The sequence below is a fragment of the Centropristis striata genome, chromosome 1 (assembly GCF_030273125.1).
Source record: "Centropristis striata isolate RG_2023a ecotype Rhode Island chromosome 1, C.striata_1.0, whole genome shotgun sequence".
Lineage (NCBI taxonomy): Eukaryota > Metazoa > Chordata > Actinopteri > Perciformes > Serranidae > Centropristis > Centropristis striata.
The window spans coordinates 21,815,270-21,959,448 of record NC_081517.1 but is presented as its reverse complement, the minus strand read 5'-3'; the positions used below and the strand labels follow the sequence as shown (position 1 = coordinate 21,959,448).

Below are 144,179 nucleotides of genomic sequence, written 5' to 3'. Positions count from 1 at the left end.
AACACACCCACATGTAAATATTGACACACAGTCATAGCGCCCCCCGATGGCAACAGGAAGTAACATCTTTTACGCCTAGCCCCAGCAGTAGGTTTCACGTAGAAACACGAAATTTGGTACACACGTGTTTCATGTGGAGACGCACCAAAAAGCCTCTTGGACCCATACCTAAAACCCTACAGGAAGTCCGCCATCTTGGTTTGAATATCGCACTTGTCATCGTTTTTGGCCATTTCCAGGTCACATACTTTAACGAACTCCTCCTACAGATTTTATCCAATTCTCTTCAAACTTGGTCAGCACCATCATAAAGCCTTTGGGATCAAAAGTTGTATAAATCTTTACCGACGGTCACACTATGTGGGCGTGGCATGGCGGCAAAATATGGCGTCTCGCCATGAAACACAAGACTGTATAACTTGACCATACATTGTCCAATCTGTCCCAAATTTCTCACACATGATGAGGGGCCAGCCCTGGACACACCCACATGTCAATATTGACACACAGTCATAGCGCCCCCAGCTGGCTACAGCAAGTATTATGTTTTACACGTACCCCAAGCACAGTGGTAGGAGACACGCCATTTGGGACGCATAGGGACTCCCCCGACGTGCCCTACCCCGACGTGCCCTCCTCCGACGGCTCCACTCTGCGAGGGCCCGTTCAGTACTGCTTGCAGTCCTAGTTAGGGACCGAGCACTAACGGTGCGAGGACCCTATTGTAATTGGTCCGTCTATTATTAGGGACCGAGCACTAACGGTGCGAGGACCCTATTGAAATTGGTCCGTCTATTATTATTATTTTTCTTCAGAAAAACTAATCGCCTTTTTGGGGGCTTTATCATATTCAAAAACTCACCATTTTTGGAATATCCTTAAATCTCCACTGAAATTTACATATTCTAGTGGTCCCAGGGATGGGCGTGGCAAAATGACTCAACAGCGCCCCCTTGAAAGTCAAGAAAATTCAGCCCCTCGCACAGGAATGTCGTAGAGACACGAAATTTGGTGCATACATGTATCATGGCAAGACGCACCAAAAAGTCTCAAGAACCCATACCGTAAAACGAACAGGAAGTCGGCCATCTTGGATCGAAAATGGCGTTTCCTGCTGTTTTTGCCCATTTCCATGCCGCATATTTTAACGAACTCCTCCTACAGATTTTGCCCAATTCTCTTCAAACTTGGCCAGTAGCATCACAAGGCCTTTGGGATCAAAAGTTATTGAAAGCTTTACCGACGGTCACACTATGTGGCCGTGGCATGGCGGCAAAATATGGCGTCTCGCCATAAAACACGAGATCGTCATAACTTCTCCATTCTTTGTCCGATCTGATCCAAACTTCTCATGCTTCATCAGAGTCCAGCCCTTAACACTTCTACAAAACAACATTTCATACAGCCCCGCCCCTTATGCTTTAGACACGCCCCCTTTTACAAAATGACCACGTTGCGTATTTTACATAACTCCTCCAACAGATTTCGTACCATTGACTTCAAACTTGGTCAGTACCATTACAAGGCCTTTGGGATCAAAAGTTGTATAAATCTTCACCGCCTGTCACACTATGTGGGCGTGGCATGTCGGCAAAATATGGCGTTTCGCCATAACAGACGAGACTGTATAACTTGACCATACATTGTCCAATCTGTCCCAAATTTCACACACATGACTAGGGTCCAGCCCAGAACACACCCACATGTCATTATTGACACACAGTCATAGCCCCCCCTGCTGGCTACAGGAAGTAACTTGTTTTACACCTACCACAAGCACAGTGGTAGGAGACACGCAATTTGGTACGCATAGGGACTGAGACAACAGCGCCGTGTCCGACGTGCCCTCCCCTGACGGCGCCTCCCCCGACGGCTCAACTTTGCGAGGGCCCGTTCAGTACTGCGCGCAGTCCTAGTTAGGGACCGAGCACTAACGGTGCAAGGACCCTATTGTAATTGGTCCGTTTTTTATTAGGGACCGAGCACTAACGGTGCGAGGACCCTATTGAAATTGGTCCGTTTTTAGGGACCGAGCACTAACGGTGCGAGGACCCTATTGAAATTGGTCCGTTTATTATTAGGGACCGAGCACTAACAGTGCGAGGACCCTATTGAAATTGGTCCGTTTATTATTATTATTATTATTTTTAGGGGGAGTAAATCGCTTATTTGAGGCCTTTATCATATTCAAAAACTCACCAAATTTGGAATATACATAAATCAGATTTGAAATTTACGTATTCTGGTATTCGCGGGAATGGACCTTGCAAAATGACTCACTAGCGCCCCCTCAAAATTTTCAAAACATCCTCACAATATAGGTTTTTTTCACGTAGACACACGAAAGTTGGTACATATGTGTATCATGGGGAGACGCACCAAAAAGCCTCAAGAACCCATACCCGAAAACGTACAGGAAGTCGGCCATCTTGGATTGAATATTGCACTTGTCAGCTTTTTTCGCCATTTCCAGGTCGCAAACTTTTACGAACTCCTCCTACAGATTTTATCCAATTGACTTCAAACTTGGTCAGTACCATCACAACGACTTTGGGATCAAAAGTTGTATAAAGCTTTACCGAGGGTCACACTATGTGGGCGTGGCATGGCGGCAAAATATGGCGTCTCGCCATAAAACACGAGATTGTTATAACTTCTCCATTCTTTGTCCCATCTGGTCCAAACTTCTAGTGCTACATCAGAGTCCAGCCCTTAACACTTCTAAATAACAATATTTCATAAAGCCCCGCCCCTTATGCTTAATCCACGCCCCCTTTCATAAAATGACCACGTCGCATACTTTAACGAACTCCTCCTACAGATTTTATCCAATTGACTTCAAACTTGGTCAGTACCATCACAACGACTTTGGGATCAAAAGTTGTATAAAGCTTTACCGCCTGTCACACAATGTGGGCGTGGCATGGCGGCAAAATATGGCGTCTCGTCATAACACACCAGACAGTATAACTTGCCCGTACATTGTCCCATCTGTCCCAATTTTCTCACAGGTGATGAGGGTCCAGCCCTGAACACACCCACATGTAAATATTGACACACAGTCATAGCGCCCCCCGATGGCAACAGGAAGTAACAACTTTAACGCCTAGCCCCAGCAGTAGGTTTCACGTAGAGATACGAAATTTGGTACACACGTGCTTCATGTGGAGACGCACCAAAAAGCCTCTTGGACCCATACCTCAAACCCAACAGGAAGTTCGCCATCTTGGATTGACTATCGCACTTGTCATCGTTTTTGGCCATTTCCAGGTCACATACTTTAACGAACTCCTCCTACAGATTTTATCCAATTGACTCCAAACTTGGTCAGCACCATCACAAGGCTTTGGGGATGAAATGTTGTATAAATCTTTCCCGACGGTCACACTATGTGGGCGTGGCATGGCGGCAAAATATGGCGTCTCGCCATAAAACATCAGACTGTATAACTTGACCATACATTGTCCAATCTGTCCCAAATTTCACACACGTGATTAGGGTCCAGCCCTGAACAAACCCACGTGTCAATATTGACACACAGTCATAGCGCCCCCTGCTGGCAACAGCAAGTAACATGTTTTACACCTACCACAAGCACAGTTTGGGACACGCAATTTGGTATGCATAGGGACTGAGCCCACAGCGCTGGGTCCGACGTGCCCTCCCCCGACGTGCACTCCCCCGACGGCTCCACTCTGCGAGGGCCCGTTCAGTACTGCGCGCAGTCCTAGTTATTATTAGGGACCGAGCACTAACGGTGCAAGGACCCTATTGTAATTGATCCGTTTTTTATTATTATTCTTCTCCCAAATGAATTGCCTTTTTGGGGGCTTTATCATATTCAAAAACTCACCAAATTTGGAATATACATAAATCAGATTTGAAATTTACGTATTCTGGTATTCGCGGGAATGGACCTTGCAAAATGACTCACTAGCGCCCCCTTGAAATTTTCAAAACATCCTCACAATATAGGTTTTTTTCACGTAGACACACAAAATTTGGTACATACGTGTATCATGGGAAGACGCACCAAAAAGCCTCAAGAACCCATACTCGAAAACGTACAGGAAGACGGCCATCTTGGATTGAGTATCGCACTTGTCATCGTTTTTGGCCATTTCCAGGTCGCATACTTTAACGAACTCCTCCTACAGATTTTATCCAATTGACTTCAAACTTGGTCAGTACCATCACAAGGCCTTTGGGATCAAAAGTTGTATAAATCTTTACCGTCGGTCACACTATGTGGGCGTGGCATGGCGGCAAAATATGGCGTCTCGCCATAAAACACGAGATTGTTATAACTTCTCCATTCTTTGTCCCATCTGGTCCAAACTTCTCATGCTTCATCAGAGTCCAGCCCTTAACACTTCTACATAACAATATTTCATAAAGCCCCGCCCCTTATGCTTTATCCACGCCCCCTTTCATAATATGACCACGTTGCATACTTTACATAACTCCTCAGACAGATTTCACCCCATGGACTTCAAACTTGGTCAGTACCATCACAAGGCCTTAGGGATCAAACGTTGTATAAATCTTTACCGACGGTCACACTATGTGGGCGTGGCATGGCGGCAAAATATGGCGTCTCGCCATAACACACGAGACTGTATAACTTGACCATACATTGTCCAATCTGTCCCAAATTTCACACACGTGATTAGAGTCCAGCCCGGAACACACCCACGTGTCAATATTGACACACAGTCATAGCGCCCCCTGCTGGCAACAGCAAGTAACATCTTTTACGCCTAGCCCCAGCAGTAGGTTTCACGTAGAAACACGAAATTTGGTACACACGTGTTTCATGTGGAGACGCACCAAAAAGCCTCTTGGACCCATACCTAAAACCCTACAGGAAGTCCGCCATCTTGGTTTGAATATCGCACTTGTCATCGTTTTTGGCCATTTCCAGGTCACATACTTTAACGAACTCCTCCTAAAGATTTTATCCAATTCTCTTCAAACTTGGTCAGCACCATCACAAAGCCTTTGGGATCAAAAGTTGTATAAATCTTTACCGACGGTCACACTATGTGGCCGTGGCATGGCGGCAAAATATGGCGTCTCGCCATGAAACACAAGACTGTATAACTTGACCATACATTGTCCAATCTGTCCCAAATTTCTCACACATGATGAGGGGCCAGCCCTGGACACACCCACATGTCAATATTGACACACAGTCATAGCGCCCCCAGCTGGCTACAGCAAGTATTATGTTTTACACATACCCCGAGCACAGTGGTAGGAGACACGCCATTTGGGACGCATAGGGACTCCCCCGACGTGCCCTACCCCGACGTGCCCTCCTCCGACGGCTCCACTCTGCGAGGGCCCGTTCAGTACTGCTTGCAGTCCTAGTTATTATTATTATTTTTAGGGGGAGTAAATCGCTTATTTGAGGCCTTTATCATATTCAAAAACTCACCAAATTTGGAATATACATAAATCAGATTTGAAATTTACGTATTCTGGTATTCGCGGGAATGGACCTTGCAAAATGACTCACTAGCGCCCCCTCAAAATTTTCAAAACATCCTCACAATATAGGTTTTTTTCACGTAGACACACGAAAGTTGGTACATATGTGTATCATGGGAAGACGCACCAAAAAGCCTCTTGGACCCATACCCGAAAACGTACAGGAAGTCGGCCATCTTGGATTGAATATTGCACTTGTCATCGTTTTTCGCCATTTCCAGGTCGCAAACTTTTACGAACTCCTCCTACAGATTTTATCCAATTGACTTCAAACTTGGTCAGTACCATCACAACGACTTTGGGATCAAAAGTTGTATAAAGCTTTACCGACGGTCACACTATGTGGGCGTGGCATGGCGACAAAATATGGCGTCTCGCCATAAAACACGAGATTGTTATAACTTCTCCATTCTTTGTCCCATCTGGTCCAAACTTCTAGTGCTTCATCAGAGTCCAGCCCTTAACACTTCTAGATAACAATATTTCATAAAGCCCCGCCCCTTATGCTTAATCCACGCCCCCTTTCATAAAATGACCACGTTGCATACTTTAACGAACTCCTCCGACAGATTTCATCCGATTTACTCCAAACTTGGTCAGTACCATCACAAGGGCTTTGGGATCAAAAGTTGTATAAATCTTTACCGCCTGTCACACTATGTGGGCGTGGCATGGCGGCAAAATATGGCGTCTCGCCATGACACACAAGACTGTATAACTTGACCATACATTGTCCAATCTGTCCCAAATTTCACATACGTGATTAGGGTCCAGCCCGGGACATACCCACAGGTCAATAGTGACACACAGTCATAGCGCCCCCTGCTGGCTACAGGAAGTAACATGTTTTACACCTACCACAAGCACAGTGGTAGGAGACACGCAATTTGATACACATAGGGACTGAGCCAACAGCGCCGTGTCCGATGTGCCCTCCCCTGACGGCGCCTCCCCCGACGGCTCCACTCTGCGAGGGCCCGTTCAGTACTGCTTGCAGTCCTAGTTTATTAGGGACCGAGCACTAACGGTGCAAGGACCCTATTGAAATTGGTCCGTTTATTATTATACTTTTTCTTCCTAATAGTAAATCGCCTTTTTGGGGGCTTTATCATATTCAAAAACTCACCAATTTTGGAATATACATAAATCTCCGCTGAAATTTACGTATTCTCGTGGTCCCGGGAATGGGCGTGGCAAAATGACTCAACAGCGCCCCCTTGAAAGTCAAGAAAATTCAGCCCCTCGCACAGGAATGTCGTAGAGACACGAAATTTGGTACATACATGTATCATGACAAGACGCACCAAAAAGTCTCAAGAACCCATACCCTAAAACGTACAGGAAGTCGGCCATCTTGGATCAAAAATGGCGTTTCCTGCTGTTTTTGCCTGTTTTTGCCCATTTCCATGCCACGTACTTTAACGAACTCCTCCTACAGATTTCATCGAATTCTCTTCAAACTTGGTCAGTACCCTCATAAGGCCTTTGGGATCAAAAGTTGTATAAAGCTTTACCACTGCTCACACTATGTGGGCGTGGCATGGCGCCAAAATATGGCGTCTCCCCATAAAACACGAGATCGTTATAAGTTTTCCATTCTCTGTCCGATCTGGTCCAAACTTCTCATGCTTCATCTGAGTCGAGCCCTTAACACTTCTCATTAACAATATTTCATAAAGCCCCGCCCCTTATGCTTTATACACGCCCCCTTTCATAAAATTACCACGTTGCATACTTTGCGTAACTCCTCCAACAGATTTAATCCCATTGACTTCAAACTTGGTCAGTACCATCACAAGGCCTTGGGGATCAAAAGTTGTATAAATCTTTACCGACAGTCACACTATGTGGGCGTGGCATGGCGGCAAAATATGGCGTCTCGCCATAACACACGAGACTGTATAACTTGACCATACATTGTCCAATCTGTCCCAAATTTCACACACGTGATTAGGGTCCAGCCCGGAACACACCCACGTGTCAATATTGACACACAGTCATAGCGCCCCCTGCTGGCAACAGCAAGTAACATGTTTTACACCTACCACAAGCATAGTGGTAGGAGACACGCAATTTGGTACGCATAGGGACTGAGCCCACAGCGTTGCATCCGACGTGCCCTCCCCCGACGGCGCCTCCCCCGACGGCTCCACTCTGCGAGGGCCCGTTCAGTACTGCGCGCAGTCCTAGTTAGGGACCGAGCACTAACGGTGCGAGGACCCTATTGAAATTGGTCCGTTTATTATTATTATTATTATTTTTAGGGGGAGTAAATCGCTTATTTGAGGCCTTTATCATATTCAAAAACTCACCAAATTTGGAATATACATAAATCAGATTTGAAATTTACGTATTCTGGTATTCGCGAGAATGGACCTTGCAAAATGACTCACTAGCGCCCCCTCAAAATTTTCAAAACATCCTCACAATATAGGTTTTTTTCACGTAGACACACGAAAGTTGGTACATATGTGTATCATGGGAAGACGTACCAAAAAGCCTCAAGAACCCATACCCGAAAACGTACAGGAAGTCGGCCATCTTGGATTGAATATTGCACTTGTCATCGTTTTTCGCCATTTCCAGGTCGCATACTTTAATGAACTCCTCCTACAGATTTTATCCAATTGACTTCAAACTTGGTCAGTACCATCACAAGGCCTTTGGGATCAAAAGTTATTGAAAGCTTTATCGACGGTCACACTATGTGGGCGTGGCATGGCGGCAAAATATGGCGTCTCGCCATAAAACACGAGATCGTTATAACTTTCCCATTCTTTGTCCCATCTGCTACAAATTTCTCATGCTTCATCACAGTCCAGCCCTTAACACTTCTACATAACAATATTTCATAAAGCCCCGCCCCTTATGCTTTATCCACGCCCCCTTTTACAAAATGACCACGTTGCGTATTTTACATAACTCCTCCAACAGATTTCGTACCATTGACTTCAAACTTGGTCAGTACCATTACAAGGCCTTTGGGATCAAAAGTTATTGAAAGCTTTACAGACGGTCACACTATGTGGGCGTGGCATGGCGGCAAAATATGGCGTCTTGCCATGAAACACGAGACTGTATAACTTCACCATACATTGTCTCATCTGGCCCAAAATTCTTACACGTGATAAGGGTCCACCTCTGAACACACCAACATGTCAATATTGACACACAGTCATAGCGCCCCCAGCTGGCAACAGGAAGTAACAACTTTAACGCCTAGCCCCCGCAGTAGGTTTCACGTAGAGACACGAAATTTGGTACACACATTAATCATGTGGAGACGCACCAAAAAGCCTCTTGGACCCATACCTCAAACCCAACAGGAAGTCCGCCATCTTGGTTTGAATATCGCACTTGTCATCGTTTTTGCCCATTTCCAGGTCGCATACTTTAACGAACTCCTCCTACAGATTTCATCCCATGGACTTCAAACTTGGTCAGTACCATCACAAGGCCTTTGGGATCAAAAGTTATTGAAAGCTTTACCGGCGGTCACACTATGTGGGCGTGGCATGCCGCCAAAATATGGCGTCTCGCCATGAAACACGGGACTCTATAACTTCACCATACATTGTCTCATCTGGCCCAAAATTCTTACACGTGATGAGGGTCCTCCTCTGAACACACCCACATGTCAATATTGACACACAGCCATAGCGCCCCCCGCTGGCTACAGGAAGTCACATGTTTTATACTTAGCCCGAGCAGTAGGCTTCACGTAGAGACACGAAATTTGGTACACACATGAATCATGTGGAGATGCACCAAAAAGCCTCTTGGACCCATACCTCAAATCAAACAGGAAGTCCGCCATCTTCTTTTGAATATCGCACAATTCATCATTTTTTCCCATTTCCACGCTGCATACTTTAACAAACTCCTCCGACAGATTTCACCCCATGGACTTCAAATTTGGTCAGTACCATCACAAGGCCTTTGGGATTAAAAGTTATTGAAAGCTTTACCGAATGTCACACTATGTGGGCGTGGCATGGCGGCAAAATATGGCGTCTCGCCATCTAACACCAGACTGGATAACTTGACCATACCTTGTCCAATCTGTCCCAAATTTCACACACGTGATTAGGGTCCAGCCCTGAACACACCCACATGTCAAAATTGACACACAGTCATAGCGCCCCCTGCTGGCAACAGCAAGTAACATGTTTTACACCTACCCCGAGCACAGTGGTAGGAGAAACGCCATTTGGGACGCATAGGGACTGAGCCCACATTGCCGCACCCGATGTGGCCTCCCCCGACGTGCCCTACCCCGACGTGCCCTCCTCCGACGGCTCCACTCTGCGAGGGCCCGTTCAGTACTGCGCGCAGTCCTAGTTATTATTATACTTTTTCTTCCTAATAGTAAATCGCCTTTTTGGGGGCTTTATCATATTCAAAAACTCACCATTTTTGGAATATACATAAATCTCAGCTGAAATTTACATATTCTAGTGGTCGCGGGAATGGGCGTGGCAAAATGACTCTACAGCGCCCCCTTGAAAGTCAAGAAAATTCAGCCCCTCGCACAGGAATGTCGTAGAGACACGAAATTTGGTACATACATGTATCATGGGCAGACGCACCAAAAAGTCTCAAGAACCCATACCCGAAAACGTACAGGAAGTTGGCCATCTTGGATCGAAAATGGCGTTTCCTGCTGTTTTTGCCTGTTTTAGCCCATTTCCATGCCGCATACTTTAATGAACTTGTCCTACAGATTTCACCCGATCGACTTCACATTTGGTCAGTACCATCACAAGGCCTTTGGGACTAAAAGTTGTATAAAGCTTTACCGCCGCTCACACTATGTGGGCGTGGCATGGCGGCAAAATATGGCGTCTTGCCATGAAACACGGAACTGTATAACTTCACCATACATTGTGTCATCTGGCCCAAAATTCTTACACATGATGAGGGGCCACCTCTGAACACACGCACATGTCAGTACTGACACACAGTCATAGCGCCCCCCGATGGCAACAGGAAGTAACAACTTTAACGCCTAGCCCCAGCAGTAGGTTTCACGTAGAGATACGAAATTTGGTACACATGTGCTTCATGTGGAGACGCACCAAAAAGCCTCTTGGACCCATACCTCAAACCCAACAGGAAGTCCGCCATTTTGGTTTGAAAATCGCACAATTCATCGCTTTTACCCATTTCCACCTCGCATACTTTAACAAACTCCTCCTACAGATTTCACCCGATTTACTTCAAACTTGGTCAGTACCATCACAAGGCCTTTGGGATCAAAAGTTGTATAAATCTTTACCGACGGTCACACTATGTGCGCGGCATGGCGGCAAAATATGGCGTCTCCCCATGAAACACGAGACTGTATAACTTGACCATACATTGTTCAATCTGTCGCAAATTTCTCACATGTGATGAGGGTCCAGCCTGGAACACACCCACATGTCAATATTGACACACAGCCATAGCGCCCCCTGCTGGCAACACGAAGTAATTTGTTTTATACTTAGCCCTTGCAGTAGGTTTCATGTAGAGACACAAAATTTGGTTCACACATGAATCATGTGGAGACGCACCAAAAAGCCTCCTGGACCCATACCTCAAAACCAACAGGAAGTCCGCCATCTTGGTTTGAATGTTGCACTTGTCATTGTTTTTGGCCATTTCCAGGTTGCATACTTGAACAACTCTTCCTACACATTTTAGCTGAGCAACTTCAAACTAGTCAGTACCCACTAGTCAGTAGGACGGTCACACTATGTGGGCGTGGCATGGCAGCAAATTATGGCGTCTCGCCATAAAACACGAGGTTGTTATAACTTCCCTATTCTTTGTCGGATCTGGTCCAAACTTCTCATGCTTCATCAGAGTCCAGCCCTTAACACTTCCCAATAACAATATTTCATAAAGCCTTGCCCCTTATGCTTTAAACACGACCCCTTTCATAAAATTACCACGTTGCATACTTTAACAAACTCCTCCGACAGATTTCACCCCATGGACTTCAAACTTGCTCAGTACCATCACAAGGGCTTTGGGATCAAAAGTTGTATAAATCTTTATCGCCTGTCACACTATGTGGGCGTGGAATGGTGGCAAAATATGGCGTCTCGCCATGAAACACGGGACTGTATAACTTCACCATACATTGTCTCATCTGGCCCAAATTTCACACACGTGATTAGGGTCCAGCCCTGAACACACCCACGTGTCAATATTGACACACAGTCATAGCGCCCCCTGCTGGCAACAGCAACTAGCATGTTTTACACCTACCACAAGCACGGTGGTAGGAGACATGCCATTTGGGACGCATAGGGACTGAGCCCACAGCGCTGCGTCCGACGTGCCCTCCCCCGACGGCTCCACTCTGCGAGGGCCCGTTCAGTACTGCGCGCAGTCCTAGTTAGGGACCGAGCACTAACGGTGCGAGGACCCTATTGAAATTGAAGGAATTATTATTATTCTTCTTCTGGAAAATGAATCGCATTTTTGGGGCCTTTATCATATTCAAAAACTCACCATATTTGGAATATACATAAATCTCTGGTGAAATTTACGTATTCTTGTGGTCGCGGGAATGGGCGTGGCAAAATGACTCAACAGCGCCCCCTTGAAAGTCAAGAAAATTCAGCCCCTCGCACAGGAATGTCATAGAGACACAAAATTTGGTACATACATGTATCATGGCAAGACGCACCAAAAAGTCTCAAGAACCCATACCCTAAAACGTACAGGAAGTCGGCCATCTTGGATCGAAAATGGCGTTTCCTGCTGTTTTGGGCCATTTCCACGTCGCATACTTTAACGAACTCCTCCTACAGATTTCATCCAATTCTCTTCAAACTTGGACAGTAGCCTCACAAGGCCTTTGGGATCAAAAGTTGTATAAAGCTTTACCGATGGTCACACTATGTGGGCGTGGCATGGCGGCAAAATATGGCGTCTCGCCATAAAACACGAGATCATTATAACTTTCCCATACTTTCTCCAATGTGGTCCAAACTTCTCATGCTTCATCAGAGTCCAGCCCTTAACACTTCCCAATAACAATATTGATAAAGCCCCGCCCCTTATGCTTTATCCACGCCCCCTTTCATAAAATGACCACATTGCATACTTTACATAACTCCTCCGACAGATTTCACCCCATGGACTTCAAACTTGGTCAGTACCATCATAAGGCCTTTGGGATCAAAAGTTGTATAAATCTTTACCCCCTGTCACACTATGTGGGCGTGGCATGGCGGCAAAATATGGCGTCTCGCCACAACACACGAGACTGTATAACTTGGACAGACTTTGTCCAATCTGTCCCAAATTTCACACACGTGATTAGGATCCAGCCTGGAACACACCCACGTGTCAATATTGACACACGGTCATAGCGCCCCCTGCTGGCAACAGCAAGTAACTTGTTTTATACTTAGCCTTTGCAGTAGGTTTCACGTAGAGACACGAAATTTGGTACACACGTGCTTCATGTGGAGATGCACCAAAAAGCCTCCTGGACCCATACCTCAAACCCAACAAGAAGTCCGCCATCTTGGTTTGAATATCGCACTTGTCATCGTTTTGGGCCATTTCCAGGTCACATACTTTAACGAACTCCTCCTACAGATTTTATCTAATTGACTTCAAACTTGGTCAGTACCATCACCAGGCCTGTGGAATCAAAAGTTATTGAAAGCTTCACCGACGGTCACACTATGTGGGCGTGGCATGGCGGCAAAATATGGCGTCTCGCCATAAAACACGAGATTGTTATAACTTTCCCATTCTTTGTCCCATCTCCTCCAAATGTCTCATGCTTCATCAGAGTCCAGCCCTTAACACTTCTACATAACAATATTTCATAAAGCCCCGCCCCTTATGCTATATCCACGCCCCCATTCATCACAGGACCATGTTGCATCCTTTAACAAACTCCTCCTACAAATTTCACCTTATTGCCTTCAAACTTGGTCAGTAGCATCACAAGACGTTTGGGATCAAAAGTTATTGAAAGCTTTACCGACGGTCACACTATGTGGGCGTGGCATGGCGGCAAAATATGGCGTCTCGCCATCTAACACCAGACTGGATAACTTGACCATACATTGTCCAATCTGTCCCAAATTTCACATACGTGATTAGGGTCCAGCCCGGGACACACCCACGGGTCAATAGTGACACACAGTCATAGCGCCCCCTGCTGGCTACAGGAAGTAACATGTTTTACACCTACCACAAGCACAGTGGTAGGAGACATACAATTTGGTACACATAGGGACTGAGCCAACAGCACCGCGTCTGATGTGCCCTCCCCTGACGGCGCCTCCCCCGACGGCTCCACTCTGCGAGGGCCCGTTCAGTACTGCGCGCAGTCCTAGTTAGGGACCGAGCACTAACGGTGCAAGGACCCTATTGTAATTGAAGGAATTATTATTATTCATCTCCCAAATGAATCGCCTTTTTGGGGGCCTTATCATATTCAAAAACTCACCATTTTTGGAATATAACTTGATGTCACGTGAAATTTACGTTTTCTAGTATTCGCGGGAATGGGCGTGGCAAAATGACTCACTAGCGCCCCCTAAATTTCACTACCTCACACAGGTTTGTCGTAAACACACGAAATTTGGTACATACGTGTATCATGACAAGACGCACCAAAAAGTCTCAAGAAGCCATACCCTAAAATGTACAGGAAGTCGGCCATCTTGGATCGAATATGGAATTTTCGCCATTTCCACGCCGCATACTTTAACGAACTCCTTCTACAGATTTAACCCGATGGACTTCAAACTTGGTCAGTACCATCACAACAACTTTGGGATCAAAAGTTGTATAAAGCTTTACCGACGGTCACACTATGTGGGCGTGGCATGGCGCCAAAATATGGGGTCTCGCCATGAAACACGAGATCGTTATAACTTCTCCATTCTTTGTCCCATCTGGTCCAAACTTCTCATGCTTCATCAGAGTCCAGCCCTTAACACTTCTAACGAACAATATTTCATAAAGCCCCGCCCCTTATGCTTTATCCACGCCCCCTTTTACAAAATGACCACGTTGCATACTTTGACGAACTCCTCCTACAGATTTCACCCGATTGACTTCAAACTTGGTCACTACCATCACAAGGCCTTTGGGATCGAAAGTTGTATAAATCTTTACCGACGGTCAGACTATGTGGGCGGGGCATGGCGCCAAAATATGGCGTCTCGCCATAACCCACGAGACTGTATAACTTGACCATACATTGTCCAATCTGTCCCAAATTTCACACAAGTGATTAGGGTCCAGCCCGGAACACACCCACATTTCAATATTGACACACAGTCATAGCGCCCCCCGCTGGCAACAGGAAGTAACAACTTTTATGCCTAGCCCCAGCAGTAGGTTTCACGTAGACACACGAAATTTGGTACACACGTGCTTCATGTGGAGACACACCAAAAAGCCTCTTGGACACATACCTCAAACCCAACAGGAAGTCCGCCATCTTGGATTGCCTATCGCACTTGTCATCATTTTTGGCCATTTCCAGGTCGCATACTTTAACGAACTCCTCCTACAGATTTTATCCAATTGACTTCAAACTTGGTCAGTACCATCACAAGGCCTTTGGGATCAAAAGTTGTATAAATCTTACCCGACGGTCACACTATGTGGGCGTGGCATGGTGGCAAAATATGACGTCTCGCCATCTAACACCAGACTGAATAACTTGACCATACATTGTCCAATCTGTCCCAAATTTAACACACGTGATTAGGGTCCAGCCCAGGACACACCCACGGTTCAATAGTCACACACAGTCATAGCGCCCCCTGCTGGCTACAGGAAGTAACATGTTTTACACCTACCACAAGAACAGTGGTAGGAGACACGCAATTTGGTACGAATAGAGACTGAGCCCACAGCGCTGCGTCCGACGTGCCCTCCCCCGACGGCTCCACTCTGCGAGGGCCCGTTCAGTACTGCGCGCAGTCCTAGTTAGGGACCGAGCACTAACAGTGCGAGGACCCTATTGAAATTGGTCCGTTTATTATTATTATTATTATTTTTAGGGGGAGTAAATCGCTTATTTGAGGCCTTTATCATATTCAAAAACTCACCAGATTTGGAATATACATAAATCAGATTTGAAATTTACGTATTCTGGTATTCGCGGGAATGGACCTTGCAAAATGACTCACTAGCGCCCCCTCAAAATTTTCAAAACATCCTCACAATATAGGTTTTTTTCACGTAGACACACGAAAGTTGGTACGTATGTGTATCATGGGAAGGCGCACCAAAAAGCCTCAAGAACCCATACCCGAAAACGTACAGGAAGTCGGCCATCTTGGATTGAATATCGCACTTGTCATCGTTTTTGGTCATTTCCAGGTCCCGTACTTTAACGAACTCCTCCTACAGATTTTATCCAATTGACTTCAAACTTGGTCAGTACCATCACAAGGCCTTTGGGATCAAAAGTTATTGAAAGCTTTATCGACGGTCACACTATGTGGGCGTGGCATGGCGGCAAAATATGGCGTCTCGCCATAAAACACGAGATTGTTATAACTTTCCCATTCTTTGTCCCATCTGCTACAAATTTCTCATGCTTCACCACAGTCAAGCCCTTAACACTTTTACATAACAATATTTCATAAAGCCCCGCCCCTTATGCTTTATCCACGCCCCCTTTTACAAAATGACCACTTTGCGTATTTTACATAACTCCTCCAACAGATTTCGTACCATTGACTTCAAACTTGGTCAGTACCAGTACAAGGCCTTTGGGATCAAAGGTTATTGAAAGCTTTACAGACGGTCACACTATGTGGGCGTGGCATGGCGGCAAAATATGGCGTCTCGCCATGAAACACGAGACTGTATAACTTCACCATACATTGTCTCATCTGTCCCAAATTTCACACACGTGATTAGGGTCCAGCCCTGAACACACCAACATGTCAATATTGACACACAGTCATAGCGCCCCCCGATGGCAACAGGAAGTATTATGTTTTACACCTACCCCGAGCACAGTGGTTGGTCGGATTAACACCAAACTTGGTATACTTATTGTCAATGCCCTCCTGAGGATAACCCTTGAAGATATTATTGATCAGCCCCTAGGTGGCGCTCTGGCGGCAGTTTAATTAAATAAGTGCCACTGTGCCCAGACCATAAGACTTAAGGCAATGAAATTCATAGGGGTGGTATAGACTGGCCCCTGTAACACACACACCCCGACGGCAGCATGCCCCGACACGCGTGTACTGCGAGGGCCCGTTCAGTACTGCGCGCAGTCCTAGTTATTATTATTATTCTTCTCCCAAATGAATTGCCTTTTTGGGGGCTTTATCATATTCAAAAAGTCACCAAATTTGGGATATACATAAATCAGATTTGAAATTTACGTATTCTGGTATTCGCGGGAATGGACCTTGCAAAATGACTCACTAGCGCCCCCTTGAAATTTTCAAAACATCCTCACAATATAGGTTTTTTTCACGTAGACACACAAAATTTGGTACATACGTGTATCATGGGAAGACGCACCAAAAAGCCTCAAGAACCCATACTCGAAAACGTACAGGAAGACGGCCATCTTGGATTGAATATCGCACTTGTCATCGTTTTTGGCCATTTCCAGGTCGCATACTTTAACGAACTCCTCCTACAGATTTTATCCAATTGACTTCAAACTTGGCCAGTACCATCACAAGGCCTTTGGGATCAAAAGTTGTATAAATCTTTACCGTCGGTCACACTATGTGGGCGTGGCATGGCGGCAAAATATGGCGTCTCGCCATAAAACACGAGATTGTTATAACTTCTCCATTCTTTGTCCCATCTGGTCCAAACTTCTCATGCTTCATCAGAGTCCAGCCCTTAACACTTCTACATAACAATATTTCATAAAGCCCCGCCCCTTATGCCTTATCCACGCCCCCTTTCATAAAATGACCACGTTGCATACTTTAACGAACTCCTTCGACAGATTTCATCCGATTGACTTCAAACTTGGTCAGTACCATCACAAGGCCTTTGGGATCAAAAGTTGTATAAATCTTTACCGCCTGTCACACTATGTGGGCGTGGCATGGCGGCAAAATATGGCGTCTCGCCATGAAACACGAGGCTGTATAACTTTACCATACATTGTCCAATCTGTCCCAAATTTCTCACACATGATGAGGGGCCAGCCCTGGACACACCCACATGTCAATATTGACACACAGTCATACAGCCCCCTGCTGGCTACAGCAAGTATTATGTTTTACACCTACCCCGAGCACAGTGGTAGGAGACACGCCATTTGGGACGCATAGGGACTGAGCCCACATTGCCACGCCCGATGTGGCCTCCCCCGACGTGCCCTCCCCCGACGTGCCCTCCTCCGACGGCTCCACTCTGCGAGGGCCCGTTCAGTACTGCTTGCAGTCCTAGTTATTATTATTCCGGAATTAAAATCGCCTTTTTGAGGCCTTTATCATATTCAAAAACTCACCAATTTTGGAATATACATAGATCTCCACTGAAATTTACATATTCTAGTGGTCGCGGGAATGGGCGTGGCAAAATGACTCAACAGCGCCCCCTTGAAAGTCAAGAAAATTCAGCCCCTCGCACAGGAATGTCGTAGAGACACGCAATTTGGTACATACATATATCATGACCAGACGCACCAAAAAGTCTCAAGAACCCATACCCTAAAACGTACAGGAAGTCGGCCATCTTGGATCGAAAATGGCGTTTCCTGCTGTTTTGGGCCATTTCCACGTCGCATACTTTAACGAACTCCTCCTACAGATTTCATCCAATTCTCTTCAAACTTGGACAGTAGCCTCACAAGGCCTTTGGGATCAAAAGTTGTATAAAGCTTTACCGACGGTCACACTATGTGGGCGTGGCATGGCGGCAAAATATGGCGTCTCGCCATAACACACGAGACTGTATAACTTGACCATACATTGTCCAATCTGTCCCAAATTTCACACACGTGATTAGGGTCCAGCCCGGAACACACCCACATGTCAATATTGACACACAGTCATAGCGCCCCCTGCTGGCTACAGGAAGTAACATGTTTTACACCTACCACAAGCACAGTGGTAGGAGACACGCAATTTGGTACGCATAGGGACTAAGCCAAAAGCGCCGCGTCCTACCTGCCCTCCCCTGACGGCGCCTCCCCCGACGGCTCCACTCTGCGAGGGCCCGTTCAGTACTGCGCGCAGTCCTAGTTATTATTCTTCTCCCAAATGAATTGCCTTTTTGGGGGCTTTATCATATTCAAAAACTCACCAAATTTGGAATATACATAAATCAGATTTGAAATTTACGTATTCTGGTATTCGCGGGAATGGACCTTGCAAAATGACTCACTAGCGCCCCCTCAAAATTTTCACAACATCCTCACAATATAGGTTTTTTTCACGTAGACACACAAAAGTTGGTACATATGTGTATCATGGGAAGACGCACCAAAAAGCCTCAAGAACCCATACCCGAAAACGAACAGGAAGTCGGCCATCTTGGATTGAATATCGCACTTTTCATCGTTTTTGGCCATTTCCAGGTTGCATACTTTAACTAACTCCTCCTACAGATTTTACGTGATTGACTTCAAACTTGGTCAGTACCATCACAAGGTTTTTGGGATCAAAAGTTGTATAAATCTTTACCGACAGTCACACTATGTGGGCGTGGCATGGCGGCAAAATATGGCGTCTCGCCATAAAACACGAGATTGTTATAACTTTTCCATTCTTTGTCCGATCTTGTCCAAACTTGTCATGCTTCATCAGAGTCCAGCCCTTAACACTTCTACATAACAATATTTCATAAAGCCCCGCCCCTTATGCTTTAGACACGCCCCCTTTTACAAAATGACCACGTTGCGTATTTTACATAACTCCTCCAACAGATTTCGTACCATTGACTTCAAACTTGGTCAGTACCATTACAAGGCCTTTGGGATCAAAAGTTGTATAAATCTTCACCGCCTGTCACACTATGTGGGCGTGGCATGTCGGCAAAATATGGCGTTTCGCCATAACAGACGAGACTGTATAACTTGACCATACATTGTCCAATCTGTCCCAAATTTCACACACATGACTAGGGTCCAGCCCAGAACACACCCACATGTCATTATTGACACACAGTCATAGCCCCCCCTGCTGGCTACAGGAAGTAACTTGTTTTACACCTACCACAAGCACAGTGGTAGGAGACACGCAATTTGGTACGCATAGGGACTGAGACAACAGCGCTGCGTCCGACGTGCCCTCCCCTGACGGCGCCTCCCCCGACGGCTCCACTTTGCGAGGGCCCGTTCAGTACTGCGCGCAGTCCTAGTTAGGGACCGAGCACTAACGGTGCGAGGACCCTATTGAAATTGGTCCGTTTATTATTATTATTTTTTTTCCCAAAAATGAATCACCTTTTTGGGGGCTTTATCATATTCAAAAACGCACCATTTTTGGAATGTACATAGATCTCCACTGAAATTTACGTATTCTAGTGGTCGCGGGAATGGGCGTGGCAAAATGACTCAACAGCGCCCCCTTGAAAGTCAAGAAAATTCAGCCCCTCGCACAGGAATGTCGTAGAGACACGCAATTTGGTACATACATATATCATGACCAGACGCACCAAAAAGTCTCAAGAACCCATACCCTAAAGCGTACAGGAAGTCGGCCATCTTGGATCAAAAATGGCGTTTCCTGCTGTTTTTGCCTGTTTTTGCCCATTTCCATGCCGCGTACTTTAACGAACTCCTCCTACAGATTTCATCCAATTCTCTTCAAACTTGGTCAGTACCCTCATAAGGCCTTTGGGATCAAAAGTTGTATAAAGCTTTACCGCCGCTCACACTATGTGGGCGTGGCATGGCGCCAAAATATGGCGTCTCGCCATAAAACACGAGATCATTATAACTTTCCCATACTTTCTCGAATCTGGTCCAAACTTCTCATGCTTCATCAAAGTCCAGCCCTTAACACTTCTAGATAACAATATTTCAGAAAGCCCCGCCCCTTATGCTTTATCCACGCCTCCTTTTACAAAATGACCACATTGCATACTTTGATGAACTCCTCCTACAGATTTCACCCCATGGACTTCGAACTTGGTCAGTACCATCACAAGGCCTTTGGGATCAAAAGTTGTATAAATCTTTACCGATGGTCACACTATGTGGGCGTGGCATGGCGGCAAAATATGGCGTCTCGCCATAACACACGAGACAGTATAACTTGACCATACATTGTGCAATCTGTCCCAAATTTCACACACGTGATTAGGGTCCAGCCCGGAACACACCCACGTGTCTATATTGACACACAGTCATAGCGCCCCCTGCTGGCTACAGCAAGTAACATGTTTTACAACTACTTTGAGCTGAGTAGTAGGAGACACACGATTTGGTACGCATAGGGACTGGGCCCACAGCGCCGCGCCTGACGTGTCCTCACCGACGGCTCCTCCCCCGACGGCTCCACTCTGCGAGGGCCCGTTCAGTACTGCTTGCAGTCCTAGTTATTATTATTCCGGAAAATAAATCGCCTTTTTGGGGCCTTTCTCATATTCAAAAACTCACCATATTTGGAATATACGTCAATCTCCCATGAAATTTTCATATTCTGGTATTCGCGGGAATGGACGTTGCAAAATGACTCAACAGCGCCCCCTTGAAAGTCAAGAAAATTCAGCCCCTCGCACAGGAATGTCGTAGAGACACAAAATTTTCCACGTACATGTATCATGGGAAGACGCACCAAAAAGTCTCAAGAACCCATACCCTAAAACGTACAGGAAGTTGGCCATCTTGGATCGAAAATGGCGTTTCCTGCTGTTTTGGCCCATTTCCACGTTGCATACTTTAACGAACTTCTCCTACAGATTTCATCCAATTCTCTTCAAACTTGGTCAGTAGCACCACAAGGCCTTTGGGATCAAAAGTTGTATAAATCTTTCCCGACGGTCACACTATGTGGGCGTGGCATGGTGGCAAAATATGGCGTCTCGCCATAAAACACGAGATCGTTATAACTTCCACATACTTTGTCCGATCTGGTCCAAACTTCTCATGCTTCATCAGAGTCCAGCCCTTAACACTTCCAAATAACAATATTTCATAAAGCCCCGCCCCTTATGCTTTGTCCACGCCGCCTTTTACAAAATGACCACGTTGCATACTTTGACAAACTCCTCTGACAGATTTCATCCGATTGACTTCAAACTTGGTCAGTACCATCACAAGGCCTTTGGGATCAAAAGTTGTATAAATTTTTACCGACGGTCACACTATGTGGGCGTGGCATGGCGGCAAAATATGGCGTCTCGCCATAACACACGAGACTGTATAACTTCACCATACATTGTCTCATCTGGCCCAAAATTCTTACACGTGATAAGGGTCCACCTCTGAACACACCCACATGTAAATATTGACACATAGTAATAGTGCCCCCTGCTGGAAACAGGAAGTAACAACTTTAACGCCTAGCCCCAGCAGGAGGTTTCACGTAGAGGTACGAAATTTGGTACACATGTGCTTCATGTGGAGACGCACCAAAAAGCCTCTTGGACCAATACCTCAAACACAACAGGAAGTCCGCCATCTTGGTTTGAAAATCACAGCATTCATTGTTTTTGGCTATTTCCATGACGCATACTTTGACGAACTCCTCCTACAGATTTCATCCAATTGACTTCAAACTTGGTCAGTACCATCACAAGACCTTTGGGATCAAAAGTTGTATAAATCTTTACCGACGGTCACACTATGTGGGCGTGGCATGGCGTCAAAATATGGCGTCTCGCCATGAAACACAGGACTGTATAACTTGACCATACATTGTCCAATCTGTCCCAAATTTCACACACATGATTAGGGTCCAGCCCAGAACACACCCACATGTCATTATTGACACACAGTCATAGCGCCCCCTGCTGGCTACAGGAAGTAACTTGTTTTACACCTACCACAAGCACAGTGTTAGGAGACACGCAATTTGGTACGCATAGGGACTGAGCCAACAGCGCCGCATCTGATTTGCCCTCCCCTGACGGCGCCTCCCCCGACGGCTCCACTCTGCGAGGGCCCGTTCAGTACTGCGCGCAGTCCTAGTTATTATTCTTCTCCCAAATGAATCGCCTTTTTGGGGGCTTGATCATATTCAAAAACTCACCATTTTTTGCATATACATCAATCTCCCAGTAAATTTACGTATTCTAGTATTCGCAGGAATGGGCGTGGCAAAATGACTCACTAGCGCCCCCTAAATTTCATATCCTCCCACTGGTTTGTCGGAGACGCACGAAATTTGGTACATACGTGTATCATGGGAAGACGCACCAAAAAGTCAGTGGAAGCCATCTCCTAAAACGTACAGGAAGTCAGCCATCTTGGATCGAATATGGAAATTTTGCCATTTCCAGGTCGCATGCTTTAACGAACTTCTCCTACAGATTTCACCCAATTCTATTCAAACTTGGTCAGTAGCATCACAAGGCCTTTGGGATCAAAAGTTATTGAAAGCTTTACCGCCGCTCACACTATGTGGCCGTGGCATGCCGGCAACATATGGCATCTCGCCAAAAAACAACAGATCTTTATAACTTTTACATATTTTGTCCCATCTGCTCCAAACTTCTCATGCTTCATCAGAGTCCAGCCCTTAACACTTCTACATAACAATGTTTCATAAAGCCCCGCCCCTTATGCTTTATCCACGCCCCCTTTCTTAAAATGACCATGTTGTATACTTTACATAACTCCTCCAGCAGATTTAATCCCATTGACTTCAAACTTGGTCAGTACCATCACAAGGCCTTGGAGAACATAACTTATCAAGACCTTTACTGACCTTCACAATATGTGGCCGTGGCATGGCGGCAAAATATGGCGTCTCGCCATCTAACACCAGACTGGATAACTTGACTGTACATTGTCCAATCTGTCCCAAATTTCTCACACCTGATGAGGGGCCAGCCCTGAACACACCCACGTGTCAATATTGACACACAGTCATAGCGCCCCCCGCTGGCTACAGACACTAACATGTTTTACACCTAGCCCGAGCAGTAGGTTTCACGTAGAGACACGAAATTTGGTACACATATGAATCATGTGGAGACGCACCAAAAAGCCTCTGGAGCCATACCTCAAACCAATCAGGAAATCCGCCATCTTGGTTTGAATATCACAATCTTCAGCGTTTTTGGCCATTTCCAGGTCGCATACTTTAACGAACTCCTTCTACAGATTTTACCCGATCAACTTCCAACTTGGTCAGTACCATCACAAGGCCTTTGGGATCAAAAGTTATTAAAAGCTTTACCGACGGTCACACTATGTGGGCGTGGCATAGCGCCAAAATATGGTGTCTCGCCATTTAACACCAGACTGGATTACTTGACCATACATTGTCCAATCTGTCCCACATTTCACACACGTGATTAGGCTCCAGCCCACAACACGCCCACGTGTCAATATTGACACACAGTCATAGCGCCCCCTGCTGGCAACAGCAAGTAACATGTTTTACCCCTACCCCGAGCACAGTGGTAGGAGACACACCATTTGGGACGCACAGGGACTGAGCCTACAGTGCCGTGCCCGACGTGGCCTCCGCTGACATCGCCTCCCCCGACGGCTCCACTCGGCTCGGTCCCGTTCAGTCCTGTTTACAGGCCTAGTTTAAAAGTATAATTCAACATTGTTTATTGGGAACATGCTGTAAAGGAAACTGAGTTTTGTATTATTTTCTTTTGTAGTTTCAATCGTGGTATTTCACAATATTAGTACATCATACATCATAGTGTACACACACCGGCAGTAGCCCCCGTGGCCCTTTCAAAATTTCCCCAGAGGAAATTTTCTAGTTTTGCATGTTGTATATAATTCTTGTATATAGTTATTGTGCATTTGTGTACGTGTGCATGCTGGATATAGTTATTTTGCATATTGTATATAGTTCTTGTGTGTGTGTGTGCATGCTGTATATAGTTATTTTGCACGTTGTATATAATTCTTGTATATAGTTATTGTGCATTTGTGTATGTGTGCATGCTGTTATATAGTTATTTTGCATGTAGTATCTAGTTCTTTTATACAGTTTTTGTGGGTTTGTGTGCATGTGCATGCTGTATATAGTCATCTTGCATGTTGTATATAATTCTTGTATATAGCTATTGTGCATTTGTGTACGTGTGCATGCTGGATATAGTTATTTTGCATGGGGCACTTCATTTCTTAATCCATCTGTCCATAGGTCAACACTGCCTCCTGACCAGGTTCCACAAAGGTTTTCACCAACTCAGACTCAACTCAGACCCCCAAGTATACATGTTTACTCTTGAAAAAATATTTTGAGCATGACTTTATCAAACGATCTGATTTTGTCTGTATGCAAATGAGCGCATATTTGATGAGTTATGGCCTCATTTGCATATGTAAACATTAAAATACAAAAAACATGCAATACATTTTTTTCTCCTCTTAGCATAAATAATCAACTGAGAAAGTTTCATGGTGATATCTATTATTATTATTTTTTACCCTATTCACCTGTGGTGTCTTTACTTTATTGTCTTATTATGCTAATTATGCAAATTGCCTAAAGTGCAAATTTTAGCAACCAAGTTAAATTCCATCCATTATGCCTACAGATGACATTTCTGCAATAAAACTTTAGGGTACTCAACATTTCTGGGTTTACTATTGGGCCTATGGGGATTACGACTAGGCTAATGTGGGCGTGGCATGGCGGCAAAATATGGCATCTCGCCATCAAACACCAGACTGGATACCTTGACCATACATTGTCCAATCTGTCCCAAATTTCACACACAAGATTAGGGTCCAGCCCCGAACACACCCACATGTCAATATTGACACACAGTCATAGCGCCCCCGCTGGCTACAGGAAGTCACATGTTTTATACTTAGCCCAAACAGTAAGCTTCACGTAGCAACACGAAATTTGGTACACACATGAATCATGTGAAGACGCACGAAAAAGCCTCTTGGACCCATACCTCAAACCCAACAGGAAGTCCGCCATCTTGGTTTGAATATCGCACAATTCATCGTTTTTACCCATTTCCATGCTGCATACTTTAACGAACTCCTCCTACAGATTTCACCCCATTGACTTCAAACTTGGTCCGTAGCATCACAAGACCTTTGGGATCAAAAGTTATTGAAAGCTTTACTGATGGTCACACTATGTGGGCGTGGCATGCCAGCAAAATATGCCGTCTCGCCAACTAACACCAGACTGGATAACTTGAAAATACATTGTCCCATCTGTCCAAATTTTCTCACACGTGATTAGGGTCCAGCCCTGAACACACGCACATGTCAATATTGACACACAGTCATAGCGCCCCCTGCTGGCAACAGCAAGTAACATGTTTTACACCTACCCCGAGCACAGTGGTAGGAGACACGCCATTTGGTACGCATAGGGACTGAGCCCACAGCGCCACGCCCGACGTGGCCTCCCCCGACAGCTCCACTCTGCTCGGCCCCGTTCAGTCCTGTTTACAGGCCTAGTTAGGGACCGAGCACTGAAGGTGCGAGGACCCTATTGTAATTGGTCTGTTAATATTATTTTTCTGGCAAATGAATCGCTTATTTGGGGCCTTTAACATATTCCAAAACTCACCATTTTTGGAAAATAACTCGATCTCCCGTGAAATTTACGTATTCTAGTATTCGCCGGAATGGCCGTGGCAAAATGACTCACTAGCGCCCCCTAAATTTCATTTCCTCACACAGGTTTGTCGTAGACACATGAAATTTGGTAAATACGTGTATCATTACAAGACGCACCAAAAAGTCTGCGGAAGCCATATCCTAAAATGTACAGGAAGTCGGCAATCTTGGATCGAATATGGCATTTTTGCCATTTCCAGGTCGCATACTTTAACGAACTCCTCCTACAGATTTAACCCAATTGACTTCAAACTTGCTCAGTACCATCGCAAGGCCTTTGGGATCAAAATTTATCAAAAGCTTTACCGACGGTCACACTATGTGGGTGTGGCATGGCGGCAAATTATGGCGTCTCGCCATAAAACACGAAATCCTTATAACTTTCCCATTCTTTGTCCCATCTGCTCCAAACTTCTCATGCTTCATCAGAGTCCAGCCCTAACACTTCTACATAACAATTTTTCATCAGGCCCCGCCCCTTATGCCTTATCCATGCCCCCTTTCATAAAATGACCACATTGCATACTTTACATAACTCCTCTGACATATTTAATCCCATTGACTTCAAACTTGGTCAGTGCCATCACAAGGCCTTGAGGAACACAACTTATCATGACCTTTACTGACCTTCACAATGTGTGGGCGTGGCATGTATAACTTGACCATACATTGTCCAATCTGCCTCAAACTTATGATTAGGGTCCAGCCCGGAACACACCCACGTGTCAATATTGACACACAGTCATAGCGCCCCCCGCTGGCAACAGCAAGTAACATGTTTTATACCTACCCCGAGCACAGTAGTAGAAGACAAGCAATTTGGTACGCACAGGGACTGAGCCCACATCGCCGCGCCCGACGTGGCCTCCCCCGAAGTGGCCTCCCCCGACGTGGCCTCCCCCGACGGCTCCACTCTGCTCGGTCCCGTTCAGTCTTGCTTGCAGGCCTAGTTGTTATTATTATTACAGTTGGGTAAAAATCAAGGGATGTGTTTCAAGCAGTCATCAGCTGATAAACTTATCAGAATTCAGTTAAATCAGGGGTCTGCAACATTTACTAACAAAAGAGCCTTTGTTGCCCAAAAAGAGAGAAAACATGTTGGAATGGAGCCACAAACCTTATTTTGAGCCTCACAATTAAGATGAAACAGCCTACAAAGTCTAAATTAGCCTACAAACATTACTAATAGGTCATACTTAGCATTTAGTAATATAATTTTATCATAATGCAGCTAGGACCCAAGTGCAAATGTGGAATCGAAAGCTTGCCTAGTTATGGAAAACTCAAAACTTCACTTGAAGTTGGAAAAAATTTAGAGGGGCGCGGCGCTCTGGGCTCAGTCCCTATGCATCCCAAATGGCGTGTCTATGTAAAACATGTTACTTCCTGTAGCCAGCGGGGGGCGCTATGACTGTGTGTCAATAATGACATGTGGGTGTGGTCAGGGCTGGACCCTCATCAGGTGTGGGAAATTTGGGACAGATTGGACAATGTATGGTCAAGTTATAGAGTCTGGTGTATTATGGCGAGATGCCATATTTTGCTGGCATGCCACGCCAACATATTCGAAGGTAAGTAAAGGTGTTGATAAGTTATGTTCCCAAAGGGCTTGTAATGGTATTGACCAACTTAGAAGTCAATGGGATTAAATTTGTAGGCGGAGTTTGGTAAAGTATGCAACATGGTCATTTTATGAAAGGGGGCGTGGATTAAGCATAAGGGGCGGGGCTTTATGAAATATTGTTATTTAGAAGTGTTAAGGGCTGGACTCTGATGAAGCATGAGAAGTTTGGACCAGATGGGACAAAGTATGTAAAAGTTATAAGAATGTGTAATTTTGTGGCAAGACGCCATATTTTGCCGCCATGCCACGCCCACATAGTGTGACAGTCGGTAAAGCTTTCAATAACTTTTGATCCCAAAGTACAAAGCCCTTGTGATACTGACCAAGTTTGAAGTCCATGGGGTGAAATCTGTCGGAGGAGTTCGTTAAAGTATGCAAGGTGGAAATGGGAAAAAACGATGAATTGTGCGATATTCAAACCAAGACAGACTTCCAGTTGGGTTTGAGGTATGGGTCCAAGAGGCTTTTTGGTGCGTCTCCACATGATTCATGTGTGTACCAAATTCCGTGTCTCTACGTGAAGCCTACTGCTAGGGCTAAGTATAAAACATGTGACTACCTGTTGCCAGCGGGGGGCGCTCTGACTGAGTGTCAATATTGATATGTGGGTGTGTTCAGGGCTGGACCCTCATTACGTATGAGAAATTTGGGACAGATTGGACAATGTATGGTCAAGTTATACGGTCTCGTGTGTTATGGCGAGACGGCATAATTTGCCGACATGCCACGCCCACATAGTGTGACAGGCGATAAAGATATAAGATATAAGTTACAGCCACAGGGAGCCACTGCACATGACCTGAAGAGCCACATTTGGCTCTGGAGCCTCAGGTTGCCTACCCCTGAGTAAAATGAAGCTATACAAAGTTCATAAACAATTTTATGTGTTTCATTTGTCATTTGTCTCTTAATCCGACTTGTCCACTAATGGCAGATAAACATCCCCTAAACACACAAATTGAGTTTAATATGAAATTGTATTCAGCAAAAGTCCATAGTAAATCAAGTTTGATTAATTTCTGCTGAAATATTATTAATAATGGACAAAATGATACTGAAGGACTGGTTAAAAATGCATATCAGGTTTTTTTTTTCTACAACTGGTAACACACATTTCTCTCCTGAGCCAGGATAGTGTCACTCACTACACAACAATAATAATCACTATTGTTCATCCATCCATCCATTTTCCTCCGCTTATCCGGGGCCGGGTTGCGGGGGCAGTAGGCTAAGCAGGGCATTCCAGACATCCCTCTCCCCAACCACATTTTTGTATTTAGGAAGGGGCTTCATAAATGAAGCATTGGCAAGGCCAGAGTGCTAATGATGAGGTCCTGATGCCAGACATGTAACAGGGCCGCTACAGAGCACCTGCCCATCTACACTCAAACGCAAACTTCACAGGCTGAGGCACGTTTTAGGCGTTCACAGGACAGGAAATACAGTTTTTCATGCAGTGAGAAGAATTTTGAAAAAATTAACTTAATATTAGGAAATGCATGTTAGCAACTGCAGAAAAGTGTAATTCTGCTGACTGCAACACCACAAATTCCTGTAAGGACCGGGTTCAAGAGACCGTCCCCTTACAACACTACAGATAAACTGATGACAACGCAACTGAAACTAAAATGTTTCAACAGCTCGCTTTCTCACTTCCTCTCTCTCATTGCAACCATAAGAACGAGTGTCAGGTCTGAACGTAGAGCCAAAGCCTGTGTATATGCTCCCCATTATTGCGTGTTTGTGTGTGTGTGTGTGTAGGCCTAACTTGATTGATTACCCAGTGAAACATTGTTGAGTAAAAATTGCTGTAACTCACCACAGAATTCAACAGACTCCAGAAACAGAATAGTTTTGTAGCTAACAGACTTTGGAAGATCTCCACTTCATGTATTTACTTAGAACTATTGAACTTTATCTGAACTTTAGAATGTCTGGCTGTGAATGTTATTGTCTACTCATGTTAGGAAGGGATGATTTATCCAGAAGAATGGAGAGGAGGAATGATTACAGTCAGTTGTGACTTCTGTGTTAGTGTCACTTAACATGGTCTTAGTGACAATGTAAAAGAGACATTTTCTGATCACTATTTATTTGAATGAGGTCGTTTCTGTGTCTCTGGGGTGCAGTTGCAATATCTGTTGTAGTTCTTGCCAGCAGCATCGTCATCTACAGTGTGTGTGTGTGTGTGTGTGTGTGTGTGTGTGTGTGTGTCTGTTAGTTGCAAAACCACTTATCCAATCAACATTACATTTCGCGGGTGTGTTATGGCTAACCCAATGAATAAGATAAGGTCATAATGTGGCTAAAAGATTGTTAATAGTTTTGCTGTGGCGCTATGCAACAGAATCAGTTTAGTTATCGCTGGAGCATGGGCAAAACTCAAAGCAGCCTATGGTCAACAGGAGATAGAATTAAAGGTTGAAAGAGCATGCCTTCAAGCTACCCATAAAACCCTTCAGTTAGAAAAAGAAAGAGATGCTGCCCAGGCTGAAGCAGAAATGTTGGAAGTTGGTTTGGTTAAATATGAATCTGCAGTCAAAACCCCTATTCCTCTCTCACCTCAAAAATGCATATAAAGAACACATAGGATTACGTAAGGGATGAATTCCATTTGAATGCAACACCCCAGCCTACTGTGGAAGGTATGGAAGGAGCAAATAGGGAATATGGACATCCTAGCGGTGGTACACTCAAAAAAAGCAAACTGGGTGTCTGTTACCTTATCCTAAGTCTAAAATGTAGTTTCTACTATATAAAATTATGTTTTGTGGTTGAACAGTTTTAAAACATGTCGTTTTAGCATAAAATGCAACAATTTAAAATTTACTAGAATCATTTATGTTAAAACAACCTAAATCTAATGGGTTAAGATCAATTCTGCTTATGACTCCAGAGCAGTAGGTGGCAGTAATGTGCACATTCCTAATTAGTAGTGCCCCTCTTAGTTGAAGGCCATGGACACTGGTCAAAGGTGAATCTCTGGCTGGCTAAAGCATAGACATATATACATAAGCTGTGTCCCAAAGTCAAGGAAGGATGCTCAAATGGCTGGATTTGAAGGACACTACGTCATCGACATCCGCCGAAGGACTGTCCCAATGTCGAGGATGCTCCGGAGGACAGAGTCCTTCTTTTGCCCAAATTCCAAGGATGCATGTGTGTATCCTCCGTGCGCTCCGAATACCCATAAAGCATTGCACACACCGGTCTACCGGGAGATTTAAAAATGGCGATCGTAGAAACAGCGACACCGGCGGCGCAATATGCATTTAAATAAGTATTTTCAGTTTACAATGAATGACTTACAAAACGTGTGTTTAAAGTCAAGCAAAAACATATGCATAAACAAATGACAGAATATTTAGCTAAAGATAATAAACGTCATCTTGATACATTGCCGGTTAAGTTAATTATATCATATCATGCTATGTTGCTGAGGTTTTTTTCATGCTTTTTTTCCACCTTTCCTCTCCCCATGTGTGCTGTATTTCTCTCTCTTCATACCCTGTCTTCCTGTCCTGTTTACCTTTGTGATATTGTTTGTGGGTGTTTTATGCATTCTCTATTTCATTGTACTTGTACTTGTTACTCTGTGTTCATTCAATTAATGCCGCCTCAGTCGTGCATTTTTTTATTGTGTTTACAGGGACCGAAAGTCCGCTATTATCCGTTATTGTTATTTATAAATAACTGCTATTGTACTGTACTGTAAAATAAAAAAAACTAGGACTGCGCGCAGTACTGAACGGGCCCTCGCAGTACACGCGTGTCGGGGCATGCTGCCGTCGGGGTTTGTGCGTTACAGGGGCCAGTCTATACCACCCCTATGAATTTCATTGCCTTAAGTCTTATGGTCTGGGCACAGTGGCACTTGTTAAAATAAACTGCCGCCAGAGCGCCACCCAGGGGCCGATCAATAAAACCTTCAAGGGTTATCCTCAGGAGGGCATTGACAATAAGTATACCAAGTTTGGTGTTAATCCGACCAACAGATGTAGAGATATAAAATACTTCAACTTAAAGAGCGCCACCTAGTGGTAATCGGCCAAAATTTTGCAGCGAGCCTCAGGGGTTGATGGGGAAGTAATAACCTGAGTTTCATGTCATTCAGACACACCAATGTGGAGATATGCAACACTTTGTGTTTTGTGTTGAAAATAGCGCCACCTGCAGGAAGTTGTTATTTAATAACTTGAGTATTCTTTGGGTAATCAAAATTCTTTTAATAACTTTTTGTCAAGAGGGTCCATAGATGCTGTGTGCAAAGTTTGGTGCAAGACGATGAAATTGCCTAGGAGGAGTTCGAAAAAGTAGGTTTGCGACATTTCTCGAAATTTGCAAAAAAAAAAACGGTAGGCGAAAATAGGAGTGGCCTATATCAGGAGATTCAGCACAACTCAGTGAACGCGTGGATATAAGTTTTTTGAATGTGCGATAAAGTATGTGGGAGTTATTAGCCAAAACGCACTTTCCTTTATTATAGCGCCACCTAGTGGTGGAAATTCAGGATGACAATAGATTATAAAATTTTTCGCCAGGTGTGACTTATATTTAAAGTTTCATGAGTTTTGGGGTATGTTCAGGCAGTGAAATATGCGATCATTTGGGAAGAAGAATAATAAAACTAGGACTGCGCGCAGTACTGAACGGGCCCTCGCAGTACACGCGTGTCGGGGCATGCTGACGTCGGGGTTTGTGCGTTACAGGGGCCAGTCTATACCACCCCTATGAATTTCATTGCCTTAAGTCTTATGGTCTGGGCACAGTGGGACTTATTAAATTAAACTGCCGCCAGAGCGCCACCTAGGGGCCGATCAATAAAATCTTCAAGGGTTATCCTCAGGACGGCATTGACAATAAGTAAACCACATTTGGTGTTAATCCGACCAACCGATGTGGAGATATAAAATACTTCAACTTAAAGAGCGCCACCTAGTGGTCATCGCCCAAAATTTTGCACAGATCCTCAGGGGCTCATGGGGAAGTAGTAACCTGAGTTTCATGTCATTCAGACACACCAATGTGGAGATATGCAACACTTTGTGTTTTTTGTTGAAAATAGCGCCACCTGCAGGAAGTTGTTATGTAATAACTTGAGTATTCTTTGGGTAATCAAAATTCTTTTAATAACTTTTTGTCATGAGGGTCCATAGATGGTGTGTGCAAAGTTTGGTGCAAAACGATGAAATTGCCTCGGAGGAGTTTGAAAAAGTAGGTTTGCGACATTTCGCGCATTTGCGGAAAAAAACTCCAGGCGAAAATGGGCGTGGCTTATATCACGAGATTCAGCAAAACTCAGTGAATGCGTGGATATAAGTTTTTTGAATGTTCGATTAAGTATGTGGAAGTTATTAGCCTAAACGCACTTTCCTTTATTGTAGCGCCACCTAGTGGTGGAAATTCAGGATGACAATAGATTATAAAATTGTGCACCAGGTGTGACTTATATTTAAAGTTTCATGAGTTTTGGGGTATGTTCAGGCAGTGAAATATGCGATCATTTCGGGAGAAGAAAAATAAGAACTACTAGGACTGCGCGCAGCACTGAACGGGCCCTCGCAGAGTGGAGCCGTCGGGGGAGGCGCCATAAGGGGAGGGCATATTGGACGCGGCGCTGTTGGCACAGTCCCTATGCGTACCAAATTGCGTGTCTCCTACCACTGTGCTTGTGGTTGGTGTAAAACATGTTACTTCCTGTAGCCAGCAGGGGGCGCTATGACTGTGTGTCACAATTGACACGTGGGTGTGTCTGGGGCTGGACCCTAATCACGTGTGTGAAATTTGGGACAAATTGGACAATTTATGGGCAAGTTATACAGTCTTGTGTGTTATGGCGAGACGCCATATTGTGCCGCCATGCCACACCCACATAGTGTGACCGTCGGTAAAGATTTATACAACTTTTGATCCCAAAGGCCTTGTGATGGTACTGACCAAGTTTGAAGTAAATCAGCTGAAATCTGTAGGAGGAGTTCGTTAAAGTATGCAGCGTGGAAATGGCAAAAACGATGACAAGTGCGATCTTCAAACCAAGATGGTAGACTTCCTGTTGGGTTTGAGGTATGGGTCCAAGAGGCTTTTTGGTGCGTCTCCACATGAAGCACGTGTGTACCAAATGTTGTGTCTCTACGTGAGACCTACTGCTGAGGCTAGGTGTAAAACGTGTTACTTGCATTCGCCAGCAGGGGGTGCTATGAATGTGTGTCAATATTGACATGTGGGTGTGTTCATGGCTGGATCCTAATCAAGTGTGTGAAATTTGGGACAGATTGGACAATGTATGGTCAAGTTAGGCAGTCTGGTGTTAGATGGCGAGACGCCATATTTTGCCGCCATGCCACGCCCACATAGTGTGACCATCGGTAAAGATTTATACAACTTTTGATCCCAAAGGCCTTGTGATGGCACTGACCAAGTTTGAAGTAAATTGGATGAAATCTGTAGGAGGAGTTCATTTAAGTATGCGACCTGGAAGTGGCCAAAAACGATGACAAGTGCGATATTCAAACCAAGATGGCGGACTTCCTGTGTGGTTTGAGGTATGGGTCCAAGAGGCTTTTTGGTGCGTCTCCACATGAAGCACGTGTGTACCAAATTTCGTGTCTCTACGTGAAACCTACTGCTGTGGCTAGGCGTAAAAGATGCTACTTCCTGTTGCCAGCAGGGGGCGCTATGACTATGTGTCAACATTGACACATGGGTGTGTTCCAGGCTGGACCCTAATCACGTGTATGAAATTTGGAACAGATTGGACAATGTATGGTCAAGTTATACAGTCTCGTGTGTTATGGCGAGACGCCATATTTTGACGCCATGCCACGCCCACATAGTGTGACCGTCGGTAAAGATTTATACAACTTTTGATCCCAAAGGCCTTGTGATGCTACTGACCAAGTTTGAAATGAATCAGATAAAATGTGTAGGAGGAGTTCGTCAAAGTATGCAAAGTGGCCATTTTGTAAAAGGGGGCGTGGATAAAGCATAAGGGGCGGGGCTTCATGAAAATGTGTTATTTATAAGTGTTAGGGGCTGGACTCTGATGAAGCATGAGAAGTTTGGACCAGATGGGACAAAGAATGGAGAAGTTATAACGATCTCGTGTTTTATGGCGAGACGCCATATTTTGGCACCATGCCACGCCCACATAGTGTGACCGTCGGTAAAGCTTTATACAACTTTTGATCCCAAAGTCGTTGTGATGGTGCTGACCAAGTTTGATGTAAATTGGATGAAATCTGTAGGAGGAGTTCATTTAAGTATGCGACCTGGAAGTGGCCAAAAACGATGACAAGTGCGATATTCAAACCAAGATGGCGGACTTCCTGTCTGGTTTGAGGTATGGGTCCAAGAGGCTTTTTGGTGCGTCTCCACATGAAGCACGTGTGTACCAAATTTCGTGTCTCTACGTGAAACTGACTGCTGTGGCTCGGCGTAAAAGATGTTACTTCCTGTAGCCAGTGGGGGGCGCTATGACTGTGTGTCAATGTTGACACGTGGGTGTGTCCAGGGCTGGACCCTGATCATGTGTGAGAAATTTGGGACAGATTGGACAATGTATGATGAAGTTATATAGTCTCGTGTTTTCATAATTTGCCGCCATGCCACGGCCATATAGTGTGACGGTCAGTGAAGCTTTTGAGTACGTGTCATCCCAAAGGCCTCATGATGACACTGACCAAGTTAGAAGTGGATAGGGTTTAATGGGTAGGAGTAATGCGTTCACTGTAGAAAAGTTTGTAGGGGGCGCTGGTGAGGCGTTGTGCCACGCCCATTCCCGGGACCACTAGAATACGTCAATTTCACGGGAGATTTATGTGTATGCCAAATATCAGGTGTTTTTGAATATGATAAAGGCCTCAAAAAGGCGATTATAAAATCACAAGAATAACTAGGACTGCGCGCAGTACTGAACGGGCCCTCGCAGTACACGCGTGTCGGGGCATGCTGCCGTCGGGGTGTGTGCGTTACAGGGGCCAGTCTATACCACCCCTATGAATTTCATTGCCTTAAGTCTTATGGTCTGGGCACAGTGGCACTCATTTAATGAAACTGCCGCCAGAGCGCCACCTAGGGGCTGATCAATAATATCTTCAAGGGTTATCCTCAGGAGGGCATTGACAATAAGTATACCAAGTTTGGTGTTAATCCGACCAACCACTGTGCTCGGGGTAGGTGTAAAACATAATACTTCCTGTTGCCATCGGGGGGCGCTATGACTGTGTGTCAATATTGACATGTGGGTGTGTTTTGGGCTAGACCCTCATCACGTGTGTGAAATTTGGGACAGATTGGACAATGTATGGTCAAGTTATCCAGTGTGGTGTTAGATGGCGAGACGCCATATTTTGCGGCCATGCCACGACCACATAGTGTGACCGTCGGTAAAGCTTTATACAACTTTTGATCCCAAAGGCCTTATGATGCTACTGACAAAGTTTGAAGTCAATCGGGTGAAATCTGTAGGAGGAGTTTGTTAAAGTATGCGGCATGGAAATGGGCAAAAACAACAGGAAACGCCATTTTCGATCCAAGATGGCCGACTTCCTGTACGTTTTAGGGTATGGGTTCTTGAGACTTTTTGGTGCGTCTTGCCATGATACATGTATGTACCAAATTTCGTGTCTCTACGACATTCCTGTGCGAGGGGCTGAATTTTCTTGACTTTCAAGGGGGCGCTGTTGAGTCATTTTGCCACGCCCATTCCCGCGACCACTAGAATATGTAAATTTCAGCTGAGATTTATGTATATTCCAAAAATGGGGACTTTTTGAATATGATAAAGCCTCCAAAAAGGCGATTTACTTTTGTGAAAAAAAAGAATAACTAGGACTGCGCGCAGTACTGAACGGGCCCTCGCAGTACACGCGTGTCGGGGCATGCTGCCGTCGGGGTTTGTGCGTTACAGGGACCAGTCTATACCACCCCTATGAATTTCATTGCCTTAAGTCTTATGGTCTGGGCACAGTGGCACCTATTAAAATAAACTGCCGCCAGAGCGCCACCTAGGGGCCGATCAATAACACCTTCAAGGGTTATCCTCAGGAGGGCATTGACAATAAGTATACCAAGTTTGGTGTTAATCCGACCAACCGATGTAGAGATATAAAATACTTCAATTTAAAGAGCGCCACCTAGTGGTAATCGGCCAGAATTTTGCAGAGAGCCTCAGTGGCTCATGGGGAAGTAGTAACCTGAGTTTCATGTCATTCAGACACACCAATGTGGAGATATGCAACACTTTGTGTTTTGTGTTGATAATAGCGCCACCTGCAGGAAGTTGTTACTTAATAACTTGAGTATTCTTTGGGTAATCAAAATTCTTTTAATAACGTTTTGTCATGAGGGTCCATAGATGCTCTGTGCAAAGTTTGGTGCAAAACGATGAAATTGCCTAGGAGGAGTTCGAAAAAGTAGGTTTGCGACATTTTGTGAATTTGCGAAAAAAAACGGTAGGCGAAAATGGGCGTGGCCTATATCACGAGATTCAGCACAACTCAGTGAACGCGTGGATATACGTTTTTTGAATGTGCGACAAAGTATGTGGGAGTTATTAGCCAAAACGCGCTTTCCTTTATTATAGCGCCACCTAGTGGTGGAAATTCAGGATGACAATAGATTATAAAATTTTTCGCCAGGTGTGACTTATATTCAAAGTTTCATGAGTTTTGGGGTATGTTCAGGCAGTGAAATATGCAATCATTTGGGTACGAGAATAATAAAAAAAAACTAGGACTGCAAGCAGTACTGAACGGGCCCTCGCAGAGTGGAGCCGTCGGAGGAGGGCACGTCGGGGTAGGGCACGTTGGGGGAGGCCACATCGGGTGCGGCAATGTGGGCTCAGTCCCTATGCGTCCCAAATGGCATGTCTCCTACCACTGTGCTCAGGGTAGGTGTAAAACATAATTCTTGCTGTAGCCAGCAGGGGGCGCTATGACTGTGTGTAACTATTGACACCTGGGTGTGTCCCAGGCTGGACCCTAAGATCGTGTGTGAAATTTGGGACAGATTGGACAATGTATGGTCAAGTTATGCAGTCTCGTCTGTTATGGCGAGATGCCATATTTTGGCGGCATGCCACGCCCACATAGTGTGACCGTCGGTAAAGCTTTCAATAACTTTTGATCCCAAAGGCCTTGTGATGGTACTGACAAAGTTTGAAGTCCATGGGGTGAAATCTGTAGGAGGAGTTTGTTAAAGTATGCAACCTGGAAATGGCCAAAAACGATGACAAGTGCGATATTCAAACCAAGACGGCGGACTTCCTGTTGGGTTTGAGGTATGGGTCCAAGAGGCTTTTTGGTGCGTCTCCACATGATTCATATGTGTACCAAATTTTGTGTCTCTACGTGAAACCTAATGCTGGGGCTAGGCGTTAAGTTGTTACTTCCTGTTGCCAGCAGGGGGCGCTATGACTGTGTGTCAATATTGACATGTGGGGGTGTTCATGGCCGGACCCTTATGACGTGTAAGAATTTTGGGCCAGATGAGACAATGTATGGTGAAGTTATACAGTCCCGTGTTTCATGGCGAGACGCCATATTTTGCCGTATCATATCATATCACGCCCACATAGTGTGACCGTCGGTAAAGCTTTCAATAACTTTTGATCCCAAAGGCCTTGTGATGCTACTGACCAAGTTTGAAGTAAATCGGGTGAAATTTGTAGGAGGAGTTCGTTAAAGTATGCGGCATGGAAATGGGCAAAAACAGCAGGAAATGCCATTTTCGATCCAAGATGGCCGACTTCCTGTACGTTTTAGGGTATGGGTTCTTGAGACTTTTTGGTGCGTCTTCCCATGATACATGTATGTTGAAAATTTTGTGCCGATACGACATTCCTGTGCGAGGGGCTGAATTTTCTTGACTTTCAAGGGGGCGCTGTTGAGTCATTTTGCCACGCCCATTCCCGCGACCACTAGAATATGTAAATTTCAGCGGAGATTTATGTATATTCCAAAAATGGTGAGTTTTTGAATATGATAAAGCCCCCAAAAAGGCGATTTACTTTTGGGAAAAAAAAAAATAATAAACAGACCAATTTCAATAGGGTCCTCGCACCGTTAGTGCTCGGTCCCTAAAAATAATAATCATTCGAAATACAATAGGGACCTCGCAGGTCGTTGCCTGCTCGGGCCCTAATAATAAATAAACATTCGAAATACAATAGGGACCTCGCAGGTCGTTGCCTGCTCGGGCCCTAATAAAAAACAGACCAATTACAATAGGGTCCTTGCACCGTTAGTGCTCGGTCCCTAATAATAAAAAACGGACCAATTTCAATAGGGTCCTCGCACCGTTAGTGCTCGGTCCCTAATAACTAGGACTGCGCGCAGTACTGAACGGGCCCTCGCAGAGTGGAGCCGTCGGGGGAGGCGCCATCAGGGGAGGGCATATTGGACGCTGCGCTGTTGGCACAGTCCCTATGCGTACCAAATTGCGTGTCTCCTACCACTGTGCTTGTGGTTGGTGTAAAACATGTTACTTCCTGTAGCCAGCAGGGGGCGCTATGACTGTGTGTCAATATTGACACGTGGGTGTGTTCCGGGCTGGACCCTCAGCACGTGTGTGAAATTTGGGACAGATTGGACAATGTATGGTCAAGTTATACTGTCTCGTATGTTATGGCGAGACGCCATATTTGGCCGCCATGCCACGCCCACATAGTGTGATCGTCGGTAAAGATTTATACAACTTTTGATCCCAAAGGCCTTGTGATGGTACTGACCAAGTTTGAAGTCAATGGGGTTAAATCTGTTGGAGGAGTCATGTAAAGTATGCAACGTGGTCATTTTATGAAAGGGGGCGTGGCTAAAGCATAAGGGGCGGGGCTTTATGAAATATTGTTATTTAGAAGTGTTAAGGGCTGGACTCTGATGAAGCATGAGAAGTTAGGACAAGATTGGACAAAGAATGGGAAAATTATAAGGATCTGATGTTTTATGGCGAGACGCCATATTTTGGCGCCATGCCACGCCCACATAGTGTGAGCGGCGGTAAAGATTTATACAACTTTTGATCCCAAAGGCCTTGTGATGGTATTGACCAAGTTTGAAGTCCATGGGATAAAAGTTGTTGGAGGAGTTATGTAAAGTATGCAACGTGGCTATATAATAAAAGGGGGCGTGGATAAAGCATAAAGGGCGTGGTTTTCAGAAATATTGTCATGTAGAAGTGTTAAGGGCTGGACTCTGATGAAGCATGAGAAGTTTGGACCTGATCGGACAAAGTATGTGGAAGTTATAACGATCTCGTGTTTTATTGCGAAACGCCATATTTTGCCGCCATGCCACGCCCACATAGTGTGACCGTCGGTAAAGATTTATACAACTTTTGATCCCAAAGTCGTTGTAATGGTACTGACCAAGTTTGAAGTCAATTGGATAAAATCTGTAGGAGGAGTTCGTTAAAGTATGCGACCTGGAAATGGCCAAAAACGATGACAAGTGCTATATTCAATCCAAGATGGCCGACTTCCTGTACGTTTTCGGGTATGGGTTCTTGAGGCTTTTTGGTGCGTCTTCCCATGATACACATATGTACCGACTTTCGTGTGTCTACGTGAAAAAAACCTATATTGTGAGGCTGTTTTGAAAATTTTGAGGGGGCGCTAGTGAGTCATTTTGCAAGGTCCATTGCCGCAAATACCAGAATACGTAAATTTCACATGAGATTTATGTATATAAATATATATTCCATTTGGTGAGCTTTGGAATATGATAAAGCCCCCAAAAAGGCAATTCATTTGGGAGAAGGAGAAAAATAATAATAGACGGACCAATTACAATAGGGTCCTCGCACCGTTAGTGCTCGGTCCCTAACTAGGACTGCAAGCAGGACTGAACGGGCCCTTGCAGAGTGGAGCCGTCGGGGGAGGAGCCTTCACGGGAGGACACGTCAGGCGCGGCGCTGTGGGCCCAGTCCCTATGCGTACAAAATCGCGTGTCTCCTACTACTCAGCTCAAAGTAGGTGTAAAACATGTTACTTGCTGTAGCCAGCAGGGGGCGATATGACTGTGTGTCAATATAGACACGTGGGTGTGTTCCGGCTGGACCCTAATCATGCGTGTGACATTTGGGACGGATTGGACAATGTATGGTCAAGTTATCCAGTCTGGTGTTAGATGGCGAGTCACCATATTTTGCCGCCATGCCACGCCCACATAGTGTGACCGTCTGTAAAGATTTATACAACTTTTGATCCCAAAGGCCTTGTGATGCTACTGACCAAGTTTGAAGTCAATTGGATAAAATCTGTAGGAGGAGTTCGTAAAAGTATGCGACCTGGAAATGGCGAAAAACGATGACAAGTGCAATATTCAATCCAAGATGGCCGACTTCCTGTACGTTTTCGGGTATGGGTTCTTGAGGTTTTTTGGTGCGTCTTCCCTACATGAAAAAAACCTATATTGTGAGGATGTTTTGAAAATTTTGAGGGGGCGCTAGTGAGTCATTTTGCAAGGTCCATTCCCGCGAATACCAGAATACGTAAATTTCAAATCTTATTAATGTATATTCCAAATATGGCGAGTTTTTGATTATGATAAAGGCCTCAAATAAGCGATTTATTCCCCCTAAAAATAATAATAATAAACGGACCAATTTCAATAGGGTCCTTGCACCGTTAGTGCTCGGTCCCTAATAATAATAGACGGACCAATTTCAATAGGGTCCTCGCACCGTTAGTGCTCGGTCCCTAATAATAGACGGACCAATTACAATAGGGTCCTTGCACCATTAGTGCTCGGTCCCTAACTAGGACTGCGCGCAGTACTGAACGGGCCCTCGCAGAGTGGAGCCGTCGGGGGAGGCGCCGTCAGGGGAGGGCACATCGGACGCGGCGCTGTTGGCTCAGTCCCTATGCGTACCAAATTGCGTGTCTCCTACCACTGTGCTTGTGGTAGGTGTAAAACATGTTACTTCCTGTAGCCAGCAGGGGGCGCTATGACTTTGTGTCACTATTGACACGTGGGTGTGTCCCGGGCTGGCCCCTAATCACGTGTGTGAAATTTGGGACAGATTGGACAATGTATGGTCAAGTTAGCCAGTCTGGTGTTAGATGCCGAGATGCCATATTTTGCCGCCATGCCACGCCCACATAGTGTGACCGTCGGTTAAGATTTATACAAATTTTGATCCCAAAGGCCTTGTGATGGTACTGACCAAGTTTGAAGTCAATCGGATGAAATCTGTCAGAGGAGTTTGTCAAAGTATGCAACGTGGTCATTTTGTAAAATGGGGCGTGGACAAAGCATAAGGGGCGGGGCTTTATGAAATATTGTTATTTAGAAGTGTTAAGGGCTGGACTCTGATGAAGCATGAGAAGTTTGGACCAGATCGGACAAAGTATGTGGAAGTTATAACGATCTCGTGTTTTATGGCGAGACGCCATATTTTGCCACCATGCCACGCCCACATAGTGTGACCGTCGGGAAAGATTTATACAACTTTTGATCACCAAGGCCTTGTGATGGTACTGACCAAGTTTGATGAGAATTGGATGAAATCTGTAGGAGGAGTTCGTTAAAGTATGTGACGTGGAAATGGGCCAAAACAGCAGGAAACGCCATTTTCGATCCAAGATGGCCAACTTCCTGTACGTTTTAGGGTATGGGTTCTTGAGACTTTTTGGTGCGACTTGCCATGATACATGTATGTACCAAATTTCGTGTCTCTACGACATTCCTGTGCGAGGGGCTGAATTTTCTTGACTTTCAAGGGGGCGCTGTTGAGTCATTTTGCCACGCCCATTCCCGCGACCACTAGAATACGTAAATTTCAGCAGAGATTAATGTATATTCCAAAAATGGTGAGTTTTTGAATATGATAAAGTCCCCAAAAAGGCGATTCATTTTTCTGAACGCAAATAATAATAATAAACGGACCAATTTCAATAGGGTCCTCGCACCGTTAGTGCTCAGTCCCTAACTAGGCCTGCAAGCAGGACTGAACGGGACCGAGCAGAGTGGAGCCGTCGGGGGAGGCCACGTCAGCGGAGGCCACGTCGGGCGCGGCGCTGTAGGCTCAGTCCCAAATGGTGTGTCTCCTACCACTGTGCTCGGGGTAGGTGTTAAACAAGTTATTTGCTGTTGCCAGCAGGGGGCGCTATGACTGTGTGTCAATATTGACACGTGGGTGTGTTCTGGGCTGGACCCTAATCACGCGTGTGAAATTTGGGACAAATTGGACAATGTATGGTCAAGTTATACAGTCTCGTGTTAGATGGCGAGATGCCATAATTTGCCACCATGCCACGCCCACATAGAGTGACTGTGGGTAAAGATTTATACAACTTTTGATCCCCAAGGGCCTTGTGATGGTACTGACCGTTCGTTAGTACTGACGTCACTGATCGTTAAAGTATGTGACCTGGAAATGGCCCAAAACGATGACAAGTGCGATATTCAAACCAAGATGGCGGACTTCCTGTTGGGTTTGAGGTATGGGTCCAAGAGGCTTATTGGTGCGTCTCCACATGAAGCACGTGTGTACCAAATTTCGTGTCTCTACGTGAAACCTACTGCAAGGGCTAAGTATAAAACAAGTTACTTGCTGTTGCCAGCAGGGGGCGCTATGACTGTGTGTCAATATTGACACGTGGGTGTGTTCCAGGCTGGATCCTAATCACGTGTGTGAAATTTGGGACAGATTGGACAAAGTCTGTCCAAGTTATACAGTCTCGTGCGTTATGCCGAGACGCCATATTTTGCCGCCATGCCACGGCCACATAGTGTGACCGTCGGTAAAGATTTATACAACTTTTGATCCCAAAGGCCTTGTGATGGTATTGACCAAGTTTGAAGTCCATGGGATAAAAGTTGTTGGAGGAGTTATGTAAAGTATGCAACGTGGTTATATAATAAAAGGGGGCGTGGATAAAGCATAAGGGGCGTGGTTTTTTGAAATATTGTCATATAGAAGTGTTAAGGGCTGGACTCTGATGAAGCATGACAAGTTTGGACCAGATGGGAAAAAGTATGTGGAAGTTATAACGATCTCGTGTTTTATGGCGAGACAGCAATTTTTGCCGCCATGCCACGCCCACATAGTGTGACCGGCGGTAAAGCTTTATACAACTTTTGATCCCAAAGGCCTTGTGATGGTACTGACCAAATGTGAAGTCGATCGGGTGAAATCTGTAGGACGAGTTCGTTGAAGTATGCGGCATGGAAATAGGCAAAAAAAGCAGGAAAAGCGTGTGACAGCACTGATTGGAAATGTTTCTATTCGGGCGATTCTGACGCTCAGGTGTCGGAGCTGGATAACAGTAAACAGCAGAAGGCAACAACATTTAATATCCTCGGCTGGTATTCTGTTTAAAGAATTTCACGATCGCAGGGTTTATTTATTTTTGGATTATGTTTTAATGATAAATTATGTAGTGTAAACATGTTTTGCTTTGTCACTATTAAAAAGTCAAAACACCAGAGTTTTATCAGCTCCAGGCATCGATACTATAGTCTAAGATCAATTCTCCGACTCAGACGTGTGACTTCACGATAACTCAGATTTGCGTACACGAGCTGAGAGCAGACGTGAGATCTGATCGTACCTTCCGCTCACGTCCAAATTGATAAATGCCGAGGCTTACGTAGAAATCATCTTACGCCCACTTTACGCACACTTTCTGACGTACGCTCGTTTGATAAATGAGGGCCATTGTGTTTCACAAAATGCATCTCACTGGGCCACAGGTTTAATTCATATGTTAGTACATACAGTTTTATTTTGTTTAAAATAAACAAAACTACATCAAAGAGTAAGTACAAAATAAGGAACATTTATTCTATAACACTGTAAACAAAAACAGTGCACATGATTGTAGATTGATTGTAAATTGCAGATGCTTGACTCGGAGAAAATCAAAGCTATCATACTCCAATGGCTTACAGTGTATTATTAACTTGTACAAGGAGAATTAACCATTCCATCAACAACAGTCTGTGATGCAAGAGTTAGTCTGAGCACCTTTTTTCTGGTATTGTATTTAATGCAAAAGCATTTCTCAGACAGAGAAAGATGTTTAGAATAACATTGATAACATAGACACAAGCCCTGTTTAGACCAACCTGGGGACAGCTTGAAACAAACAGTGAATTCTTCAGTTTAACAACAGTGAAGGTCGGTTTAAACTAAGCAATATAATATATTTAATACCAAAATTTTACACACAATAATGCATATTTTTTGTGATACAAAGATCTCTACAAAAATGAGCAAAAAAACAAGAAAACGTTTTGTAATTATGAAACAGAATAATCTGGAAAGTTGGAAGGCTTTGGGAGGTTCGTCCCTTTTCTGTGAGGGTCAAAGGACAGAGGGTGTCGTACCCTGTACACTCAGTACAACTATCTGATGCAAATTTGCGATTCTGCGCTCCATAAATGAAATAGAAAAATTGAATTGGAAATTGAATTGCTCCTGCTCTGTCTCCATGTGTGCCCCACGTGCACTGTAAGTCAGCAGCCACAGAAATGCCCCCTACTCCCTACACACATGACTGCACTGTATGCTACAGAGTGCTACATCAGGATACATTATCATATTTCATGGCCACAAAGGTGTCTTACCAAGTGTTTTACCACAGGAGGAAACAAACTCTTTGCACTGCAAAAAAGGTGTAAAAAAAAAAGATAAAAACACTAAATCTGAGGGAAATGATCTTGCTGCATGGACAGATAATTTCACTTCACTCTTAAAACAAGATAAACTATAACATTTCTAACTTCAGTTCATCGCTGCTTGCAGCTTTAATTCATCTTGTTTTAAGAGTTAATTTCTTATTTTAAGCGTACAACATGCTTATTTCTAGATTTAACAATTTTAATTTAAGAAATCTTGTCAAGTGAAATTACCTGTCCATGCAGTAAGATCATTTCCCTCAGATTTAGTGTTTTTATCTTGTTTTTAGACACACCTTTTTTACAGTGTGTCTATTCATGTGTATTTTGTTCCATCTTCCCTCAATCTCTGGTGCCATCATGAAACCACAAAGCACATCAGCAGTTTGGACCTGCGGCCAATTAAAAAACAGAATTTGCACAGTAAAAATAGATATCAAGAAGATTGTGGTCACACATAGTGGTACACTGCCCATACATTATTCAGAGTGGTGGCGGTTCTCAGATTACTTTTTCAGAATCAAAGCAGAAAGACAAAGTCAAAACACATAGAACATGTATCAGTCATCTCTGTGAAAGAGGTCTTAATAAAAAGTGGTCCATCTCCTCAATGACTACGGGTCCAATGACTGATCAGTTCAGTTCAGGGGGTATGAGAGCTGGAGAGGGGGCTTCCATGAGAGACTGTCAAAGAGAGAAAGAGAAAGTCAGACCTTTGGACATCATTTTTCTTTTCATATCAGAAGGTTCTCTGCTCATGATGCACTCAGTTCAGATTTACAGTTTTTACAACCGCTATGACCCGTTTGTCAGAACCTTAAAAACTTTTTCAGAAACGCACATCACACCTGAAACACACAATTCCCCAAACATTGTAACTGTGTAACTAAACACAGACACACACTTCAATATAAAATAATGCACTAAGACAGTTGACCAAATCTACCAAAGCACTGACACACGTTGTCTTCCAACAGAAACATTTAGTCAGTCACAGTGTCATAAAAAACACTGACAACTGATGGAAGAACACAAACTACATCACTTTGAATGGGTCAAATCGACTTTTTTTCCTTTTTCTTTTACAATCAACAGATTATTGTATTGATCATACATGTAAATTAATGTTTGTGATGATGTTCTTCATTTTTCATTTGTTGGGCATGAATTTTGAACACTCAATACAAAAAGTGACCAAGCCATGTCAGAGCAGCTTTGCAGAATGTTTATGAAAGAAGAAGACAGTAAATGACAGGATTTGTAAACACTTTACTGTATTGATTACAGTACTGATTTGAGGCCATCAATAAAAACACATTGTGTGTGCTCTGTTAGGTAGTTTTTTTTAACCATTTTAAAGCTGGGAGCCTTACTCCAATATCACTTTATCTATTTAGCATTAGTTCATGGTCCACAGAGTCAAATGCTTTTGATAGATCTACAAATAAAGCAGCACAATGTTGCTTTTTGTCCAAGGCATTGACAATATCATGTAATACCAATGTAAATGCTGTAACTGTACTGTGCTAAGCTCTGAAGCCCGATTGTTTATCTGTTAGAATATTATTATATTATTATTATATGGTCTGAATCTCTCTGAATATTTGCTGTGATCAGCCTAAAATCTGCATTCCTTTCTGAATTCTGAGAATTCATCTCTGTGAGGGCAAGTGAGCAATTAAGTGGCCATCTAGGGTTGGTAACAACCCCCAGGTGTGAGCAACTTTGCACTTCAATTGGAAATTCCAACCATTCACAGCTCTGGCAGAGGGCGGTCTACGCTTGTCACAATCAGCCTTAATGCGAGAACAGCCGCATTCAATTCCAATCACAGTATAATAACAGGGCCGTTTGCTAAAGCGGCAGCGGCAGCCGTCCTTGGGTAAGACGGACGAGGCTAAGACAAGCAAGTTTACCTGTGCAAGTTAACCAAGTAAAGGGAACCAGTCCTATTCCCTCCCAGTCTTACAATATGTGCCACTCTATTCCTGTTGTTGTCTCCGGTCCACGCAGAAAACTGCCCAAAAGGTGCAGAAACCTATCTAACCTTCGGCCTCTCAAACAGTCCTCACACACTGTCACTTCCTTTTCCATGGGCCTGTGGAACTGCCAATCCGCAGTAAACAAAAGCGATTTTATTACGGCTTACACAAACCACCTTCTCTTCAGCTCCTTGCTCTCACTGAGACCTGGATCAAACCTGAGAACACAGCCACCCCTGCTGCTCTCTCCACTAATTACACCCTCTCCCACACCCCCCGTCCTGCTGGGCGTGGAGGTGGGACTGGCCTGCTAATCTCCAATAAATGGAAATTCACTCCTCTGCTACATTCCATCAGATATGACACTTTCGAATACCATGCCATAACAGTAACTGCGCCTGTTAAAGCCTACGTTGTGGTCATTTACCGTCCACCAGGCCAGCTGGGTGGCTTCACTGATGAGCTAGATACCCTGCTCTCTTCCATACCTGATCATGACTGTCCGTTGCTTGTCCTGGGCGACATGAACATCCACTTCGACAGTCCAGACTCTAATAACTTCATGAAGTTAATTCATTCATTAGACCTCCAGCTGGTCCAAAGTCCTCCTACTCACAAAGCTGGCAAGAACCTTGACTTAATTCTCATCCGTAACTGTGCCACAGATGCACTGGTGGTAACGCCTCTCCACCTGTCAGATCACTTTTTTATCCAGTTTAATGTCACTCTACCAGAGCAACCCTCTGCTCCTGCACCAATGGTTACGTTCCGCCGCAACCTCCGGAACTTATCCCCAGCCCACTTCTCCTCTATTGTTGCCTCTGCCCTACCTCCACTCAGCACATTCTCCTCTCTGAAGGCTAATGATGCCACTGACTCACTCTGCTCTACTCTGAACTCATGTCTGAACAGGCTATGTCCTTTATCTACAAGGCCTGCTCGACCCAACCAATCCCACCCATGGTTGACTGATACCCTTCGATCACAGCGTACCAAGCTCAGAGCTGCTGAAAGAAAATGGCTCAAAACCAAACTTCCAGACGATCTCATAAACTATCAGACACTATTGTCCTCATTCTCAGGCAGCATCACCGATGCAAAGACTGCTTTTTACAACAGTAAACAGTGTCACTGACACCCGGAAACTCTTTTCCACCTTCAAATCACTACTCAAACCTCCGCCTCCTCCTCCTCCTACCTGCCTCACCGCAGACACATTTGCATCCTTCTTTACAAGCAAAGTTGCAGCAATTAGCAGCCAATTCTCTGACCCCCACCCGACTCCTAATACTGTGACATGTAGAAGTCCTACTACTTGTCTTTCTGTATCTCAGCTGGGCGGCACTGAATCAGTTGCTAGCACCTCATTTTCTGGCTTTACACCCCTCTCTGAGAGTGAGGTATCCAAACTGTTGACATGTAGCCGTCCTACTACATGCTCGTTGGACCCTATACCAACAAACCTTCTTCAGTCCATTAGCCCAACCATCACGCCAGCTGTCACACATGTGATTAACGCCTCACTGTCCTCCGGCACTTTTCCCACTGCATTCAAAGCAGCTTGGGTAACACCTCTTCTCAAGAAACCCTCCCTCAACCCTGCTGAAGTCGAGAACTATCGTCCTGTCTCACTTCTTCCATTCTTATCTAAAACTATTGAACGGGCGGTCGCTAAGCAACTTTCAGAATTCCTCCTACAGAACAATCTTCTTGATCCAAATCAATCTGGTTTCAAAAGCGGTCACTCAACTGAAACTGCTCTGTTGTCTGTGACAGAAGCCTTAAAAGAAGCAAGAACAGCAGCAAAGTCCTCAGTTCTCATTCTGCTTGACTTGTCAGCTGCATTTGACACAGTTAACCATGGCATCCTCCTCTCTACTCTCTCTAAAATGGGCATCTCTGGCTTGGCTCTGTCCTGGTTTGATTCCTACCTCAAAGGACGCTCATTCAGTGTATACTGGCATGGACAGTTGTCTACTTTGTCTTGCCTCACCACAGGGGTTCCCCAGGGCTCAGTGCTGGGACCCCTGCTATTCGCTATCTACACCACCTCTCTGGGTGAGGTTATCCGCTCACATGGCTTTTCCTATCACTGCTATGCAGATGACACTCAGCTCTATCTGTCATTTCCTCCTGATGACCCATCGGTCTCTGCTCGGGTCTCTGACTGCCTCTCTGACATAGCCACTTGGATGAAGGCACATCACCTCCAGCTGAACCTTTCAAAAACTGAACTGCTGGTCCTCCCTGCTAAACCCACAATACACCACAACATCAACATCAAGATTGACTCCCTGTGTCTTTCACCCACCAAGGTGGTGCGAAACTTAGGGGTGATGATTGATGACCAACTCACCTTTTCCAGTCATGTCGCCTCTGTTACCCGGTCATGCCGCTTTGCACTTTACAACATCAGAAAAATCAGACCTTACCTAACTCAACATGCCACTCAACTCCTGACACAGGCTGTTGTCATCTCAAAACTTGACTACTGTAATGCCCTCCTGACAGGCCTGCCAGCCTGCTCAGTAAAACCGCTTCAGATGATCCAGAACGCGGCGGCGCGCCTGGTCTACAACCAGCCTAAAAGGTCACATGTCACTCCGCTGCTCATTGAGCTCCACTGGCTACCTGTTGCAGCCTGCATCAAATTCAAATCTCTAATGCTGGCCCACAAAGTTGTCTCCGGTACTGCTCCTACCTACCTGAACGCCCTGATTCAGACATATGCTACCTCACGACCGCTGCGCTCTTCCAATGAACGGCGCCTGGCTCTGCCCCCCGTTGGTCCAAGGCAATCCAGACTCTTTGCACTTCTTGTTCCCCGCTGGTGGAACACACTACCAGTTCCTACCAGAGCAGGGGCGTCCCTCTCTACCTTTAAAAAACTCCTGAAGACCCAGCTCTTCAGAGAGCATCTTCTCTCCTAGACCACATGATAAGTCTACTCCTCAAAGAATTGTCACTAGCACTAATAGCTCTTATTGCACTATACCTTGATTGTTTACTTTTTACTCTTCCTGTAAGTCGCTTTGGATAAAAGCGTCTGCTAAATGACTAAATGTAAATGTAAATGTAAATTATGATCCAGAAAAAAATGTTTTAGTTGGGTGTTTACTTGAGTTTTCAGTATTTTGGCCAGGGTAGAAAGCTTGGAGATAGGGTGGTAATTGTTCAGATCTGAAGGATCTCCACCCTCTAATAAAGGAAGCACATAGGCTGCTTTCCATATTTTAGGCATTGAATTTGATTTCAGACTGCAGTTGAAAATGTACGTTATAGGTTTAGCAATGGGTTCAAGACCATCTGGTCCTGGAGACTTTTTTGGATCGATGGATTTTAGAGCAGTACAGACGTCGTCTCCTAAAATGGGCCTAGAGTTTAGGAATCTGACTTGTAACTGGAGAGTCGTCGGTTCGAATCCCGGTACTGACGGGTCAAGGACTGAAGTGCCCTTGAGCAAGGCACATAACCCCCCTGCACAGCTGCCCGGGCACAGTAATGTGCTGCCCACTGCTCCTTGCATGGTGTGTTCACTTGTGTGTAAAAAAGGATGGGTTAAATGCAGAGGTTGAATTTCCCCATTGTAGGATTAATTAAAAAGTAATTAATCATAATCTTAATCTTAAACACAAAGGAGGTTTCTGATGACCCATCCTGAGATGTCATAGCTCTGCAGATTGGGTAATGAGAACCTGATTTAGTGTGCAGCCAGAAGATACAAAGTGCTTAAGTGCTCAATTATATCATTTTTGTTATTCAATTCAGTAAAGTTTGCATAAATATGATGAGACCAGAAGATGAGTTTGAACAGGACAATGACTTTCAGATAGTTTTTAGATAATAATCTGATTTGGATTTTATGGTCATACTTGTACATTTATTTCTTCAGGTTCTGAAGGTAATCCAGTCAGCAGCAGAATTTGTGGCTCGAGCTTTGACCCATGAGGCATTTCTTTCTGATTTTAAGAGCCAATTCTTCGGGGTGCCATGGATTATTTCCCCCCTTGATCCTGAATTTCTTTAGCGGGGAATGTTTATTACAAATTGCTGAAGAGGCTTTAATAAAATATTCACAGGTATTTTCGATATCAGGAAAACATTTTCCAAACTGCATGCATATAAATCATGGTGGAAAACCTGCATATCAAAATGTTTAAACATCTTTATCATTGATATCATTGCAAAATACAGCTGTTGATGAATATTTATGAGCCATATTTGTAAGAATAATGTTCAATAGTGTATATTTACTTTGATCTCTCATGTTGATTCTTGTTGGAGCATCAATAAGTTGCTAAAGAGAATTACATAGATCTTTAAAATGATCAGAAACGGGAGAGAGCCAATCCCAATATAGGTCGCTCATTAGAATTAGTTCCGAGTCCTTTAGGTTAGACACCACATCAGAGAGAGAGGAGATGGTCTCTTTTGTGGTAGATGGTGGTCTATAGCAGCCAACAACTGTGAAATATGAGTCTTATGATAAATTCACTTTCACAGCCAGCAATTCAAATTGTTTGGGTTTACTAATAGACAATGTCACAGAGCATATCAATCCGCTCTAAAGATATTGTATCCATCAATAGCAATCATATTATCTTGTATTGATGCTTTTAACCTTGTTTCAGATAGGACCATAATATCCATATTTGTTGTATCAACCCATAATTTCAGCGTGTCCATTTTTGGGAGGAGACTTCTAACATTGAAGTGCACAAAGCCAAGGCCTGTTGTGTTTTTAAAGTCACATGGAGAAGGTATATTTAGCATTAGGCCAGGCCCTGGCCCAGCATTCTTTGCACACCAGTGTAAAGGTGGTTTAAAAGCAGAGGACAGATTCACTGCCCGCTATTTCAGTGTGTGTGTGTGTGTGTGTGTGTGTGTGCATAAACTGAATCTTAGTCTTAATCTTCTTACTTCCACACAGTAGCTTGACTAGCTTGAATTTACTTAAGTTGAGTCATGTAACTTCTAGCCATGTTGTAATGTCGGCTATTTATAGTTTAAGAAGAAACTATGCATAAATGCATTAACTTTGGGATTTTGCACTAAACATAGTGTAAGTGTCAGTGTGCTTTGTTAATAATGCATCCTTGTGGTGTAATCTGGAAGGTCTTCACAGATTTGGATTGTAGTTGAACTATTTCAAGGTAACACAATAGTATAAAAACAAAAATTCCCCACTGTGAGCACTGGCTGACGACTTTCTCTGAGGTGGGTTCAAAGCTTTTAAAGGCAGGCTGATGCGGGTTTTATTGGAGAATTTGGATACGTAGGGAAATCCCTCTTCATCACAAATGTGGACCACACTGATTGATCAGTTTTTATGAAAGGCAAGCATATTAGTGATGTAGTTTTAATCAAGGCTTTGCTAATTAAGATAAAGTGTTGGAGTCTTACAGCATATTGTCCAAAGCTGCGTCTCTGCCTGAAGAGAAGAAAGCAGACAACGGCAGAGATGACTGCCTGGGCCAGGGTGAAGACGAGAAGGGAAGACTTCAAACCTCTGCTCAGGTGCTGTTGTAAAGGACACACAGCAGTTAACAAACACAGAGCAGACAGACTCACTGTCAGGTCAAACCGGGTCCATTTCAACAGTGTGTGTGTGTGGAGAGGGCTCAGAGAAGTTCAGAATAAAGTTGTAATATTACTAGAATAAAGTCAGAATTTAATAAGAATGAAATTAAAGTGAAAATAAAATTTAAAAAAAAATCACAATGTTTCAAGAAAAAACACATTGTTCTACTCTGCCCTACAAAGTCTAAGTCTGCAGTAACTACACAAAAGGTTAAACTGAGAAAAACTGCTTTAAAGTTGATTAAATTTAATTTAAAGTGATATGACACTCATTTCTACATGTTTTAATGATGTAATTTTTAAAAATCATGATTTATTTGACCATTGACCCCAAAAATGCATTGCTTCAAAAGGTTCTAATAGTAATGATAAACAGAGTGCAGCAACAACAATGTTGTTGTCTTCTTTCAGCTTTTATATTTTGTTTTCAGTGAATAAACATTTTCAAATTGATATTGTTATAAGAGTATTTAAAAGTGTAAATACAACTTGTACAAATTATATAATATTAAGTCTAAAATTCTCGTGAATTTTAGACTTAATATTATGAAGAAATGTTATATTTTAGTCTTGATGTCATTTTATCTCACTTTTTTACTTCATCACTATCTAGATAATAATTTCCCTTTCAAATAAACTCATAATTTCTATTATTTTTATGTTTAAATTAGTATATATATCCAAAGCAGACAGTGGTAAGTGCAATCACTGCTTGGTTTTAAGTTGGATTTTGTGGTTTTTATATAATTATTTCTCTGAAATAAGGCAAAATTGATATCTAAAATTTTGTCACAAGATAAAACAGATATAGAAGAGTTCATTTTTAGTTATAACTCAATTTTGATTTGATGTTTTGATTGTATCTGATTAAACATGTTTTCTGCTAAAAACTAGACTGTTGATAATGTATGTAAACTTGACTATACAGATTCAATTACATCATCTAACCCATACACTACATTTTATTATCATGAATTTATTGATCAGTGTGCTGTGATTTTGAGCAATTGATTCTGCAAGGAATCACACACAATTTATAATATCAGCCGTCTAGGTGGCAACTAGGTTGAAACTGAAAGAGATGCACATGTTCATATAAAAACAGGCACAGAATAGTATTAAATATACTATTAATAATATAATAATATTATAATATATAAGTATGTGCAAAAGAATATGATGAATATGAATGTTCACTGGTTCAATTTAGTTCTACATTATGTATGAAAAGGGCTGATGATGAAAGTAAAGAGTCACTCTTTGTTTCACAGAGCCAGTGTGCTGTAGCACATGTACAACAAAAATTGCATCACCCACAAGACCTACTGCCTGCTACAGTTGCAAGAAAAAGTATGTGAACCCTCTGAAATTACCTAGTTTTCTGCATTAATTTATCATTTTCATTTTCAATAATTTCAAAGGGTTCACATACTTTTTCTTGCAACTGTACATTGGTAATATCTCAGGCATGTAGTTATGTTGTTAGAATAACAGCATGTTGACATAAAATGAAGTTGATACTAACCGTGGCATAGTATTTATGAAAACAGTTGCCATGCACTGTCTTGGAACAAGGAACCCCAGGATGTTTGTCGATGTCTATAGAGTAGATGATCAAAGCCACCACTGATAGCACAGCGGACACAATACTCGCGATCAAACACACCTGCAGCTGAAAAACATACACAAAATATGCCATCTTTTTAAATATTACAGGGAAAGAAAATATGATTCATCCTTTAATAGATCAAAGCAACTCTTCTTTGAAAAGTATTTCCTGAACCCAACAAAATAATACCCCAACTAAACAGTGTGTCAATTTCTGGGAAAGCACCATGGGAGTTACTATAGGGAATGAATGTACAAAAGTAATGAAAAGGTTGGTTTAGATACAATAAACTTGGTGATAGGTTAAAACTTGCTTTTGTCAAAAAAATACACATCTGCTGGCTTCACTGGAAATCCTCTCTGGTTTGGAATGTGGAAAAAAAGAAGTTGAAAATCAAAATACGGCCCTTATTAGAAATTATTGTTTGGAGATTTTATTTTACACCCTCAACATTTACAAATAGGCTGGAATGATTTACCCATCAAATGATTAGAAATCAAAATAAAGGATTTTGAATATGGTGGATTCATTACAAACATACCTTACGAAGAATGCACAGAGGTAAGAAAAAGTCTAAAAATAAGAAATAATAAGAAACTGTCGAGAGCATTACACTGCAAAAGAGGTGTGTCTAAAAACAAGATAAAAACAGTAAATCTGAGGGAAATGATCTCGCTGCATGGACAGATAATTTCACTTGACAAGATTTCTTGAATTAAGATTATTAAATCTAGAAATAAGTATGTTGAACGCTTAAAATAGAATGGTAAATGGTAAATACATAATTTATTAATGTTTAAATAACTAAATCATTTATAAATGACTAATAGTTTGTATATTAATGTAAGTTTATAGTTACTTTACCATTAACAAACAATCAAATTATAATTAAAAGTTTATTAATAGTTTTAGTTGCACTCATTTTAGCATTTTTAACACCATATTAAGTATGTTAATGATTTTGAAATGATTCATATACCTTTAAGAAATTGGTTGAAAACATTTAAAGATGAAATATGTATAGCACTTTTTAAATGGTTAATAATTGGTCTATAAACCATCTATAAATATCACATAGTTGGTTATTGTAAGTGTTACCGTTTAAAAAAAAAAATCTTGGTAAGAAACAAATAATTGTCAGTACACTCTGCTCTGACCAATTAATCGCTGCTTGCAGCTTTAATTAGGGACCGAGCACTAACGGTGCGAGGACCCTATTGAAATTGGTCTGTTTATTATTTTTTTTCCCCCCAAAAGTAAATCGCCTTTTTGGGGGCTTTATCATATTCAAAAACTCACCATTTTTGGAATATACATAAATCTCCGCTGAAATTTACATATTCTAGTGATCGCGGGAATGGCCGTGGCAAAATGACTCAACAGCGCCCCCTTGAAAGTCAAGAAAATTCAGCCCCTCGCACAGGAATGTCGTATCGGCACGAAATTTTCTACATACATGTATCATGGCAAGACGCACCAAAAAGTCTCAAGAACCCATACCCTAAAACGTACAGGAAGTCGGCCATCTTGGATCGAAAATGGCATGTCCTGCTGTTTTTGCCCATTTCCATGCCGCATACTTTAACGAACTTCTCCTACAAATTTCACCCGATTTACTTCAAACTTGGTCAGTAGCATCACAAGGCCTTTGGGATCAAAAGTTATTGAAAGCTTTACCGACGGTCACACTATGTGGGCGTGGCATGCCGGCAAAATATGGCGTCTCGCCATGAAACATGGGACTGTATAACTTCACCATACATTGTCTCATCTGGCCCAAAATTCTTACACGTGATAAGGGTCCAGCCATGAACATCCCCACATGTCAATATTGACACACAGTCATAGTGCCCCCTGCTGGCAACAGGAAGTAACAACTTTAACGCCTAGCCCCAGCATTAGGTTTCACGTAGAGACACAAAATTTGGTACACATATGAATCATGTGGAGACGCACCAAAAAGCCTCTTGGACCCATACCTCAAACCCAACAGGAAGTCCGCCGTCTTGGTTTGAATATCGCACTTGTCATCGTTTTTGGCCATTTCCAGGTTGCATACTTTAACGAACTCCTCCTACAGATTTCACCCCATGGACTTCAAACTTGGTCAGTACCATCACAAGGCCTTTGGGATCAAAAGTTATTGAAAGCTTTACCGACGGTCACACTATGTGGGCGTGGCATGCCGCCAAAATATGGCATCTCGCCATAACAGACGAGACTGCATAACTTGACCATACATTGTCCAATCTGTCCCAAATTTCACACACGTGATTAGGGTCCAGCCCGGGACACACCCAGGTGTCAATAGTTACACACAGTCATAGCGCCCCCTGCTGGCTACAGCAAGAATTATGTTTTACACCTACCCTGAGCACAGTGGTAGGAGACACGCCATTTGGGACGCATAGGGACTGAGCCCACATTGCCGCACCCGATGTGGCCTCCCCCGACGTGCCCTCCTCCGACGGCTCCACTCTGCGAGGGCCCGTTCAGTACTGCTTGTTTATCTTGTTTTACGAGTTATTTCTAGATTTAATAATCTTAATTTAAGAAATCTTGTCAAGTGGAATTATCTGTCCATGCAGCAAGATCGTTTCCCTCAGATTCAGTGTTTTTATCTGGTTTTTAGACATTTAAAAACTTTTTTGTTGTTGTTGCAGTGTAGGGATGTTTGGTGGCTTATATCTGTGCGAAGAGTTCCTGGTTGAGCTGTTGTGTCTTGAAAAATGTCCATGTCCATGATTTATTATGTTAACAATGAGACACAACAGCATGTTTAATCGCTCAGGAAGTCTAGGAAACCCAGGAAAACCCAGGGGGCTTGTGACTCAGTTGGAGACAGTGTGTTTATTAACAATGCATGTAGACAGTGTCATGTGTATGTATTGACCTATAGACTTACAATCTTGATGGTGCTGTGTTTGTCCAAGATGATAGCGACAGTTCCTGCTGTTATGAACTGGGAGCACACAGGGAGACAGGAAGAGAGTCATCACAGAGATCACAGAGGAACATTACACAATATCACAATAGGAAGGTCTCTGTGCTCAGCTTGACAAAACCTTTCAATGCTCATGTTATGATTGTTCTTTTCTTTTAAGAGTTATCAGTAGAAATCTAAATGAAAACACAGGATTAAGTAGATTAAGGCACACACACTGCAAAAAAGCCAACTTGTATTTTTTGGCCTAAAACAGTGATTTAAGTTGGTAAAACTTGGAAATATAAATTATTGACATTTAGGGCAATAATGTAAGTTAGCACAACAAAGGAAGCCAGTTGTATGCTCAAAAACAAGTTTGTGAGTTGTTGTTACTTATATCTTTAAGTTGAGGTTCACAACAAGGGACAATTAGTTCTGCTAACTCTTATTTCTTTGTTGTGAAATGCGGGAAAGCGGTGAACTTCATTAGTGAAAGCTAGCGGCTAACTGATGCTAGTGGCTAACTGATGCTAGCGACGCTGCTTGTCACAGCTACAAGAGTAGCCATTAGCATATCAATGCTAACTTAAAATTGTGGTCGCAACATTAGCTGACATTTCATAGCGGCGTTACAATAGTGCCAATTCAGCACATTGCAGAAGTTAGCAGAAGTAAGGATTAAAAGTTTTTAGCCTACAACGTAAAATTATAAGTTAGTACAACTTACAGTTGAGTTGACAAGAATCGGAATTCAGAGTTGAGCAAACTCAAAAACAAAACTTAAAATATTTAGTTTAATTGTCCAACTTAAAATTTTATCGAAGTTTGTTGCCTTGAAATTTTGAGTTCACCCAACTTTTCTTTTTTTGCACTGCACTAGGGTTGTCGAAAGTATCGATTCTCAAAAAATAATCGATACTAAAACGTTGTATCCGGATACGATACTCATTTTCAAAAGTATCGATACCGAAGCAGAGAAAAGTCGACCTGCAACCAAACAGCAACACACACAGCCGACTCTACTGTCTGTGTTTGACCAACAACGAAAATATGATGCCAAGTCCCCAGAAGCTAGAGTGCAGAATAGAGGACAATGCACTTTCTCAACACTGTGTGATTGAATAATTCTGTGCACTTTCAGTTTCAGACTTTTTTTGTAACAGGTGCAGCTGCTAAGAATACAGCATTAACATTTCAACAGTGTAATGTTCACGTTTGGCTAGTGTAATTTAGTTTATTGTTGTGTGTAAAGCATAGCCAAGGAAGGAACACTTAAGTTAAGTTATTGTTATTTTTTTATCAAGCTTGCCTAATATTGTGCACGGCATACAACCTCAAAATATTGTTCTAATTGATATTGTTTATTGTATTTATTTATTTTTTTGCACTACCTCAGACCTGAAGCTTGTTATCATAGTTCCAGTTTCTTTTTGCACAACTGTTTTTTATTATAAATATTTAACCTGTGGTTCTGTTAATTTTTAATTTTTACATGTTGCATTTTTCTTGTCAATAAAAATATTTCTGTTAAATTTTGGGGTCTTTGTTTTTATCCTGGTGGTATCGAAAATCGAAAAAGTATCGAATATTTTCCTGAGTATCGGTATCGAGTTGAAAATTTTAGTATGGTGACAACCCTAGCACACACACACACACACACACACACACTCACTGTCAGGCCGCTCCACCAAGGAACTCCCAGGCGGACCACCTCAGTGGCCTCATAGAAGTGTAGAGGAATGGAGTAAGACATGACCAGCAGCCCCAGCATCACCTGACTCACCTGGCACACACACACACACACACACACAGAGTTATATATTGCGAAACACACACTCTGTGTTTCACAACAGTTGTCCAGGATCCAGCTGGCATTTGACAAAGACAATTGTGTAAGGAAAAAACCGTTAGCTCAGAAACTCAGACAGACAGAGGAAGTGAGAGGCATAAAAGCAGATGAAGACACACACACCCACCTACACACACACACACACACACACACATATTATATATATATATATATATATATAATAAAGTATTAAAGGAAAAATGGATATAATGATCTGTTGAAATAAAAATAAAATAAGATATTCAAACACATATCAGCATAAAATAACATGGGAAATGAATGCGGGTCATTTTTGACCCATGTTGTGCATCAAAGGGTTAAATATAGCATATATATATATATATATATATATATATATATATATATATATATATATATATATATTAGAAGCGTAGTGATACAAAAAGTGATAAATTATTACTATTTTGAGTATATGTGTATCTGTATATGTGTAGCTATTTTTGTGTTCTTTTAAAGGTTTAACTTCAAAAGAGTTGTTAGAACCACCAGATTATATTGGAAAATCACATATTTTAACATTTGAGACTCATTAGAGCCACCAAATAATAATTTCAATCGGAAAAAACACCAATTTAAGAAAATAGGATAGTTAATATTTGTGTCTTCTTTGTCAGGTTTTAAATTGGTCACAACATATAAACACCTTCTAATGTACAACATGATCTTTTTTTTAAATTATTTTATTACAACAGATAATATCCATTTTTCCTTTCATAACTTATGAAGAAAAATATTTTTTGTATTATTACTTAAAGTTTACACACATGGGTCAAAAATGACCTTGTGCATTAGAAGTGTAGTGATAAAAAAGGGCTTTTATTCAAAAAGTAAGAAATGAAAACAAAAAATTAGGATGTATGATGATCAAAAACAAGTTGATTGAGGAAAACCTGGAATACTGAATGATTGAATAAATTGCAAAGATATAGAATATAAAAACTTAGTCGGGTCACTTTAGACCTATGTTGAGCATCAAAGAGTTAACTGATTATAAAACATATTTTGCCAAAGGCAATGGGGATCACAGATGTTTTTTCCAAAATATCATGTTATAAGACGAACGTTGAAAAAAACACATTTGATGCAAATTAATAAAGGATATTGTAACATTCTGGAAAATGTGAGTTGGTAATGGGATGAGAACCTTGTGGAGACAATCCTTGGTTAGACTTTGAAAGATACAGTGTATACTTTTTATTGTTATTAGGGACCGAGCACTACCAGTGCGAGGCCCCTATTGTTATTGGTCTGTCCTTCCCAAAAATGAATCGCTAATTTGGAAGCTTTATCATATTCAAAAACTCACCATATTTGGAATAAATGTCAATCTCACGTGAAATTTACGTATTCTAGTGTTCGCGGGAATGGGCGTGGCAAAATGACTCACTAGCGCCCCCTAAATGTCATTATTTCACACTGCTTTGTCGTAGACACACGAAATTTGGTACATACGTGTATCATGGGAAGACACACCAAAAAGTCTGGGGAAGCTATTCTCTAAAACGTACAGGAAGTCAGCCATCTTGGATCGAATGTGGCATTTTCCCCATTTCCACCACGCATACTTTAACGAACTCCTCCTACAGATTTTACCCAATTGACTTCAAACTTGGTCAGTAGCATCACAAGGGCATTGGGATCAAAAGTTATTGAAAGCTTTACCGCCGCTCACACTATGTGGCCATGGCATTGCGGCAAAATATGGCGTCTCGCCAAAAAACAACAGATCTTTATAACTTTTACATACTTTGTCCCATTTGCTCCAAACTTCTCATGCTTCATCAGAGTCCAGACCTTGACACTTCTACATAACAATATTTCATAAAGCCCCGCCCCTTATGCTTAATCCACGCCCCCTTTCATAAAATGACCACGTTGCATACTTTACATAACTCCTCCAACAGATTTAATCCCATTGACTTCAAACTTGGTCAGTACCATAACAAGGCCTTGGGGAACACAACTTATCAACACCTTTACTGACCTTCACACTATGTGGCCGTGACATGGCGGCAAAATATGGCGTCTCGCCATCAAACACCAGACTGGATAACTTGACCATACATTGTCCAATCTGTCCCAAATTTCTCACACTTGAAGAGGGTCCAGCCCTGAACACACCCACTTCTCAATATTGACAAACTGTCATAGCGCCCCCCGTTGCCTACAGGAAGTAACATGTTTTACACCTAGCCCGAGCACTGGCTTTCACATAGAGACACAAAATTTGGTACACATATGAATCATGTGGAGACGCACCAAAAAGCCTCTTGGAGCCATACATCAAACCCAACAGGAAGTCTGCCATCTTGGTTTGAATATCACAATAGTCAGCGTTTTTGCCCATTTCTACCTCGCATACTTTAACGAACTCCTCCTACAGATTTTACCCGATCAACTGCAAACTTGGTCAGTACCATCACAAGGCCTTTGGGATCAAAAGTTATTGAAAGCTTTACCAATGGTCACATTATGTGGCCGTGGCATGGTGCCAAAATATGGTGTCTTGCCATGACACACCAGAATTTATAACTTGACCATACATTGTCCAATCGGTCCCAAATTTCACACACATGATTTGGCTCCTGCCCTGACTACACCCACGTGTCTATATTGACACCCAGTCATAGCGCCCCCTGCTGACAACAGCAAGTAACATGTTTTACACCTACCCCGAGCACAATGGTAGGAGACACGCCATTTGGTACGCATAGGGACTGAGCCCACAGCGCTGCGCCCTACGTGGCCTCCGCCGACTTGGCCTCCCCCGACGGCTCCACTCGGCTCGGTCCCGTTCAGTCCTGTTTACAGGCCTAGTTAGGGACCGAGCACTAACGGTGCGAGGACCCTATTGAAATTGGTCCGTCTATTATTAGGGACCGAGCACCGATGGTGCGAGGACCCTATTGTAATTGAAGGAATTATTATTAGGGACCGAGCACTAACGGTGCGAGGACCCTATTGAAATTGGTCCGTTTTTTATTATTAGGGACCGAGCACTAACGGTGCGAGGACCCTATTGTAATTGGTCCGTCTATTTAGGGACCGAGCACTAACGGTGCAAGGACCCTATTGTAATTGATCCGTTTTTTATTAGGGACCGAGCACTAATGGTGCGAGGACCCTATTGAAATTGGTCCGTTTATTATTATTATTTTTAGGGAAAGTAAATCGCTTATTTGAGGCCTTTATCATATTCAAAAACTCCCCATATTTGGAATATACATAAATCAGATTTGAAATGTACGTATTCTGGTATTCGCGGGAATGGACCTTGCAAAATGACTCACTAGCGCCCCCTCAAACTTTTCAAAACATCCTCACAATATAGGTTTTTTTCACGTAGACACACGAAAGTTGGTACATATGTGTATCATGGGAAGACGCACCAAAAAGCCTCAAGAACCCATACCCGAAAACGTACAGGAAGTCGGCCATCTTGGATTGAATATTGCACTTGTCATCGTTTTTCGCCATTTCCAGGTCGCATACTTTAATGAACTCCTCCTACAGATTTTATCCAATTGACTTCAAACTTGGTCAGTACCATCACAACGACTTTGGGATCAAAAGTTGTATAAAGCTTTACCGACGGTCACACTATGTGGGCGTGGCATGGCGGCAAAATATGGCGTCTCGCCATAAAACACGAGATTGTTATAACTTCTCCATTCTTTGTCCCATCTGGTCCAAACTTCTAGTGCTTCATTAGAGTCCAGCCCTTAACACTTCTAAATAACAATATTTCATAAAGCCCCGCCCCTTATACTTAATCCACGCCCCCTTTCATAAAATGACCACGTTGCATACTTTAACGAACTCCTCCGACAGATTTCATCCGATTTACTCCAAACTTGGTCAGTACCATCACAAGGGCTTTGGGATCAAAAGTTGTATAAATCTTTACCGCCTGTCACACAATGTGGGCGTGGCATGGCGGCAAAATATGGCGTCTCGCCATAACACACCAGACAGTATAACTTGCCCGTACATTGTCCCATCTGTCCCAATTTTCTCACAGGTGATGAGGGTCCAGCCCTGAACACACCCACATGTAAATATTGACACACAGTCATAGCGCCCCCCTATGGCAACAGGAAGTAACAACTTTAACGCCTAGCCCCAGCAGTAGGTTTCACGTAGAGATACGAAATTTGGTACACACGTGCTTCATGTGGAGACGCACCAAAAAGCCTCTTGGACCCATACCTCAAACCCAACAGGAAGTCCGCCATCTTGGATTGACTATCGCACTTGTCATCGTTTTTGGCCATTTCCAGGTCGCATACTTTAACGAACTCCTCCTACAGATTTTATCCAATTGACTTCAAACTTGGTCAGTACCATCACAAGGCCTTTGGGATCAAAAGTTGTATAAAGCTTTACCGACGGTCACACTATGTGGGCGTGGCATGGCGGCCAAATATGGCGTCTCGCCATAAAACACGAGATTGTTATAACTTCTCCATTCTTTGTCCCATCTGGTCCAAACTTCTCATGCTTCATCAGAGTCCAGCCCTTAACACTTCTACATAACAATCTTTCAGAAAGCCCCGCCCCTTATGCTTTATCCACGCCCCCTTTCATAAAATGACCACGTTGCATACTTTACATAACTCCTCAGACAGATTTCACCCCATGGACTTCAAACTTGGTCAGTACCATCACAAGGCCTTTGGGATCAAACGTTGTATAAATCTTTACCGACGGTCACACTATGTGGGCGTGGCATGGCGGCAAAATATGGCGTCTCGCCATAACACACAAGACTGTATAACTTGCCCATAAATTGTCCAATCTGTCCCAAATTTCACACACGTGATTAGGGTCCAGCCCAGGACACACCCACGTGTCAATCGTGACACACAGTCATAGCGCCCCCTGCTGGCTACAGGAAGTAACATGTCTTACACCTACCACAAGCACAGTGGTAGGAGACACGCCATTTGGGACGCATAGGGACTGAGCCCACATCGCCGCGCCCGACGTGCCCTCCCCCGACGTGCCCTCCCCCGACGGCTCCACTCTGCGAGGGCCCGTTCAGTACTGCTTGCAGTCCTAGTTATTATTAGGGACCGAGCACTAACGGTGCGAGGACCCTATTGTAATTGGTCCGTCTATTCTTATTATTATTATCCTGGAATTGGAATCGCCTTTTTGGGGGCTTTATCATATTCAAAAACTCACCATTTTTGGAATATACATAAATCTCCGCTGAAATTTACATATTCTAGTGGTCCCGGGAATGGGCGTGGCAAAATGACTCAACAGCGCCCCCTTGAAAGTCAAGAAAATTCAGCCCCTCGCACAGGAATGTCGTAGAGACATGCAATTTGGTGCATACATATATCATGACCAGACGCACCAAAAAGTCTCAAGAAGCCATACCCTAAAACGTACAGGAAGTCGGCCATCTTGGATCGAAAATGGCGTTTCCTGCTGTTTTGGGCCATTTCCACGTCGCATACTTTAACGAACTCCTCCTACAGATTTCATCCAATTCTCTTCAAACTTGGTCAGTACCATCACAAGGCCTTTGGGATCAAAAGTTGTATAAAGCTTTACCGATGGTCACACTATGTGGGCGTGGCATGGCGGCAAAATATGGCGTCTCGCCATAACACACGAGACTGTATAACTTGACCATACATTGTCCAATCTGTCCCAAATTTCACACACGTGATTAAGGTCCAGCCTGGAACACACCCACGTGTCAATATTGACACACAGTCATAGCGCCCCCTGCTGGCAACAGGAAGTAACATCTTTTACGCCTAGCCCCAGCAGTAGGTTTCACGTAGAAACACGAAATTTGGTACACACGTGTTTCATGTGGAGACGCACCAAAAAGCCTCTTGGACCCATACCTAAAACCCTACAGGAAGTCCGCCATCTTGGTTTGAATATCGCACTTGTCATCGTTTTTGGCCATTTCCAGGTCACATACTTTAACGAACTCCTCCTACAGATTTTATCCAATTCTCTTCAAACTTGGTCAGCACCATCACAAAGCCTTTGGGATCAAAAGTTGTATAAATCTTTACCGACGGTCACACTATGTGGGCGTGGCATGGCGGCAAAATATGGCGTCTCGCCATGAAACACAAGACTGTATAACTTGACCATACATTGTCCAATCTGTCCCAAATTTCTCACACATGATGAGAGGCCAGCCCTGGACACACCCACATGTCAATATTGACACACAGTCATAGCGCCCCCAGCTGGCTACAGCAAGTATTATGTTTTACACATACCCCGAGCACAGTGGTAGGAGACACGCCATTTGGGACGCATAGGGACTCCCCCGACGTGCCCTACCCCGACGGCTCCACTCTGCGAGGGCCCGTTCAGTACTGCTTGCAGTCCTAGTTATTATTATTTTTAGGGGGAGTAAATCGTTATTTGAGGCCTTTATCATATTCAAAAACTCACCAAATTTGGAATATACATAAATCAGATTTGAAATTTACGTATTCTGGTATTCGCGGGAATGGACCTTGCAAAATGACTCACTAGCGCCCCCTCAAAATTTTCAAAACAACCTCACAATATAGGTTTTTTTCACGTAGACACACGAAAGTTGGTACATATGTGTATCATGGGAAGACGCACCAAAAAGCCTCAAGAACCCATACCCGAAAACGTACAGGAAGTCGGCCATCTTGGATTGAATATTGCACTTGTCATCGTTTTTCGCCATTTCCAGGTCGCAAACTTTTACGAACTCCTCCTACAGATTTTATCCAATTGACTTCAAACTTGGTCAGTACCATCACAACGACTTTGGGATCAAAAGTTGTATAAAGCTTTACCGACGGTCACACTATGTGGGCGTGGCATGGCGGCAAAATATGGCGTCTCGCCATAAAACACGAGATCGTTATAACTTTGCAATTCTTTGTCCGATCTGGTCCAAACTTCTCATGCTTCATCAGAGTCCAGCCCTTAACACTTCTAGATAACAATATTTCATAAAGCCCCGCCCCTTATGCTTAATCCACGCCCCCTTTCATAAAATGACCACGTTGCATACTTTAACGAACTCCTCCGACAGATTTCATCCGATTTACTCCAAACTTGGTCAGTACCATCACAAGGGCTTTGGGATCAAAAGTTGTATAAATCTTTACCGCCTGTCACACAATGTGGGCGTGGCATGGCGGCAAAATATGGCGTCTCGCCATAACACACCAGACAGTATAACTTGCCCGTACATTGTCCCATCTGTCCCAATTTTCTCACAGGTGATGAGGGTCCAGCCCTGAACACACCCACATCTAAATATTGACACACAGTTATAGCGCCCCCCGATGGCAACAGGAAGTAACAACTTTAACGCCTAGCCCCAGCAGTAGGTTTCACGTAGAGATACGAAATTTGGTACACACGTGCTTCATGTGGAGACGCACCAAAAAGCCTCTTGGACCCATACCTCAAACCCAACAGGAAGTCCGCCATCTTGGATTGACTATCGCACTTGTCATCGTTTTTGGCCATTTCCAGGTCGCATACTTTAACGAACTCCTCCTACAGATTTTATCCAATTGACTTCAAACTTGGTCAGTACCATCACAAGGACTTTGGGATCAAAAATTGTATAAATCTTTACCATCGGTCACACTATGTGGGCGTGGCATGGCGGCAAAATATGGCGTCATAAAACACGAGATTGTTATAACTTCTCCATTCTTTGTCCCATCTGGTCCAAACTTCTCATGCTTCATCAGAGTCCAGTCCTTAACACTTCTACATAACAATATTTCATAAAGCCCCGCCCCTTATGCTTTAGCCAAGCCCCCTTTCATAAAATGACCACGTTTCATACTTTACATAACTCCTCAGACAGATTTCACCCCATGGACTTCAAACTTGGTCAGTACCATCACAAGGCCTTAGGGATCAAACGTTGTATAAATCTTTACTGACGGTCACACTATGTGGGCGTGGCATGGCAGCAAAATATGGCGTCTCGCCATAACACACAAGACTGTATAACTTGCCCATAAATTGTCCAATCTGTCCCAAATTTCACACACATGATTAGGGTCCAGCCCAGGACACACCCACGTGTCAATCGTGACACACAGTCATAGCGCCCCCTGCTGGCTACAGGAAGTAACATGTCTTACACCTACCACAAGCACAGTGGTAGGAGACACGCAATTCGGTACGCATAGGGACTGAGCCAACAGCGCCGCGTCTGATGTGCCCTCCCCTGATGGCGCCTCCCCCGACGGCTCCACTCTGCGAGGGCCCGTTCAGTACTGCGCGCAGTCCTAGTTATTATTCATCTCCCAAATGAATCGCCTTTTTGGGGGCCTTATCATATTCAAAAACTCACCATTTTTGGAATATAACTTGATGTCACGTGAAATTTACGTTTTCTAGTATTCGCGGGAATGGGCGTGGCAAAATGACTCACTAGCGCCCCCTAAATTTCACTACCTCACACAGGTTTGTCGTAAACACACGAAATTTGGTACATACGTGTATCATGACAAGACGCACCAAAAAGTCTCAAGAAGCCATACCCTAAAATGTACAGGAAGTCGGCCATCTTGGATCGAATATGGAATTTTCGCCATTTCCACGCCGCATACTTTAACGAACTCCTTCTACAGATTTAACCCGATGGACTTCAAACTTGGTCAGTACCATCACAACAACTTTGGGATCAAAAGTTGTATAAAGCTTTACCGACGGTCACACTATGTGGGCGTGGCATGGCGCCAAAATATGGCGTCTCGCCATGAAACACGAGATCGTTATAACTTCTCCATTCTTTGTCCCATCTGGTCCAAACTTCTCATGCTTCATCAGAGTCCAGCCCTTAACACTTCTAACGAACAATATTTCATAAAGCCCCGCCCCTTATGCTTTATCCACGCCCCCTTTTACAAAATGACCACGTTGCATACTTTGACGAACTCCTCCTACAGATTTCACCCGATTGACTTCAAACTTGGTCACTACCATCACAAGGCCTTTGGGATCGAAAGTTGTATAAATCTTTACCGACGGTCACACTATGTGGGCGGGGCATGGCGCCAAAATATGGCGTCTCGCCATAACCCACGAGACTGTATAACTTGACCATACATTGTCCAATCTGTCCCAAATTTCACACAAGTGATTAGGGTCCAGCCCGGAACACACCCACATTTCAATATTGACACACAGTCATAGCGCCCCCCGCTGGCAACAGGAAGTAACAACTTTTATGCCTAGCCCCAGCAGTAGGTTTCACGTAGAGACACGAAATTTGGTACACACGTGCTTCATGTGGAGACGCACCAAAAAGCCTCTTGGACACATACCTCAAACCCAACAGGAAATCCGCCATCTTGGATTGCCTATCGCACTTGTCATCATTTTTGGCCATTTCCAGGTCGCATACTTTAACGAACTCCTCCTACAGATTTTATCCAATTGACTTCAAACTTGGTCAGTACCATCACAAGGCCTTTGGGATCAAAAGTTGTATAAATCTTTACCGATGGCCACACTGTGTGGGCGTGGCATGGCGGCAAAATATGGCGTCTCGCCATAACACACGAGACTGTATAACTTGACCATACATTGTCCAATCTGTCCCAAATTTCACACACGTGATTAGGGTCCAGCCCGGAACACACCCACGTGTCAATATTGACACACAGTCATAGCGCCCCCTGCTGGCAATAGCAAGTAACATGTTTTACACCTACCACAAGCACAGTGGTAGGAGACACGCAATTTGGTATGCATAGGGACTGAACCCACAGCGCTGCATCCGACGTGCCCTCCCCCGACGGCTCCACTCTGCGAGGGCCCGTTCAGTACTGCTTGCAGTCCTAGTTATTATTCTTCTCCCAAATGAATTGCCTTTTTGGGGGCTTTATCATATTCAAAAACTCACCAAATTTGGAATATACATAAATCAGATTTGAAATTTACGTATTCTGGTATTCGCGGGAATGGACCTTGCAAAATGACTCACTAGCGCCCCCTTGAAATTTTCAAAACATCCTCACAATATAGGTTTTTTTCACGTAGACACACAAAATTTGGTACATACGTGTATCATGGGAAGACGCACCAAAAAGCCTCAAGAACCCATACTCGAAAACGTACAGGAAGACGGCCATCTTGGATTGAGTATCGCACTTGTCATCGTTTTTGGCCATTTCCAGGTCGCATACTTTAACGAACTCCTCCCACAGATTTTATCCAATTGACTTCAAACTTGGTCAGTACCATCACAAGGCCTTTGGGATCAAAAGTTGTATAAATCTTTACCGTCGGTCACACTATGTGGGCGTGGCATGGCGGCAAAATATGGCGTCTCGCCATAAAACACGAGATTGTTATAACTTCTCCATTCTTTGTCCCATCTGGTCCAAACTTCTCATGCTTCATCAGAGTCCAGCCCTTAACACTTCTACATAACAATATTTCATAAAGCCCCGCCCCTTATGCTTTATCCACGCCCCCTTTCATAATATGACCACGTTGCATACTTTACATAACTCCTCAGACAGATTTCACCCCATGGACTTCAAACTTGGTCAGTACCATCACAAGGCCTTAGGGATCAAACGTTGTATAAATCTTTACCGACGGTCACACTATGTGGGCGTGGCATGGCGGCAAAATATGGCGTCTCGCCATAACACACGAGACTGTATAACTTGACCATACATTGTCCAATCTGTCCCAAATTTCACACACGTGATTAGAGTCCAGCCCGGAACACACCCACGTGTCAATATTGACACACAGTCATAGCGCCCCCTGCTGGCAACAGCAAGTAACATCTTTTACGCCTAGCCCCAGCAGTAGGTTTCATGTAGAAACACGAAATTTGGTACACACGTGTTTCATGTGGAGACGCACCAAAAAGCCTCTTGGACCCATACCTAAAACCCTACAGGAAGTCCGCCATCTTGGTTTGAATATCGCACTTGTCATCGTTTTTGGCCATTTCCAGGTCACATACTTTAACGAACTCCTCCTAAAGATTTTATCCAATTCTCTTCAAACTTGGTCAGCACCATCACAAAGCCTTTGGGATCAAAAGTTGTATAAATCTTTACCGACGTTCACACTATGTGGCCGTGGCATGGCGGCAAAATATGGCGTCTCGCCATGAAACACAAGACTGTATAACTTGACCATACATTGTCCAATCTGTCCCAAATTTCTCACACATGATGAGGGGCCAGCCCTGGACACACCCACATGTCAATATTGACACACAGTCATAGCGCCCCCAGCTGGCTACAGCAAGTATTATGTTTTACACATAGCCCGAGCACAGTGGTAGGAGACACGCCATTTGGGACGCATAGGGACTCCCCCGACGTGCCCTACCCCGACGTGCCCTCCTCCGACGGCTCCACTCTGCGAGGGCCCGTTCAGTACTGCTTGCAGTCCTAGTTTTTATTATTAGGGCCCGAGCAGGCAACGACCTGCGAGGTCCCTATTGTATTTCGAATGATTCTTTATTATTATTTTTTTTATTTTTATTATTCTCGTGCCCAAATGATCGCATTTTTCACTGCCTGAACATACCCCAAAACTCATGAAACTTTAAATATAAGTCACACATGGTGAAAAATGTTATAATCTATTATCATCCTGAATTTCCACCACTAGGTGGCGCTATAATAAAGGAAAGCGCATTTAGGTTAATAACTCCCACACACTTCATCGCACATTCAAAAAACTTATATCCACGCATTCACTGAGTTGTGCTGAATCTCGTGATATAAGCCACGCCCATTTTCGCCTGGAGTTTTTTTTCGCAAATTCGCAAAATGTCGTAAACCTACTTTTTCGAACTCCTCCTAGGCAATTTCATCGTTTTGCACCAAACTTTGCACACAGCATCTATGGACCCTCACGACAAAAAGTTATTAAAATAATTTTGATTACCCAAAGAATACTCAAGTTATTAAATAACAACTTCCTGCAGGTGGCGCTATTTTCAACACAAAACACAAAGTGTTGCATATCTCCACATTGGTGTGTCTGAATGACATGAAACTCAAGATCTTCCTTCCCCATGAGCCCCTGAGGCTCTCTGCAAAATTTTGGGCGATGACCACAAGGTGGCGCTCTTTAAATTGAAGTATTTTATATCTCCATATCGGTTGGTCGGATTAACACCAAACTTGGTATAGTTATTGTCAATGCCCATCTGAGGATAACCCTTGAAGATTTTATTGATCGGCCCCTAGTTGGCGCTCTGGCGGCAGTTTAATTTAATAAGTGCCACTGTGCCCAGACCATAAGACTTAAGGCAATGAAATTCATAGGGGTGGTATAGACTGGTCCCTGTAACGCACAAACCCCGACGGCAGCATGCCCCGACACGCGTGTACTGCGAGGGCCCGTTCAGTACTGCGCGCAGTCCTAGTTATTATTATTTTCCCGGGTAATGAATTGCCTTTTTGGGGGCTTTATCATATTCAAAAACTCGCCAAATTTGGAATGTACATAAGTCTCACGTGAAATTTACGTATTCTGGTATTCGCGGGAATGGGCGTGGCAAAATGACTCACTAGCGCCCCCTTGAAATTTTCAAAACAGCCTCACAATATAGGATTTTTTCACGTAGACACATGAAATTCGGTACATATGTATATCATGGGAAGACGCACCAAAAAGTCTCAAGAACCCATACCCTAAAACGTACAGGAAGTCGGCCATGTTGGATCGAAAATGGCGTCTCCTGCTGTTTTTGCCCATTTCCACGTCGCATACTTTAACGAACTCCTCCTACATATTTGACCCGATCAACTTCAAACTTGGTCAGTACCATCACAAGACCTTTGGGATCAAAAGTTATTGAAAGCTTTACCGGCGGTCACACTATGTGGGCGTGGCATGGCGGCAAAATATGGCGTCTCGCCATAAAACACGAGACCGTTATAACTTTCCCATTCTATGTCCTATCTACTACAAATTTCTCATGCTTCATCACAGTCCAGCCCTTAACACTTCTACATAACAATATTTCATAAAGCCCCGCCCCTTATGCTTTATCCACACCCCCTTTTACAAAATGACCACGTTGCGTATTTTACATAACTCCTCCAACAGATTTCATACCATTGACTTCAAACTTGGTCAGTACCATTACAAGGCCTTTGGGATCAAAAGTTATTGAAAGCTTTACAGACGGTCACACTATGTGGGCGTGGCATGGCGGCAAAATATGGCGTCTCGCCATCTAACACGAGACTGTATAACTTCACCATACATTGTCTCATCTGGCCCAAAATTCTTACACGTGATAAGGTTCCACCTCTGAACACACGAACATGTCAATATTGACACACAGTCATAGCGCCCCCAGCTGGCAACAGGAAGTAACAACTTTAATGCCTAGCCCCAGCAGTAGGTTTCACGTAGAGACACGACATTTGGTACACACATTAATCATGTGGAGACGCACCAAAAAGCCTCTTGGACCCATACCTCAAACCCAAGAGGAAGTCCGCCATCGTGCTTTGAAGATCGCAATATTCAGCATTTTGGGCCATTTCCAGGTCGCATACTTTAACAAACTCCTCCTACAGATTTCATCCCATGGACTTCAAACTTGGTCAGTACCATCACAAGGCCTTTGGGATCAAAAGTTATTGAAAGCTTTACCGACGGTCACACTATGTGGGCGTGGCATGCCGCCAAAATATGGCATCTCGCCATAACACACGAGACTGCATAACTTGACCATACATTGTCCAATCTGTCCCAAATTTCACACACGTGATTAGGGTCCAGCCCGCAACTCAGGTTACTACTTCCCCATGAGCCCCTGAGGCTCGCTGCAAAATTTTGGGCGAAGACCACTAGGTGGCGCTCTTTAAATTGAAGTATTTTATATCTCCACATCGGTTGGTCGGATTAACACCAAACTTGGTATACTTATTGTCAATGCCCTCCTGAGGATAACCCTTGAAGATTTCACTGATCCCCCCTTAGGTGGCGCTCTGGTGGCAGTTTAATTTAATGAGTGCCACTGTGCCCAGACCATAAGACTTAAGGCAATGAAATTCATAGGGGTGGTATAGACTGGCCCCTGTAACGCACACACCCCAACGGCAGCATGCCCCAACACGAGTGGACTGCGAGGGCCCGTTCAGTACTGCGCGCAGTCCTAGTTATTATTATTATTATCATTATTAATCATAATAATAACACTTTCTCCCTTTTTATGTAAAGCACTTTGTGTTACATCTCTCTTGTATGAAAAGTGCTATACAAATAATGTGATTGATTGATGATTGATTTAGACCCCTTCACATTTTTTCACATTTGTTTATGTTGCAGCCTTATGCTAACATTCAGTTTTTCCTTTTAAGTTAACCAGCGAAAAATTCTAAAATTCTGTTTCCGCATTGTCATTATGGTGTACAGTGGTGGACTCAGACTGTTTGAAGGGCAGGAAGAAAAAAAAAAGGCACCCTCTGCACAATATGGGGCCCCACCATCACGCAAAAAGCTATGAAGCTATCATCTTTGATTATGATTATCATGAAGTTAAAAGGAGATCCAGATCAAAGTAATTAATGATATGGTACTGACAATTAAAACCATCGAACAAAACCATCTAAGGGGGAGAAAATGTTTTTCTAACCCTAACCCTAACCCTTACTCTAACCCTAACCCAAGTAAAATGCATCAATTTTGTGCACTTTGAGAGCTAAATGAGAGCAAACACTTCACATAACATTATTCACAGTTGGGTGATACTGCATTATAGAATCTCTAGAGGGCACATCATCATAATTTATTGTATGAAGGGGTAGAGGGCACTCAATAATTTTTTTCATGTGTAAAGGGCAGCCAATAAGGCACTTCCTCTCATTTGTACCACTACAGAGGGCACTGTAGCGCGCTTTTCAACCATGAAGTCACTAGACAGGTAGAAGGGCACTCATTAAGGCACGTTATTGAACTTTTTTGCTCTAGAAGGCGCATCATCATAATTTATTATATCGTCACCCTGTTAAAATAATCGCCTAACTCATCAAAAAACTTCATCAAAAGTGTAACATATGACATTTATTGATCACTCAAAAGGATGTAACAAAGGATGGCTATTGGCATAGTAATAACACTGTGTGTAAATTATGTAACTTAAGAGAAATAAATGACTTAGGCAATTTTTTGAACATGCCTTTTAGTGGTGTCAACAATAATCGATTCGGCGATGCATCGCAATGCGGGACATGCACGATTCAGCATCGATGCGGCAAAGTGCCATTATCGATTATGTTTATTTCCTGGCCTCCAGTGGAAAGTTTTGGGGGCCAGGGTGGGAATTTGCCCCACACTCTGGCCTTGATGCCCTGTGAAAAAATGTTCAATTTACAGCCAAGGTGGCCTTTGCACCCCTGTCAAAGTTCCAGTAAACACAACGCTAACCCGACCCACTCCCCCTCCTTCGAGACGTCTGCGCGTCAACACATGGCTAATTTGAATATTCAAATGAGCCATGTGTTGATGCGCAGCACAGGTAAGCTAGCAGACAAGCTGTTTTGATATGTAGCTGAAGTATGTGGTAGTATTTGACAGAACTTAACATATACGTTTTTATAGAAAGTACTATTGATAGGTAATTACCATTGTATTTGCCTATTTAAAGTCGACTCGTTGACTTTACATTTTTGCGTCATGAAAACTAGCGATAGCTAGCTAGTTGGGATAACGATAACATCTTCCCTACCTCAGGGACAAGGGGTCGACATTTAGCTGATGTAAATTTCACCTCAGCAGGTTCCTTTTTTATGGCAGGGAGGAGGCATTTCTCTTTCCTTACTCTTAAATGAACTCAGGCAGGAGATTCATCTTGCCATCTTTTCAAAATATATGCATTTGCCGTCTTTTCAAAACAGGTTAATTTGTCATTTTCCAAAAGGTCCTTTCTAATATATTTAATATATTGTGTATTAATGTTTCTTGGTGAATGAGAATGTTAAGGTATTAATCTGAAAGGTAAAACCAGCGTAATTTAACCAAACGGCCTTTATGCCCTGTCATGTGGCCTTTGTGCCCTGAAAATAAGTGTGAACAGGAAGGCCAAATGGCCTTGCCCCTAAAATGACGAAATTCCAAGCCTGGTGGGGGCAATTGCTCTGTCGCTAGTTTGAAGTTTAACACGGTTTTAAACTCCAACTCCCAACTACAACTCCAGTTTAAAACTGTGTTAAACTCCAAACTAGTGACAGAGCAGAGTGTATGATACACACATAGCAGCCAATAAAATCTATTGTTATTAGGCCTATCTGACTGCTTGTATTGCCTCATGACTGACGAAAAATGTCCCTTGTTGTGTGCAGTATAATTGTGATGCATCGCAATGCATCGTAGAATCGAATTGAATCGAAATCGTTACCTGGTGAATCGTAATCGAATCGAATTGTGAGGGCAGTGCCAATGCAAACCGCTAATGCCTTTGTGACTTAAGCAAGATATGGTAACACTTTATTTTGAAGGTGTCTACATAAGAGTGACACAAGCCTGTCAGAAACATGACATGACAAGTATCATGAGCATTAATGTTCATGACACATCCCATGTCATGTTTATGACATGCTCATGTCACTCTTATGTAGATACCTTAGAGTAAAGTGTTACCAATATTAGTGTCAACAATAACAGTTTCTTTCCAAAAGCAATAACAACCCTGAACTCTCATATGCACTGATTTTCAGATGGACTTTATTACTGTGCAATCTTTCTTCTTTTTTAAATATACTATAACTGGCAATGTGCAATAATTTGTGCAATAAATTGTCCTTCAATGTGCAGTATATTTATGAACACTTAATAGCATCATATCTGCTTCAGGCAAATTGAATTGAAGACTGTGCACCTTACCTCCCTTTCTTGCCTATGTTTTACATTATATCTTTTTTTTTCTTTACATTTACTTGCCTAAATATGTGTATGTTTATGTTTATATTGTATATTTTTATGTATTTTATTTATTGTCGCACTGCTTTTTGGAGTCAGCTGTCAAATCTCATTGTACATGTGTACAGTGACAATGAAGGCATTCTATTCTATTCCATTCTAAAACACTGATAAACTAAACTGATAACTAAACAATCTCCCTCTAGCTCTTCTTTGCTGGGTTCCTATCTGATGCCTATGAATGTGGCAAATTGTCAAAGAAGTGATGATGTTAAAGGGGTAAAGTCACATGATCTGATCAACTGAGGATGTAGGCGATTTTACCATAGGTGGTCGGCGTCATGAGGAGATGATTTAGGCAAAAAAAACAACATTTTGACAAAAAATGACATAGGCGATTATTTTAACAGTGTGACGATATTTCATGTCTTTTGTATGATGTTTGACCTATAAGAAATTGAATAAAAACTTAAATAACAAAAAAAAAACAGTGCGACGATATGAAGGGGGCACCCTAGAGCATGGGTCTCAAACTCGCGGCCCGCGGGCCAATTGCGGCCCTCGTGACGATATTTTGTGGCCCCCACCTTGATATGAAAGTTTAATGTGAGTTTTATATGAATGGCACTTTACCATTTTGTGTGTGGAAGGTCCCTTTTTATTACTTTTTTTTGGTAATTTTGTGTCTTTTCTTTAGTAATTTTGTGTCTTTCTTTTCTTTTTATAATTTTGTCTTTTTAAATAATTGTGTGTCTTTTTTGGTAATTCTGTGTCTTTTTTGGGTCATTTTGTGTATTTTTTGGTCATTTTGTTACTGCCTCCAGCAGCCCCCAGGTAATTTGAGTTTGAGACCCCTGCCCTAGAGGGAACCAAATCATTTTTTGCACGTGTAAAGAGCAGCCAATAAAGCACATCCTCTCATTTTCACCACTCTAGAGGCACTTTAGCGTGCTTTTTCAGCCATGGAGTCCGCCACTAATGGTGTATTAAGTGTTTGACTCATCGCTGCTCTCTGTTGTATTGTTAGGAGCAGAGTTGTGGACTCACCCCCAGACATTTGGGCTCTCCTTTCTGGATGGCAGCACGCAGAGCCTGCTGTCTGTCAGTCAGCTTGACAGCATTCACATCCTCCTGTACCTGCAATGTCAGGTCCCTGGTCACTGCTACAGCCATCACCTGGAGACCACAGCACAGCTACTTTACAAACTGCACGGTTATATCATGGAGCAGTTCGCACAAAACCAACAAAATAGCATGTTTTATTTTCTAAAAACAAATCACACAGAGAAACAAAGTGAAATACAATACACATTGTTATATGTATTTCCTTTGAATAGCTGTATTTACTTTATAATTCAGTTAAAAGCATGTTTGAAGGACACTTTTATATCATTGTTTCTGTCATAACTGAATGAATTGTTTTTCATTTTGACATTATCGTCTCTGACTGCTGATGGGATTGTAACTAGGCTCTAAAGAAATCTGTGTAGAGGTATATATTTTACACAACAATAATATAGTAACCATTACTTAAATAATATTAAATGCTCACAGAGTATTATAAGTTACTGTGAGACTTTGGTGAATCCAAACTAACCCAAAACACCAAAACACCAAAGTCACACAAAAACACAAAGGATTGAGGCTGTGGTAGACCAGGGATGGGCAACTGGAGGCCCGGGGGCCGCATACGGCCCACACCCACACCCTCACTTGAAGTGGCCCTCAGTACAAATCTTAAAAATGCAGTGTAAAAATGCACAAAATTACTTCTTGTAATTAATGTTGGTCTGCTGTTCTTGCACTGAAAAAAAAAGAAAATAGATCACAGTAAGTGGTTATTTTTTATTTGCTTCAAACCTTTTGTATTCCTATTTATACTGTTATACATGCATTTGAGCATGAAATATGTTAAGTTACTGCACTGTAAACATATTTAAAATTGCAGTTTCTTCATATCTGGTTAAGTGCACGGTCCTATATGTGGCCCTGTGGTAGTGTCCATGAAAAATTGTGGCCCCCTCCAGCATTTAAGTTGCCCATCCCTTTGTTGTGCAGGTAAAGATTCCTGCTGTTGTCAGTGGAGTCTGGTGTTTTGGGCCTAGAGCCTTGATAATGAGCTCTACAACCTCATAGTACCTACTAGTAAGGGAATGAAACTAAAGTTTTAACTTTAGTGAGCTAAAACTCAAAATATGTTAAACAAAGTTTGACCTTCCTTAAAGAAAGAACATTTTTGTTGAGGTCTTTAGTACAAAATGCAAAAAACATAATCTCTTCAATGAATAAATAAATCAGCTTCTATTTTGCAGGCAAATTGTTGACCACATGAGGACATGAAAGCTTCCTGAACAAATCTCTGCTTCACAAACTCATTTCAGATTCAAGACATTTTTTAAGGAACTATAACTGTAATTTTACATGTTTACGCCTATTTAACACAAACCATATGTAGGCCTACAACACATTACAGCTAGTCATTTTACAAACATGTAAATATAGCTATATTTTAAAAATGTTAATGATTTCCACCTTTGCAAGTAAAAATTAGTAACCATTTATCTCTCTCTCTCTCTCTCTCTATATATATATATATATATATATATATATATATTGTATTTTTTGTATAAATCTTTAAATTGATAAACAGCACATTATTAATGATACATTATTAATTGGTTGCCATTCTTTACTGTAATGAATGGAATGTAATGGTTGCCTGGAATACTGAGGGAAAAAAATATTTAAAAAATGTATCTAAAACTTTATATACGTAGTTTGCATTTGAAGCTTTGCAGCAAAAATGTAAACATCTGCAGTTAAAGTCCAAATATGCATTGTTATGGAGCATTAATATTCAGAGCTGCATGGTTCAAGTATCATATAACTGGCAAATCAAGTCAAATTAAATAAACCTTTTGATAATGCAAACCAACTTTTAGGGCTAGTGAAGCTATTTTATTTGGAAAAGAGTTGGCAACAGGGAGAATATGAGCTGTAGGGACGGCAACTGGCAGCTGGGTGGAAGTGGTCTGTTACCAAACCTATGTGGCTCCTGGCACCACACTGTGGCAGGGCCGTTTGATTGTTTGTTATTTTATGGGGATAAATGTGTTTTGCTGGATGACTATCCCTGTGCCCCCTCAGCTTTATCCATTAATGGGCCACCAGCTGTTTCCCCTGCAGCCACAATAGTAATACACCTGCTTCCAGTTGGATTTGGTGTACTGGGGAAGTTCCAGCTGCTCCTAAACAGACTTTCAGAGCTCAAGCTTGCACAACATTCACTTCTGCTGGAACACATGTATCTGCTGCTGTAAACATGTCCATGAAAACAGCGAGCTTCACCAATAAGACACGCTGTTGCACTTCAGGATTGTGGGTAGTGGACAGCACAACTGCACAAATGAAACAAAACCGACTGAAAGTGGCATTAATCAAACTGCCATCTCCCCCTTGGCTTGGATCCAGTCAGAGCTGTGCCTCGTCACTGCTGTTATTGCATGCGCGATAAGTAGCGACCGTTAAACGCGCAAATTACGCACGGAAATGGATCCGATCAGAAATTTGTCGACTTGTTGACGTTTTAAACAGACCTTACGCAGTTTACCTACCAAGGCCATCTCACTCTAACGGTAACACGACATGTTTAGGCTGTTGTCTACTAATAACAAGACACAAAATGTCCTACCTTTGTCTCTAGAGATAAATAAATGTGTCCCCCTTTCTGAGTTCAGGCTGACTGCGACCACTCCCTGACTGTTTTTTGGTTGCAGAGCGAATGCGAGCGAGCATATCTTTATTGGAGAGAGAGAGAGAGGGGGGGGGGGGGGGGGGGGGCTTTTCCGTTCTGGATGTAGACCAGCAGAGCCCCTCCTTCTCTTCCTCCCCTCCGTTAGCGCACTTCAGAAATCATTTTGTTGTCGAAGTTTGTACCACAAAGGTTGATCGGAGTTAGTGTTTAACGGCGTGACATACACACCCCGATCATCTCCAGACCCCCAGGCATCCCTGGCTGTCATTAATCGAGGTAAGTAACACACTGCTTTATATGGCACTTATTTTATTATTTAAGGCCCGTTCCGCCGAATCGGTGCTGTTGTCCTACCTCGGGACAATACATGCCTAAATATGCATAACAATTTTTTTTGTGGGCCAATTGCTTGGCCCCAAGGAAACTGTTTAGAGGTTCCTTGCTTGGACCTGGAAGTGCTGATTGCAGCACAAACAGACACTTCAGTCTCTAAATGTTCTGGCAATTCAACATGTTGGCATCATAGATTTGCAAGATCTTTTTCTACAACACCAGTATGAATATAAAGCAGTCACATTAACACATTAACCCTCTAGAGTCCATGAAAGCACTGGCACATTACTTCTTCATGACGTGAAGACATAAAAATGAAGCAACATTGAGTCTTGCCATCAGCTTCCCTCTACAGTTCTGGTTTGAAACTCCATAGCAGATTTTTTGATGATATTCAGCCAAGTAAAACCGGAGATGATGTCAAATATATGTAGTATAAAATATAGAACTAGATATTATCCCCATTTTACCTGTTATATGTTATATATGCAACCCGTATTCCTATATTTGCAATATTTGAAATTCTGTGTTTTTTAAATATAATTTTCAAGAGCAGATTTTATGTTTTCCTTTGTTTCTTTTGGGTTCAAAATTTTGATTAAGTAAGTCAAAGTTAAAAATTAATTATCTGGACATATAGGTGAGGTTACACTGAAAAAACTGATACCAACATGGCATGGTGAAGATTTTTTAACGTACATAATAGCCGAAGATTTCAGAGGATTAAGATCTGTCTGATTATACATTCACACATATCTATTTAATTAAATGTAATGTAGCCTACTAACTACACTTTTAATTAATAAATGCACAATGAAATGAAGAAAATGTTTTTATATAATCCACTGTATATACACTTAAAAAAGGTGTGTCTAAAAACAAGATAAAAACACTAAATCTGAGGGAAATTATCTTGCTACCTTTTTTTCCGCTACATCTGTCAAGGGGACAATAATAAGTGATGCACACAGGTGTGACAGCCGTGTTGTTGCCATGGTTATTGGTGTGAAGTTATTGAAGTGGGCTCTCTGTTCCTGGTGTTGTAAAGTTTTTTGCTTATTTTAACATTGTGATCCTATGATTGTGAATTTGCTGTTAGCCTAGCATTAGCCTTTTGCTTATTAGTAACCTGTCAATTCAAATCATCTGACAAAATACACACAATTACCAAGCTAATGTTATGTCTTAGTGAAGGGAATTTGGTCTCTTTTTTTGTGATCCAGATCATTTGTCTCAGCTCACCAAGAAGAGCTCCTCTTTGGGCTCCCAAATGGCTTTTCATTTGACCACTTTACCTTTTAAGTACCTTTTATAAATCAGCCAGATGTAGCCCTGTTTTGACTTGTGATTTGCATTTGAACACATATATCACTTAAATTTTAATAAATTGCTGTAGCCGATTGCATTTATACACTGCAAATTATTTGTTTCTTACAAGATAAAAAAAATCTTAGATTTAGAAGTGTTAGATCATTTATCTTGTTTTAAGAGTTGATTTCTTATTTTAAGTGTTCAACATGCTTATTTCTAGATTTAAGAAATCTTGTCAAGTGAAATTATCTGTCCATGCAGCAAGATCATTTCCCTCAGATTTAGTGTTTTTATCTTGTTTTTAGACACACCTTTTTAGCAGTGTAGTTGTAAAATCCCTTGTTACTTTCTAACTTGTTTGAAGAATCACTCTGCTACACAAATCAGATGGAAAATGTCTATAAAACCTAAGCATAGAAATTAAAAAAGGACATCTATTGACATTTTTTAAATCTAAACACACACTACATACACATATATATATATGTGTATGTATATATATATATATATATATATATATAAATAAAATAGGTATACAGTAAAAATAATATTTAAAAAATGATTCAATCCTCACATGATTGGTTCGCACAGCATGCACGTGACACCCGTAGTCAGCGTCGCAGCACCCACAGGTACTTTTCCTAACGAGAAAAGTAAAAACAATAAAATAAAAAGAACAGCTAGCTGACTGACGTGAGCCGGCTCCCATCGTTCACTAAAAAGAGCCGGCTCTTTGAACCGTCTCGTTCACGACCGACACATCACTATGATGTCTGTCTGATGGCTGAGGGAGTGAAAAAGAAAGTCTGTGCATGGGGCTAATTCTTGTTTCATTTGGGAGTTTGATAAATGGTAAATAAATTACATTCAGTGCTCCATATAATTTCCAACCTACACATAGTACAGCTCTATGCTTAACGGATATTGTTAACTCATAGTCCTTCAGATCCCCAGCCAGTTCACAGCAGTGTATGTGAATCTATGTGAAGTATGGAGTTAGATATGTGCCAAAATGTTCAAACAACAACAAAAAAGTCAAAGACAAAATTCAAAACTTGCAATCAAATTATTTGTGTAATTGCAAAAGAAATCTGTCTTTACAACACAAAGACAGAATCACAAAAGCAAAACTAGAAGCAAACAAACAAACAAAAAAAAAAACAGTTATTCAAAGGCTTAAAGACAGATTTCTTTTGCAATTACACAAATAATTTGAGTGCAAGGTTTAAATTTTGTCTTTGACTTTTATTTATTTTTTTGTTTAAATTTTGTATTTGACATTTTGATTAATATTTTTTAGTTTTAATTTGAATAAGTGTTGTTTGAACTATGTCCAGGCCTAAAGCCTGACTGAGCAGCACTATCTCCTGTCACTATGCTTTATTTCACAGCCCAGGTTGTTGTGGTGGGGGACGGCTGGTGTGTTAAACAGGGGGGACTTACCAGACACATGGTTGTTGCCCTGTGGTTCAATGACATCAGGTTCAGTTCTGTTTAGCCATTCAGCGCCTGTTTAAAGCACATTAACCAGGCTCTGGAAATAGGCAATTTCTGAATGAGTTTCAAAAATCTGTTCTTCAAAATAACAAGAATGTACTGAGGGTAAATAAATAGAACAGATTTATACAGTGGCGGTTCTAGACCAGTTTTACTGTGGGGGCCAAGCAGGGGCCAGTGTTTAATCAGAGGGGCACATTAAAAACAGCAAATATGATATTTTATTTTAGCTTATTTAAAAATCTCATTTAAGTATATCTGGAAGATACAAATACATTTATTGAAACAATGAGACTTACCAACAATAACAACTATTTTTGTATGACAATGACATTTCTCATTTTGTGCACAATTCCTTTTTTTATTTTGAAAGTGCAGTACAGTGAGAATGATCTTTTTTTAAATATTTACACAAGCTTTTATTGCACAATTAAACTATTATACAATTTTGTCTACAATGAGATATTGTTTGAACAAAAAATCAGAAACAATTGTTCCGTCTCTCATCTTTACAAATTAATCATTTTATTATTAATTTGACACAGGGGCCACAGCAGGGGCCAAAGGCTTCTTCACAGGGGCAGTGGCCCCTGGAGGCCCCTGTGTAGAACCGCCACTGGATTTATATCAGTTATGCCCAGGATTTGACCTATCTTTAATGAAATATGGGATTGACAATGTGAGATCTGAAGGCAAAGATCAAGTTGCCGACTGTAGCTCAGATCATTTACAATTTATTCTACATCAAGATTCCCCCAATCTGTCAGTTCAACAACAGGGCTTACATGAAGTGAACACATGATGGCTGTCTGAGTGTGGTGGTTCTTGTTTCTGTAGCGTCTGCCAGAGGGCAACAGTTCAGAGAGATAGTGGCTGGGAGGGCTCTTTAATGATGTTTTTTGCTCTATTGTGGTAGGGTGCAGTGGCAAGTTCTTCCAGGGGGGGTGGGGGGGTGGGGTGCAGGAGGGCAGCTCCAACTGTATTGGCAGTATTGATGAGAGCTCAAGCGTTGCTAATTCTTCCTTGTGCCCAGTTCAGTTTTAATTATCACCCCGTGGGAAAATGAGTGCTCCCCTCAGCAGTTTGTCCCCAGAAAAAGTTCCAACATGCTGCTGTCCAAAATATCAAGTTGACATGATGACCACAAATTATCATCATCATGAAATATATTGTATATATATTGTTCTGTCTTATTTTAATCTTATTTTATTTTAATTTATTCTCTCTCTCTCTCTCTCTCTCTCTATATATATATATATATATATATGGTAAGACTTTATTTTGAAGGTGTCTACATAAGAGTGACACAAGCCTGTCAGAAACATGACATGACAAGTATCATGAGTATTAATGTTACTTCAAAGTGTCATTAATGTTCATGACACATCCCATGTCATGTTTATGACACGCTCATGTCACTCTTATGTAGACACCTTAGAGTAAAGTGTTACCAATATTAGTGTCAACAATAACAGTTTCTTTCCAAAAGCAATAACAACCCTGAACTCTCATATGCACTGATTTTCAGATGGATTTTATTACTGTGCAATATTTCTTCTTTTTTAAATATACTATAACTGGCAATGTGCAATAATTTGTGCAATAAATTGTCCTTCAATGTGCAATATATTTATGAACACTTAATAGCATCATATCTGCTTCAGGCAAATTGAATTGAAGACTGTGCACCTTACCTCCCTTTCTTGCCTATGTTTTACATTATATCTTTTTTTTTCTTTACATTTACTTGCCTAAATATGTGTATGTTTATGTTTATATTGTATATTTTTATGTATTTTATTTATTGTCGCACTGCTTTTTGGAGTCAGCTGTCAAATCTCATTGTACATGTGTACAGTGACAATGAAGGCATTCTATTCTATTCCATTCTAAAACACTGATAAACTAAACTGATAACTAAACAATCTCCCTCTAGCTCTTCTTTGCTGGGTTCCTATCTGATGCCTATGAATGTGGCAAATTGTCAAAGAAGTGATGATGTTAAAGGGGTAAAATCACATGATCTGATTAACTGAAGATGGAGGAGATTTTACCATAGGTGGCCGGCGTCATGAGGAGATGATTTAGGCAAAAAAAAAAAACAATTTGGACAAAAAATTACTTTATAAAAAACTATAAAATACGATAATTTTAACAGTGTGACGAAATATTGTACACTTTTATGTTAGCAGTTGCAGTTATGTTAGTTCAGGACATGTTGGTTCTCTTGTACATTCCAAGTAGATCCTCATTGATACATTGATAATCACAAGTTTAAGTGAAAATATGCTGAGTTATGTGGAGCCTTGACTAGGGGTGGGTGATATGGCCCTAAAAGAACATCACGATATTTCAGGCTATTTTTCCGATAACAATATTCTTGACGATACTTTTACTTAAAAAGATATAGAAAGTATTATATATTTTTTTAGTCTGTATAAATAAATAAAAATCTAAAATGTAGTTTGAAGTGCAAATCTCAACAGTTGCCAAATACAAAAAATTTACTCTTGAGTCTTGTGTATGAGCAAATAATAAAAATAACCATTTAGGGGTTCCAGGGGCATATTTTATTGAAATTTTGTAAAGGAGAATAAAGGTTCTTTTATGTTTTATTTAAGGCATCTTATTTTGACAGTCTTATCGTAAATTCTGTGGTTGATTCTGCTAACACATCCATGTGCTCTTATTTTGAAAACTGCATGTGTTTAGCTACAGGGAGTAAGCTTTTTGTGATTAAAACAACTTTAACCACTACATCAAGAAGTTGGAACATTGCCAATATCATGATATGCATTTTTTAACCAAAAATATATAGATATTATCGTGAATGATACTATATGGCACACCCCTAGCCTTGACAGTTAATTTCATTGTCAACCTTCCCCTCCCACTCCCCTTCCCGTCATATCCTTCTCCTCCCTTACTCTCCCTCTTCCTCCTTCTCCTTCTTTCCTCTTTTTCCCACACCATCTGCTTCTCATCCTACAGCATTCCTGTCTTTCCTTAGAGGATTGTGACATGTGGTTTTGATGAACTAACCCACTCCCACTCTCTCTCTCTGTTCCTTTTTTGCCACTCTCACTACCTCATTGTGTTCCCTATTTCTCAATACCTCCCTCTCTGTCCAAACAGACACACAGACAGCAGAATAACACACGAATAGGGTACACTTGCACATATGCTACTTAGTTTTATTGGCTTCCCACTGTCCTTTCTCCTCTCTAGCATGTGTATCCCATGATCATGTTGTCTGTCTTTGTTGTTTTATCCTTTCCGGTCTTTTGCTGTGCATTCTGTTCCTCTTTCTCTTTGATACACATTTGCAGTTTTTTCGAAAGTATGCTATAACATGTTCTTACTTGAAAAGTAACCATTTTGTTGTTTCATCATACCAGGGGGAACACATATCCTTTAACTGTTTAATGCAAGGCAACATTTATTATCAGTCTGATTATATCTACTGTTTACATTGATGGAGAGCACAACACAGAAGGTTTCACTATTAAATCCACTCCACTATGTCTGACTACTATGCAGCATTGACTAGTTCTGTAGCATTACATTATGCATATCCCTTACTACTATTTCATTAAAATGCCATACTTATTGTTGCAGGAGCTTAATAAAGAAATATTCCACTCAGTGAATATGTGATTGTTGTATGCTAACCAACTAAAACGTCATAAAGATTTGGGAAGAGTGATATTACAACTAACTTAGGAAAGCCCAACTAGGATACTTAAGAAAAACTTATACCTCTTAAATGTTGTCATATAATTACATCATAAACAATGGCAGAACACATGTTCTTATACTCAGAAACAATATAAGATTAGATTTTATTGTCCCCAGGGCTAAATTCATTTTCACAGCACTGTACATTTTAACAGCTGTAACATCACACAACAACACATGACAGACAACATGACATGGCAAATGCTCATTATGCTCTTTTGTTTAGAGCAGCAATGGCTGCAGGGATCAGGGTTTTCCCAATGCTAGCCTTTTTACACATTGTGTTTTGAACGGCATGCTTGAGGAATTTCTACACAGTGTCCACCGCTTATTGTAAACAAACCGTCATCGCTAACTGTGCTAAGTGTCCAGTGCTTGTTGTAAACAAAACCAAGAGGCAACCTCCGGGTCTGAGCAAGGAGGCAAACCAGGAAGTGACTTAAGCTGCATTCTACCAAAATTCCAGCAGGGGCGCTAAGTTTGGCTGCAAAAACATTTCTCTCCATTAATTTCAATGCAAAATGAGAAAACTTCTCACTTGATTTATTACCTCAGAATTTGTTTTTAGGACAACCCTATGGTCTCAATCTCTAGTAAAAAATCTTCTTCAAGACAATTTGATGTCAATAGTTCAAATAATGGCCCCGTTTAGAAGAAAATGGAAGTTCAAGAATGTATGATTTGGGGCGTGGCTACCTTTGATTGACAGGTCACTAACAAGGCGAGCCGTTATCAGGAGAGATCTGTTATCTGGATGATCCAGAAGAGGAATGGGAGAAGGTCATGTGGTCTGATGAGACAAAAATAGAACTTTTTGGTTTAAACTCCACTCGTCGTGTTTGGAGGAAGAAGAATGATGAGTACAACCCCAAGAACACCATCCCAACCGTGAAGCATGGCGGCGGAAACATCATTCTTTGGGGATGCTTTTCTGCAAAGGGGACAGGACGACTGCACCGTATTGAGGGAAGGATGGATGGGGCCATGTATCGTGAGATCTTGGCCAACAACCTCCTTCCCTCAGTAAGAGCATTGAAGATGGGTCGTGGCTGGGTCTTCCAGCATGACAACGACCCAAAACACACAGCCAGGGCAACTAAGGAGTGGCTCCGTAGGAAACATCTCAAGGTCCTGGAGTGGCCTAGCCAGTCTCCAGACCTGAATCCAATAGAAAATCTTTGGAGGGAGCTTAAAGTCCGTATGGCCCAGCGACAGCCCCGAAACCTGAAGGCTCTGTAGGAGATCTGTATGGAGGAGTGGGCCAAAATCCCTGCTGCAGTGTGTGCAAACCTGGTCAAGAACTACAGGAAACGTCTGATCTCTGTAATTGCAAACAAAGGTTTCTGTACCAAATATTAAGTTCTTTTTTTCTGATGTATCAAATACTTATTTCATGCAATAAAATGGAAATTAATTATTTAAAAATCATACAATGTGATTTTCTGGATTTTTGTTTTAGATTCCATCACTCACAGTTGAAGAGTACCTATGATAGAAATTACAGACTTCTACATGCTTTGCAAGTGGGAAAACCTGAAAAATTTGCAGTGCATCAAATACTTGTTCTCCCCACTGTATAAAAAAGGATGTTTACCGATTTTGTCTCATAACTTTAACCCTTTAACTGTATTTTCACTTAATGACAGTTTATTTGAACGTTTTGTTCAGTAAAAATGTATTGTTCAGCGTTTGGTTGGACTAACAGACACTCCAAGGAGTCGCTGCTCACTTTTCTGAGGTCAGTAACATACATTTAGGTGGGTTTTTTTGCTAGCCAAAACTAACATCCCAGTTAATGCTCCAGTTAATGCTAACATGAATTAGCAGTGACTTCTCTCAGTCAGGTTGAGGTGTAGAGAGGCTGTAGTCAGTGATCAGATCCCTCTCGCTCCTTCACAGTCTAGATATGGAATGCTCCCCGTATTAGAAACAAGATGGGGACACAAGGTGGCGACGAGTGTAACGCTGAAGTTGATGCTTCCAACGGGCCACAAACCAATGAGTGATGTCACGGTGACTACGTCCATTATTTATATACAGCCTATGAAACAAACAGAGGTCGCTAACGTAACACATACTGCTGCAGCACATACACATTGTGCTGCTGCAGAGCTAATGTGCAGCCAATTAGCACTGTGCTACTGTGCACCACTAGAAAGCAGGCCCACATTAGCAAAGTGTAATCACTCTATATTCATATAGTCACAATTTTTTCCACGCAAATTTATAAAACCACAAAAATGGCTGATTCTGTTTTAAAAATGTCAGTCACTGTGAAACTAAGTGCAAATGCATGAACCTCAATTTTACATGCAGTGGTTGCCAGAAAGTTGTGCTCTCGCCATCTTACATTAGACCTGTCTATGAAAAATACAGCAAGACAATGCAATTATTAGACCCGTTCATAGTGTGGTCCCCCAAATGTCCCTCTATTTTGCTGGAAAGATCTGTGCCGGCTTTTTGCCTTAGGGCATTCATAGTGATCCAAAAAGGCATGATATTTGTGCTCTCTCATAGCGCAATCCAGCGTCGGGGAATGAGGTGACAGGTTAGTGGGAGGGGACGGTAGTGACGTGTGACAGAGCAGCAGCAGTGCTTGTTTACGATCAGCGGCGGAATGGAATGGGTGTGAGGTTGGACCCAAGAACAGTACAGACTGAGGCCAGCATTGGAACAGTTCAACAGTTAATTAACAAAACAGGGTCGCAATAATCCACAGCAGGTAAACTGGAAATGGTCCACAACAGAGCCAGCCAAAACAGTCCAACTCTCCATCAGAAACCTCAGGGGAGGGAATCAAGAAAGCAGGAGACAGACAAGGGGCGAGCAGGCAGAGGAGTCAGGGACAGAAGGCTAATCTGTTTACCTGGGCGGGATGGCGAGGAAGGGTCAGGGACAGGCAGGGTCGAAATCAGGTAAGTAATCCAAAGATAAATGCGCAAGAGTTTAGCATGCTGCTGAAGACAATCGGGCAGAGAGTGAGTGGAAAGAGTGGGTTTAAATTAGGTGAGGGAACACATGTGAAGATGGTTGCACTGATGAGGTGGGAGTGTCTGGCAGGTATGTGGAAAAGTACTAGCAGAGCTGGCAATAGGAAGAAAAACCAGGAGCGGATCATGACATGGACACTTTGTGTACAGTAAGCATGCTGGTTTGTTTACAATAAGCGGCAGACGCTGTGCACAGTCATTGTGCTGCTGAACATGGATTCGATGACAGTCAGACCAAGTGGGAGGTGTACATTCTGCCTTGCTGGGATGGCCCTTTCGTAGTGGTCCCGCTTCCAACAGTTCCATTTTACACCTCTGTAGCCCCTTTCATAGTGCTGTCCCGCAAATGTCCTGCTATATCACATGAAAGATCGTTTTCGTCTTAGGGCGTTCATAGTGATCCCGCGAGGCGTGATATCTGTGCCCTAGTAGGAATTGTTCACAGATCCATGTGAGCTGGAAGCATGAAATGGGGGGTCGCCAAGTGGTGTATCTTTACAAAGGCATCTCTTAGAGAGAATTGTCACCGTGGTGAGATGGGGGTCAGGAAGTCATAAAACAGAGCTTTAAACAAGATTACACTATCTATTAGGGGTGTACCGATTGCAATTTTCTGGCCTATCACCGATTTTTAAAAAGCCTGACCTGCCGATTCCGATTTTAGCCGATACCAATTTTTTTTATAACTCACAGCATACACCTTCAATGTTTAAATCTTATTTTATTGGAAAACAATAACACAGCAGTATTTTTCTTTAACAAATAAAGGAAATCACAATGCCTGAGGAAAAAAAGTTGTATTACTGGTGCCTTCCGCAGGGGGGCAGCGTAGCATTTAATGATTCAGTGTGGCGGCTAGATGCCAAGCTGTAGAAGAAGAAACAAACAGAGGAGAGGGTGTTTTCCACGATGGGACAAGTTAGCCCCCAGAGGGATTTAGAGACTCTGGAGGTGACGTATGGTTTTCACCGTCGCTAACTGTGCACAACGTCCGCTACGGCTAATTATGCACAGAGTCTCCGCTGATCATAAACATAGTGATTGTTAATTAACCGGCTTCCCTCTGAAATGCATTGGAGTAGAAGTAGAAGCTGACATGAAAAGAAGACAGTTCATTTAGCTGATTGTGAAATAGAGCAGAAGTGGAAGAAGTGGATCCCTTCAGATCAGTTCTATTTGACTAGCTGTATTTGACTTCAGTGTCCTTTTTTGCAGAATGATGTCCTCTGAGGGAGCACTGGCCGCAGCTGAACCCAGGTTACATCGTCTCTCTGCTTGGTTTGACCCTGAATCTGCTGCGGTGAGATAAGGACAACACACAAGTCTAACTTCCCAACTTAGTTATTATTCAGTAGATTGTAACACCAAAACTCTGTGTCTGTGTAGGTTGTGACCATCCTGTTGGGACTGTTCCAGGTGGTGCTGTCTGTCCCACTCGCTTATGTTGACCATAATCTGCCAAAACTCTTCATTCTGCCACTGGTCTTAGGAATTCTAGTATGTATCTAATGTTTCTCATTCTAATTCTTAGTCTGACTTTTGGTCAGGTGGTCAAATATACCAAAAGGTGAGGAGCTCTTGTCTGCACTTGCATGTCATGTCATGTTACCTGCCACACAGGTAACTTTATGCGATTTTTGCTACACACATACACACACACACACACACATTTTGAGGTTAAAGGGCATAGTTTGAAATCTCATAATAGTGTACACACACCGGCAGTAGCCCCCGTGGCCCTTTCAGAATGTCCCCAGAGGAAATTTTCTAGTTTAAATATATTGTACTCTTTCAAATCCTTTTTTATTAAGTTGATTCCAAATAAATATTTTTTAGCTACCATACATGACTGAGAACCACAAGATGTGTAGACCACCAACTTTAATATGATACAAACAATACAACACAAGAAAGCAGAAACACACTGCTCAGATTCTGTCAACCATAATCATAAGGATGGAATGAACAGTCTAAACTGACAAAACATTTTTTAATTTGGATGAACTTAATTTTTTCGAGCTACATTTAATTAAATAAAATAAGATTGTCATAATTCTGACAATATATGTTGAAATTACATGTATTTTATAAGTGGAGATAAATAACACATCATTTCTATTAGAATATGCTTAAATAATATATGTAACATTTACTAAGGGTCAAAATCACTTTTTTCAGTGCATTAAAACTAAAGAAAAATAACAAAAGACATATGTCCTGCTCTGTCTCATTCTGACTGCTATTTATTACTCAATCCTCCAACTGACCTGAGGGTAATGAATCATTGTTGTCACTGAATAAGTCCAAGCTTTTGGTTTCAGAGCTCCCCTCACTCTCCCCTCACAAAAACCCATGGATCATTTTACATTAAACCAAACCACTCATACATGGACAACCCACGCTCTAAGAGCTGAAGAAGAGGAATTGCTGCCATACACCGCCAAGACCTAAACCCTCAGCCACTCTCCATTCCTTCTGCACTATCTTTTCAACACCTGGCATTTAAACTCCCTGGTCCAAAACCCCTCATCATTGCTATTATCTACCATCCTCCCAAAACCAACCCAACCAGTCGGCAACCTCCGGGTCTGAGCATGGAGGCAAACCAGGAAGTGCCTCTACCGAAAATTCCAGTAGGGGGTGCTAAGTTTGGCTGCAAAAAACATTTCTGTCCATTAACCCTGTGGGTTCTATGATCGTGGTGTCAGGATCAGATCACGTGACGTTCAACAAAAAAACTAGGTCACATGGAGCGCTGCTATCAACTTCACTCCAAAGTACAGACTTGAAACTTTCTCCCAATTTTTGTTTGACATTCCTAGGTCATGTTAAACCAAAGATATGATAGTTTTAATTTGATAGTACAGAAATATTTGAGCATTAGTGTAGCTCTCTGTGTAATTTCGCACATAGTTTGTGTGAAAAAATAATTGTCAGATCATATAGGTGAAGAAAAAATGGATACCCAATATGGTTATAGTAAACAATTTTTATGTCGTACATGAAGGGCAAAATCAAAAGTATTTAAAAACGGCTCAGACATGTGTGTGTGTGTGTGTGTGTGTGTGTGTTGCAGATTGTGGCAGGAGGATCATTTACCATTGCCAATGAGAGGAACTCCAGCGAACTACTGGTACGTACACAACAAGCTCCTCTACAGACTCATAGTAGATGATGTAAGCCACTGAAAACACAGCATGAAAAATGTTCCACCCTCTGAATTTCTCTTCAACAGTAAATATAAAGTCTGCCTCAAGTCTTAAACTGTATAATCTAAAAGTATAAACTCATAATATTACAACCATAAGATAATACTGAGTGAACTAACAGAACAAGCTTTTCTAGGGCCATTGAATATTACTTTCTAATGATAGCAATAATTAGTGTGCGTTAGGGCTGGGCGATATGGACCAAAAGTCGCATCCCAATATATTTAGGCTGAATATCGATATACAATATATATCCCGATATTTATATTGCAAAGTGAGAGCAAATGTTCAGTCAATTTATTTAAGAGAACATAAATACTGTATCTATATAGTACCTTTTTAAAAATCAAAGATCCGTAAAGTGCACATTTAAATAAAATATATCTTAAATAAAAATAGCCTATGAAATAAAATAGTCCAATCTGAAATAAATATATTTATATGAGAAAAGAATAACAAATATTACAGTATTACAAAAAGAACTAAATATGACAAACCCTAGTAAGGGCATCATTTATATAGAAAGAAAGAAAAAACATTGAACTATATCGATATATGCAATATGGTCTAATTCCATATCATATTTAAAAATATATTGATGTATCTTTTATATCGATATATCGCCCAGCCCGAGTGTCCATATGAATTTACATAGACAATTTGCATAGACAAATCTGATTGGTCAAATCAATAAAACAGATACCAACATTTGTCACAAATAGTCCTTCTGATCTGGAAAATAGAACCTTTCATTTATTATGTGATTTATTCAAATACATTTAGGACATTAATTGGTATGACAAGAGTTATTTTCTTATTTTCTTCAAGACTATCACTAAAAGGCTCATTATTATGCCAAAATATGTTTTGTATCATCAAATAATACAAGTACACACTCAAGGTCAGGGTCAGGTTTTTTTCTAGAGCACCTTATACACAACCGAGATTGACGAAAGTGCTTTACATAAATGAATAACAACAAACAATCCAAAAGATACAAAATGAATAACAATAAATCAAAGATAAAATTTAAAAAAAAAAGACAATGACATATGATATGAGATGTACAACACAGCACACAAAAACAACTTTCTTCTCACACAGGTTTGAAAGACTGGGAGAAACAGTGAGTCTTAAGAGAAGATTTAAAAATGTCCAAAGATCCATGGCCTTTAGTTTTTAGCTGCATTTAGGCCCATCCAGGTAGGACTCATTTGCAGATCTCAGAGTGTTGAGAAATACATTGAGGACATCTTTAAAATTAAATTATCTGACTCCAACACGAAGTATTCTCCTATTTCTCTGCCGAGCGTTTGATGGGGAATGATGAGCAGGAGACCTCCCAGTTCTCAGTTTAACTTCATTTTATTACAATATGTCAAGAAATTTGCAGTTACAGAGTCTCTGGGTTCAATCCACACGTCCCTGACATCACATGTTCATGAAGTCTGGATGCAGCGTAATTTCCCTAAACCCAGTTTTATAGCCTAACAGAAGTTTAATAAAAAAAATGTAGGTAGAACTCTCCAGAAGTCACCTCCTTTCAATCCGTTGATTTGTCAGTTTATTGCATACGTGGACACGTCATGTCACCAAGCAGAGAACACAGTTATCTTTCTGCTCAGCACATCATATCTGTGACCTGACCTGTTAACAAAACATTCAAATCACAAACTCCTTTCTTAATAGGACTTGCAGAGGTATTATTGGAGACACTTATTTTGCAATGAACAATAAAACATAAAATATAGATTTTATGATTATAGAATCTTACTCTAAGTAGGACAGAGACAGTTTAAGCAGATGGAGTAAATGGATTTAGCAGGGCCGGGACTTTAACGCGTTAATTAAGATTTATTAATTACACAAAAATTAACGCGTCAAAAGAATTGACGCATTTTAATCACACTTATTTTTGCACCGCGGAACGTTTCTCACTGGATGAGTTTCAGGCGGACCGATTATACTGGAGCACCAACTAGCGTTCATGAGTTCAGACAACAACATGAGTTCAGACAACAACAAACCACAGCTGATGAGAGCGCTTTGGTTGGCCCCGTGGATGATGGGACATTTAGTTACAAAAAACCAACGATGGAAGCGGCGATAAGAGCATGGTTGTGTTGCTATGCAACAAGGAATTCACATATCACCGCAGCACATCCAGCCTCAAGTATCACCACAATGCAAAACATATAGCAGCTAGAGGCTAGTGTGGTAGCTAGCGTGGATTGTGTTTAACTTAAAAAACAAAGTATTATAGTTTACAGAAGCTCTACCTACCTATAGGCTACCTGAATTTCTGAAATGTACTATATTTCTAAATATGCTATTGCTACACTTAATGGCAAAAATTGCACTGGTCTGTTGGACTTGAACAAAAATAAACAATATTTTTGTTGCTTAAGCTTATGTATTCAGTCATTATTCAACGGTATACTAAAAATCCGTGTGAAAAAAATTACTTCTCACTGTTCTCAGGTCAAATATTTATATGCGATTAAAATGCGATTAATTTTGATTAATTCATTACAAAACTCTAATTAATTAGATAAAAAAAATGTATCCAGTCCCGGCCCTAGTATTTAGTTTACCAATAGTTTAACAACAATATTAGCACATGAGTTGTATTGATTTTTTATTTCGGGGTAACCCCACGCGGGCCGCAGTGAACCACGTACGCATAGATAGTGACCTGCGTCAATCAGATAGTGACCCCCACCCACAGAGACAGAATAAGAGACAGAATAACAGATAATTCTAACAAGAGCTCTGGTCGGTCTGTGAACAGTGAACAGTGATGGAACTTGGCTGCTCCTCTCCACAGATTCGAGGTTGTGCCTGCAGTAATCTGCTGGGCCTGCTGGGGGCGCTGCTTGCCTTCTGCCTGTACTGCTACAGCCTCAGCACTGTAAAGAACAAATCGCAGTGTGAACCATCATCTCACCATGACTACTACGGCAGAGGGTGTCCTGGAGAATACCTGGCGGTCAGTGTCTTGCTTTCATCAAACTTTTCATTTCTTTTTGTTCTTTTGTTTCCTGTTCCTGTTTCTTTTTTAAGTGAGGCTTAAGAATAGGGGGTAAAATATATTTTTATTCACAGACGAGCTGAATGGAGGAGGTAAGGGAGGATGCATGGATGTAAGAATGTTGATAAGCAAGTATGGCAGGCATAGATATATATAGGTGTCCTAATCAGAGTTAGAGAACTCCGACATCGGTCAGACTAACACGTTTACATGCACTTCAGTTGTCCAGTTTAGCCAGATTAAGGCAATAATTTGTTTTATTCAAGTGTCATGTAAACGTACTGATTATTTTGTTAACATTCAGCTCAGCCCTTCTGATTGCCTGTTTGAGGCATACTTGAGGAGATCCATGCTACCTAATATGGTCTACATAACCTTTTTACATTACATTACATGTCATTTAGCTGACGCTTTTGTCCAAAGTGACTTACAATAAGTGCATTCAACCTGAAGGTACTAGACTCAGACCACAGGAATCAAGTAAGGACATAACTTTAAGAGCCAACTGTCATCGCTAAAGGAGTGCTATATGTTAAAGAAGAGAAAAGAAGAAGAGCATTTTTTTTTTTATTTAAAAAAAATATATATATATGTTAGGTGACCATGACTTAACCGAGCTATTGTTGGAAGAGGTGGGTCTTCCGCCTGCGGCGGAAGATGTACAGGGTGTCTGAGGTCCTGATGTCGGTGGGGAACTCATTCCGCCATTTGGGAGCCACGACAGAGAAAAGTCTGGAAGTGGTTTTGAGGCGAGTTGACCCACGCTGGGTGGGAGTCGCCAGCTGTTTGGCTGATGCAGAGCAGAGAGGACGGGCAGGGGTGTAGGGTTTGACAAGGTCCTGGATGTAAGTAGGACCTGAACCATTAGCAGTGGAGTATGCCAGAGCTAGAGTCTTGAAGCGTATCCGCGCAGCCGCTGGTAGCCAGTGGAGGGAGCAGAGGAGGGGTGTTGTGTGTGAAAATTTCGGAAGATTGAAGACCAATCGAGCAGCTGCATTCTGGATGAGTTGCAGAGGTCGAATGGCTTTGGCAGTCCTGCCATGAGGGAGTTGCAGTAGTCCAGGCGTGAGATGACCAGTGCCTGGACCAGGACCTGAGCTGCCTTCTGGGTGAAAAACGGGCGGATTCTCCTGACGTTATGCAGCAAGAATCTGCAAGATCTGGTGGTGGCGGTGATGTTTGTGGAGAGGGTCAGTTGGTTGTCAAGAGTCACGCCAAGGTTTTTGGCGGTTTTTGTGGAGACAACCACTGTGTTCTGGACAGTGATGTGGAGGTCAGTGGTGGGGGAGCCCTTCCCTGGGAGGTAAAGTAGCTCAGTCTTTCCCAGGTTGAGTTTGAGGTGGTGCGAGGACATCCACTGGGAGATGTCGGCCAGACATGCGGAGATACGTGCTGCTGCCTGTGTTTCAGACTGGGGAAATGAGAAGATTAGCTGGGTGTCGTCGGCATGGCTATGATAGGAGAAGCCATGCGAGTGGATGAGGGAGCCAAGGGAGTTGGTGTATACAGAGAAAAGGAGCGGACCTAGGACAGAGCCTTGAGGGACCCCGGTGGTGAGTGGACAGGGTTCTGAAACAGAACCCCTCCAAGTTACACAGAAGGTGCGGTCCTTGAGATAGGATTTGAGCAGAGACAGGGCAGAGCCCGTTATTCCCAGGTGATGAATGGTGGAGATGAGGATCTGATGATCAACAGTATTGAAAGCTGCAGAAAGGTCCAGTCTACCACAGATGAGAGAGAGGCCGCCTTCGCCTTGTGAAGCTGTTCAGTCACAGCGAGAAGGGCAGTCTCTGTTGAGTGGCCCTTCTTAAAACCAGACTGGTGAGGGTCAAGGAGATTGTGCCTATGCAGGTAGCAGGATAGTTGGTTGAAGATAGCTCGTTCCAGAGTTTTGGAGAGGAACGGCAGGAGAGAGATGGGTCTGTAGTTGTCCACTAAGGATGGGTTGAGGGTGGATTTCTTTAGGAGAGGATTCATCCTTGCTTCCTTCAGGGAGATAGGAAAACAGCCAGTAGTCAAGGAAGTGTTGATAAGATGGGAGAGGAACGGGAGGAGATCCAGAGCAATAGACTGAAACAGGTGGGAGGGAATAGGATCCAGCTGACAAGTGGTAGGACGGGCAGAGGTTACAAGGCTGAGCACTTGAGGAGGAGACAGTGGAGTGAATGCTGAGAGGCTGGGAGACAATGATGAGGAAGGAGGAGAGGCAGGTTGTAAGACTGGATGGGTAAATGAGGAGCGTATGTCCCCTTGGAGGGACCAGGAGGTTTGTAAAGATGGAGTAGAGCTTCTTCGGGTTGGAGAATGAGGATTGGATTTTGGTCTGATAGTAAGAGCTTTTTTCAGCTGAGATCAAAGATGAGAAGGCAGCAAGAAGAGATTGGTAGTTGCGTAGGTCTTCAGGGTGTTTAGTTTTCTGCCACTTCCGCTCTGATGCCCATAGGGGAGCTCTGGTGGCACGCACAGAGTCCGACAGCCAAGGGGCAGGGGAGGACTTGCGTATTTTCCGAGGAGTGAGAGGACAGAGTGAGTCAAGAGAGGAGGAGAGGGTAGCAAGGAAAGTGTCGGTTGCAGAGTTGGGCTGCAGAAGTGAGAATGAGTCTGATGAAGGGAGGGAAGAGAGAACAGTTGAGGCCAGAGCAGGAGGAGAGAGAGAGCGAATGTTGTGGCGGACCAGTACAGTATCTGTCGATGAGGGCAGACAGATCGGGAGAGTGGGAGGGAGAAATTGATGAAGTAGTGATCAGAGACATAAAGTGGCATAACAGAGAGATTGGTGGTAGAGCAACTCCTTTAAGTCTTCTCAAGCAGACTGACTACATTTGTACTTCTTTCTCTTCTCAAGAAAGAAAAAAATGGGGCATTTTATCCATCCATAGATTACTGTATGTGATTTTAAATTTGAACTTGAACTTGTGTAACTTGAACTTGATTTTCAGTGGAAAATGCCATTTTCTGTAACCTACACCCTCTCACATGGCATTTAACTCATTTCCCCAGTCCATGTCAATGTGACCTTTTTATACCTAGGGACCTCACCAAGTCAATAAAATGGGAAACCCCTCTTTGTTCGTCCTCTTCTCACCTCTCAGCTGCTGAGCCTAAATTTTGGTCTTCTCACAAATCAGACACAAACAGAACCCTTTCCTAAATGGCAGAGGACTTCTGCATTAAAAAAATTAGGTGGATATTTTTACCTCTTCTCCTTTTCCCAGCAGACTAGCACATTGTTACTTTCCACTGAAATGTCATTGCTACTATTGCCCTCTATGACCTATATCCTGTGATCTAGATCTGTGGTCCTGAGGAAGTGTATTATTTCCTTTGCTCTCTCTTTTTGAGACACAAGTGCTCTAAGGGAAAACTTTTAATTCCCAGTATGCTTAAAGCTGGGGTAGGCAGAAATATTTGGCATTATTAGGCAAAAAATCCATTATAATTGAAGTGAAGTGAGCTGCGCTATATATTTCTTGTATTCATCCCAATGCTTTTATAGCAGAAACTCTATTAGAATTATCACCATGTGTTCTATGATAACATTTTTTTTCCGATTCTTCTTTTCACACTTGGGGACTTGAGACTTGTGAAGCACTTTCAGAAGACAGACTGTGATTTCAGGCTCTGACTGGCTAAATAAACATAAACAACAGCTGCAGCAGCTAAACTATTAGATAAGAGATACTTTGTTGTCATCCATCTATCTACAGTGCAGGAGAGTACATAGAGGAACCAAGCTTTGTAAAGGTCAGAAAACACAGGATATAACTAATTGGGCTTATTTTTTGTACTGCCTTAATGCAGTAGCATTAGCTTTCATTAATTTTTATAGTGATAAGTGAGTGACATGCATCGTGGCACGTACCCTTGATTTGCTGAACATTTGGGCAAAATTAATTCAGGCCACAGGCCACTGACTTGTCGCCCCACTTATCACTGACATCATCAACTCCTCTCTTACCTCTGGCACTGTCCCCCCACCTCTCAAGCTTGCTGCTATCACGCCTCTCCTTAAAAAACCTGGTCTTGACTCCGACGACCCCAGCAATTTCAGACCCATCTCCAAACTCACATTCATCTCAAAACTACTGGAAAGAGCCATCGCAATTCAACTCAAGACCTACCTCCTCTCCAATAACCTATACGAAACATTCCAATCTGGCTTTCGAACCCACCACAGCACTGAAACAGCTCTAATCAAAGTCACAAACGACCTCCTACTCTCATCTGATTCCGGCTCTCTCACCATTCTTCTCCTCCTGGACCTCAGTGCTGCCTTCGATACCGTCAACCACTCCATCCTCCTCAGCCGCCTGATATCCATAGGCATCACCGACTCCGCCCTCTCCTGGTTCAACTCATACCTGTCTGAAAGATTTCACTACATCGCAATAAACAATCACACATCCCACACCACCCCTGTCTCACACGGAGTCCCCCAAGGCTCAGTGCTTGGCCCCATCCTCTTCATCCTCTACATGCTCCCACTTGGTCACATCATCCGCCGCCATGGACTTCACTTTCACTGCTATGCCGACACTCAACTCTACATCACCACCAAAACCATCACTCCAACTGTTCTCTCCACCCTCACCAACTGCCTCACCGACATAAAAACCTGGATGGACCACAACTTCCTCAAACTCAACAGCAGTAAAACTGAAATTATAATCTTCGGCCCAAAATCCACCCTCCCCACCTCCGAGAACTTCACACTCTGTATCGATGGTCACTCTGTCACTCCCTCCCCCCTGGTCAGAAACCTTGGCATCTACATGGACCCCGCACTCTCCTTCAAGTCACACATAAACAACGTCACCAAAACATCCTTCTTCCACCTCCGCAACATAGCACGCCTTCGATCCACTCTCTCCTTCTCAGCCGCTGAAACACTAATTCATGCCTTCATCACCTCCAGACTCGACTACTGCAATAGCATCCTGTATGGCCTCCCCTCCACTGTCCTTCAAAAACTGCAATATGTACAAAACTCCGCTGCCCGACTGCTCACCCACACCCCCTCCAGAGAACACATCACGCCCATCCTCCGTCAACTTCACTGGCTTCCCGTAAAACAACGCATACATTTCAAGATCCTCCTCACCACCTACAAAGCCCTAAACAACCTTGCCCCTTCATACCTGACAGATCTCCTCCATCGCCCCATTCACCCCCACCGAACACGCTCCACTGACGCCAACACCCTCACCATCATCACCAGGACCAAATACCGCACCATAGGGGACAGAGCTTTTGCCATTGCCGCCCCTACCCTCTGGAACTCCATCCCCCTGGCCATCCGAAACTCCGACTCACTGCCGTCTTTCAAAAGTCAACTCAAAACCCACCTCTTCAACATCACTTACAACACCTGATAAATCATTTTCCACCCTCTGTCTTCTTATCTCTTTCCTATCCACTGTATTGTTGTTTTTGAATATTTGTATGTATGTATGTATGTATGTACTGTATGTATTGTACATTTGTTCACTCTGTGTTTTTTGTAAAGCGTCTTTGTGTATTTTGAAAAGCGCTATATAAAACTGATGCATTATTATTATTATTATTAATGACAGCACAACAGACAAAAAGAGAGAGCAACGGCAAGCATTAGCATGGTAACAGATGCGGTTATGGCATGGAAGGAGACCACTCACAGGACTGTTTTCCAGCATTTATTCAGCACTCTGCAGAAGACAATAATAAACATTAATTGGTATTGGTATTTTCTGCACTTCTGCTCCCTCAGCAGTCATAACAGCGCTGTCTTTTACAGTCTTTTTCTCAAAATACATATCCTCCTTCCTTTAATTTTTACATCATGTACTCAGCTGCACATAACTAGCAGAGAGCAATTTAAATTGACAGGAAAACATTTAAAAACATGAAAAACAGCATAAACAGCATAAAACAGCAAACAGCATTTTCCTGTGAATGAGTGACAGTGACATCTAGTGGGACAATAAAAGTAGTGCATGCATGAGGGTGACTACACTGAGAGAATTACATTCATCAAATAAAGGCACATACCTGCAGAAGACAATAATACATTATTTGGCTTCTGGTCTTTTCTGCACTTCTGCTCCTGAACATGCAAAAACAAAGTCAACATGAGGAATTGGCGGCTTAAATCTCTGCAGCGCGTCACTTTTTCACACTTTTTTTTCCTCATCTGGATCCTCAGTGCCTTACCATGTCTCTACACTGTCAATTAATATGTGCGGTGTGTGAGTCCGAGTGTGTGTCTGTGTGCGTACGTGTCTATGTGTGTGTGTGTGTGTGTGTGTGTGTGTGTGTGTGTGTGTGTGTGTGTGCATGTATGTGTATGTGTACTCGCAGATGTGTATGAGGGGATGGGAGGCGTGGGTTTTGTCATTTTTATTGTCTGTTTTTATTCTTATTTTTTGTAAAGCACTTTGTGTTACATTTCTATGTATGATAAGCACCATATAAAAAAGTTTGATTGATTGATTGATTGATTTATTGATTTATTGATTGGTTGATTTATTGATTGATTGATTGACTTGACGCAGGGCGGCCCAGAAGCAGATTAAATATCTACAAACCCTGACTGTTTTTTTCATCTGGTAAATTTGGAACATCATTTTACTTCACAGGTCACCATATTAAAATATTGCAACTTGAACTACTAATGAGTATTATTTTGTAGCCAACCCACCCAATATCACTAACAGCCCTCAGTGGTGATGAGGACAAAGAGATGGTTGCATAGATACAGAAGGATGGAAAGAGAGTTTTGCGGCATCATCCAATTTCTGACATTAGAGATAAGGAAAAGTGAACAGGAGGTCTCAGGAGATTCAGGAATACATGATGTAATATAGTGAAGTTGCTTCAGTGTATATAAATGTGTTTTCTTGTCTCCTGCAGGCCTATTGCTGGAGCTTGATCCTGCTGCTGCTGCTCTATGACACCGGGGCTATGATCCTGCACTGCCTTCTGTCTCTCTCTGCCCTCAAAAAACTAAGAACAGATTGATACAAACAAAGAAATGTGATTTATATACTGAATTATTTCGTATCAGCAGAAGAATTTAAAAGAAAACACGTAATACCCTTACACAATTAGTGTTGATTCTGCAGATACAGATTTGATGAGTTCCATTCAAACCAAAACGTGACCTCAGTGTAACAACAATTACAGACAGAGAAAAATTATTCTCATATCATCTAATGTAATATATATATATATTTATATATATATATATATATATATATATATAAAATCTAAGCGATCCTTATCATGATTGATTGGTACACAAGTTATAATGTAACTGGTATAAAATGAGGCTTAACGCTCACAGAGCTTCTCTAAGCTAAATAACATGCAGAATTGGTGTCCTCATTCTGGGGCACAAACATTTTCAGAGATCATGAATTCAGTTTAAAGTTTATTGATTAGATTCCAACAAATTAATTTAAATTTCAAGTTATTCTTCAGATTCAGTTTTTCAATATAATTATTTTAGTTAAACAATATATGTTCTATATGTGTGATGGAAATTCAGATTGTTACTGCAGTTTTTAAAATTCATCAACTTATATATAAAATTATTCAAACAGAGTTTTAGTGACAAATACTAGTAACCTTTTTTTAAATGCCAAAAATATGAATATATGACAAAATGACAAATGTATTACTGTAAATATTAGAAACGAATCTATCAGCAAACTTAACTGTGCATATGGTTAGCAGATAGTCTAAAAAAACAAAATCCTTGGCAACAGAAATAAAAGTTGCCTGTCTCACTGCAGATCCATGAGAAGATGCCCAGCTTATATATGCCAGTCAATATTGATTACCCTGATCACTCTACATACAGTACAGGCCAAAAGTTTGGACACACACCTTCTCATTCAATGCGTTTTCTTTATTTTCATGACTACTTACATTGTAGATTCTTACTGAAGGCATACTTAACAAAAAAGTGTGAAATAACTGAAAACATGTCTTGTATTTTAGATTCCTCAAAGTAACCACCCTTTGCTTACTAGAATATAAGACATGTTTTCAGTTATTTCACACTTTTTTGTTAAGTACATAATTCCACATGTGTTCATTAATAGTTTTGATGAATCTACAATGTAAATAGTCATGAAAATAAAGGAAACGCATTGAATGAGAAGGTGTGTCCAAACTTTTGGCCTGTACTGTATATCTATTTATTTTGTTTTTACATTGTGTTTTATGGTGTTTTGTAGATTCATGTGTTTTTACAATTTTATAAAAATAAATCGAATATAAAGAGAATAAATGCACATCTGTGTCAGTCAACCGGAGTAATAATTGAGCAATAGCTTTTTTCTGTATTAGGCTCAATGGTCTTCATAGTTTTTACCTCTGTATAAATGTAAGGGAAGGAAACTAACCAATGGATTACATTATTGTGCTGCTGTTATTGTGTCCACGCCCTGTATGTGTTTAAATATGTATCCTATTCAAATGGAATTAACTAGTGTGATGCAATACACTGTTTAAGATTAATAAAACTAATAATCTAGGGAAACATTTTCATCAGTGGATCGGATGCAGCATCTGTAAATGTCTACAACTTCAAATGCATTGATGCAAAATCACAGCTTCAAATGTATGCACTGAATCAGTAATGATGCTTGTTTTTACACAACTATTAAACAAAATTACACACAAATATATTTTTAATTTTCATTGCATTTTTATTTTTTAATTTAACTTCAGATGTAGAATACAATACTGATGCTGCCTGTATATATGTATAATATGTCCAGCAGTGTTTTCACTACTGTATGTTCTCTATAGGACACATGTACACGATGCTCAGAGCTAAGACACAGCACATTAGTCTTCTATTCCTGTAGCCACTAACTCCGATAATGTAATAAAAATCTGCACTTGAGTCCATTGAAAAAGTTATAAAACCTGATAATGTAATAACTTCCCGACAATGTAATAAAGTGCATTTCCCAATAATGTAATACACTTTTTACCAATAATGTAATAAAGTATAACACCAAGCACCTTTAGATTTCAAGAAGCTGTTGTATGCATTCGTGTGTAATGGATACCTCGTTTGTGAAAAACGGATGAACCGGTCAAAAGTTAAAAAACATTCAACTTTGACCTGTTGGTGGCGCTAGAGCTCTTGAGCTAGAGTTGCCTACACAGTATCACCACTTTACCTCAAGTAATGGGTGGTCTGCTGTTAAATTATTACAATATTGGGGAATTATTACATTATCAGGTCTTGCGAAATGAAGGCTAACCCGATGATGTAATAACCTCCCATTAATGTTATACTTTATTACATTATTGGTAAAAAGTGTATTACATTATTGGGAAATGCACTTTATTACATTATCGGGAAGTTATTACATTATCAGGTTTTATTACATTTTCAATGGACTCAAGTGAAAATTTTTATGACATTATCAGGGTTAGTATATTATCGGGAATTTATTACATTATCAGGTTCTACAAAGCTCAATATCATTTTCCTAAAACTGTGCTTTATCTTTACAGTCCTCCCTAGAACTGTACTTTATTGAGCTCTTTATTAGGCATAATTCTTATTCTTCCACCTAAAGGGGTCTATTTTTGATAATTAGGCTTGATAATGCAGTTTTAATGTTAAATACATTTTTCACAAACATTTGTATGTATATATATATATATTCTTATCAGTATCTGATGATGTGCTGACACATCTATTTTGAATGTTCATTCAATCATTATTCAAACTTATTTGAACGTTGGGGGGGTTAGGGCCTGACACATAAAGACAGACAATTAACACCTACAACCAATTTAGAGTCACCAATTAAACCTAAGATGCATGTCTTTGGACTGTGGGAGGAGGCCGGAGGACCCAGGGAGAACATACACATACGACCGATTCACTGGATTTCTACCTGTGACTTTGCTGTGAGGTGAAAGTGCTAACTACTACACCACTGTGTAGCTCCAAATATTATTACTCAATTAGCTCCAAATGTTATTACTAAATTAATTGGGAGTAATCAGTGGCTACTAACCTTATCAATATGGCTTGGAAGGGGCTTGCTACACCTGGACCTTCCAGTAGGTACATAAAGCCGTTATCATCAATTAACATGCTTTATTACTTATACAAGAAGACTCTAGGGACTCTCCCTTCAATACTTACATATATCATTAAGTGACGACCATAAGTGGCCCTAGTAATTATAACAGGAGCAAAGGTGGAAGGGATGTAGTGTAAAATGCAACAATTTCAAGGGGGGGATGGATTGATGGCTAAAACAAACACAGGACTTTCACCAAGCAGACTGCTATTGTGTCCCCATTTTAAAAAGCCACAGCTTGAGAGTCTTAACGTGCAAGTGTGCATGCAGCAGCAAACTGTTTCTGAGCCCATCATGTCCTTTAGATTAGATTAGATGTATTGTCCACAGGGGGAAATTCAATTTCACATCACTGTACATATGGACATTAACAAATAACACAGACGATCAGCAGTGACATCACACAACACATGACAGATAAACATTACATGGCAAATAAACATTACACTCTGTGCTCATTACGCTCTTTTGTTTAGTGCAGCAATGGCTGCAGGGATCAGGCTTTTCCCAAGGCGAGCCTTTTAACACCTCATAGTTCTAGTTGAGTGGCTGTGTAATGTCCTGTTCTACTGTGGTTACAATGCGTGAGATGGCCCTGTTGTTTAGTTCTGTGAGACTGGGGGTTGGGAGCGATTATTCTGGCAGCAGTGTTGGTGATGCGTGTGAGTTAGCATGGTGACAGTTAGCATGTTGAAGAACCCATGGGAATGGCCAGACAGAACGGTACTTCCACCGTTTTTTCTTCTTCTTCAGGAGGCTGTATCGGGCTCAGATTAAGGAATATACTAAAGATACTTTTATCACCGTGTGTGTCAGGATATCGTGTCTGGAAGTTGGCGAAACAACGCTGCAAATTTAGGTTATTTTGATGTTTCATGGAGATTTTCAAAGCGGTCCTGTGACCTTTGGTGTCATGCTATCTCAATGAAAATGGGCTCTCACAAGTCTCCTCTTTACATACATATGCTGATAACATGCAATTTGACCACTTACCATTCAAGGTCCTTTTTTCTGAGAATTGGGCAGTGGATGTTAAGGGGGAGATAGCAACTCAACAATGAATGCCACACAGAAGAAGTATACACCACCTGAAAGCTGGGAACCTGAGGATTCATTTTATTGCAGTTTTATTTATATCGAGAATGGAAAAAAATGGTCCAAAAAACCCCATCGAGAATTTTACATCAATATGCCAAGATCTTTGAAACAACATAGAAAATCCATGCTGTGATTTGGGTTCAAAACCTTCAGTCATTTTAGAGATTTCTGTATTTTCAGCAATTGGATGAAAAGCACTTCTGTTCTTCAAACTGCTGAGAACCCCTCTTACTGTCAATAAAACTAGGAAAGCTGAACATCCTCTGAATGCTCTAGGTCTCCAGGTTGTGGTTGTAAAGTTAGCTGAAACAAGTCTGTGATATACCCTAGAGGTCACAGCAGCTCATTTTATACAGTGAGGTCAAGACTCAAGAAATGCCCTCACTGCAATGAACTGGCTACTACTGATGACTAACATCATCCCACATGAAGAGAACTGGGCTCATTGAATCAAGAGTCTGAGCTTTCAAGTGATACCCAGTTTATGTAATTGGAAGCCTGTTTAGTTTAATCAATTAAATTAATTTAAAACAGTTAATGCCACCTTGACCCAGGTTGCATCAATTTCCCCTCATTTGTCTCTTAAATCGTACTCAATTGTACTTTGGCAATATACTATTCAAATTTAGCCTCTCAAACGCATGATCAACACATACATTTGTTGTTGGTGAGATGAATAAACAAGTGAAGAATTAGTTTTTTTGGAACTAACATTAAAGCAGAATAATAACCCACAGACATTTTACAAACTGGAGTGGTGACGCAGCTCATCAGGGAAGCCCAAGAGAACAAGGGTGACCTTGCAGTTCTGTGGTTAGACCTAGCCAATGTGTATGGCTCCATCCCCCACAAATTGGTTGAGACCACCATGACCAAACACCATGTGCCACACCATGTTGCAGACCTGATCATGGACTATTACAATCAGATCAGGATGAGAGTCTTAGCAAGAACGGTGACATCTGGGTGGCATAAGCTGGAGGTTGGGATAACCACAGGCTGCACCATCTTGGTAACCCTGTTTGCCCTTGCGATGAACATGATTGTGAAGTCAGTAGAGCCTGGGTATCGAGGCCCCCGGACCCAATCAGGGATCCGCCAGCCACCAATCAGGGCCTTTATGAATGACCTGTCGGTCACCACAGAGTCTGTACCAGGATGCAGATGGATCCTGCAAGGGCTGGAAAAACTGATCCAGTGGGCACAGAGGAGTTTCAAACCAGCCAAGTCCAAAGCATGGATAAACCAGCATGGTATTCTGCCAAGGATACTATGTCGAAGTCCCCATGTCCACCGTGGAGACCTTGGAGAGGAAGGTCAGCAGCTGTCTCAGGAGATGTTGGGGTTGTCCAGAAGTTTCAGTAACAACGCCCTCTATGGGAACAGCACAAAGCTCTGGTTTTCCCTTAAGCCTCTGGAAGAAGAATCCAAGGCCACACGGACTCAAGAGGTACTGATGTATAGAGACTCAAGAAATCCAAAGGTGGCCCAGGCTGGAGTGGAGGTGAAGACGGAAAGGAAGTGAAGGGCCAAGGCGGCTGTGCTGGATGCGGAGTCCGGGCTGCACCAAAAAGATCCGGTGGGTGTGGTGGATCGTGGCAGAGTGGGCTTGGGGCTGTTCCCAACACCTTGGCACGGGGAGTGCAGAGCAGTTGGTCTGAAGCGTCAAGAGGCCTGGACAAGGTGGGAGCAGGTAATGGGTTGGAAAGTCACCTGGACGGACCTATGGTAGGGAACCCGTTCTCATTCCCAAAGCGTAATATACCGACGATTTGTCACACCCCTAGACGTATCATACTGACGCAAAGGGTACCCTTCCACGTCTGTGTGAAACGCTCTGGGTTCTCAATTGACTCCAATATAAACCCGCTCACGGCGCTGAGAAATGCTTAGAGCAGAGGCTACAGCCGTCTATTCACTCCAATGATATCCCGACCACGGCCCTACATGACGCTGCGAGCGACAATCTGATTGGAGAACCGAGGACCCTGTGCACGGAAGTATTTTTCTCCCTATTTTAAGGATTTCTTTTAATGACATCGTCAACATTTCTCAACACAAACACATCAAAGTCTCACTGATAATTCAACAATAAAATAGCTTCATGTTGTGGCTCTCAGTATCATTTTTTTCTCCTTCGATTCTGAGAAATAAACTTTTATTCGTTTGTTTTACGGCACTCCGCTGGTGGACATTTCTCTCATTTTTAGTGAAAAAAAATAAATATTTTGACTTTGTTTCTGCATAAAAATGGATTTTGATTACATTTCTAGCGAGAAATATATGTTTTATTTTCTTAATATTCACTCAGTGAATGTACATAATCAGTTTGTGGCGAAGATCTCGCCAGAAAAAGACGATCCGCTGTGTTTTATTTTGAAATCTGTTTTATTTTGTAATCTACCGTATGTGCTGAGCAATCCTACCGGATGTGGTCCGATCCTACCGGATGGTACGATCTCATTGAATCGCGCTTCACTGTAAATGGCCCGGACTCTGCTCTCCTGTTTTAGTTAAAATATCTTCATTAAACAAACATTGTTATCTTTTTTTAGCATAGATAATATACATACAGTAAAATCATTTATTAGACAGTGTGTGATATTCGATATATTGGGTAGAAATAGGTTTTCACAACCCTAATACGGAAGAACTACAAAACGTTTTTTCTAATGTCGACATAAGTACTGAAGAGAGGTCTAGGGAGTTGTAGTTTTTTTAATAAAACAGGGTTTCTCCTAAAATTGGAAGTTGGAAATACTTAATTAGTGGCTTTCCAGGGGTTTGAGGGGATGTCGATCACATTTTTGGCATCAGAATTTAAATATTGTCTTGTTCAATGGGGGGTTTTTTATTTTTTCAGCATATCCTAAAGCCCCCCCACTCCCACCCCTTAGTGACTATGCTCACATTATAGTCCATGTCAACACCTTTCTATAACAGTAGGTCTCATGTCTGTAACCCTTTTTGTCTCTTAGTTATAATCATTTAAATATGCCCCAGGGTTAAGGTTCAAAGGTCAATATCTCAAAGCAAGAATATTATAGAACCTTGAAATTGATATATGTTACTCTCCAGGCCAATACCTTTCCGGTGATGTATTTGGTTTAGCTCTATGACAAAGTTTTATTTTTTTCACATCTCGCACTCACAGCACTCAAAGGGCTGTGGGAATCTAAGTCTGTTAGGGCCGTATGTAGTAGTAGAATGATTTATTAAATAAGGAAGGCTACATTCTCTTTCATTATGATTGTAGGTGAAGTTTTATTTCATGTGAAAAATCCTGTGCTGCATATTATACGTAACAGCATGGCTCCAAATATACTCCATAGTAGACGACTACTACAGTTGGAAACTCTGCGCCTGAACTTTCTGTCAGACCTGGACTCAAACAGGACTCAGAGGAATCACAGTTCAGGCACTTAATTGAATTCTTCAGCCTCTGACAGAGTGATAACCAAACAGGCTGTGAAAGTTATCTATAAATACAAAGGAAAAAAGGAAAAACCAAAATGGAAGAAAGACTACTAATAAATATAGAACCATTCTGAAAAGGGAGAGAAGAAATCACACATAAAAAAAAATCGCTCCACAAAGAGGAAAACAAAAGGCTGTGACCTGAAAACTCAAAACACTCCCAAGGGTGGAAAAACTACTCTGGTATTGAATGAACAAAATAACATGCATATGTTACAGGCCTCAGACATGAGTAACCTGTATAAATTATGTAAAAGGAGAGACAGGATTCAAACGTTGTTGTAGTTCAGCAGGCTGTCCTCTGTCTTTATTAACAGAATTTAACATCTTTTCACTTTTCACATCAATTTCTTACTCAATTAATTTACTTCAATTTGCCCTTCACATTTCAACACAAAATTATATTTTTATCCACTGAAATTATATTATTATATATGAATTACTAATCTGTCTTAAATCACACAGTACTATTAACAACATTGTCATTTCCATGTCTTTCATGGCATTTATCTGCCCTAGTTAAGCATATTAAATTGCTTATTGTGTCCTGCATCACAAACTTATTTAACTTTATGAACAATACCTTATTATCATACAAATACAAACTTATCTATTATGATTACTAACCTGTATAAGTTATGTAAAAGGAGAGACAGGATTCAAACGTTGTTGTAGTTCAGCAGGCTGTCCTCTGTCTGAGGGACGGAAGCCCGTTGTCACAACCAGCGCTCACCAACACGATATTCCCCCTTGTGGCGCAAGTGCGCAACTACACTCTCAAAAGTATAAACAGTAAATACCTCCAAACCTGGGGCCTCATGTATCAAAGAGTGCGTAGCTTTCATACTGAAAGATGGCGTACTCCCAAAACTCGAGAAGTACGTACGCAAACTCACCTCCACATTTATCAAACTGTTCTTACGCCAGGTTCAGCGCACCTTTCCTTGATACATCCCAATCAGCGTGGAATTGAGCGCACATGCACGAGCCACCAACCACGCCCCGGCTCCTCCCGAAAATGAATATGCAGATGACATGCAAATGACTATAAATACGCCGGCTTGCTTGCTGATGTTTGAGAGAACAATGGCAAATGTACGTTCAACGAAGAAAAAAAAGAACTTTTCGGCTTGCGAGGTGGATGTGCTGATCTCGGAGGTGGAGGCCAGGAAAAATTTGCTGTTTTGTGGCCTCAGCTCCGGGATCAGCAACAAGCGAAAACAGACAGAGTGGCAAGGTGTCACTGTGGCTGTGAACGCAGCTGGATCAGAGACCCGCACCATGGCAGAAATAATAAAGAAATGGTCTGACATTAAGGTGAGTTGAAAGAAGTTGTAAAACCATGTAATATATTGTACAGGTATCATCCTGGATGTCATGCTCACAGATCTCCTACTTGAACCCCTACAAGGTGGACGTTAAAAAACGGCTATCAGCACACAGACAGAGTGTGGCTGCCACGGGTGGAGGCCAAGGAGCACCAGCGCTGACGGCAGAGGATGAACGGGTGGCAGCCATAATCGGGGACGCTGTGGTCATTGGCATTTTGCCAGAAGGCGAGGGGGACTCCGACTTGCTTCTTCCCGGTAAGCACATAAAACACATTGGCCAAACCTTAAAGCTGAATGTATAAACCAGTCAAAACGTCTGTGCCACATGTTGCATTCACATTTACGCACAATAAACGGGCAGAACAATGAGTTTAATACAATGATTTTTTTTATTTGGATAGATGGCACTGGAGAGCCCAGCGCCAGACCCACGCCACCACGTGGCAACCAAAGCCCACCAGAGGCTGGGGGGAGACAGGGGGATGAGAGCGGCGACTCGGCAGAGGACGCGCAACCAGGGGGATCCAGTGCGTCCACCTTGACTGCGCCCTGTGCCCGGAGGCAGCGGTCTGGCCGTGTCCTCACAAACGAAGTGCTGGAGACGCAGAGAGAAATAATTAACATGATGGGTGAAATTCGTGATGGCATCAACCATCAAAATGTCATATTGACAAATATGTGTGCAGTGTTAAAAGAAATGGTTAATAAAATGAAATAAATGTTTGAAATTACCCTGAATGACATCCAAGCGTCGTTGTATGGCTGCGACATGTGGTACCACATTTAGTGGGCCGGGGTCTGGTCAATCCTCCCACAGCTCCTGCGCCACGGGGACGCCACGCATTTGTGCCACATTGTGCAGCACGCTGCAGGCCATCACAATGCGGCACACCTTCAGTGGTTTGTACAGCAGCACGCCACCACTGCTGTCCAAGCACCGCCACCGGCCTTTCAGCTGCCCAATTGTTCTTTCCACCACCGACCGAGCCCGAGTGTGGAGTTGGTTGTACAGGTGCTCCTGCTCGGTTAGTGGGTTGGTGAGCGGCGTTAGCAGCCACGTTTTTAAGAGGGTAGCCACGGTCACCTTTGAGGTATGATTTAATGCACAAAGTTAATTATAGCTAATTAAAAACCCACACTGTTAAATTGACAGGCAAAGGGCGAAATAACTGTAAACCAGCTATAATCTGAATCATAAAAAATAACGCCATAACTTACCAAGGAGCCAGCCGTCACGCACAGCTCCTGCTTGGAGTCTAGTCCCAACACTGCTATTCCTCAGAATGAAGGAATCATGGGTTGAGCCAGGCCACTTTGCCACAACATTCATAATTAGCATTTCAGCGTTACATATGATCTGGCAGTTAACGGAATGAAAATGCTTCCTATTTACATAAGCAAATTCATTCTCTGATGGTGCCCTTATAGCAATATGAGTGCAGTCGATCGCTCCAATTACATTTGGAAATCGGCTCGCCGCTGCAAATTGCAGTTTGATGTTGGCCTGCTCACCCACAGTGTAAGGGAATTTTACGTACCTGGGCAGCATGCGGATTAAGCCGTCCCATACGGCTGGCATGGCTCGGCTCAGGGAAGACTGGGAGATGCCCGACCTGTCAGACAGCTCCCTTTGGAAAGCCCCTGTTGCAAGGAACCCCAGTGTCGTGAGGACCTGCAACGGGACTGGCAATGTGCGGGACCTTGCAGTGGCCCTCTGCAAGTCTGGGCCCAGTTCGGCACAGAGTTCCAAGAGGATTGCTCTTGGCAACCGGAACCGGCTCATAAGCCAGTCATCTTCATGGGCCAGTAGATCAGCCTGGTCTCTGAAGATCCGCTCCCTTCGAACTCTACCATTTTCTATATCCTCCAGCGCCAACAAAGCAGCCATTGCGTAATGCGTGCCAAAATCATGTTTACGCATCGTTTTATAAGCCACACTTAATTGCCTACACCTTGTAGTCCTAATTAATCATCACATACAGGATCAATAATGTCCCTCACCTGAGTTATTCTTTTCCCACACACGTGTTTTGTCCGGGGAAAAAGGTATCTGTGCGTCATGGGTCGCTGCGCACCTGCAGCGTTAACATCTCCGTGTTAAACCAAAGGGGAAACAGTCGGCGATCGGGACTTTCACACAGTGATTTAGGCTTTATGTTATCTGTGAAAAACGTGTTTCACTAGGTTTTTATTGGGCTCCATATTAATCACAAATACTTTATTGGTTACAGGGGGATACTTTGGTTTCTCTCCAGTTTTTCCAACAAAAATATAAATATATAATATATGTAAGTATATATGTATATAAAAATAGTACAAATAGTAAAACATATAGACTTATGAATATATACTAACCTACAAAAATTAACACACTTAAAAACATGCATAGCCTAACTACTCATGAAATATACAGACTTCAACATACTATTATTGCACTAATAAGCCGCAGTCTGCAGGTGGCATAAGTGACATGTAAAATATCATAACAAAAATCATCTACCCCCCTGATATTCAGAACGGGTTATTGATGGTGGAAAATGGCATTTTCCTTCCATTTTCCGAGAGCTATGAACTATAAAAATAATGTCAGTTGTGTGTAGTATGAGTTTAGACATGAAAGACGTTTTAAATAGAGCATAAAAGACAGTAGTTTCTGCCAAACAAAAGTTTGCGGTGCCACCGCACATTCTCACGGCACCTCGAGAGGTTGCGGAGCGGTCCGCACATTCTCACGGCAAGTTCACTTTTCATACATGTGGCGTGTGCGGAAAAAACAGCGTACGCAATGTTTTTTTGCGTACGCAGCGTTGATACATGAGGCCCCTGGTCTCTTTCACAAAAAATATACACAATAATATAACAATCACACTACTATTGTGACCATACATTTGTGGGTGTCACACATAGTATCATCTTGTCCTGTGTATTAATGTATGTATTTCCAGAGTACTCGCACTTTTCTTTGCTCTCTCTTTTACAGGGTGTCGTGCTGTGGTCCTGCTGGCGTCACTGCCGTGGATCTGGTTCGGCCCCAGATGGGAATGCTCCTCTCGTGGTCCACTCCAAAGGAGGCTAACAAAGGCTATGAAACTTAACTGAACAGCAACGCTAAACTATGAAAAGTACAAACAAAAAAATCACTCGCATTGAGGCAAGAAATAAAAACTTACATACAGCAAAGGCAAGACAAGGACAACACGTGGACTATAGCTGGGGTGCACAGCACAAGACAAAGGGAGATGCAGGCCACATTTATACAGAGCAGGGTATTTAGAGAAACAAATATTTCCCCCCTTCCATTTTCAAAAAACTTGTCATTAACATCAACCCGCATAAATACGCCGTCGAGTGCCATTATAACTATGCCAAACCTATGGGCGGCAGTGTAGGGAGAAGGATAAAGCCATGCAAGCCAATCAGAATCCTCAGAATCAACAACAAATAACACGAGCGGCTTCCTGTTCCTTTCAAAACAACTAATATGGCGCAAGGTTTTTTCGTGTGGACAGACAGCGGCGCATAGAATTAGCGTGAGAACCTAAAACCCTGTTTCTCCCAATTGACACGACAACACATAACCGGAGTTTTCCAAATTTTCCACTTTGGCCCTTCGTGTAAACGGGGCCGCAAACTATAAAAACACGAGGGTAATGGGGAACAGGTGGACACAATCAGGAATCAGGGAAGACTGTCTGTATCCCAAAGTCAAGAATCCTTCCTTGGTGGGATCCTTCCTTCAGAGTCGGGTCCTCCAAAGTCGAGGCCAGAATCCTTCTATCACTGATATAACCACGGATAGAACAGCCTTGGCAATGTATCAAGATTATGTTTATTATCTTTTAGCTAAATATTCTGGCATTTGACTTTGAAAACAAGTTTTGTAAGTTATGTGATAACATTCAGTGTAAACTGAAAATACTTATATATTTAAATTCATATTGTGCCACCGGTGTCGCTGTTTCTTCGCTCGCCGCTTTTATATCTCTCGGTAGACCGGTGTGCGCAAGGCAATATGGGTACTCAGGGTGCACGGAGGATACACCCATGCATCCTTGGACTTTGGGCAGAAGAAGGACTCTGTCCTCTGGAGGATCCTGGACATTGGGACAGCTGATGCTGATGACGTAGTATCCTTCCAATTCAGCCATTTGAGGATCCTTCCTTGACTTTGGGTTACAGCTACTCAGACTGGTGACACATGAGGAAGAGCAAGTGACCTGAAATGAGAGGAGAATTAATTTTTCAAAATAAATCAGGAAGTAGTAAATCTTCACAATAAAACAAGACAAAAACCCAGGACAAGACAAAACCTCACCGTGGTGTGACACTTTCAAGGGATGTAATTCAATTGATGTGTGTGTGAATTTTTGGCTGTGTGAGTGAGTGACTGGGCATGTCTTTGAACACTTTTCAATTAAATATGTACATCAAAAGACATTAGAGAAATGATGACATTGTTTTATTTACATTTTACATTACATCCCTACTTCCCAGGAATCAGGGTTTTAGAATTACACCAGTATACCGTTTCATCCACACCTTGTATTATGGATAGTGTTGAGAAATGCCTTGAGGAAACCTTTAAAATTAAATGATCTGACTCCAACACAAAATCCTCACCTATTTCTCTGGGCCGATCGTTTGATGGGGAATGATGAGCAGGAGACGTCTGAGTTCTCAGTTTAACTTTATTTTATTACAATACGTCAAGAAATGTGCAGTTACAGAGTCTCTGGGTTCAATCTACACGTCCCTGACATCACATTAGGCTGGTCAGTTAATGAATTCTGGACCAGGCTGCTTTCCCTGAACCCTTTTTATATATTACAGAGGTTTAATAAGAATGTAAGTTGAACTCTCCAGAAGTCGCCTCCTTGATCTGTTTTTATCAGTTTATTTCATACATGGACACGTCATGTCACCAAGCAGAGAAGACAGTTATCTTTCTGCTCAGCACATCATGTCTGTGACCTGACCTGTTAACAAAACTTTCAAAACACAAACTCCTGCCTTGATATGACTTGCAGAGATATTGTTGGAGACACAGATGACAATAAAACATAAAACATATATTTTTGTGATTATATAATCTTAGTAAGTAATCCTTACTTGTGAACTTTCGAGGATGCCCCATTCATGCCCAGTCAAACCACTATCACCTAGTGCGGCTGTGGAGAAGAGGCACAAGCAGGCAAAGTGTCATCCAGAGTGACAGAGTGTGCCATCATGTGAAACTTCGACCTCCTCATGATATCTATTTTTTTTTTTTTTTTTGGTCAACATCATACCAGAACTTTTGGACTAATGACTATTTTTTACTGCCCTCCACATTTCCGGCCTGCTTTAATGAGTCATTATACTAAATATTACTATGAATTGAAGTGTGTGGATCCATATGATGGATTCAAATATTGAGTCAGGCTGTGGTGTTGCAGTTGATTATTCCCACTCTAATAGTTGTATTAACTCTCATTTGTACGTCGCTTTGGATAAAAGTGTCTGCTAAATGACATTGTAGTACTCTCCTGTGGCTCAGTTGGTAGGGCGACCGCCCAATGATCGGAAGGTAAGTGGTTCGACCCCTGACCCTGGCAGCCACATGCCGTGGGCAAGATACTGTGTTCAGTGTATGAATGACTTCCCAACGGTGGCAGGTGGTGAATGAGCAGTCTGTAGTGTAAAGCGCTTTGGTTAAAAGCGCTATATAAAAGTGCAGTCCATTTACCTGTTACCAATAAAAGTGTTTACCTGGGTTGTTCCAGACGTTCCAGGTGATTTTGAGCTGTTGTACTTGAGGATGGTTGTTAGTGTTAGTAGGAAGGAAAGATGCATGCCAGTACCGATTTCTCTGACAGAAAAATAAATATTTCTGGCCACAAAGACTAGAAGCAAAATCAGTTTCATGAGGTTTTTCTTTCTGGCCCTCTGCAGACAGTGAATCAGAAGAAGAAACCTTAACAGCTTCACAGCACACAAAAGACCAGAAAGGTAAAAACATACCTCATGTTGTGTTCCAAAACCTTTTATACTCTGTCACCTGCTACCTGTTGCCGATCAGGGTGGAATTTGAATTTGATAAATTAAATGAATTTAAAACAGTTAATGCCACTTAGACCCAGGTTGAATCATTTCCCCCTCATTTGTCTCTTAAGTCGTACTCCAGGAAATAATCTTTTTGCAAGTAGTAGAATAATCTGTTATTCTGTCTCCATTTTCTGTCTCTGTTGTCTGTCTCTGTTGTCTGTCTCTGTGGACGTGGGTCGCTGTCTGTTGACATACGTAACTATCTATGCGTACGTGGTTCACTATATGTGTGTGTCCTCTCTGTATGCAAGATGCTTTGATACAATGATCATGTGCTAATATTGTTTTTAAACTATGATTAAACTAAATCAATTTACTGCATCTGCTTAAACTTCCTCTGCCCTATTTAGAGTAAGATTCTATAATCACAAAAAGATATGTTTTATGTTTTATTGTTTTGTTGCAAAATCTGTGTCTCCATAATATCTCTGCAAGTCCTATCAAGGCAGGAGTTTATGTTTTGAAAGTTTTGTTAACAGGTCAGGTCACAGATATGTGCTGAATAAATGTGCTGAGCAGAAAGATAAACGTCTTCTCTGCTTGGTGACATGACGTGTCCATGTATGCAATAAACTGACAAATCAACGCATCGAGAGGGAGGCACCTTCTGGAAGAGATCTACCTACATTCTTAGTAAACATTGTTAGGCTATAAAACGGACACTGGGAACCCAGAGAGTCTGTAACTGCACATTTCTTGACATATTGTAATAAAGTTAAACTGAGAAGCCTTCATGTCCAAGTATCCTTGAGCAAGATACTGAACCCCAAATTGCTCCTGATGCTGCATTCATCAGTGTGTGAATGAATTCCCAATGGTGGCACCGTTTAGGGTAGCCTCTGCCACCAGTATGAATGTGTGTGTGAACGGGTGAATGAGCGCAGTCTGTAGTGTAAATCGCTTTGAGTGGTCGCAAAGCGACTAGAAAAGCCCTATATAAGTGCAGGTCCATTTACCATTTACCATAAAGTTTTCCTCAATGCATTTCTCAACACAAGCCTGATCATTACCTGGTAATCTTCTGCAGACCCAGTATGTACAGAATTCATTGAGTCCAAGAGGGACATCAGATCGTGTGGCTCATGGTCATAAACGTTCCCCCTATGAGAGGTAAAGAATGCATCTATGGGGCTTGGGAGTGGAGAAGTTCGTGTTTGTTTCCAGCCAATCCACAGATGGTGGATTGGCTGGAAACAAACCGGTTTGTGATTCAAAGAGAATGGTGCAGCATCACAGAGTTAATTGAGAAATCAAATGACACCTTCAGTGAGATGTGTCCCAATTAGGAGAAAAGGTTTTGACAATAGTATGTAAATGTGCAAAATGGAGTGTAAGACACAGCGTTTTGTGGAGGTTGTTAAATGAGAAAGCAGTTCATTTTAGGGATGTGTCGGTCGCGAACGAGCCGGTTCAAAGAGCCGGCTCTTTAAAGTGAACGTTGGGAGCCGGCTCACGTCTGTCAGGGAGCCGCTCTTCTTCTTTTTAAAAAAAATTACTTTTCTTGTTAGGAAAAGTACCTGTGGGTGCTGCGGATGCTGACTACGGGTGTCACGTGCATGCTGTGTGAACCAATCGTGTCAGGATTGACAAGGAACTTATTGTAAGTCGCTTTGGACAAAAGCGTCAGCTAAATGACATGTAATGTAATGTAATCAAGCAGGAAGGGGCGGGGGTGGCAGCGCTGAGACGTGACAGGAGGTGTGGTGCAAAGATGAGTGAAAGTCGAAAAATAAGTACCATTTGGATACATTTTGACAACATGAAAGCACAGTGTTAAGTGAAGCTCTCTTGTATTTAATTTGTATTTTTCAGTACTTTACTTGTTTTGTTAGGTGTGTGTGTTTAAATAAAAAATTGAAATGTCAATAGATGTCCTTTTTTAATTGCTGTACTTACATTTTATAGGCATTATCTATCTGCTTTGTGTAGCAGAGTGGTTCTTCAAACAAGTTAGAAAGTAACAAGGGATTTTACAACTGTACATGCAATTGGCTACAGCAATTTATTGAAATTTAAGTGATATATGTGTTCAAATACAAATCATAAGTCAAAACAGCGCTCAATTTGGCTGTCAATGTAGCGCTGAACCTCGTCTTTCTCGCCATCTTCTTCCCCATAATCCTCCCACTCGCTGAAGTCATCCCTTTTTCTTTTGACTCTCTCAAGTTCACCTAAAAAATAAAATGGAATAATATAGTTTTACTATTTTGTTTTACATGATTCCGCCGTAGGAAATTGATGATAAATAAACCATTGTATTAATGCAGTTATAAAATTGGGCCTATAGAGTATTTATTATTAGGCATATTATTATTATTAGACCTATTATTATAATCACTGGCGCTACCTACCTCGAACCGTGGCATCGGGCTCCCCCGCTGGGGGTGGTGTAAGCGCTCTGTCAAATTCCCTGACAAGACGTCTGGCCTGGTCGTGGACAGCGTTTCTCTCCTCAGCTGGAAACATCAAATGTTTAATTGCCAATTTAGCTTTGCAGGCAACCAATAATAACCAATAATCCATGGTGCAACTGTGGTGGAATTACTACCTCTCTCGAGTGAAAAAATGAATCAAAGAGCATGTTGATGATCCTTTTCATTTCCTTTATTATCAGACATCAAATTACACTGCCTAGGTGCCTAGGTACAGTGGAGAACACTTTGTCAATATTAAGGGCTGCTGAAAAAAGGTGTCCAGTCTCTAATAAAGTTCTCTCCCCTTTTCTCTCTGTGTCAGGGCGTTTCTAACCTTTCTGTAAACCAGAATTGTGACAGCCCACAGCTCAATGTATTGCACGTTTTCCGTGCATGCGCACGCTGCTAGGTCTACTTTAACCTTAAAAGGATACAACTTATACTTTTAATATTCTGCTTCCAAACGCATCTAATATCTGACAAATCCCAGATCCTATAGTACGTTATTTCTTGTTTAAACCAGCTGTTACACAATCAGGAGGTCAGGATGTGACCTTTAACTAAAGCATAAGACTCACATATAAAAGTAACAATAAAATATACCACTTGTAACATAAAATATACTACACAACCCGCACTCCAGGGGGTACGTGAGATTTTAAAATATACATTTAAAAAGTAGCATCCATGCAAAAATCCTTTAAAAATAATTATCTAATAAATATTTTAGGAAAATATAAGTATAATTTCATAAAATTAAGTTTATATTCAATAGGCTATTCAATTTCCTGATCCTAAAAACCCAGAGTGTCCCCCATACCAGGATGGTTCGACCCAACCTGTCATATGCCACCTGGCATCACCTGTCAATCACTTGAAAACTCAAAGATGGAGTCGTGGTTGAAGCGTAGCAGTTATAGTTTTAAATACTTATATGGTCACTGTTTTTACTACATTAGTTTCAATCACTACATTTTAGTGATGAGAAATATTTACAATACATTTAGTCATGGATTATTAACATTTAAAATGTTTGAAATATTTATTTTTTTTCAAATGTTTGAATTTTGAATGCGTTTATCAGTTCCAAAGTTTAATAAATCAGACACTGATGGCACAGCGCTCTGTTTTTAAGTCTTTTTTTTCAACTAACAATGCTTTGCCCTGGTTAGGGGGTACTTGGCTGAAAAATTATTTCACAGGGGGAACATCACTGGAAAAAGGTTGAGAACCACTGGTCTACAGAAATCAGTGGTATGTGTCTCTCCAGGCAAAGCAGAGCAATATATTTAGCCATGGAGGAAGCTCTGCTAGATGATATGGGACCTAACCGTCACATGGGGGTTTCCCTTACATCAGCTGAGCACCGGACCATACCATTACCCTGCGACATAGGGGGCACCGCAGGGAGAACGGCACCAACGGAAATAATTACAAAAAAAACATCTTGACAACAGTAAGTATTTCAAACGTGTGTCACTCTAAACCGGAAGCTCGTTATAGATCCCCGTTGCTGTTTTTAAATATTTTTGTCCGAAAACCCCACCCCCCTCAAACCACGGAACATGGATGCTTCCTAAAATGGCGGCGGTTTCTGTCAGTGTGGAGTGAAACTTTCCTAATTTTAACAAATATTTTGTCTATTTCTAACGCATGTTGTCGGTTGGAGCTGTCTGGTAATTAAAATAAGCAGTAGCGGGATACGGAGACGCTGGACAGGGGTCGTCCGGACCGAGCTGCGTGGTTCTGGGCTCCGTTTTTGATCGGCAGACCGCTGGGCTTCCTCTAAGTTGACGGTGCTAACATTGCGATCATAGCGACTGTTGTTGTTATCAGGCTGATCCACACTGAACCAGCGGGAGAATCTGACGCCGGCCGGATAGATAGTTAGCTTCAGGTCAAAGAGCGTCGAAAACCAGTCTGCAGCTTCTCATCCAGTTCGATCCGTCAGTCAGGGCTGGTTGAGGATCCTGAGGACGTGTCACGGCGCCTGTCAGCTCAAATAAACAGCTGGTGTTGGATGTCACCATCACTCAGTGTCGGGCTGAATTTGGTTTGCTAGTATTATGTAAGTACATAATATATAGTCCTCCCTTTTCCTGCTTCACAGCCACCACTGCTCGTCTGGGCTTGTTTTGTTTTGTGGCCTGCGGTCACTTTCCTCGACAGTATGAGTGTTTAACGCCAGCTATAAAATATAAACTGAAAAATAAAAAATAAAAACTGTATAGAAAATGTTGTAATCCGGATGTAATGCTGCGTTCGATTGCACTCGGAACTCGGAAAGATCCGAGTTGAAATTCCGACTTCCGAGGTAAATGCGTTTCTTTGCTCAACCTCGGAAAACATGGCCGGCCACAGCAAATTGATGATTGTTTGGATGTCTTTGGAGCATTTAAAAATTATTGTGGGGAAGTATATCAGCTACCTAAGAGAGAGAGAAAGAGCCTGCCTGGTACAACATACAGTTAAATGGTTGTGTCCTCTCTGGGTCTAAATATAGGGTGGGATTGTGGTCTGCAAATACTCAAGAGACAAAAATATAATTAAATCTTATCAATTTCCTGGATATAATAAAAAGAAGTGCAGTATTACACCTTATAGACTAATGTAGTTTAAATATGGGAAAAACTATAATATTTTTTACACTTTTACTGTGCTTTTTCGTCCCTACTACGCTCACACAAACTCTTTAATTAACAGAGTGGGAGTGTAAATACCACTATAAAGTAATCCTACACTTTTAGTGACACAAATGCTAAATGAAACGACACATAACAGACTAAATGTTGAAAATAAAGTGACTGTTTACCTCTCACGGTGTGTGGCGCCATTTTGCTTTTACGTTTTCCACGTATTTCCGACCTACTCGGGCTGCTTGGATCCTACCCAAATTCTCGAGTCGGAATCCCGAGTTCTATTGCACATTTCCGACTCGGAGGTCGGATCTTTCCGAGTTCTGAGTGCAATCGAACGCAGCATTACTATCACCACTATTGACAGCTAGTGCCAAAATGTGTCATATACCACCGGTTGCTGCTTTATTAAGGGAGTGGCTGCAGGTGACATGTGTTTTTGTCATGGTTTGATAATAATGGCCTAATAACTAAAGGGCTAATAATCATCCTTTGAATGTTTTATTACAGTAAAACACCGAGGTTAGGCCTCAGACTGTCCACTTTCTGTTTCCAATGTTTTTAACTCGTATTTCCTGGTTCCTTTATGACGGCCAGCCTTTCTGGCAAATCAAATGGAGAAGCTCCAGGACCTGAGCCAATCAGAGCTCCAGGAGCTGCTGGACAACCCGGAGAGGGTGGAGTCTATGGCCCTTGAGTCTGACGAGGTAAAAAATGATGCTTCACTTTCCATCAGTCCATTTTCGTTTCCATTTTTATAACTAATCCGTTTTTATTTCTGATGTTGGGTATAATCTATGCAAAACAATGCATATTTCCCTTTTTATGTAAAAGTCAAGCAAATAGAAATAGTTTTACTTAACTTAAAAAGGAAACAGAATTTTCAAAGAAAATTCAGAATTTGCAAATCAACAGATACATGAATAATAAGAGTGATTCTCATGAATGTGTCTGAAGTTATGCCTGTGAAGATTATAAGGACATATTGTATTACTAAATATATTTCACTTTTATATGAATGAACAATATAGCCATAATGTGGCACAATTCATTGTTTTGTATTAAAATAATATTTTACTATATTTCTAAACATATTTTTGATTCACAAATTCATTTCCGTAATGCATCCAGATAAAAATGTCATGGTTTCCCCATACTTATATACAATGAATATTTAATAAACTGTATAAAAATAAATATATATTTGTTTAAAAAATGTGTAATTTAACAGAATATAATCAAACATAATGTTTTTAAACAATGTATAAAGAACAAAATCTGCATGAAAATTGATGAGAAAAAATGGTTAAATGTTACGGTAATGATAGAATTGTTTTCATTAAAATATGTTTATATTTGAATAAAATACATTTTGGTGATACCAGCTACCCTTGAGCATATTTAAGTGCTTTCCAAAGAAAAAAACAACAACAACCTTTTGTTGTTTTTTTTTTAATTAAAAATGTGTTACGGTAATGATTTTTTTTTTCTCACAGTATCTCTAAAAATGTCAGAAAAGACCTTAAAAATGTTTAAATAGATTATAAATTCATATTAATCAGTGACTTTAGATTGTATATGTTAAAAAGGGTCAAAGAAAATATATATTCAATGCTCTTAGATTTTTGCTATGAGCTGTACCATGTTCATGAGAATCACCCATTAAAGAACAATAAAGTAAATCTCTTAAAATAATGCAACTAGGGCTTGGCCTCTGGTTCTACTTTGGAATTCAATTTTGTTAAGGATTATCAGCATGTCTACCTTTTTAGGTAGAGGCTTAGATCCCTGGACATTCACAAAGCACACACTGTTTTTTTCCCTCTGTTATCTTCTCACCTATTTAATTTTGGGAAGTCTCCCTGTGTTTCACTGGATGTAGTTGTGATGGGCTTGGCTGCAATGTGGCCATTTGGGTCGCCCACTGATCAGAATGTCCGTGGGTCGATCCCTGGCCATTCAACATTCATCCCCAAGTATCCTTGGGCAAGATGATGAACCCCAAAATTGCTCCTGATGCTGGGTCATCGGTGTGTGAGTGCATGTGAATGTTTTTTTGTTTATTTTAACCTGACTGTCTACCTACTGTCAGGCTTTTCCCTGCTATTGTGAGACTTTGGCATGCTGCCTAAGTGTTTTTGCCCACCGCCCAAGCCAAATGAATGGGAAATAAAATTAAAAAATAATTTCTACTTGTATTCCACAACAAACCCTTAAATCCATTTTTCCTTCTTAAAACAAACTACAAATGACAGAAATTCTTCAAAACAAGTTTTGCTTTTATTTTCACAATATAATTAACAAAGGCAAACTGATTTTCCCTTTTGGGATTAATAAATTGACTTGAATTCCCCCCCTGAAAGTATGCTTGTAAACAAATGGTAGGCCTTTCCATTGTAAACAACAGTGGAAATGTACATTTTGAGCAAGCTTTCTACTCGCTTCAAATAATGTCTCAACTTGCAGGGACCAAATAGCTCAGTTTCGAAAATATACCTAAATGTTCACTCTCTGACAGTGACACAGTGCAACTTCAAACTTACCTCTAAAAGTGAATAAAACTGCTTCTTCTTCTTGAGAAATGTGTCCCCTTGTGTCTGATTGCATGCTTCTTCCATTGGAATTGATATAGTGCAAACATAACTTTCATTTAACTTAACATGTTTTGCATATAAATAAAAGGTTCCTCTTGAATAAAAAAAAAAAATGTGTGTCCCTGAAGATATGGAAAAAAAAATGCACAGTCTCCCCTGATCATAAATTTAGTGATCGTGAAATTAACTGGCATCGCTAACTGTGCACAGAGTGTCCGGTGCCACGCTAAGGGGTTAACATCCCCTCCGGCTTTGTGAATGCAGCTGGGAGAGACTGCTGCAGGAGGACTGGGCCGCTTCGACTCCTTCTTACTCTTCTTAATGAGCCGCCGATCGTTAAAAAGGAGTGGATGCGTAAGAAAGAGTCTCCAATAACACCAGAAAAAGTCGCTGGATTTGTCGCCAGACGCTTTTTTGAAAAAATAGTCACTAAGGGGGTCTGAAAAGTCGCTAAATATAGCAACAAAGTCGCTAAGTTGGCCACACTGCTTTGCTGGCTTTTTCAAATGGCGCATTTGTGCAGACCACGTACTACGTCACATCCTGCTTAGCGATCTATCCAATCAGGACCCAGCAACCAGGCTGTTTTCAGGGGAGAAAAAAGACCCTGCTCTTCCAGAGGGATGAAAAAAGTCCTGACAAAGGTCCGCTCCGGACTGCTGGTAATCAAATTAGGGGAGTTTCAGCGAGTGAGACCCGCCTCATTCCGGGTATTGGGCGGTAGTGGAAACAGCCCTTTAGTCAACATCAGATGTACTGGACATGAGGTGTCTTTAGTTTCAATATTATTATTTTTTATGTCAAGTCAATTTTATTTAGATAGCCCAAAATCACAAATCACAGATTGGCCTCAAAGGGCTTCACAGACATGGTACGACACTTTCTGTCCTTAGACCCTCACAGCGGCCACGGAAAAACTCCTCAAAAAACCCTTTTAACAGGGAAAAAGAAGAAGAAACCTTAGGGAGAGAGACAGAGGAGGGATCCATCTTCCAGGACGGACAGACGTGCAATAGATGTCGTTGTACAGGGCAGATCAACAGAGTAGAATAGAGTAAAGTGTCTGTCAACTGGGCTGCAATTTTAATCACGATCACGATTTTGGCTATTTAAAATGTATCATTCCATTCATAGAATGCTCTGTAACAGAGCCGTTGTCTGAGCTTTCCACAATAGGTGCAACTTGCATCAATATTCTTCTTGAGTTTCTGCAAATATAGACGAGTTGGATAACACCAGTGTATCCTGTGTAGCATTTTAAAGGATCTCTTTGACTTTGTTAGTCAAGAAAACCTTATGTGGCCAAAGCCAAACTTTCTCCCAATAAATATCTTCAACAAACGTAGACCAGTTGTTGTGTTCTTGGCCTGCCATGAACCATGCCAGGTTTCCCAACAGTTGTAGAAGTGTTTAGAACCGTATCACTTCATATTACACTTACTAAGGCATAATGTTACTTGTTGCGTAACATATTTATCTGAGGAATAATTGTCCTAATAACTAATTTGAATAAATTTAATAGTATATTTGCTTGCAAATGTCTCCTGGTATCCCTTCATTCAGGAAAAATACATTATTTGATATTTTTTTCTTCCCCCCTTAAAGTCTTTTATGCACTCATACAATTTTAATTGAGGAGTATGTGTGCTCCTTGGGGGGGAAAGAGTTAGCATTTAGCCCTGCTTATGCTTAAGCTTATGTCTGTTTGAGCATTAAGTAAGAAAAAACTGAGATTTTTGCTCACAGGGATCATTCGCTCAGAGAACTGCCGCTTACTGTATATTTTCTCTTTTTTGGACCATTCTCTGTAAACCATAGAGATGGTTGTGCATGAAAATCCCAGTAGATCAGTAGTTTGTGAAATACTCAGACCAAACCGTGACGCACCAACAACCATGCCACGTTCAAAGTCACTTAAATCACCTTTCTTCTGATGCTTACTTTTTAACTTCTGCAGGGCTGCCTTTTGTATGCAACTCTGAAAGAAGAGCTCAAAATAATAAAAAAAAATAAATGATAATGACCTAATAATAATGACCTACAGTTTTAAAGACCCATTGTTGACCCATCATAGTTTTCCAACATTGTGAACTGAAAGTTCTTCTTCAGATAAATACCCAGACACAGGTATTATGAGAGTTATATAGTAATAGCAAAAAGAAACATAAATCAGCTTCTCACTGATTTATGTATTTAAAACATACTTACAATTAGGGCTGCACGATTATGGCCAAAATGATAATCACAATTATTTTGATCAATATTGTAATCACGATTATTAATCACATTATTCATCATGTTAGGAAAAACATCTTTATTTTTATTGCACTACTTTTAAACAAACAATAGGAACAGTTTTTAGTGTGTCACAGAGTGTCTGATGCTTGTTGTAAACAGAGATCACTAAGTGAACGCAGCAGCAGCACATACACACTGTACTGCTACAGAGCTTACTTTTAGCCTGTTAGCAATTTGCAGACTGGACGCTAAGATCCCCTCCGACTCTGCAGCTGGATAGACTGCTGCAGGAGGACTGTGCTGCTTCGACTCGTTCTTACTCTTCTTAACCATCGGCCCCCGCGGAGTTACTTGAAGGTCTCGCTGCAAGCTCACTTGTTATTTATTTAGGCAGCTACATGAAACCTTATCTATGCTTTCGCCCCCTGGTGGTTGGTGGACTACTGGTGTAGAAACTAACATCCTCCTCTCACCACTTCCTCTATGGAGTCCAGGGGACAGTTCAGGACAGAGCGCACTCTCCTGATCACTTTATTTGGTCTCTTTCTATCCCTGTCCGTACCGTCCCTCTCCAGCAGACCACAGCATAGAGCAGACCTGGGCATTGGGCGGCCCGCGGGCCACATCCGGCCCGTTGGCTGTCCTTGTCCGGCCCGCGTGAGGTTACCCAGAAATTAGAAATCAATGAAAAATTTGAAAAAAATAGCATTAGCATTAGCACTAGAGCTAACAAGCACTTTTACTATAGTTAAGACAACAAATATAGCCACTAATATATATGACAGAAGAAAATAAACTTTAACAAACCTTGTGTCCTGTCAGCCAGCCACTATAGAAGCCTTTTGATACTTTATATCAACTTTATATGAATTACTACGCACTCGTTATTATTTACCGTTCGTTTTTTCATTTAACCGTTCCACCTGTTATATCCTGTCACTACCTTTCAAAATTAAAGCACCTGTTTCACCCTGGGCAGCACAGTTTCAAAATAAAAGCACCACAACATTGTAAAACACCTACAAAATGTACAAACATGAAAAACAAGCTACATAATACAAAAACACCAATAGGAACCTTGCTAAAGGTCATTTACAGTTGTGTTTAAAATAAATGGAATAGTGATATAGTGATTGGAGTATTTACTACTTTTTACTTGAGTTACTCCACATTAACGGTCTTATCATCACATGTATTCTTATCAGTAGCAGCTCAAAACCATATAATTTACTGTATTTTACAAAGCGATTACATTAATATTGAGCAGAATTTAGTTCAGAGTTTTGGTCCAGCCCCTGCAACCTTCGTGGTATTGGTCATGTGGCCCCTTGGGAAAATTAATTGCCCACCCCTGGCATAGAGGATGGCTGAAGCCAGACCGCAGTCTCCTCAGCAGGTGGAGGAGACTCTGGCCCTTCTTGTAGAGAGCACAGGTGTGGTCAGTCCGGTCCAGTCTATTGTTGAGGTGAACACCCAGGAATTTGTAGTTCTCTACCACCTCAATGTCTAATCCCTGGATGTTCACCGGTGTGAAGTGAGATATTTTCCTCCAGAAGTTACTGATCATCTCCTTCGTCTTGCTGGTGTGGCACAGGGCCGGGACTTTCTCTAGGCCAGGTCCAGATTGAACAAGTGCATGACCACACCACAGAGCTGGTCTGCACAGTCTTTGAGCAGTCCTGGGCTGATGCTGTCCAGGCCTGGGGCCTTCCTTGCCTTGATTTTCTTTAGTTTGACTTCTCACCTGATCATCTGTTATGGAGAGGGGGTGGAGGATGACTGGGTAGGGGATGTGGGGGTAGTAGGTGGTGAGCATCTCAGCAGGGGGGTCAGGTGTTGAAGATAGCAGGCTGAGGAATGCAGGTGGATGGGGATCTGGCTAGCTAACGTCAGCTGTCTATAGAAGGAGTTGTATTGAGACTTGCTATCGGAGGATTAAAAGCCCTGCTCTCACCTCACCCTGAAGTGCATTATTTCTTTAAACCTGTTCATATTTACTATTATTATTTTATTATATTATTCTAATGTTATATTTGTATTAGTAGTGTCTAATTCAGCAGCAGTTTAATTAAAGTCATATTTTTGTATGAAGAAGTCATGTATATTGTCTTTATTGTTAGTTAGCACATGCCAAAAGCACTGTTAACTAAATTTAAAAGCTTAATGCGGTGTGTTGAGAAATGCAGTAAGGGAAACTTTTTAAATTAAATTACCTGACTCCAACAGTAACCTCTCACCTATTTTTCTGTGCCAATCGTTTGATGGGGAATGATGAGCAGGAGACATCCGAGTTCTTAGTTTAACATCATTTTATTACAATACGTCAAGAAATGTGCAGTTACAGAGTCTCTGGGTTCAAACATCACTTCCCTGATTTACACAAAAAAGGCGGATCAGTTCATGAGGTCTGACCCCCCTTCTGTCCCTTGAACCCTCTTTTATAACTTAACAGAGGTTTTACTAAGAAAAGCTGCCTATTAGCATGCAGTCCAGTAACAGGACTACAGTTTTTAAATGGTCTGATAAAACAGGATTCAGTGGGAAAACTATCAAATGTTAAACTATCAATTTCAATCCCATAGGCACAAGATCAAGGGTGTGGTTAAACGAATGAGTGGCTTCATTAACTTTCTGATTAAAGCCAATCGAATCTTATAAGGAGATAAAAGCAGTACTAAGGCTATCAATATCAACGTCAACATAAATACTGAAATCACCTACAATAATTATAATAACTTTTCAGTTTCTGTTTTCAGTAAACTTGATAATAATTCTGAATACAGGAGTAGGAGGCCGGTAAACTAGACAAATAGGCTGTTGGGTTTTCTAGGTTAAGAACAAGGCTTTCAAATGAGTTGTAGTTTAATTTAGGTTTTGGTGTAATTAGAAGGTTTGAGTCATATATCGCTGCAACTCCTCCTCCTCAGCCTTGTATTAATATGACTAGGAGGAGTAGATTCATTAAGGCTAACGTATTCTTCATCATGCAGCCAGGTTTCAGTTAGACAAAATAAATCAACTCCACTCCACTACTCCTAGAAAAGACGAGCAGCTCCATCCAAAGTGGGATGAACACCATCTGTCCAATTCAGACCAGGTCTTCCCCAGAATGTCTGCCAATTATCTACAAAGCCCACCTCAGACATTTTATATAATGTGACTTCCTGGTCACAGAACAAAGAGTAAGTAAACTAGATGTTGAATTTGACCAGATGTCAGCTTTGCAGTTTGTGATACCGTGTGCATGACTCAGCCTTGTACCCCACGGACACGGACAAAACAATCAACAAATTGTCTAAAATATAAAGCTTCCATAGTCTAATGCCTATCTTTTTCCTCTTCAGATTCAGAACATCCAGCTGGAGAGAGAGATGGCACTCGCATCAAATCGCAGCCTGGCTGAACAAAACCTGGACATGAAGCCTCGTCTGGAATCAGAGAAGGAGGTGCTGGTGGAAAGATATTCTCACCTAGAGGCCATCAGAGAAACCTACAGACAACACTGCTCACTGAAAGGTAGGGGGGTGGGAGGATTTTCCTACTATAGCCGGGAAAGTCTCAGGCCACGCCCTTTCAAATGTCCACTCACTCTGCGTGTCTCCACTACAAAAAGGCCCCCAGAGGGATTTAGAGACTCCGGAGGTGACGTATGGTTTTTCGATCGTCGCGACAGATTAAACACGGGAGACTCAACTGTGGCCGCCGTCGCTAACTGTGCACAACGTCAGCAGCTGATAACAAATCAGCATGGCTAATTATGCACGGCGTCTCCACTGATCATAAACAGTGAGTGTGAATTAACCGGCATCCCTAACTGTACACAGAGTGTCCGGTGCTTGTTGTAAACAAACAGAGATCACTAAGTGGACACCTCCTGCAGCAGCAGCACATACACACTGTACTGCTACAGAGCTAACTGTTAGCCTATTAGCAATTTGCAGACTGGACGCTAAGGAGTTAACATCCCCTCAGGCTCTGCAGCTGGGAGAGACTGCTGCAGGAGGAATGTGCCACTTCGACTCATTCTTACTCTTCTTAACGAGCCTCCGGCCCCCGCAGCTCGTTAAGAAGAGCCGAAAAGTTGCTAATTATAGCAACAAAGTCACTAAGTTGGCAACACTGCTTCGCTGGCTTTTACAAATGGCGCGTGTTGTTGTGGCGTCGAGTACTACGTCACGTCCTGCTTAGCATTCTATCCAATCAGCAACCAGGCTTTTTTCAGGGGAGGAAAACGGCCCTGCTCTTCTACAGGGACGAAAAAAGTCCGGTCAAAAGCCCGTATTCAAATTAGGGGCGCTTCGGCGAGTGAGACCCGCCTCATTCCGGGTGTTGGGCGGTAGTGGAAACAGCTCTTATGTGGGACAGTAAAGAGAATCTTGATCTTGAGGGAGGGGGGAACAAAGTATTTTTAGGATCTGAATACTTCTTATATGAGGGCAAAACTATGACTTTGTTAAAACAGCTTGTTTTATTTCTTTTAATTCTCTCTGCTAATTGTATTTGGCCTGGAACCATTGTTATTGCCTTTGAATAAAAATATTTATTGGCAAGAAATTTTGATGCAAGGAATTTGTCTTTGTCTGCTTACTCAAAAGAGGACAAAACCTGGAATCTAGAAGAATATAAAAGTGTATCATGTATTCAACATATTTATCAATAACATAACTTAAGAAAGCAATGGCCTTATTATTATGGTACCGCAGTCCTTTTTAGAGATATTAAAAGGGTATGTAAAGTCATTAAAATGTGTACTTTAAAATATGCAGCCTGCTTCTGTGACAATTGGATATGTAATGTTTCAGTAGAATTGTGCATGTAAAGATTCTTTTTGAGGTTTGCCCCAAGTTGCCAGCATTATATTTTACTAGCATACAGTTTACAGTTGTATCTCTGTTTCTCTTTCACTCTCTGCCTTTCGCCTCCACTCTCTCTGCTCTGCTCCTCCTCAGATGGGATGGTGGGTCAGGTGTCTCCAGAGGCATTGTTCTCCAGACTACAGACAGAAAGCAGCAAAACGGAGGCAGAGTCAGAGGTAAGGACCTAACTGTTAAACACACACGTAATGTGAAATGCATGCTCATGCTTAGGTATGTAGTTATTGGTGTTTCGTATAAAGGTGCTTGAACAGTTTTTTGTAGTGGACAACAGTGTATAAATAAAAAGAAGGCAACTATTTTCTACTTTGTTCCAATGATTGCAATGTAAATAATAGAAACACAGCATGTTACAGCATTGAGCCTGGTTCAACTTTATTTCCAGATAACCCCACCAGAGCCAGATGTCCTGATTTCATAAAACTCAATGAGAGGGCTGGCTTTTTTCATAATTCAAGTAGTTTATTTTAACACTCCATTAGTTAATTTCCAGAATAGTTAGTATTTTTTAATGAAGGTATGAAACATTTTTTTAATACAACAATGACATTCAAGAGGACTGTATCTGTGCTGGAAGCAGTCCCCACCACAGATGTACTAAGGACACGTGAGGCAGTGTTATAAACCAGTGGTTCCCAACCTTTTTCTTGAGGGACCCACATTTTTACCATTGTAAACTTTGGCGACCCCCCATTGTCCATTGCTTCTATGAAGCCGAACCCAATGTGACTTTCATGGTACCCTCTCTTTTTATTTTTGAGATATTCAGCATTTTCGTCTCCCTGACGCTTCGCCATTTTCCCATAGCTCTGTGTTTCTGTTGTTAGGTGAGGTTACCGCTAGGTGAGGTTACCGCTAGGTGAGGTTACCTGTGTATACTGCAGGAGGGATGTTACACATGTCCTTATTCTCACAATATAGCCTTTATTTTTAAACTTTTCTATAGTGATTTTTCTATTTAAATAAATGAATAAACGTTTAATGTAGCCCTTATTTAGTTGTTTTTGTCCCACTAATGTATTAAATGCTGACTCATCTATATTTAACACATTAGATTTATTACATCCCTTAAAATCAAGAGGGCTTCACAACCCCCCGTGGATCTTTGGCGCCCCCTGGGGGGGTCGGGCCCCCCCGTTGTCATAAACAACTGTTTCTTTTTCACCACGTCTCTAGCCAAGTTGTTTCTCACATTGTGTCACAGGATATTTGCATTTTAAAGTCCAGTTTTTCTCAATCACAGTCTCTCGTTGTCTCTGCTTGGGAGTTTGTATGTGTGAATATGTGCTTCTTTGATTAATGGCTGTTTAAAGGGAGCTAGATGTGCTCAGCACTAATCATCACTGTCTCTGTCTGCAGGCTCTAGCTGATGAGTTTCTTGAGGGTTCTCTGCCATTGGACTCCTTCCTCGATCGCTTCCTCTCCCTGCGCTCCCTCGCTCACAAAAGACGTGTGCGAATAGAGAAACTCCAGGAGATCTTACGACAGAGGAGCGAGGGCAATCCCAACGCTATGACATTATCAGCAGGCATCAGCCAAGACCCAGCTGCCATGCCCTCACCATGGAATCAACAGACAACAACAGCAACGACAACAAATCCGCAGCCAAACGCCAAACCTCAGTCCTCCAGCTACCAAAACGCCTCACAGCCAGCCTCCTCTTCTGCAGGGGGCTCCTCCGGCCTCCCCTATAGCCCCTACCCGGTCTCCCCACCCAACCCCCCCACTCCGGTGGCAGCAGGATCCGGCCCGGGAGGCAACCCACCATCACAGTTTCCTCCATACCCAAGCTCCGTCTCACCTTTCACCCCAGGAGGGAGCTACTCCGGCCCCAGGCCTGCTTTCGGGCCCCCAGCCTCAGCCGCCTGCCCTTACCCAGCCCAGCCCTCTGGCTCTTTCCCTGCCCCACACCCTGGCTCAGCGTTTGGCCAGTACACCCCAAATCACCCCCAGAGTGGCCCCGCGCCCTACCCGGCCTCTTACAACTACGGCGGCTACAGCTACCCAGCTGGCTCCACCTATTCCAATTCTCAGTCGCCAACAGGGAGACCTATCTACAGACCTGGATATGGAGTTCCACAGCCGTACTCATGAAAGCACCACTGCTCCGCCGTCTTAATTCTTCCCTTCTTTGCTATCTTCCCCCTTTCTCCTCCCTCCCTTCCTCCCTCACTTCCTTCCTCCCTCCCTTAACTCCAGACTCCTACACCTTTGTCCCTCTCCTCCTCGTCTTTGTACCTTTTTCTACCCTCCTTATTCCTTTCTCCCATACTGAGAGAGGTCTCTCGCTTTACTTCTGTTTGTTGCACTATTTCTCTCTTTCTCTAAGTATCTGTCTAATGATCTATCCGTCTTTCTCTCTTTCCTTTTACCTCTGTCTGTCACCCTACAACCCACCAACTCCCCCACACTAGTCTCAGGTTGTTGCGTTGTGTCTAAGTGTTGAAACACTTGTATCTGGCCCCTTCATACACTCCCTCCTCTTTCTTTTCTTGTGTGTATGTGTTGCTGTTTGGCAATCAGAGTCCTTATAAACACACAAGTGCACTCCCCCTTATGACATGTACTATGAAAAAAAAATGTCTTTGTAACACAATGTCAGTGTCCAGTAGCTGTCTGACTAGACTCTGTCTGATTCACATTGTTATTCATGAGCACAGTTTGCATTGAAAAAAATGACTCATAACGGAAGATTTATGTACAGGGCTAGTTTTCAAAGTGGATGGCTTTCACAAAATATGGATCTTATATTTAGTTCACTTAAGATGCAGGGTTTTGAGAGAAGCATATTCTCAGCGGTAGCTGCTTGGTCTATCAGCTCTTCCAGACGCTCACCTACTACAAATATAAATGTGGAAAGTGAATTTCTTGATGCACAATTACCTATGGACAGTGGGCAAAGGAACCACCAATAAATCGAGTCACCCTTTATTTTTGTCAACCAAAGAACCTTGTGATAATGACAGTGCTTTTTCATTTTTATTTTTTATTTAAATGATCTCATCAAAAGAGGGAGACAGCTGTAGCTGTGTGTCAGCTCCTGTACTTCTCTTCCCATCACTGTAAAGGCCCAGTCACACCACAATGTGTCCCAGTGAAGTATGTTAAAGCTTGGTGACGTAGTGACTGGCGGGGCTAGTTGGTGAACTACTGCAGTTGGCCATTAACATGCTAGCCAGCTGGCAACAGTAGTAGTGAACCAAGCTTCTTCTCTGTTTTGCCTATACTGGTTTACTCCCTGTGGTATTTGCTCTTAGAAATGTTCATATTTCATTCATTAACAAGTTACAGAAGAGGAAAAAGGCTCTGTTCAGGAGAGGGAGCTGATGTTTAGGTACTGTAAATGATTGTCAGTAAGCCACGCAGCAGTCTGGTCCAGGACTACACTAATGATTTGAGAGCTACCAAGCAGCCCCTGCAACAGTTTTGGAAATGACCCAAAGCCTGTTTTATACCACAGTGCATGCTAGCCCTGCATTCAAGTCACACAAGTAAGCCACTTTTCCTAAAAATTAAAAAAAGAGTCAACAATTGTTTTTTTTGTCTTTGGCCACTTAGTGGCAGTGGAAACCTTTTTCCCCTGTATCAGTGTATTATCACTTCAGAAAGATGATATGCAGATGGTGTAAACAGTTGCTGCAGCGACTGTCGAGCTTGTTACTGATTCTCTGTGGGTTTGTCACTTAGAACGACATATTTTACAGTGTGCACAATCATCTCTTCTTTTATAGGGAATTCAAAGTAATTCCTTCCCCAAGGCGTGTCTCCATCCCTAGAGCCAAATCAGGATGGTAACTGGACATGTAGGCAGCTGCCATTTTCAGTTGTTTGCAGTATGTCAGAATATCTTTATTACAAATGCATAGAGCCAGGTAGATTCACCTGTTTATCAACACATGCAAATCCCACTAAAGCATGGTGTCTTCTGCTAAAAGCAAGTACAACTGTAAAATGAAGTGTATGCAAGGACCTTTTTCTTTAGGGGGAGTTAGGAGTACTGTAGTCCTATAGGAAGACCCTGACTTGAGACAATAATGGAGTCTGTTGTACTCAGACTAGTTTGAACCAAACATAGTTTCACTTCTTTGTTCCCTCTTTGTCTGTTTCCTCTCTACCAACACTTGTCTGTGCTCCCTGAAGCCTCATTCCTTCCTCCTCTATCCTGACCTCTCCATCACTCACCTTCTCTCCACATCTGCTTGATAAATATGAACTGATGCTTGACAGTGACTACTAGAAGAAAATAGTTTTATTTCTATAAGTTCACACTATCAGTGAGAATACATGTGGTGTGTATAGTTGTTTGGAGTGAAAATATAAAGGTTGGTGATCTGTTCTGTGTCAATTGAATCAATTCAAATAATATATAAATGGCCACATAGGCAGTTGATGAAAGATGATTTATGGATCACGGAGAAGTACATACCACCTCTCTAGTTTCTATTACACTAACCACCAAACTGTTATATCCCATGCAATTGTTACCTTGCAATTGTAACTAATCATTCTTTCTCTTTCATATCTCTTCTGAGCACTTTGTTAGTATTATCCATATCTAAAAAGCTATACAATTAAAGATTCTCTTTTAGATATTGTTGTAGCACCGCATTAGACCTATCAAGTTGTTAAATTTCCACCCAGCTCAAAACATCAGTGAAGATGGAATTGGACAGTGTTTTGGTAAGAATATTATAAAGTTTGTCCTCAAACCAATATGCCAATATTGTCACATACATATGTTGGGAATTTAATCAAGCTGAATCATTCATTGATCGAGATTAATATCAAATTGGTCCCAGCTTCTCAAATACTGAAGTGCTAGTCACACTCCCAAGAAACAAAGCATGGAATCAGTGAGTGAGTTGAAAGGTCATAATTCAATTGGTCGTTAAAAATCTGTGTATCATTCGTTCTTTCCATTTTCAATTGGCAATCAAAAATCAAATAATGAAAAATTGACTGGTTATTCTGTTATTTGTTTTTTTTATTATAACACAAAAAATTGAAAACATGCTTGTTTTTTCATATTTCAATATTAGGCTCTGATCAAAAATACGAAATGGAAAAACAGGCACCAGAACTGAATTTGATTTTAATATTTAATTGGTCGGGTTTACTTGACCCGCAAGTTTGACTGCGGTCCAGTGAGCCGTCATTCTCTTCTCCATAGTCAAACCAGCCGTCCCTATATAATAATAATAATAATATATAATGTAGTGCGCCTGTATTGTGATATTCACGGTAAATTCATTGAGACTGCTCAGAGTGAGTTGACATGAAGGATAAACACTTTACTGTCATTCTTTCTCACTTTTTTTCAGTATGAAACTCAAAGCCACAGAGAGGAGATGAAGTATTAACTTTACATGAACACACCACGTGAAATGATTAAATTGCGTCGCTCCAAAAATGTATTACACAAGTGTTACACAACCAGTCTCAAATAGCTTACCAGATACATATAGAAAGAATATTAATTGCAATATATTCACAGAACCGTCCACTGTGGATTTTTTTTAATAAAACGCATTTGGATATAAACTATACAGTAAAATATTACATTACAAACTTCCGGGCCACGTAAACCCATCCATCCATCCATCCATCCATTTCCGCTTATCCGGGGCCGGGTCGCGGGGGTAGCAGGTTAAGCAGGGCATTCCAGGCGCCCCTCTCCCCAGCCACAACATCCAGCTCCAATTAAATACTAAAATCAAAATCAGTCATGGTGCCTGTTATTCCATTTCGTTTTTTTCATCTGAGCCTAATATTTAAATATGAAAAACAAGCATTTTTTTGTGTGTTTTTTGTGTCATAATAAAAAATAGCAAACAAAATAACCAGTCCATTTTTCATTACTAGATTTTTGATTGCCAATTTAAAATGGAAAGACCGAATGATACACGGATTGCTAAAATAAAAGTGTAAATGCAGTGAGTTGAAGACATTTACAAGGTAGATGTAATGTAGCGAGGGCAGTGTGCCAGTCTGCTCTTCAATTTTATTTTAAATCACGATATGTGAGAGTTTGTTGGCCAGAGAATCCAGAAGAGAATAATTTGGGGGGGGTTTTGTGTCAGAATGGACTTTTACCAAGCTTTAATTTCTGCCCAAGCATCAGTAAGAATCTTTCATTGGTCACAGCTGGAGTTTTATCAGCAGTAGTGTCACTACAGTATGAACAAGCAGTCAGTCAGCAATCTCATGACAGCCTTTGTCTGTTGATGCACCCTCCAAATGCTGACTGGACATCTAGCCCACGTCATGCCAACAAGACAACAATGGTTGGGAAAGTTCTATAGTAGTGTTTTTATTATTATTTATAACCAGGTTTGGAGTTTCCTGTTTCAGCTGTTTGTTATCACCCAAATCCATGAAATGATAATTAACTCCAGAGGTGTGTCTACTTTGGTTTTCTGTTAAACTGCCTGAATGGTCGTCTGAGTGCTCGTATGGTTTATCTGAATGAACTCAGTTATAAAGTTTATCTATCACATCCACTGATCTCAGCAGCTTTCCTGGCAGTTATCATATCAGATCAAATGATGGGCAACATGATGAAAATAAGACCAGGTGTTTTTTTTTTTTTTTAAAAGATGTAAGTCATTTAACTGTCTTTCTATTGCTACCTTCTCTGATGCCAAGTGCTCATGAATCAAAAATTTTTAGCCTCACTTTTTGTTCCCAATGTTTTTTTTCATATTCAGAGCTAAATGTGTACATTAATTATGTGCTATAAAAATAAAGAATAATGAAGTCTTTATAGTATTTCACAACTACAGCTCCATGATGTATTGACAATATATTTGACCATATATATACATGTCAAAAGACTCATGGGAACTGTAGTTGTATCTGTAGAGGACAGTGGTGCACTTTCCAAAGATCAAATGACATTCAGAGTCTGGTTGCTACGGTTACCTCTGTCTTTTGTCAGGAATGACAACATGGACAAACCTCATTTAACCATGAGACCAACAAGGTTATCTGAAGGTGTGGCACAGTCAACTTTCTGAACCTGATATTCCTGAAACATGGCTAATGTTACTGGCTTACTCACAAATGTCCAGAATTATTGATGTGCCAGTGAAGCCTCATGAAGCATTTTCTTTATTTTCTGAGCCCACTAGATGGCGCCCCTTGGTTCATTGAAAAAGGCTCTAGCAATCAAGTGTGTTTTCAGCCCTTTGTTGAACAGAGAGCTCCATCTGGTGGAGTCAGAAAATACAGAAAATGCTTCATGAGGCTTCATTGGCACATCACTATCCAGAATATTGGTCATAATTTCAGAGCCCCAGAATATGTCCAATGAAAATGATTCCTTTTTGTCACATGGATGAGGGTGCTCTGTGTCGTTGCTCCAACCACTGCTCATGTGTTTTTGCTACAAGTACAGCTGAAATTTGGAAAAAGCAGAATTTCTTTGGTGACCCAGAATTTTCTCCAACAAAAAGCCACCAGACATATAATTTGAACAGCAAGTGTAAAATTGGTAACACTTTATGTTAGGGAACACCTCTTCAATATTAAAAAGTTGCTTATTAGCATGAAAATAAGTAACATGTTGGCTCTTAATTAGTCATTATTAAGTAGTTATTAATGCCTTATTCTGCATGGCCTTATTATACAACCAGTAAGACATTAACTAAGAGTTTTCCCTCAATAACCTCAGAATTATTGCTTATTAGTAGTATTGTTTATTGTATCCTTTGGATCCCCATTAGTCTTCATAGAGATGAAGACTATTCTTCCTGGGGTCCACAAATCAAATCCTTACAAGTAAATAAGGAAGTTGTTGTATATGAGTTATGATGTTAATATGCTTTACTTTGTATGGTAAAAATTTGGTGACTGGTAGACTAACATTGGCGTAAAGTGACCCACTTTGTAGAGTAATGATTGACATTACAATCTACCAATCCTCATCCAATCATCCAAAAGGAGCCACCAGTCACGTCAAAGGTCTGGAGAAGGTGGCTATTTGCCGTTTCCATGGTTTCATTCGCCGCTATGTCGAGACTTATAAAGTCAATACAAAGTAAAGCATATTAACATCATAACTCATATACAACAACTTCCTTACTTACTACTAATAAGCAATAATTCTGAGGTTATTATGGGAAAACTCTTAGTTAATGTCTTACTGGTTGTACAATAAGGCCATGTAGAATAAGGCATTAATAACTACTTAATAATGACTCAGTAAGAGCCAATATGTTACTTATTTGCATGCTAATAAGCATCTAATTAATGTTTAATATGTGTTCCCTAATATAAAGTGTTACCGTGAAATTATTTTTGAATGATGTGTTGAGTCACTCTTATGTAAGATCATTCAGCTGTTTCAGAATAGACCTTTATTTAGCATTAAGTGTCATGGCTGGCTCATATACTGGTTGCAGTGAGAGAAACAGTCCAGATGCTTTTAGTCACAAGCCTGGATTAGTTAAAGTGTTGCAGCTCGGGATGTCCTGACTTCTATTTTCCTTGATAATACAGCTGTACAGTGCACTCTTAAAGCACATTAAAGTTATTACAAATGTAATTGATTAACTGTATATGCTTCACAAGTCAAAGCTGTTTCATTGCTAGCATTAGCCTAGCAGCAGACGGAGCAGGCCCCCACTCACCCATAGTTATGGACTGATAAACAGCCATTCACTAGTCTGATTGCAGTCAAATCAGGTGATAAAATAACTTTGCATTGCATTAAGGAAATCAGTGCCTACATCAAGCTGTTCCTTCATTTTTGTAATTTATTTTACTTTTTTTTTTTTACAAACATACTGTAATCTTTTCCTTTTGCATTTTCACTATCGACTATACTGTCTAACTGCAGTAACTACATTTTTGGTCGAAATTGAGTTATAACTAAAAATGAACTCCTTGATGTCTGTTTTATCTTGTGACAAAGTTTTAGATTTCAAATTTGCTTTATTACAGAGAAATAATCATATAAAATTGCAGTAACTACAAAATCCAACTCAAAAAAACAAATCAGACAGCAGTACCTTCACTTTGACTGTGATGCAGTGCAGTCTTGTATTTCTTCATTGTGATGAATAGTGAAGACAAGAATAATAGAAATTATAAGTTTATTTGATCGGTAAATTATTATCTAGATAGTGATGAAGTAAAAAAGTGAGATAACATTCTAATAAGACTAAAATATAACATTACTTTATAATATTAAGTCTAAAATACACATATTTTTAATAGAGTTGTTAAACACTTACATCAATCAATGCATTATACATCAATACATTTATAACAAAATCAATTTGAAAATGTTTTTTTTTTCACTGAAAAAATATAAAAGCTGAAAGAAGACAACAACATGATAGTTTATCATGACTATTAGAACCTTTTACAGCAAAACCAGAGTGCAGTAACTTCCATTTTGAGGTCAAAGGTCAAATAAATCGTCTTGATTTTTTAGCATAAATATTACATCATCAACACGTGTAGAAATAAGTGTCATACCGCTTATCGACCTATAACACATTTGGCTGGCCAGTTTAAAAACATTAAAAAACAACAACCTTTAAAGCAGTTTTTCTCAGTTTTACCCTTTTCATAGTTACTGCAGTTAGACTTTGTAAGGCAGTATATATCTTTCATGTGGATAACATTAATATTTTGTTCTTATTGGCTTTTGTTGCACTTGCCCGGTGAGTATTGTTGCCGTTAGAAACACCATGCAACATAAATGATCTCGCACTGCGCTGAACTGAAATAAGTACGCATGAATGAGTTAAATAACAAAAATAAACAGTCTCATACTGTGTTTTGCTGTCCTTTATGGTGTGTGGTGTTTCATATTTGGCAGAATTGTCTCTTAAACTAACGTAAAGTTGACTTTGAACAGCTGTTGTTCGTTGCTGTGCATGAAAGTTTAACAAGTAAAAAGGCCTGTGTGACAGCTGACACAAAGCAACGCATCAGTGTAGCTTAGTTAGCCAATATTAATAAGTTATAAAATGCCTTGAGCAGCCCCAATCCTAACGTTTGAGATTAAATCTGTACATCCCTAGTTGCAGCATAGGCAAGTCTGTGGTACTTGGGCAAGTGTTGGGATGTTACTCTGATGGACTAAAGTGCCCTCTGTCTAGAAAACCCCCACATCAAAGCACTAAAAAGATAGAAAAGGAGAATTGTCGCCTGAGAGTGATGATAGTTTGCTTGTGTATATTACCAGCTACATGCCCCGAGCATAACAACATTTTGGATCTAAGTCCGATATACTATAAAAGCATAAGCTATAACTAAAGGCTTTAATAATGGTTAATCAAATATCCTGATGCCTCAAAGATTAGTTTGTCTCTAAAGCGGTATAAATAAAAGTAATATATAACAACTGCAGCTGGATTACAGTTGTGCTTCATAAATCAATCACTAAGTTTGTGTGTAAAGTCCCTTCTGAGTGACTTTCAAAGTAATTATTCACCAAATCAGATTTCACAATTATAACTTAAGAAGTGTCTTAGCTCTTAGCAATGTGGAAATTGGTTGCAAAGAAACATATGTAGCACTGTCCAATCAAGGGCTTTTGATTATATAAATAGGGTTACACTGGAGACTCACAAGATTTATTTTTTACTTGCAAAAATAACAGTTTGGACCAAAAGGATATCTTGAACTTAAGTGCCAATCCTTCATAAATGTATGTAGATTAGACTTTATACATAGATGAAGAAATGTGTGTGCTTCAGAGTTCCTGGTGTTGCATGCAGAATGAGTAGGAAATACCTGATCATGGAAACTTCCTCATTTGGTCATTAACTATAAGGCATAACATTTTGTATATTACATTATACATATGAAATGTTATTTAAGATCTTTCCAGTTGATACTATTATTAAGCAGCATTTTGATTGACATGTCAGATGTGTCCCTCTATATCCTGTTTCATCTGAATGAGTAATAAATGAGAAGCTAACATTGTCATTTTCGGTAAGCAACAGTTAGTGGATGTACATATTTAGTAACAAACCTGTTTTAATTAAGTGATGCGTGAATCTCCAATTCATAAATAGCTGGTGTTTATCCTCCACCAATAGGACGCTCTTTTGTCTTCGTATCTCAGGGATTATTAGGAACAATATTTGACCAAAGTACATGAATTAATTATTGACGTCCATAGCTGCAGACCTGATTAGGCA

General features: G+C 41.7%; 3 protein-coding genes across 6 annotated transcripts; 2 read left to right on the top strand and 1 right to left on the bottom strand.

Annotated features, from left to right (window-relative positions):
- Positions 1-44,477: 44,477 nt before the first annotated feature.
- Positions 44,478-91,105, bottom strand: tmem176 (transmembrane protein 176). Of its 3 annotated transcripts, none has more exons than XM_059334715.1 (7): positions 89,811-91,105; positions 77,359-77,487; positions 59,203-59,313; positions 57,510-57,566; positions 54,521-54,667; positions 52,819-52,935; positions 44,478-46,117 (listed from the first exon to the last, which is right to left on the bottom strand). In XM_059334715.1, exons 2-7 carry the CDS (start codon positions 77,482-77,484, stop codon positions 46,067-46,069), a joined length of 609 nt encoding a protein of 202 aa, XP_059190698.1. In that variant the 5' UTR covers positions 77,485-77,487; positions 89,811-91,105; the 3' UTR covers positions 44,478-46,066. The 3 variants fall into 3 exon arrangements, with proteins under 3 accessions (XP_059190698.1, XP_059190689.1, XP_059190706.1); XM_059334706.1 differs by lacking the exon at positions 89,811-91,105 and adding an exon at positions 80,003-80,129; XM_059334723.1 differs by lacking the exons at positions 59,203-59,313; positions 89,811-91,105 and adding an exon at positions 80,003-80,129.
- Positions 80,198-104,842, top strand: si:dkey-9i23.16 (uncharacterized protein LOC571915 homolog). 2 transcript variants are annotated; one of them, XM_059334734.1, is made up of 6 exons: positions 80,198-80,341; positions 91,150-91,234; positions 91,321-91,431; positions 93,011-93,067; positions 95,971-96,132; positions 103,063-104,842. In XM_059334734.1, exons 2-6 carry the CDS (start codon positions 91,151-91,153, stop codon positions 103,168-103,170), a joined length of 522 nt encoding a protein of 173 aa, XP_059190717.1. In that variant the 5' UTR covers positions 80,198-80,341; position 91,150; the 3' UTR covers positions 103,171-104,842. The 2 variants fall into 2 exon arrangements, with proteins under 2 accessions (XP_059190717.1, XP_059190726.1); XM_059334743.1 differs by lacking the exon at positions 80,198-80,341 and adding an exon at positions 89,154-89,666.
- Positions 104,843-121,964: 17,122 nt separating this feature from the next.
- Positions 121,965-139,778, top strand: vps37c (VPS37C subunit of ESCRT-I). Its single transcript, XM_059334661.1, has 5 exons — positions 121,965-122,743; positions 123,909-124,018; positions 131,488-131,659; positions 133,093-133,175; positions 134,377-139,778. Exons 2-5 carry the CDS (start codon positions 123,926-123,928, stop codon positions 135,109-135,111), a joined length of 1,083 nt encoding a protein of 360 aa, XP_059190644.1. The 5' UTR covers positions 121,965-122,743; positions 123,909-123,925; the 3' UTR covers positions 135,112-139,778.
- Positions 139,779-144,179: the final 4,401 nt, after the last annotated feature.

Bases quoted from the DNA above. Each gene is read 5' to 3' on its own strand.
- tmem176 (XM_059334715.1), bottom strand. From the start codon at position 77,484: ATGGCTGTAGCAGTGACCAGGGACCTGACATTGCAGGTACAGGAGGAT. The intron at 57,567-59,202 runs GTGAGTGTGTGT...GTGTGCTCCCAG, and splicing joins CTTGGTGGAGCGGCCTGACA to TTCATAACAGCAGGAACTGT. The intron at 46,118-52,818 runs GTAAGACTCCAA...TCTCTTTGACAG, and splicing joins GCAGCTTTGGACAATATGCT to TCTCTCATGGAAGCCCCCTC.
- si:dkey-9i23.16 (XM_059334734.1), top strand. From the start codon at position 91,151: ATGATGTCCTCTGAGGGAGCACTGGCCGCAGCTGAACCCAGGTTACAT. The intron at 93,068-95,970 runs GTACGTACACAA...TCCTCTCCACAG, and splicing joins GGAACTCCAGCGAACTACTG to ATTCGAGGTTGTGCCTGCAG. The intron at 96,133-103,062 runs GTCAGTGTCTTG...TGTCTCCTGCAG, and splicing joins GTCCTGGAGAATACCTGGCG to GCCTATTGCTGGAGCTTGAT.
- vps37c (XM_059334661.1), top strand. From the start codon at position 123,926: ATGGAGAAGCTCCAGGACCTGAGCCAATCAGAGCTCCAGGAGCTGCTG. The intron at 124,019-131,487 runs GTAAAAAATGAT...TTTCCTCTTCAG, and splicing joins TGGCCCTTGAGTCTGACGAG to ATTCAGAACATCCAGCTGGA. The intron at 131,660-133,092 runs GTAGGGGGGTGG...GCTCCTCCTCAG, and splicing joins ACAACACTGCTCACTGAAAG to ATGGGATGGTGGGTCAGGTG.